Source organism: Bubalus bubalis, chromosome 20, assembly GCF_019923935.1.
Source record: "Bubalus bubalis isolate 160015118507 breed Murrah chromosome 20, NDDB_SH_1, whole genome shotgun sequence".
Taxonomy (NCBI): domain Eukaryota; kingdom Metazoa; phylum Chordata; class Mammalia; order Artiodactyla; family Bovidae; genus Bubalus; species Bubalus bubalis.
Genome location: NC_059176.1, coordinates 39,339,868 through 39,484,046, shown reverse-complemented (window position 1 = coordinate 39,484,046; position 144,179 = coordinate 39,339,868). Strand labels below are relative to the sequence as shown.

At 40.2% G+C, this 144,179-nt stretch overlaps 3 protein-coding genes, 1 long non-coding RNA gene and 1 other non-coding gene across 9 annotated transcripts; all 5 read left to right on the top strand.

Annotated features, from left to right (window-relative positions):
• The first annotated feature begins 5,466 nt into the window (after positions 1-5,466).
• On the top strand, positions 5,467-7,310 carry LOC123330725. The gene is made up of 2 exons (XR_006546807.2): positions 5,467-6,299; positions 6,502-7,310. It is a non-coding gene; the product is annotated as an uncharacterized LOC123330725 (long non-coding RNA).
• Positions 7,311-31,980: 24,670 nt separating this feature from the next.
• Positions 31,981-85,233, top strand: IREB2 (iron responsive element binding protein 2). The gene is made up of 22 exons (XM_006044383.4): positions 31,981-32,132; positions 33,612-33,701; positions 52,043-52,208; positions 55,203-55,340; positions 56,218-56,436; positions 58,738-58,807; positions 59,311-59,494; positions 60,474-60,613; positions 62,749-62,920; positions 64,969-65,069; positions 66,844-66,960; positions 68,035-68,194; positions 69,317-69,452; positions 72,109-72,193; positions 72,534-72,690; positions 73,001-73,125; positions 75,065-75,169; positions 75,267-75,409; positions 77,792-77,939; positions 78,024-78,146; positions 81,215-81,400; positions 82,126-85,233. Exons 1-22 carry the CDS (start codon positions 32,114-32,116, stop codon positions 82,234-82,236), a joined length of 2,895 nt encoding a protein of 964 aa, XP_006044445.2. The 5' UTR covers positions 31,981-32,113; the 3' UTR covers positions 82,237-85,233.
• Positions 85,234-89,351: 4,118 nt separating this feature from the next.
• Positions 89,352-124,357, top strand: HYKK (hydroxylysine kinase). Of its 5 annotated transcripts, none has more exons than XM_006044385.4 (7): positions 89,352-89,592; positions 93,274-93,357; positions 93,709-93,920; positions 94,719-95,069; positions 96,622-96,761; positions 108,221-108,404; positions 118,508-120,523. In XM_006044385.4, the coding sequence occupies exons 4-7, from the start codon at positions 94,724-94,726 to the stop codon at positions 118,966-118,968; spliced, it is 1,131 nt and encodes a 376-aa protein (XP_006044447.2). In that variant the 5' UTR covers positions 89,352-89,592; positions 93,274-93,357; positions 93,709-93,920; positions 94,719-94,723; the 3' UTR covers positions 118,969-120,523. The 5 variants fall into 5 exon arrangements, with proteins under 5 accessions (XP_006044447.2, XP_006044450.2, XP_025126736.2 ...); XM_006044388.4 differs by having other exon boundaries at positions 93,709-93,872; positions 108,221-108,427; positions 118,508-118,690; XM_025270951.3 differs by lacking the exon at positions 118,508-120,523 and adding an exon at positions 123,644-124,357 and having other exon boundaries at positions 89,354-89,592; positions 93,709-93,872.
• On the top strand, positions 100,585-100,691 carry LOC112581051. The gene has a single exon (XR_003105492.1). It is a non-coding gene; the product is annotated as a U6 spliceosomal RNA (small nuclear RNA).
• A 1,039-nt stretch (positions 124,358-125,396) lies between the features above and the next one.
• PSMA4 (proteasome 20S subunit alpha 4) lies at positions 125,397-133,347 on the top strand. The gene is made up of 9 exons (XM_006044389.4): positions 125,397-125,529; positions 127,530-127,556; positions 128,072-128,114; positions 128,360-128,522; positions 129,783-129,860; positions 130,228-130,316; positions 130,781-130,911; positions 131,401-131,524; positions 132,930-133,347. Exons 2-9 carry the CDS (start codon positions 127,554-127,556, stop codon positions 133,082-133,084), a joined length of 786 nt encoding a protein of 261 aa, XP_006044451.1. The 5' UTR covers positions 125,397-125,529; positions 127,530-127,553; the 3' UTR covers positions 133,085-133,347.
• Positions 133,348-144,179: the final 10,832 nt, after the last annotated feature.

The following is a 144,179-nucleotide window of genomic DNA, read 5'->3' as shown; positions in this document are numbered from 1 at the left end:
TCCTGCATGTTGCAGAGTCTGGAGAACTGACGGCTCTCACAGACTCCAGTGAGAAAAAGCCACAAGAAAACATGTCTGAATTTCACTTTCCTTGGGCCTCAGCAGCCTTCTCTGATGAGGGTCATAATCCTGCCCACCTCCCCTGCATGAGTGATTTAAGGCCTGCCAGGATTTGCAGGATTCCGAGCAGACCACAAGTCTAGGCACAGTCCTTATTATGAGGTCGACCAGGTGTCTGATCCCTCTACCCTGCAAGGCCATAGTGTGAAATCTGCTGAAAGATCATATCTGGACCCCTCTCAGAGCTCTCCCAACTTCGCTCCCCTCTTCTCTTCACGCTCACTCAAAGACATTCCTGAAGCAGCTTCCTCTCTTCTGATACTTGCACTAAAATAGCCTCTGCCCGTTTATGATTCTGCTCTTTCTCAAGGAATGCAGTCCCTTCAAGGCCGTTGATGACTTTGCCTATGTCCTTCATAGTCACTGCATCATAAATCTCATTCCAAAGATCAGGGTTATGTGGTTAAGCCTTCAGGATCATCAGGGCTTAAGTCCCAGCTTCCCTATTTATTGGGTGTATGATCCTGAGTGAGTTTCTTTTTTTAATTAATTTATTTTTAATTGAAGGATAATTGCTTTACAATGTTGTGTTGGTTTCTGCCATGTATCAACATGAATCAGCCATAGGTATACGTGTCTCCTCCCTCCCACCTCCCACCCCATCCCAACCCTCTAGGTTGTCACAAAGCCCCAGTTTGAGTTCCCTGAGTCATACAGCAAATTCCCACAGGCTATCTATTTTACATACGGTAGTGTATATGTTTCCTCTACTCTCTCCATTCATCTCACCCTCTCCTCCCCACTAACCCCATGTCCATAAGTCTGTTCTCTGTGTCTGCGTCTCCAATGCTGCCCTGCAAATAGGTTCAGCAGTGCCATCTTTCTAGATTCCATATATACATATTAATATAATATATTTGTTTTTCTCTTTCTGACTTTGAGTTTCTTAATTGCTCTGTGATTCAGTTTCCTCATTTGCAAAGTGGGAATAATAATAGTCCCTAATTTACAGGATTACTGGGAACATTAAATCAATACTACATGTTGAATACTTAATGAGTGCCAACATTTAGTTGATACCCAATAGCTATTATTTATTAAACCATATTTCAAAGTTTCTCAAAATGCATCAATTGTGAGACACATCTGTAATTTCAGAGATGTTAAAAAAGCTTTATTTGTTCAACAGGAAAAGTGTTCCAAAACCAAAAATGTTTGAGAAATGTCATGTTTCTTTCCTGCCAGATATCTCCAAACCTTCAAATGCTACCTTCTAATGTGATTACCTTGGAGAAGGAAATGGCAACCCACTCCAGTGTTCTTGCCTGGAGAATCCCAGGGACGGGGGAGCCTGGTGGGCTGACGTCTATGGGGTCTCACAGAGTCAGACACGACTAAAGTGACTTAGCATACTATAATAAATACTATTCTATAAGTTCATATTGGAGAAGGCAATGGCAACCCACTCCAGTACTCTTGCCTGGAAAATCCCATGGACGGAGGAGCCTGGTAGGCTGCAGTCCATGGAGTCGCGAAGAGTCAGACACGACTGAGCGACTTCACTTTCACTTTTCACCTTCATGCATTGGAGAAGGAAATGGCAACCCACTCCAGTATTCTTGCCTGGAGAATCCCAGGGAAGGGGGAGGCTGGTGGGCTGCCATCTATGGGGTCGCACAGAGTCGGACACGACTGAAGCGACTTAGCAGCAGCAGTAGCAATGTGATTACCGGGGTAGTTATGGCATTCAGTGTTCTCCAGACTTAGTAGACAGTGGAATCCCTTTTCCATGGAGCATGTGGAACATTGGGTGGAATACAGTTTCAGAAGTGCTGATCTGACCCAATGCAGTAATGTCACAGATGGGCAAACTGAGGCCCCGAGAACAGAGGAGGCTTCCTGAAGTTACTCAGCTGGTTAAGTGATGAAGCCTAGGCCACTGAACAGCCCAATTGGAGCCTCCTCTGCTAAACCAACTACTCCCCACTTCACCTGTCACCCATGGCACTCCTCACACTAACCCTGAGAAGTCCCCAGGAAAGGGACCCTCCCCATTGAACAGATGCAGCTCCCTGGTCACTGGGTGATGGGCAGAGGAGAGCCCAGATTGGATTTCTTGGCTTCCTGCTGAATTTTATCTACACCCTAAAGACTGTGACTCTAGAGGGGTGGAGGTACATGACTAGGAGGGAACAGGTGAGCAAGGAAGGTCTGAAAGGCCTGGGGGACGGGGGTCTCAGTACAGACAAGCTCCCACCCTGGCATGTGAAGCAGCCTTGCTGGGCCAGTCCTGGCCTCTCCCCTGGTGGGCTGAGAGGCAGGCCATCAACCGTCTGCCCACCAATCTTGGTCAAGCAGTGGGGGATGCGGGAGGAGGTATCCCAGAGGAACTGCCAAGGCCCCTCATCTCACACCTGCCCACATGCAGAGCCCCATGGAATGCAGGGCGGACCTCCAGGCTCAGTGTGATTCCATTGCCAAGGCACAGCCGCAGGGACCCACTGCGCAGACTTCAGACCGCATTTATGAAGTCCACCGGGAAGTTCTTTCAGCACAGCAGTTAATTTGATGACTGCTTTGTTTTAAGAGCAGTTTGTGTTTCACTGGCTAAGGTGAATTACTCTGAGGAGCTGTTAAGCAATTCATCAACTTTTGAACCTCGGTATGATGTTTGTGGTCAAACACGACTATTCTCACAGACCGAGTGACTCCCAACCTTTTCCCCTTTGAGACACACATGATGGATGTTGTTTATCCACGTGCTGGACCCACCCGCAAAGGGAATAGACTCCCTTGGATCAGCAAAAATGGTAAAAAAAAAAAAATGGCTGCACCAAGTGTTGGTTGGAAAGGTTAACTTTTATATATTGCAAGTGAGAGTATCCCTGCCTAGAGAATCCCCATGGACAGAGGAGCCTGGCCAGCTACAGTCCATGGGGTCGCAAAGAGTTGGACACAACTGAGCAACTAAGCACAGGACGGCACAGTGAGAGTATAAATTTTTAAAAATATTTATTTTTATTTATGTACTTACTTGGCTATAATGGGTCTTAGTTGCAGCAGGATCTTTAGTTGTGGCATGTGGGATCTAGAGTTCCCTGAGCAGGGATCAAACTTAGGCCTCCTGCATTGGGAATGTGGAATCTTAGCCACTGGACCACCAGGGAAATCCCCAAGAGTACAAATTGATATAAACCCAATAGAGAACAATTTGGCTGCACCTGATGAAAATGGAACATGTATTTCCTATAAGCCTACAATTTCCTATAAGCCTGCAATTCCATCTTGAAGGATGTGCCAGAGAGGAGTTCAGCATGCACACAGGAAATACCTCCAAGGATATTCACTACAGGATGTTGGTATTCATGTCAAACGGGAAACAACTCAGTTGTCCATCAACAGGAGAGAGACTAAGCAAAATATAGTATATTCACATAATGGAATAGTCCACAGCAGTTAAAAGGAACGGATTAAATCTATTTGTGTCATTTTGAATAGATCTCCAAAATATATTGTTGAATTAAAACAAAAATTGATATTTGGTATAAATTTTAAATTGTATTTATATAAATTCTCAAATAGAAAAATCAGTATTATGTATTTATCACAGATGTATATAAATGTTAAAAGCAAAAGAAACAAACTGAAAGGAGCATGCCACATTCACGACAGAGGTTGTCCTTAAGAAGGCGGAAAAGGAGTGAGGAGGGGTTTCAAGGACAAGGAGAACTTCATTTTCTCCGGAAGTGAGGCTATCATGTCAGTTGCATCTGATGCATCTCTGAGACTCTCTTGACTTCCCGGTCTCCCAAACTCTTAACTACTTGCTCTGCCATTGGCACTACACAGCAGTCAACCCTCCACAGGTCCACAGTTCTACCTGAGGCTGACCGGTCACTCGCCAAGAATCTTGGGCCCTCCCATCATTTCAGGGCTCAAATGAAACAGGACCTGGGATTTGGCTTCCTCAGTGGCGACCTTAAGGGACCAGGTATAATGCAATAGTTCTCATCTGGGGCGATATTGCCCCGGGGGTCACATCTGGTAATGTCCATGGGATTGCGACTGAGCAACTTCGCTTTCCCTTTTCCCTTTCATGCATTGGAGAAGGAAATGGCAACCCATTCCAGTGTTCTTGCTTGGAGAATCCCAGGGACGGGGTGGGGGGAGGGGGGGCAGCCTGGTGGGCTGCCGTCTATGGGGTTGCATAGAGTCGGATACCACTGAAGCGACTTAGCAGCAGCAGCAGCAGAGACATTTTCAGTCATTATACCTGGGTGTGTGGGGGTACCACTGGTCTCCAGAGGGAAGATGCCAGGGATGCTGCTAAACAGCCTACAAGGCACAGGACAGCCCTCCTACAATAAATATTCGTCTAGTCCAGTGTCCATAGTGCCAAAGTTGAGAAACCCCAGTCTAGTAGTTAAGAATAGACTCTAGAAAGACAAGCTCCGTGACCTCAGCTGAGTTACTCCACCTCTCTGTGTGTCAGTTTACAGGGTCCTTATCTGTAAAAAGAGCATAACAATTGTATCTACCTCACATGGTTGTTGTGAGAATTAAATGCATTAATAATTAAATACATTAATAATTCATGTCAGTGAATGGCACTCAGAGAATGTTATGTTGGTGTAGTAATAACTGGTAGTAACTCTTCCATGAAGAATAGTTATATTGAACACAGTGATATTTTTTAAGGAACCCATTCACAAGCTTCAGGCTTTGATCAGATCAGATCAGTCACTCAGTTGTGTCCGACTCTTTGCGACCCCGTGAATCGCAGCACGCCAGGCCTCCCTGTCCATCACCACAATATACTTCACAACTGACTGTAACACATTGGGGATACCAGATGTTATGAATTCTCAGGTGCACACTTTCCCCACACTTTGATGTCTCTGCACTCTGGATACACCATACAATCACGGTTGGCAGGCCATTACACACAGCTCTCTCTGTCCACACATGTACATAAACCTTGGGCATGGGGATCTTTGGCTTGGAAGGAAATTCTGGAGACAGTAGAGAAGATTCCCCACCTCTTTTTAAGAAATGGTGTGTCACTCACTCTTGATGGCTCAGAGGACAATATTATGTGAAAATATGGTCATTAGTGATGCTGAATTAACAAGTGACTCTCTTCTGAAGGGAATTCATTTTGCTTACTTTTTTCCCCTTATGTAGGTACAAAAGTAATATATTATCAAACATCCATGTCTAAATAGAGATTTTTTTATTACAGACATGTTTAAAAATTCTACATGAGAAAGCCTTGTGTTAAAGGTGAAATTTCTTCTTTTTTAAGTGGTACAGAAAATGGTGCCTCTTACAATTGATGACATCATTGCTTTGATGAAACATCTAATGATACTGTCATTTTCCAAGTCCTCATAATGTGCTAAAAAGATTACTTATATTATCTCATGTGATCCTCTTAATAGCCCTATAATGTATGTGCTATTGTTGTTCATATTTTGCTATTGAATAAACAGATTCAGAAGTGAAGTAACTTGCCCAGGGTCAACAGCTGATAAGCAGAACTGTGACTCCAAAGCCTTGGGGTTCTATCTTTGTATCTTGGTTCAGAACTGCAGTAAAAATCTGTATCTTTTTTCCCAGGTGTTAGCAACCTAAGGAATGGATAGTAACAACAGAAGGTGGTTGAGCCAACATTCAGCAGCCTGTGAGCTGGCTTTCCTGCTGCCGTTTCTCCTTCCCTACCCCCATTTCTCACAATATACTTCACAACTGACTGTAAAGCACCACCAGACTTTGCCCAGCATAGCTCCCTCACCCAGTCCAGTGGTAAAATACAACCAGAACTGTGACCAACGTGGAGACCAGCACATTTCAGAGACTGCCGGTCTCCAAGCTTCCCTAAGGAAGCAAAGTTCGTGTGCTGCACAGCTGAGAGGGGTTTAAAAGGACAGAGATGTTTTACAAGCTCTGGGTAAAAATCACGTGGTCCTAGGCTGAACCACATCTTTGGAATGTTTCATTTATCTTCTTTATAGTAAAGTTCTGTCTCTGCAGATTCCAGCAAATTGTGGAGCAAAAAACACAGAGTCATTGTAACCAAATATCCAAAGGTAATTATACAACGGCAGATGTATCCTATTAGCATCACCACGACTTAACTCCATTCTGTGTCTCCTCTCCAGCCTGACAGGCCTTCCCAAGTCTCCCTGTGGGTTGGTGGGAAAGCAGATTGGCTGGTCGCAGGGGGGTGTAGGGAGATGGTAAGAATTGCATTGGGAATCTGTGTTCAAGTCGTAACGCTCGTGCGAACTTGCGCGAAACACTTGACTGTCTATGCTTCATTCTCCCCTTCAAGTGCGTGCCCCCCTCTCTCTACCCCAGGTTCTAAAACTAAATGGCAGCTCTAGTTTACTCTCTCCCATAACCCCGTGGAATCTGGTTTTCATTCTCATCATCTTTCAGGGCCTCTGAGCGAGTTCCTGTGCCCTGTTTCTCTCAACAAGCATAACTACTTCCACCTGCCTTCATAATTGGTTCCTGGGACAAGAAAAGCCTCTTGACAAGCTGGACTGCCTCACATGTGTTGCATAAATACTTGAAATATGGACCTTCTCCCCCCTCAGCCACCCGTCCCCAGGGTTCAAGACTGAATGCATCGAGAAGTGCTGCTGTTTTTGTGTTGCAGGAGCAGAGCTTTTGCTTTTTCCTCTGCTTTGCAGCTCACTCTCTCTGATGAGTAATGAAAAAGACTGGGGTCTAGACAATCTTAGATTATTGCCTGCCCCATTCTCCCACTCAGGTCATGGAAGTTGGCAACTCCAATCACTCTTTGCATAGAGGCCTGGAGAGGGGACAAGATTTTCTGTGTTTTGCAGCAACTGATGGCTGAACTGGGATGCAAGTCCTGGTGGTCTGACAGCAAGTCCAACAATCACAGTGAGAGAGAGTCAGAAGAGTCTGGGCTATGGATTCTGACCTGAATTTAAAGCCAGCACTGCCACTGGCTTACTGTGTCTCCTCCACTTCCTTCTTCCTAGAATGGAAATAATAAACACCTCATAGAACTGTGAGCATCAGACAGGATAATGTACATGATGCTCATGCGGTCTTTGGTTTAAAACCAGAAAAGACCCAAGTGACAACTGCTGGCACTTTAATGGGGATAGAGAGGAAGTGTGATTGTCCCACACAAATGGGGGATTTGTGCTAAAGTAAGATACCGAGCAGGGCAGAACTCTTTTCACTGAAGGGACCTTAAATGCCCACCCCCATCATTTAACCATATGAAGACACGGGAGCCACACTTGTAAAGAGGGAGAGTGCACGTGTGTTCAGTCATGTCCGACTCTTTGCAACCCCATGGAGCCCTCCAGGCTCCTCTGTCTAGGAGATGTCTCAGGCAAGAATACTGAAGTGGGTTGCCATTTCTTCCTCCAGGGGATCTTTCAGACCCAGGGATGGAAACTGAGTGTGGCTCCTGCATTGCTGGCAGACTCTTTACAACTGTTGCACCCGGGAAGCCCATTAAAGGGGGAAAGTGTGAATCAAAACTGCCCTGAGTCTCATACGTAAATTATACCTCAATAATGCTGATTTAAAAAAAAATTATCCCAAGATCGGAAAAGATCAAAAACCCTGATGACAGTGGGTATCAAAGGGTGTGGGAGCATCTGGTGCCAACTCTGAGGAGGGCAGTTTGGCAAGATTCATCAAAATCAGTAATGTACATGCCCTTGGGTCCAGCAATTGCTCTAGCCGTAGCCAGTTGTAGATGGCCTATCTTCCAGTACAGTAACCACCCTGGGGGTTCTTCGTATAAAACACGGCAAGCCCACTTGAGGGCAGAGTGGACAAGAGGCCGCTTCACTGAGAACCGGTTGTGCTGTGGGTGAGGTGACAGACATCGTTATGCCACTAGAGTTGCAGAGGGGTTGGCGTGGGGAGCAGCTCCTGGCTTCGAGAGCATCACTCCAGAGGGCTTAGAGTCTGGCAGATCTGCTCTGCTACCTATTAGCTGTACAGTCTAACGCAAGTCATTTTGAGCTGCTTTTCTCCATCTATTTGCTGAAGATGGTATCACCTTCCATGAAGAGGTGACATGAAGGTTAAATGAAATCCACAGGATGACCTGGCTCAGTGTCTCGTGTCTGGTCAGCAAGCATTCTCTTCTCCAGTTTATCCTTGTATCCTTCTTCCTATCTTTGTGTCTTCACCTCTCTGCTGCTTTTTTTTTTTTTTAAGTTGTGGCTAACACACCCCTGCATCACACCCCAGCAGCCTGGAAGAGCAAATTTCAGACAGTAGCGGACCCAGGAGGTAATTGCTCACGTCTCAGCCTGAAGCTCCAAACTATTCTGCCCTCCCCCTCTCCCCTGGGTCCTGAATGCCTGGCACACTGAGTTGGCTTGATCCTGACCTTAGGCTCCTGGATTTCCTCCACTTCCTGACACGGCCCCCAGCCAGCTCCCCAGTGTGGTTTTAGTTAAGCGTACACCTCTGGTGTCGGCTTCTTCCTTTCCCTGACTGTGAACCTCCCCCAACCACACACCTTAGGAGAAGAGGTGGGAATTCAGTCTCCACTAGTCATATCAAAAACAATGCGCTTTTTAAACAAGCAAACAGACAAACAAAAAAACCCTTTTATTTTAAAATAATTGTAATCTTAGAAAGTTGCAAAAATAATACAGAGGTCCTGTGTACCCTCTACCCAGCTTCCTCCCATGGTATATTTTACATGTGGGCAGCACACTTCTAAAATATGTGTTTGGTACTTGTACCATCTGGCAAGGATCTAGTATAAAAAGAAGATTTAGTGGTTCAAACCTTGTCATTCAAATCTTATGTTCCATCCCTCCCTGAAAGGCCTGGTCTTTCCTTTCTCCAGGACATGATTCACTCACTGCTTTTGCCCAGAAAGTATTCCTTATCAGCCAGAGAATCAGCGAGCTTAAGCCAAAATGGAATTTACTGGAAAGATATTGAACTGCCCCTGAATCTATGGGAACATGGGGAGCAGAGCAAGGGCCAGGAGAAGGACCAGGGCATCCAGAATTCCTTGGTCACTTCCTGAGAAGGCTCCCACAGCAAGGAGAGCAGGTCCACCACTTTGTATCATGTTGTCTTCCCTGACCTTTGCCATCTCTTAATGAAACTTTTCCGCATCAGCCCAGCCAGAAATGGTTCGTGCATATAGCCCTTCCCAGCTGGATTGTGTGTCTTGAGGCGTCAAGTTTTCAATCTCTATATAGTTCATAATATTTATTCAACATGGGAAATCAAGAAGTATGAATAAATAATTTCTAGCTCTAAAGGTGGTTAGTTTACTTTACCAAATTATTTAACCTTTAAGCATACCCAAAATGAGGGGACGTTGCCTCCTTTCTCTTCATTTTGGACTCCTCTCCTTAATGAGAGTGTCAAAGCAGTCCGTGAGTGAATTTGGCTTGTTAAATCACTGACAAAGCTTTTAAGGAGCCCATGAACTTTCAAATAACAGCTACAGAAGGTTTTAATTAGCATGATGTGGAAAAAAGTCACTTGACCTCTAGATGCCCTTCTTTAAAAAGCGGGATAATGAGACTGGCCACCTGCCTAGCTCAGGGAGGCACTTGTTTGTTAATGAGACCAGGGGTGGCAAGGTGCTTGGAGCACTTTGGTTGAAAGAAGAGGGGGAAAGCTCTCCAGATACTAACCGTTATAATGACGGTTTTAGCCAAAGACCCTGTTATAGCTAGACTCCCTCTAGTGACCAATTTAGCATACAGTATATAATACATTTTGAATTAATTGGTTTCTTCAGCCTCTCAAAAGACTGGGAGTTGCCAAATGGCTGTGGTTTTGCCTTCACTGAGCTGCCATGAATACATCTCTTGGTGGTCAGCCTTGCCGTCTCTTTCATCCTGGGCCATCTCTGCCTTTGCTTTGGTGCTTGGCTCTCCTCGACAGTTTTTCATTTGAAAGTCAGGCTTTTTGGTGCTGCTGTGCAGCGTGGGGAATGTCATCGTCACCATCCTTAGATCTCTGGACGTGAACATAGGGGGCTGACTCATCCTGTTTGGTGCCAGAAACCAAACGAGGGACAGGTGAGGCAGAGGAGTGCAGGTTTCAGAACAACAGGAAAGAAGATGTTTTACTGTCATAGCATTGTCCATCGACTATACTCCCAATACAAAGTAAGATGTTTAATTAAAAAAAAAATTAAAACAGAAAACGTTTCCACGATCACACTCACATAGTCAACAGGCATCTCGTGGTCAGTGCCCTGGCACCAGAGACAGAGCCTGCTTGGTGAGGGGTCTTGGTGTGTAGACATCTGAATGTCCTCCAGTGAGTTTTAACAGAAAAGGGTTTATAATGGTAGACTGTGCTTAGCATCAGTACCGCCGTCTTCTTTGTCTTCCTTAATGACGAGACTGGAAAGCTAGTCTGTGTTTGCCAGGCTTGCAGGTGGGCTGGCACAGAAGGTAGAGACGAGGAGGAAGCCACAAGTTTGCTGGGTCTATCGATTTTTTCAGCAGCCCTTGCAGAAATTTCGGTGTCCATTCACTAACTTTGTTAAGTATTGGGAAGCAGAGTATGACAAACTCACTGGCAGAGGCTGGTGGGCACAGTGTGCCTCCCCTGAAGCTGCAATTGTGGTTGTGGTTTCTGATCACGGTGGCCTCCTGGTTGTGACAGTTTGATAACCATAGAGGCTTCTGGGCGGTGGCAGCATCTGTGTGGTGCTGGAGCCATTGGCGTCCTGATCATCGACGAGGTAGCAGCTCCCTTGGACCCTCTCGGAGTCATTCATGTGACTTCAACCTATGAGGTGTTTTCAGCTCTAAGCCCTTTCCTACCCTGTAGCGAATCATTTTCTGCTTAAATGAACTCAAAGGGATTCTGTCCTCTACTAGAGAGTCCTTGCTGATACAAACAGATACATAGAGCCTAATGAACCACTGGGATGCTGTCTAGTCTGAGTTTACAAGTGCAATTCACAAAACTGCTCTGCAGAGCTGAGCGACTGCAGGCGTTGTTATTATGTGACAATCAGGACGCTGTCCTCCCCTGCTCGCCCCAGAATCAGGCCAACTCTACCCCTTTCTGTGCCAGCAAAACAGATGTCCCTGCCCCACCTCTTTCTCCACATAATTCAGTTCTGAATGAGTCTCAGATGAATGCATTTGACCAGCAGAGTGTAAATTATAACCAGATCCTGCCCTACAGAAGAGCTTGGAAATGTAATCATTAGTGGTTCAGCCCCTACAGTCCAGAAAGGAATCACGTGAGTCAGTCCACAGTGTTTGCTACAGAATCACCGACTTTTAGGGCTGGGAGACCTCTTAGGAGACTAGTTCAGCCTTCAGAGACAGATGAACTTGGGTTGTCCAAGACGGAGTCAAAAATCATAATCCAGAAATACAGACATCCATCTCAGTGCCCTGTCTACCTGCTCTACTTTCTCCGTCTGCAGTTTTGGAAGGAATTCCTGCCTTTGTTGGGAGTCTAGACCACATATAACCAGGGTCCTGGTATCTATAATGATTTTCCAAAAAGAAGAAACTATGGGATTTGGAAAACTTCTTTCCTCGGAGTTAGGCTAACCTGGTTTCAAATCCTGACTGCTACCTGTTGCCTGTGTGGCCTTAGATAAGTCACTTACCCTCTCTGAGCTTCAGTTTCCTCCTCCTAACGCCTGTTTTAATTGGTTTTTGCAACGACTAAGATGTCAAAAGCACCTGGCACATAGTAAGTACTCAATAAATGTTAGTCCTGTGATTCCCAGCTCTTTGGTATTCAGTCAACAAATAATTACATTTTTGTGCAATATCAAAGTATTTCCTAAAAGAGCAAGAGAATTAAGAATTCTCAGATTTTGGACTTCCCAGGTAGTACAGTGGATAAGAATCTGCCTGCCAATGCAGAGGACGTAGGTTCAATCCCTGGTCCAGGAAGAGCCCACATGTTGTGAGCCACAGCTCACAGCTGAAACCCGTGAGCCACAACTACTGAAATCTGTGTGCCCTAGGGCCCGCAACAGAGGAGTAGTCCCCACTCTCTAGAACTGGAGAAAGCCCTTGAATGTCAATGAAGACCCGGCACAGCCATAAACAATAAAATTACATTAAAAAAAGAAAAAGAATTCTGATTTTGCCATGGAAACTTAACCCTTGAGCTGCTGCGTAAGCCTGCAAGCATCTCCAGGCCCATTCTGATGTTGGCAATTTTTCAGGCAAATGCCCCAGTGTCAGCTCTGTCTAGGGTGAGAATCCTGGGCAAGTTGAGTGCCTTCCAAAACTTTGGTGTTGATTCATTATGAAGCAGAAGAGAGGCCCTTCAGAACCTGTCACAGGAGCATGCACTGGCTGAGACTGCTCCTAAGAGGTATGACTTGGAGCTAAACCACAGGAAGCCTTTAACTTAGGGCAGTTTGATGCTTCCCATGGGGATCACGTGCTCTCCCATTCCTGTCTTCTTTCTTATTCTTTCCAGGGACAACTGGTGGGGCTCAGAGAAAAGAGATGTGCCCCAAGAATCACTGGAAAACTGGGTCTCCCCTCCCCTTTTCTCTCTCTCTGGGTCTCAGCTGCTTCATCTAACAAAAAGAGCTGGAGGGACTTCCCTGGAGGTCCAGGGGTTAAGACTCTGCGCTTTCACTGCAGGGAGGACAGGTCCCCTGTGCCACACCAAGAAATAAAAAAGGATAGAAGACTCTATATCCTGGTGCAAGCCCCCATCTCCCTCCCAGTGCTCAGATCTATGATTCTGAGACTTAGCAGTGGGCTCACCCTCTAGAGGGAAAGACATCCTGGGACTCAGGAGATAATATACAAAGGCACCTACCTGTGCAGAGCAGCTGTTTGTCCAGAGTCTTATCCCTAATGATCTCATGAACTATACACATTGGACTGACAGCTTGTATAGGTCTAGTTTCTAAAGTCAGCACAAAGTAAAATCCTCTGTAGTCAGAATTACCCTCGAAAATCCCTAAAGTTATGTACTCATTGCATGACAAGATCATCTTTCAATAATATCAGTACAGCCAATTTTTCTTCTAGTTTGGAATATTTGAACACCAGATACAGTAGCGGTCTTGTGTCTGGGGGCTGTGTTGTATGAAAATAGAAAATGTTCAGGGCTATAAACACACCTAGTGCTGGAAGATTGATACACACAGTACTGAGTTCCACTGAGGGGATAGACCCAGGGCTGGGCAGGCAAAGCAAAGACCAGAGGAAGGACAGGGAATGGTGCTTGATGCCAGGAGCAGGGGGAATGTGTACAGCGGGGCTCCAAAAGGTCAAATGCCAGCACGCTGGAAGAGAGATTCCAGAGATCAGGCCCAAGTGAAGCAGCCATGCCGAAGAGTTCTTCGGCCACCCTGCCAAGCCCTCTCAATCCAACCACCCTTCCACACAGCACTGTCTGGGCTTAAAGGGCCCTTCCCCTAAGAGATCTTTTAGAAAAGGCTCAGAAAAGGATGTCATCCATGTTGGGAGAGAAGTGATCCTATTGAGATGTGGAAGATTGGGAAGACTTCAGAAAAACAAGGAAACTGGGCCCTGGGTGAGTCTGTATAGCTGGGGAGGATGGGGGTGGTGTTCTGGCATGGGAGACAAGTGGGAGGTGGGGCAGCAGAGCCAAAGCAGAAATGCTGAGGTGGGGAAGCTTGGGGACCTGTTAGATGGCCATGTGAGATGATGTAGCTGGAAAGGTGAGACATTAACAAGAATGGAAACAGGTGTTCCGAACTGTACCAGAGGGCTCAAATATCAGACTAGAGACTTTGGCCTTTGTGTAGAGACTAGGAACTTTAAGCAGGAAAATTACTGTAATTAAAGTCGATTCTGGAACCCTGGGCAGTGGGGTGCAGGTGGATGCCAGGTTAGAAGGTCAAGTTGGAACTCAGGTTAGAGATCAGTCAGGTCCCAGGGACCTGGAAGTCAAACTTCCTACCATGCAACACTATATTGATTCCTTAGAGCTCTTTCTGAATGTCAGGACCAAGTCACCCCATTTCCGAGACACACAAAGGTATTCTGGGTCCTAAAACTAGGGGGGCAGTGTGAGTTTTCATGTGGCCCAGAACTGAGATGCCTTTCCTAGAGCTCTGGGGCTCTCTGCTGCATGGATTTGAGGAGCTTGTCTGGCTTCTGCTTTTATTTATTTTTTTATTTTGGCTGGGTCTTCCTTGCGGCATGTGGGCTTTTCATATTGTCGATACAGGCTCTAGAGTGCAGGCTCAGTAGTTGTGGCTTAGCTGCCCCAAGACACCTGGGATCTTAGTTCCCAGACCAAGGATCAACCCGAGTCCCCTGCACTGCAAGGCAGATTCTTAACCACTAGGCCACTAGGGCAGTCCCTAGCTTCTATTTTTAAACAATTTCCCAGAATCGCTGTTGCTGACACCACAAAGCATACCTTCAATTGGTAAAAACCTTTCCAATTTGAACCTTTAAGTGCTCAGTTAACTGAAGACACAGAGATGGATTCGACCAGAGATCAGTAGAGGTCCCTGCCTCTGATGTTCTCCACTCTGCATTCAGAAAAACAAGTTAAGTATGCTCTTCGAGTTTGCCTATGCAGTGAATTGATTCATGCATCCACTCAACAAATATTAACTGAACACCTCCCATGTGCCAAGTCTAGGCACCAGGGATCAAGTCCCTGCCCTCATGGAGCCCACATTCTAGTAGCAGATAGAAACAGTGAGTTAAATGTATGGCATGTGAGATCATTATAAGTGCTACAGAGAGGAATAAAGCAGAGTAATGAGCAACAGGAGAGCTGGGGTATGCCAAATGTGTTGGGTGGTCAGGAAGAACCTCACTGAGCAGGTCAAATGGAGCAGGGAGCCAGAGAAAGTGAAGGGCAAGTCATACGGATATTTGGGAGGAGTGATCCAGGCAGAGAGACCTTCAAGAGCAAAGGCCTGGAGAATGGACTGTGCTTGGTGTTTGAAGAATAGCAAAGAGACCAGTGAGGCTGATGTGGAGTGATGGGGGAGGAGAGAAGGTGAGGAGGTCAAGAAAGGGAGCAGGGTCTTCCCTGGTGGTCCAGTGACTAAGACTCCATGGGGCCTGCGATCAGATCCCTGGTCAGGCAACTAGATCCCACATGCTGCAACCAAGAGTTTGCACTGCTGCAACTAAAAAAAAAAAAGGATACTGCACGTGGCAACAAAGATTGAAGATTCTTTGTGTGACAACTAAGCTTGGCACAGTCAAACAAATAAATAAATAATTTTTAGAAAGGTTGGGGGCAGATCACATAGGACCTTGGAGGCCACAGTGAGGACTTTGGCTTTTACGCCGAGATGCAAGCCAGTGCAGACTTCTGAGCAGAGGGTGACAAGAGCTAGCTCCCTCTGGACAGACTCCCTCGGCTGTTGTTTTGAGACCAGTCAGGAGCCCACTACAATAATCTGGTGGTAGTTTTTATCAGTGGGGCAAGAACAGACGTTTGCAGGAGTAAGGCCCAGGGGGCCTGGGACTTAGGGAGGAAAGGTTAGCTTTTAACAACATGAGCTTTAGATGAACGGCCCCTAGATAAATGTTCTCTCTTAAATCTGACCCATCTAGTCCACCTCTGGGCTCTGAAAGCCATTCTGCAAGAAGGGTTGATGCAGTGTTTTGAGTGGGGACAAACTCTTAGATTATCAAGCCTAGTAGGATGGCTGCTTTGAATGGGCCATTTGGGTGTCCTAAGTGTAAAAAAAAAAAAAAAAAAAGCAGTTTTCATTGCTGTGTTAGAGGATTAGAGGATACAACTGGGAACTCCATTCCTTGATTGTTCCCTCAGTGTTTCATTCACCACTGATGCCAAGATCTTTCTGTCGCTGTTAGCATTCCCAGACAATGCCTCATGCTGCTGCCCCCCAGAGGCTACTTGCCTAACTGCAGCCTACGACGTGCCTCCAGAACGACACCGTGTGTTCTCTGGGTGCAAACCATCGGATCCATGTGCAGAGCAGCAGAGCAGAGCCCTGGGTGACTCTAAGATGCCCAGCCCCAGGGCACCTGGCCTGCTTTTCCAGAAGGGATGTGGGAATGGGGACCCTGTTTTCCCATTTGCTAGACTCTCATCTCACTGGATAACTCACTGGCGGAACTCCAGTAAGACCCATGCTCAAACAGCAAGCCCTTAAACTGGACAGTTTTCCATTTTCCCTTCTTCCTCTGACCTTGTAAAAGGGCTTATGAAATCTATATATTAAATGGAATATGGTCTCCATATCATTCCCGATTCCTTTTAGATCCCTACACCCTTCCTCACTCTTTCCCCAAACATCCCTTCTGGCATCCAAGGAAACCTGCAAAACCACACTGCAAGGCTCCTTCTGGGCTTGCCTTTCCTGACTGTGCTCCCAAGATTTTTGGAGCATTTTTTTCTTCTTTTGCTTGCATGTAAACTGACCACTCCTAGTTCCATCAATTAATGAGTGACAACAAGGAATCTTATTTTTCCACTTTTCTGGAACCTCGGTTTTTAAATCTGTACAACGGGGCTAATGATAAGGTTTATCTTCAAGATTATTATGAGGATTCCAAATTCTTTATGCAAACCATCTGGCAGAACATCTGAGGTATTTGATAAATGGCAGACATTAGTTTAGAATGGACTCAGCTTATATGTCATCTTCTCTAAGAAGTCTTTGATTTCCACCAAGTGGGGTTAAATGTTTGTCATCTGTGCTTCAGAGTCTATGGAAGTAATTCACCGAGTACTGGATATATGTCCACAACAGGGTAGACTCCTGTGGTCATCAGAATAATCCCCTCCACCCCACCTCCCAAGATGCCCACATGCTAATCCCTGGAACCCGTTATATTACATGGCAAGAGGGAATGAAGGCTGCAGATGAAATTAAGTTGTTAATCAGCTGACCTTAAAATGGGGAGATTATCCTGGATTATCCAGTTGGCCCAATATAATCACAAATCTCCTTAAAAAGTGAAAGAGGGGTACAGGAGAGTTAGAGGAAGAGATGTGATGATAGAAGCCAGAAGTGAGACCATTGCTGGCCTTAAAGATGCAAGGGAACCCCCTAGCCAAGGAATGAGAGCAGCCTCTGCTGCTGCTGCTACTAAGTCACTTCAGTTGCGCCCGACTCTGTGTGACCCCATAGATGGCAGCCCACCAGGCTCCCCCATCCCTGGGATTCTCCAGGCAAGAACACCGGAGTGAGTTGCCATTTCCTTCCCCAGTGCATGAAAGTGAAAAGTTAAAGTGAAGTTGCTCAATCGTGTCCAACTCTTAGCAACCCCATGGACTGCAGCCCACCAGGCTCCTCTGTCCATGGGATTTTCCAGGCAAGAGTACTGGGGTGGGGTGCCATTGCCTTCTCCGAGAGCAGCCTCTAGAAACTGCAAAAGGTGAGAAAATTGATTCTTCCCTAGCGTCTCCAACAGGAACGCAGCCCTACCCAATTCCTTGATTTGAGCCCAGTGAAATCCATTTCAGATTTCTGGACTCCAGAACTTTAAGACAATAAAATTGTGTTGTTTAAGCCACAACATCTGTAGTAATTTGTTACAGCCTCTGTTAGGAACTAGTACAATCCCTCACACACATCTAATTGGCACAATTATCCAAGTCCTTGTTGTTATTGTTCCCAGTTTACAATTGGAAAGGCTGCCACTCAGGGAAGTAATTTGTCCAAAGTTACACAGCTAATAAATAGCTATCAGGTCTTTCAATGCACAATAAACAAACAAAACACAAATTGCTTCAACCTATGAAGAGGGGTTATTGGCTCACATAACCAAAAAAATTTCCAGAGGAGGTAATTGTGGAGAACAGGCCGGGCTTGATCCACAACCCAAAAGGATGACACCAAGTTCAGTATTTCTGTCTCTTGTGTCTGTTTTCCACAGTCTTGGCTTTATTCTCAGGTTTCACATAGCGAACCCCACAGCTCCAGGATCACCAGTGTGGTGGCAAAAAAATGTCTGCAGCAGTTCCAGATGTCACAACCTCACTCCCTATAACTTAGAGGAAAAAAGAAAGCTTCCTTTTTTTCAGATAGCCCAGCAAAACTCTTGTAGTGATTTGTTGCTTCTCATTATGTTAATCCTCAATTTCTGGACTAAATACTGAGCTTCACAGTGGACCTATGGTGGGGAAGGGTTGAATTGCCCAAAAGGAGATCAGAGTCATTTGGGCAGGAGAGACAGGAAATGGATACCAAATATCAACAACGCTTGCTGGGAAAGGTCCATCACAAAGTCTCTGAGTTCAAACACTGCTGTCTTCCCGTTAAGTCATTTTCTAACTCTTTGGGAACTTGGTCATTGTCTATATACCTTTCAATGAGACTAAGGGACAAGCCTGGAGTCATCCTAATCTCCTCTCTGTCCCCAGCTCCTAGCCCAGGGCCTGGCTGACAGCAACCACCAGAGAAATGTTTGTTGGTCACTGGGGCTGCTCACTCCGGAGATGTGAACTGTTCAGAAAGTGCTACCTTTTTCTGATTCTGTATGGAGTCATGATGACGCCCAAGCAGGCTCAATGTTTCTGAGAAAATGCAAGTACTTCAATGGGTATAAGCAGTGGCTTGAATTTAACCCAGTTTGAGTTGGAGGTTTCTTTTGTTTGCATGTAGAAACATTCTGGGGCTTCCCAGGTGGCGCTATTGGTAAAGAACCCACCTGCCATTGTAGAAGACATGAGATGTGGGTTCGATCCCTGGGTTGGGAAGACCCCCTGGAGGCGGGCATCGCAACCCACTCCAGTATTCTTGCCTGGAGAATCCCATGGACAGAGGAGCCTGGAAGGCTACAGTCCATGGAGTTGCAAAGAGTTGAACACTACTGAATCGACTTAGCACACGTGCATACAGTCCATGGAGTCGAAAAGAGTTGAACATTACTGAATCGACTTAGCACACGTGCATACAAAACATCCTAACTGATACAAATGCCTTATAGGGATGTTCTGAGAATAAGTGAGCTAATGTATGTAAACTACTTAACACGTTTTAATGGGTATTAGCTATTATTACTTTTATTATCATTTACAGTGACATTATCTATTTACGAGCTTCTCAAGGGCAGGTTGAATCCATCCGACTCTTTTTTCTTTTTTATTATTTATTTATTTGGCTGCACCACGTCCTTGTTGCAGCATGTGAGCTCGTAGTTGTGGTATGTGGTATCTAGTTCCCTGACCAGGGATGGAACTTGTGTCCCTGCATTGGGAGCACAGAGTCCTAGCCACTGGACCACCAGGGAAGTCCTCCTCCCCATTCTTGAATGCAGTAAATAATACTTAAATAATGGTTGAACCAAACAAAAGTATCCAGGGCACCACTTTACAAGGCTCGTTTCCATCAGTTGAATTTTTAAATGTGAGTTATAGTTTCGCATTTATAGGATTAGGATAGCTTGCTATTTACAAAATTCCTGGAGAAAATTACTTTTGAAAGCTGAGTCATTTCATAATTCAAATAGTTGTTGTTCACTAAGTCGTGTCTGACCCTTTGCAACCCTATGGACTGGACAGCTTGCCAGGTTCCTCTGTCCTCCACTATCTCCTGGAGTCTGCTCAAATTCATGTCCATTGAGTCAGTGATGCTATGTAACCATCTCATCCTCTGTCGTCCCCTTCTCTTCCTGCCTTCAATCTTTCCCAGCATCAGGGTCTTCTCCAATGAGTCAGCTCTTTGCATCAGGTGGTCAAAGTATTGGAGCTTCAGCTTCAGCATCAGTCCTTCCAATGAATATTCAGGACTGATTTCCTTTAAGATGGACTGGTTGGATCTCCTTGCAGTCCAAGGGACTCTGAGTCTTCTCTAGCACCACAGTTTGAAAGCAGAGACCTTTAGGAAGTCTAATGTGATAGGACACCCTGACTCCTTTCATGAGAAGAACAAAGGAAAGTGTATATGTCCTAAGAGGAAACATACAGTCACAGACTATGTAAAATAATTCTTTAACCTGGAAGAGCACTTGCTTTAACCAATTAGTTTTACAGCTGAGGCCTGATAGATTCATTCATTTGGATATGACAACACAGTGGGTTTGGGGCTGAGCTGGGACTGAAATCCTAGTCTCCTGACTATTCTACTATGCTGGTTCCACTGCACCTTGGATATTCCAAGAAGGTATTTGTGTTAGTGTCCAGCAGCTACCATAACAAAATACAACAAACCAGATGGCTTCCACAACAGAAATGTATTGTCTCACGGTTCTGGAGGCTGGAAACCTGAAAAGAAGGTGTTGAGGGGGTGGGTTCCTTCAGAGGGCTGTGAAGCAGAAATCTGTTCCCAGCCTTTCTCCTTAGCTCGTAGACACATCGTCCTGATCTCTGCCTTCCTGTCACATGGCGTTCTCCCTGTGTGTGTCCCTCTCTTCACACAGCTGCCTCCCCTTTGTTTATCCACGTCCCTGTTTTCTCATAAGGACACCAGTCATTGGGGTCCCCACAGGAGACACAGTCATGAGGACACAATCATAAGACCCACCCCAGAATGTGTGCATGCATGCGTGTGTGCTTGTAAGCCACTCGGTTGTGTCTGACTCTTTGCGACCCCATGGACTACAGCCAGCCAGGCTCCTCTGTCCATGGGGATTCTCCAGGCAAGAATATTGGAGTGGGTTACCATGCCTGACATCATCTTAACTAATTTCTTCTTCAATGACCCTAATCCAAATCAGGTCACACTCTGAGGTACTGGGGGTTAGGACTTAATATACGAATTTGGGGGGCGGGGCACAATTCAACTCATAACACTACTTCTGAAAGTCCTATGTCATTCTACTGATGGCAATTCTGCCTTTTCCCTTGGAAAAGGAAATATGGATCTGAGGAATAAGAGTCTTTTCTTTTTATGTCTTATCTCAGTTCCAAGGATAGGGTTCTGCCCTTGCAAGCCTGCACTGATATTCTTAACCACCTGCTGGCAAGAGACAAGAATACGGGTGAGTTTTCCAAAAACTTTTACTGTGTGGTCTACTCTTGTCAGCTGAAGGAAAGAAACTCTTAACTGTGTTCCATTTGACTAGATGGGTAGAACATGTGGTTACCTGCTTTGGGTGTACAATGGCTCCCTTTGATTTCTTATCCCAAGGGCGGGCAGCCAACTGCTCTTACTTTACCTGTCATCAGGCTCAGCTGTGGCTTCCAAGGTGAGCTGCCAAATGGCAAGTGTTCATCTTCATCATGATGCTGGTTTGCTAAGACATGGTCTTTATTTCAGAGCCATTAATAATCAAACAGGTGTTCCTGTTTAGAATTAAAGTGTGGATTAGAAGGACACTCAGGACTTAGCTAGTGGGAGGCCTTACTGAGAAGATTTAGAAAGATGTGGGAGCCTGCATGACCCCCCTCCATTCACAGTAACTGAGAACATGTTTAACCACAAAACTGTGGAAGGGTAAAAACACAACTGCTGGAGTCCCACAGGCTTGGGCATGAAACCTGCCCTGATTTTACGGTTGCCTCAGCCATCAAAAAGAGAACTGAATAAAATCAGGTGTCTCCTGATATGATGTACTGCACAGGACACAGTATTGCATATACAGTGCCCCTGCCAAAAGCACATTGGTGTTCAGTTGCTACATTGTGTCTGACTCTTCGCGACCCCATGGACCACAGTATGCCAGGACCCTCTGTCTTTCACTGTCTCCCAGCGTTTGCTCGAATTCATGTCCAGCCAAAAGCGCATACTCTAAATTTAAAGAAACAACCAGGCAAGCCCAAATTAAAGGGCGTGCTGCATAACAACAGGCCAGTATTCTTCAAAAATGTTGATGTAATACAAGAAAACGAAAGGCAGAGGAAGTGTTTCAGATTACAGGACACTAAAGAGACGTCACATCTAATGCAGCACTCAATCCTGAGTTAGATTCTGGATTGTGGGAAAAGTTTCTTGAAAAAGCAATATTGGGATAATAGGTAAAATTTGAATATGGGTTATAAATTAGATGATAGCACTGTAGCAATTTTAAGTTTCCTGAAGTTGATCACTGTATTCTGGTTGTATAAGAGATTTTCGTTGTTCTTGGGAGATACATATTGTATTTAGGGTTGAAGGGTTTTAATCTCTGTAATTTACTCTTAAATTCTTCAGAAAGAAAACTAGAATTAAAAATAATGAGGATTGGTAATTATACTTAACAGTACTATATTGATATTTGAAAATCACTAAGAGACTAAATCTTAATGGCTCTCACCACAGGAGGAAAAAAAGTAATTATGTGAGGTGATGGATGTGTTAAACAACTTTATCATAGTAATAATTTTACAATGTATATATCATTTTGTATGATTCTATTTATTTTATTTGTGGTTGTGCTGGGTCTTCATTGCGATGCGCAGCCTTCTCATTGAGGTGGCTCCTCTCGTGTGGAGCACAGGCTGTAGGTGCGTGGGCTTCAGTGGTTGTGGTCCATGGGCCTAGTTGCTCCGAGGCACATGGAATCTTCCCAGATCAGGGATCAAACCTGTGTCCCCTGCATTGAGAGGCAGATTCTTATCCACCATACCACCAGGGAAGTTCCATATAGATAGATAGATAGATATAATTAAATCATCACATTGCACACTTTAAACTTACACAGTGTTGTATGTCAATTGTATCTCAATGAAATAACCTCCCCCAAAATAATGAGGATCTTATTAAGTCATATGTAAACAGAGAGAGAAAACAAATGTAGCAAAGTGTTAACATTAAATAAATCAAGGTGAAATATGTATAAGAAAATATATTATAATTTTATTACAACTTTTCTGTATCTTTGAATTTTTCCCAAATAAAAAGTTGAATTAAAAAAGAAGAGGTGAACCAGCCTGGACATTACCCAAGACAGTGATCTAAAAAGGTGCTGAAATATCACTGGAGTGTTTAAAATCTAATTAGAAATGTAACTTGGAAACAATGTATTGTGAAAACTGCTCTTCGGAGACTACAAATGTGGTTGTGAAAAAACTCTTGGACAACTCACTTGTGGTCAAGAGATGAAGTTCTTAAGGACAAAGTGAAGGATCCATAGATAGTTACCATCATTTTTGGATTCTTCGGGAAGGTCCTCCTTCTCTGCACTTCCCTGGTCTCTTTTCTAAATAGAAACTAATTACATTTTTTTTTAATGTTTAAAGGAGAACCAAATTACTAGTCTCTCTTTTTAATCTGGTTCTGCCAGTTGTACAACTTTGAATGTCACTTCATACTTTTCAAAAACATTTATTTAGTACCTACTTGGTGCCAGGTACTGTTTAAATGCTGGAGACTTGGCAAGGACTAACACAAATATGGCACCTGCCTACATGAAGTTTACAGAGCAGTGATATGTGGTAGACACTAGGGATTGCCAACATTACAGAAATTTCCTCTTTTTCCTTGTTCATAAGACTCCAATTTTGTGCAAAGAGCAATGTATGTGGGGAGGGGAAGCCATGTGTGCTAAAGGCTGAGAAAATATTTGCAAACCACATATCTGACAAAGGACTAGTATCTGGAATGTATAATTCAGTTTAATTGCTCAGTCATGTCCGACTCTTTGCAACCCCATGAATCGTAGCACACCAGGCCTCCCTGTCCATCACCAACTCCTGGAGTTCACTCAGACTCACCTCCATCGAATCAGTGATGCCATCCAGCCATCTCATCCTCTGTCGTCCCCTTCTCCTCCTGCCCCCAATCCCTCACAGCATCACAGTCTTTTCCAATGAGTCAACTCTTCACATGAGGTGGCCAAAGTACTGGAGTTTCAGCTTTAGCATCATTCCTTCCAAAGAAATCCCAGGGCTGATCTCCTTCAGAATGGACTGGTTGGATCTCCTTGCAGTCCAAGGGACTCTCAAGAGTCTTCTCCAACACCACAGTTCAAAAGCATCAATTCTTCGGCGCTCAGCTTTCTTCACAGTCCAACTCTCACATCCATACATGACCACTGGAAAAACCATAGCCTTGACTAGACGGACCTTTGTTGGCAAAGTAATGTCTCTGCTTTTGAATATGCTATCTAGGTTGGTCATAACTTTCCTTCCAAGGAGTAAGCGTCTTTTAATTTCATGGCTGCAGTCACCATCTGCAGTGATTTTTGAGCCCAGAAAAATAAAGTCTGACACTGTTTCCACTGTTTCCCCATCTATTTCCCATGAAGTGATGGGACCAGATGCCATGATCTTTGTTTTCTGAATGTTGAGCTTTAAGCCAACTTTTTCACTCTCCTCTTTCACCTTCATCAAGAGGCTCTTTAGTTATTCTTCACTTTCTGCCATAAGGGTAGTGTCATCTGCATATCTGAGGTTATTGATATTTTTCCTGGCAATCTTGATTCCAGCTTGTGCTTCTTCCAGCCCAGTGTTTCTCATGATGTACTCTGCATATAAGTTAAATAAGCAGGGTGACAATATACAGCCTTGATGTACTCCTTCTCCTATTTGGAACCAGTCTGTTGTTCCATGTCCAGTTCTAACTGTTGCTTCCTGACCTGCATACAAATTTCTCAAGAGGCAGGTCAGGTGGTCTGGTATTCCCATCTCTTTCAGGATTTTCCACAGTTTATTGTGATCCACACAGTTAAAGGCTTTGGCATAGTCAATAAAGGAGAAATAGATGTTTTTCTGGAACTCTCTTGCTTTTTCGATGATCCAGCGGATGTTGGCAATTTGGTCTCTGGTTCCTCTGCCTTTTCTAAAACCAGCTTGAACACCTGGAAGTTCACGGTTCACGTATTGCTGAAGCCTGGCTTGGAGAATTTTGAGCATTACTTTACTAATGTGTGAGATGAGTGCAATTGTGCGGTAGTTTGAGCATTCTTTGGCATTGCCTTTCTTTGGGATTGGAATAAAAACTGACCTTTTCCAGTCCTGTGGCCACTGCTGAGTTTTCCAAATTTTCTGGCATATTGAGTGCAGCACTTTCACAGCATCATCTTTCAGGATTTGAAATATCTAGAATGTATAAGGAACTCTCAAAAGTATTAATAAAAAAATAAAGAAAAATCACTCCAATTAGAAAATCGGCAAAAGACATGAACATACATTTCACCAAAGAGGATATAGAGATGGCAATAAGCACACGAAAAGGTGTTCAATCTCCTTAGTCACTAGGGAACTGGAAATTATAACCACAATAATGGCATCATCAAATGCTGGTAAGGAAGTAGGAAAACTGAATCAGTGGACCACTCAGATGCTGCTGGAGGGCATGTAAAATGGTATAGTCACTTTAGAACAGTTTGGTTGTTTCTTTAAGCACTAAATATGCAACTATCATACAAGTCAACAACTGCACTCTTGGGCATTTAAGAAATGTGAGCATTTATGTTTACACAAAAACCTGTACATGAATTTTCATAGCAGCTTTATTCATAAATAGCCCCAAACTCAAGTGAGTCAACCTAAATGCTTTCAGTGATGGTTGAACAAGCTATGGCACAACCATACCATGGAATACACTCAGCAATAAAAAAGGAACCACCTAGTGATACAACCTGGATGGATCCCCAGGGAATGATGCTGTGTGAAAAAAAAAAGCCAATCTCCAAAGGTTATAAACAGTGTGATTCCATCTGTATCAGTTCAGTTCAATTCCTCAGTCATGTCCGACTCTTTGTGACCCCATGGACTGCAGCCTGCCAGGCTTCCCTGTCCATCACCAACTCCCGGAAATTGCTCAAACTCATGTCCATCCAGTCGGTGATGCCATCCAACCATTTCATCGTCTGTCGTCTCCTTCTCCTCCTGCCTTCAATCTTTCCCAACATCAGGGTCTTTTCCAGTGAGTCAGTTCTTTGCATCAGGTGGCCAAAGTATTGGTTTCAGCTTCAACATCAGTCCTTCCAATGAATATTCAGGACTGATTTTCTTTAGGATTGACTGGTTGAATCTCCTTGCTGTCCAAAGGATTCTCAAGTGTCTTCTCCAATGCCACAGTTCAAAAGCATCAATTCTTCGGCGATCAGCTTTCTTCATAGTCCAACTCTCACATCCATACATGACTACTGGAAAAATCATAGTTGTGACTAGATGGACATTTGTTGACAAAGTAATGTCTCTACTTTTTAATATGCTGTCTAGGTTGATCATAGCTTTTCTTCCAAGGAGCAAGCTCTTTTAATTTCATGGCTGCAGTCAGTCACCATCTGCAGTGATTTTGGAGCCCAAGAAAATAAAGTCTCTCACTGTTTCCATTGTTTCCCCATTTATTTGCCATGAAGTGATGGGACCGGATGCCATGATCTTAGTTTTTTGAATGGTGAGTTTTAAGTCAGCTTTTTCACTCTCCTCTTTCACTTTCATCAAGAGGCTCTTTAGTTCCTCTTCGCTTTCTGCCGTAAATGTGGTGTCATCTGCATATCTGAGGTTATTGATATTTCTCCCAGCAATCTTGATTCCAGCTTGTGCTTCATCCAGCCTGGCATTTCGCATGATGTACTCTACACATAAGTTAAATAAACAGGGTGACAATATACAGCCTTGACGTACTCCTTTCAAGATCTGGAATCAGTCTGTTGTTCTATGTCCGGTTCTAAGTTTTGCTTCTTGACCTGCATACAGATTTCTCAGGAGGCAAGTTAAGGTGGTCTGGTATTCCCATATCTTAAAGAATTTTCCAGTTTGTTGTGATCCACACAGACAAAGGCTTTGGCATAATCAATAAAGCAGAAGTATATGTTTTTCTGGCATTCTCTTGCTTTTTTGATGATCCAGCAAATGTTGGCAATTTGATCTCTGGTTCCTCTGCCTTTTCTAAATCCAGCTTGAACATCTGGAAGTTCTCGGTTCACATACTATTGAAGCCTGGCTTGGAGAATATTGAGCATTACTTTGCTAGTATGTGAGATGAGTGCAATTGTGCGGTAGTTTGAACATTCTTTGGCATTGCCTTTCTTTGGGATTGGAGTGATAACTGACCTTTTCCAATCCTATGGCCACTGCTGAGTTTTTCAAATTTGCTGGCATATTGAGTGCAGCACTTTCACAGCATCATCTTTCGGGATCTGATATAGCTCAGCTGGAATTCCATCACCTCCACTAGCTTTGTTTGTAGTGATGCTTCCTAAGGCCCACCTGAGATCGCACTCCAGGATCAGGGTTAGGGGATGATGAAGTACAGCCTAGAAGGAATGTGGATATGGTTATAAAACAGAAACAGGAGGGATCCTTGGAAATATTCTGTATCTTCACTATGGTGGTGGTCACACAACTCTACACATGTGATATAAAAATTAAATATATATATATGCTCCCAACAAAAGAGCACTTGTAAAACTTCTGAAATCTGTGTAAGCACTGGGGAAGACTGGGCGAAGAGTTGTAGGAAATCTCCATTACTTCTTATTTGTTGTTGTTCTGTCACTAAGTTGTGTCTGACTCTTTGCCACCCCATGGATTGTAGCACACCAGGCTTCTCTGTCCTCCACTATTTCCTGGAGTTTGCTCAAATTTATGTCCACTGAGTCAGCGATGCTACCTAACTATTTTATCTTCTATCTCCCCCTTCTGCTTTTGCCTTCAATCTTTTCCAGCATCAAGGGAATGAGTTTTTCCAATGAGTTGGCTTTTCCCATCAGGTGGTCAAAGTATCAGAGCTTCAGCCTCAGCATCAGTCCTTTCAATGAATATTCAGGACTGATTTCCTTTAGGATGGACTGGTTGGATCTCCTTGCAGTCCAAGGGACTCTCAAGAGTCTTCTCCACCAACACAATTTGAAGGCATTAATTCTTCAGGGCTCAGACCTTTTTATGGTTCAACTCTCACATCCATACACGACTACTGGAAAAACTGTACATTTGATTATGCAGACCTATGTCGGCAAAGTGACGACTCTGCTTTTTAATACGCTGTCTCAGATTGTAATAGTTTTCCTTCCAAGAAGCAATCATCTTCTCATCTCATGGCTGCACTCACCATCGGCAGTGATATTGAAGCCCAAGAAAATCTGTCACTGCTTCTACTTTTTCCCCTTCCGTCTGCCATGAAGCGATGGGACTGGATGCCATGATCATTTTTTGAATGTTGAGTTTTAAGCCAACTTTTTCACTCTCCTCTTTCACTTTCCTCAAGAGGCTCTTTAGTTCCTTTACTTCTTATAACTGCATGCAAACCTACAATTATCACAAAATAAAAAGGTTTTTAAATGGGTGAATTAAATCTCAATAAAGCTGTTAAAAAATGCACAACAGAAAATGGGAAGGTGTGTTGATTGTCACCATAGGAGGGGAGCACTTTTAGCAACTAATGGATGAGATTCCCATATTGCATAGGAAAGAATTTCACAACGAAGAATCAGACAGCCTCCCCCACTGAACATGCTGCCAGATATTCAGAGAGATAACACACAGTTGTCCGACTCTTTGTGACCCCATGGACTGCAGCCCGTCAGGCTTCCCTGTCCATCACCAACTCCCAGAACTTGCTCAAACTCATGTCCATTGAGTCAGTGATGTCATCCAACCATCTCATCCTCTGTTATCCCCTTCTCCTCCCACCTTCAATCTTTCCCAGCATCAGGGTCTTTTCCAATGAGTCAGTTCTTTGCATCAGGTGGCCAAAGTATTGGAGTTTCAGCTTCAACATCAGTCCTTCCAATGGATATTCAGGACTGATTTCCTTTAGGATGGACTGGTTGCATCTCCTTGCAGTCCAAGGGACTCTCAAGAGTCTTCTCCAACACCACAGTTCAAAAGCGTCAATTCTTCAGTGCTCAGTTTTATTTATAACACACATACACACACAAACATAAAAACAGTAACAACATGTAAATAACACACACACAAACATAAAAACAGTAACATGTATACTTATCTGAACCTAGACCTTAATCCCATTTACAAATAACTGCAAAGGTAATTTCTGTATGGTTTTAATATACTCTGAATTTTCCAGGAATGCAAATATCCTATTAAAAGAGGAGAGATTATTGTTTTATTTGGAACTTTGCCAAGAATTGTTCATCATTCCAGAAAATTAGCAGTGGCAGTGCTTCAAATAATATTTGAGTCACCAATACATTCCATTAGCCTCCACTTAATATAGTCATTTGCAATATATATGCACATATATAATTATATAAATGCATTTATTATACATACACATTCATGATATATATTTTTGCATGATATATTTTGAAATGTCAAAATAAAAGAAAAAAACATTGACTACATTTGGTTAAATATGTTCTGTGAAATCATTATAAATAGGTGCAAGCATCTGACTACATCTTTTTGTATAGTATAGATATGCCGGTGTGCCTGCATATTGTAATACATATTATTTTCTAATAAATTCATTTTATTTCTCCTCTATATTGCCATTAGGGCATACATAGATTATTATAGAGATTATTTTTTGTTTTTGTAGATGATATTATCTATGAATTTCATGCCAGGATAGTAAAGGAGATATTACAAAATATCTGTCTTGAAAAGGGGGTGTTGGGACAGAGGGGAGAACTACTGGTCTAATTTCTATTCAATGAGAGGTCTGCGGAGAATCCTTAGGAAAATTCTTTCTTTGCTTAAAAAAGAGAGGGACTCTGCACGACTTTCCCTCACTCTTTCAGAAGTTCTAGGACAACATGATGCTTTTGTATGAGGCACTCATCTTGCAACCAGGTGGCAACAAGTCTGAGAAATAAAAAACAAAACAAATTGCTGAGGAGCATGGGACCAAAACAAGGAAAGAGCCTGGGTTTTTGATGGTGTCATTGATCTGTTGCACTAATCTTCAAACTGCCACCCGTGGATAATTGTAGGTCTGTATTGTTTAAGCCAGTGTTAGTTGGGTATTCTCTTGCATGCAACTTAAAGTATATATCTAACCAGGATATGAGAATACAGTAAATGGGCAATTACAACGGAGTGTAATAAAGAGATCTAATTGAACTATGGGAAGATAGGGAAGCATTTCATCACATTCCCAACCCAAATTGGGGGTTGCAGGGCTGTGACTATTTCCTGTAGGAAATATTTGGACTAAGACCTGAAGTATGAGTATGGGGTTAGCAGGATAGGGCACAGTAGGGTGTTTCATAAAGAGGGAACAGCAAGTGAGATACTACAGAGTCACATAGAAGTGATTCTGCCTAAAGGAAGTTTTCCAAAAAGGGTATTAACAATAGGTATGAGATACAAGATCAAGTCCTGACTCAGTCACTTGATAACTAACCACTGACCATTCCTAAGTTTTTGGTTTCATCATTATGAAAATGATGATTATGGTAGTACTCGTGTCCTAGGCTCTTTTTGAGAGGATAACTGTCATAATCACCTATACAGGAAATTTTCAAATCTAGACTTGGGTGATGGCAGGAGAAATGGTTAGAAAGGTACATAAATGTGTGCCAAGTCGCTTCAGTCGTGTCCGACTCTTTGCAACTCAATGGACTGTAGCCCATCATGCTCCTCTGTCCATGGAATTCTCCAGGCAAGAATACTGGAGTGGATTGCCATTTCCTCCTCCAGGGAAGCCCATAATAACATGTTAATCTAAAATGGCTGGGTACAGAAAGCCCAGAGTCAGCTTTTAACCTGTACGTTTGTGCTAAGTAGCTTCAATCGTGTCTCTTTGAGACCTATGGACTCTGGCCCTCCATGCTCCTCTGTCCCTGGGGTTCTCCAGGCAAGAATACTGGAGTGGGTTGTCATGCCCTCTTCCAGGGGATCTTCCAAACCCAGGAATGGAATCCACATCTCTTATATCTCCTGCATTGGCAGGCAGTTTCTTTACCACTAGCTCCACCTGGGAAGCCCCCACATAAATAGAGGACACATAAAGGGGTCTACTTCCACAGGGCTTGTTGCATCAGTGATTAAATGTAGAGGGTACAGTATCAAGAATGATGTGTATCTGGCACAGGTAACTGAGTGGTTGATGTGCCATTCACTGATACAGGCAATACAAAAGGAGCAGTGGAGTTTAAGGAGGAAATGATGAGTTCCATTTTGGCGATTTTGAGTCTGGGTGCCTGTGGGAGGTGGAGGCATGTAGTAGGTACTAAAATATACACCTCTGGGCTCAGGCGCTGTGTTTAAGTTGCAGGTAGACAGGGAAGCAACAGTATACAATCACTGAAGTCAAAGGAGAAGATGGGACGTGCTAGGGAAGAGAAGGAGGGGCCTGAAGAGGAGACTGAGCTGGAGCACCCTTAAAGGATAGGAAGAAAAAAATAACAGTAAGAATAGGCGTCTGAGATCACAAAAGCTGACCGAAGAATATTTCTCAACAAGGGGAGAGGTCAAGTAAAGATTGAGAAACGTGAGATTAGCAAATGGAGTTGTGGCTGACTTTAACCAGAGGTGTTTCTAGGGGGTGAAAGGCAGATTGGAGAGGGATAAGGAGTGGGAGGGCAACGGCAAGCACAAACAGCTCTTTCCGTAAAGTTGGCTGCCAACGGGAGATAAGACGAGATAAGACAAGAACGTAGGGACTTGAGGAGCTGAGGCAGAGGAGGGATAGAGACTTAAGCATGTAGGTGCCACTAGGAAGAAGTCAGTAGAATGGGAGAAATTGAAGCTACAAGAATGTAAGGAAAACTCACTCAACAATTAGTTGAGCGCTTCTTACGTGCCTATCAGTCCTACCACCCTCTCCAGAGACCTACAAGCTACACATGTGACAGATTTAACCTAAAGCTTTATCTTCAGGAGAAAGCGGTTCTCCTTGTTGTTTTTCTTAAGAGTCCCAATTCCGACCTTCCTCCTCCTCCACACATACACCCCACCGGATACCCTGTAGGAGCCCATACACCGCTGGACCTCACAACCTTAACTGGACACTTGAGGCTACAACTATGTAACAGATCTTTAAGACTGCAGAGCCAGTGACGCCTACGCCACCGCCTCTCCAGCCTTTCGCCCCACATCGCGCGAACAGAAGCTACTGCGCAGACTAGCCTTCCGCCTCGCTCCGCCCCCTTCTCTTTGTTTCCACGTCCTAGGATCTCGCGAGAGTTGGGAGGCAAATCCCGCGAGCTGAGACCTGGGGCCGGCTCTGCGGCTCTCGCGGTGTTTGCGCGAGACTGCTCTTTTCCTTCCTCCCTTGCCGGTCCGCTTGCCTTCCAACCCCCTCTTCCCCGCCCGGCCTCCCCCTCCTTCCCCCGCGGGCCCCCTCCCCGCAGGGATAATATGGTCTCCGGCGATGGACGCCCCAAGTGCAGGTTAGTTTCAGTCCGCCAACTGGATCTGGCAGTGGAGACGCGCGCTACCCGGGCTCCGAGTTCTTTGCTTCTGTCGCCCGGAGTCGCTTGGCCGGCGCGGGGGCCCTCCGGGCTCAGGTCCTGCTCCCCAGGGGCCTGCCTGCTGGGCCGCACTCTCTGCGCCTAGGCCGCGAGAGCCCGGCCTCGGAGCCCTCGCCCCTCAGCGTGACCCCGCCGGGGACGTCTGCTCCGCCTCTGGCTTTGACCCTTGGCGTCCTGAGCTTGTTGGCGCCGCTGTTGGCTGCCAGCGCTTCCCGATATTCCTTAGTGGCTCTAGGGTCAAGGAAAGGCCCACCATCTTCTCCCAGCCCTCCCCCGCCCCCATTTGTAAGAGATGAGGATGGGGGCCAGTGTTTCATCGCTTGGGTCTCACGCAGCTAGTTGTTTATTCCGCTGTCCAGACTCAAGCCCCTCCCTCTCTCTTTGCCTCTAGTAGCAGGGTCAGTGGTGGTCAAGGCCGAACACTGGTCAGCCGGTTCTCTGACCATTAATTATTGCAGAGCTGGGTCTCCTCCCCCACCATCCACCTTCCTCTCTTCCCCCTCAACAGAAAAAGAAAAACATGATGTACTCTCAGAAAGTGGGCTGTGCTTATCACATCTCATTTCAGACCAAGGTCCTAACAGTGTTGGGGGTCCTGCCCACCCAACGCAGTGAGTCTGCACAAAAGATCTCAAGGTTCTGTAACCTCAAGGGTGCCTCTCTGCCACTTCCCCCAAGAACCTTAGAAGCAGGGGCACATTCAAATGAGACCCGTGGGTCCTCGTAGTTAAGCTTCAATTCGTGCATAACCAGAAAGACGGGTCTTTTAGGGAAAATCTGCTATTTTACCCAGATATTTTGTTGTTCACTTTTACCTTTAGGCTTAAAGCCTATTAGGGTCTTATCTGATAAGTTGTTTGGTTTGCTTTTGATTTTGTTCATGTTGTTGAATGCTGTGTAAACGTCTATCTTTTGATTATTTTAAAAAAATCAGTTCTAACATAATTGTGGTGTTCTCAAATTGCCCTGTTTATATTTATGCAATTTTCAGGACATGTCTTCACAAACGTGTGTATACATCATTTAAATCATTCTTATTGTCCCTTTCCAGGTATTCTTTATTATCGCGTTTCAGGAGTTAATTATTTTGCCAGTTTTTATTTGACAGAGTCATGGTTTAGAGTTGTACTGTCCAGTAAAGTGGACACTAGGCACATGTGACTATTTAAATTAATTAAATAAAATTTGAAAGGATTCCTCTGTCACTGTAACAACGTTTTAAGTGGTCAGTGGCCCCATGTGTCTTATGACTACCTTATTGAACAGCTCAGATACAGAACATTTGTGCCATTGGAGAAAATTCTGTTGGACAAATCTGGTTTCTAGGTGTTTTCACTTTGAATAAGGCACTTTGTAACAGTGTATAATGAAAGGTTTTTTCTTTTTTTTTCTTCCCAGGATATGCCTTTGAGTACCTTATTGAAACATTAAATGACAGTTCACATAAGAAGTTCTTCAATGTTCCTAGACTTGGAGGCACCAAGTATGGTAATGTTGCTTACATTTTCTTGGGTTTATTTAGTTTCTAATAATAAAAATGCATTTGTCAAGCTGAGTTGAAGAAATTTTAAGTTTATTCCCACCATGTCATAGTAGGCACACCTACACATATCTCTAACATTGGGACAGCTTTCGTGAGAGAAGGATGTAAGCCCATACCGTAGCTTCTTATTTTCAAATCTTAAGTTAGTTTCGTAATGATTTTTTCTTTCCCTGAAGAAACTACTAATACATTTTTAAAAGCAATAAAAACCTGACTGATGATATTCTAGAGCTATTAAATGTATATTTTAATTTTTCAAGTGAACAGTTCCAACAGTTCTTTATCTAGTGTCCTTCTATTAGGAATCATCAATAGGGCCCACTGATTTGAGTTGTTGACCAGGGCATGGTTTGCCCAGGCTTGTGCACCAGCCCTCTTGGCAGACCTTTGCAGGCTCCTGATCAGGGTCAAACCTTTCACTGAAGCCTCAGAAGAGTGAATTTGGCGGAACCCCATAGTATTGGATGAAGCCTTGACTTTATTGACAACTGAGTAACTTTCTCAACCAGGCCACTAAAGGGAAGACATGTTTGAAAGAGTAATTTAGATTATTCTTTTCTGACTTTTCAGTGAAAAGAGAAATTAAATGCCAAATCTGTTGTAGTTTTGGAAAGTTTTCTTTAACCTTGGGATTTTTTGTTTTTGTTTTTTCCCTTCTTGTGTTGGTTAAGAAGATTGCTTTTGATTTTTCTGTAGGTTTTATACTCTAGACTAGCAGTATTTTCTTGTGTATTCTGAGAAGATTTAGATATTTTAGAGTGTATTTTGGAGAAGATGCCTGTCTGAGAATTAGGTTGCCATTTAAAAATAAACATTTCATCAAAATCTTTTACTCTGCATATTTAGTTGCTGTGATTTGAGAGGTTATCTTTTCTTAGTGCCATGTGTTGTTCATTCACATTTATTTTATCTCTTCACTGATGAGTTTGTATTAATTTTGAAAAGGGAACAGCTAAGTTGATTATATACAAGAAAGATCTTTTTTTTCCCACTGTACTTATCTCAAATATCTGGGCTTCCCTTGTGGTTCAGCTGGTGAATCCACCTGCAATGTGGGAGACCTGGGTTCGATCCCTGGGTTGGGAAGATCCCCTGGAGAAGGGAAACGCTACCCACTCCAGTATTCTGATCTGGGCTGGAGAATTCCATGGACTGTAGTCCATGGGGTCAAAAAGAGTTGGACATGACTGAGTGACTTTCACTTATCTCAAATATCTAGTGATTCTGGCCTGGAAATTTCTTAACCCACATTTTATAGTTTAGTAAAGTAAAAAAACATATGTGGGGATGTTTTTAGTTTTGAGTATAAGTTCTTTCTATGGATAATTTGTGGAAATGTGCCTCCTTGAAGATAGCCTGTATTTCCCAAATGCAGGAAATCAAAACAACTATAAAATACATTGAGAGAATGATCAATAGTGTAAGAGCTATATTATCTCTGGAAAATAAGCTGTTGTGAGCATCTGTACATAATTGAATTCCAGAGTACCAGGGTTTTTATAACCATGATAAATATAATAATAGAACGCCTGTATATATAAATGCCTTTAAAACAGAAATTTGGGTTTTATTTCTCTGGGGTTAAGATATTGTTGTTGTTTTTTTTAATAGAATGGTTACTATGAGAGGTTTATTGTATAGTTACCAAAATAATTTCTTAATGAGTGTTTAATAGGGAATAAAATTTGGAAGAATCGATATTGAAAGAAAGGAGAAACTTGAGTAGAAAAACAGAAAAATCCTTGTTGGATTTTTGTGGAGGGACCAAATTGAATGGCCTCCCAGACTTGTGCTTAAGAGACATTGCTTTGGTGATCACCCGGAGAAGGCAATGGCAACGCACTCCAGTACTCTTGCCTGGAAAATCCCATGGATGGAGGAGCCTGGTAGGCTGCAGTCCATGGGGTCGCTAAGAGTTGTACTCGATTGAGCGACTTCACTTTCACTTTGGTGATCACGACAGTTCCTGACCACTGTCTTCTCTGCTTCCCACGTTCCGATACCTACCAGGCTGAGAATCATGGTTGTAATGAGTAACTTAATGAAGGGAAAACGTTCTGGCTGTCTTATGTGCTGGGGAGAAAAGATAGTCTAGAACACTCTTCTAAGCTCCCTGCTAACTGTATCAGGAATGCCTGCAGCTGCAAGAACCAGAATCCTCCTTTACAGTGACTCTAACAAATAGGGGTTTATTTTTCTCATCTAATAAGAAGTCTAGGTGTGGACATACTGGGACTGTATAGCACCAACATCAGCAGGGACTTAGGCTTTTCTCTTTTTTCTGTTTGCTTTCATTTTGGGGGTTGCAAATAGCTGTTGTACCTCCAGGCATTATGTACATATTATAAGCAGGTGGAAGGGCAAAACAGGAAGAAAAACCCTCCCCAGGAGCTTATCTCCTTGGCCAAAATTTTCTTACCTCTCTCAACTTTAAAGCCTGAAAGATTTCGTTTTCTGACTTTTGCAATAGAGAAAGACAAGGGAAAAGTGGTTGGGAGTGAGTGGTGAGTGAACTAGCCTAGGCTATCTGACTCACTAACAATGCTTTATTAAGTCTGTTCTTAGATAGAATACAACACAAATTATTTGATTTTTGCTTTTTTTATTGCCATTTTACCTTTTTGCTTCTCTAGTTTATACTCAACGGATCCTTATGGAAGGGCTTCCTTGGGTGGCTCAGTGGTAAAGAATCTGCCTGCCAGTGCAAGAGATTCAGGTTGGATCCCTGGGTCGGGAAGATCCCCATTAGAAGGAAGTGGCAACCCACTCCAGTATGCTTGAGTGGAAAATCCCATTGTCAGAGGAGCCTGGCAGGTTAGTCCTGCCAGGACTAGCAAACGGGGTTGCAAACGAGTCGGACACAACTTGGCGACTACCTTACAGTAGTGGAATATGCACGTCATGCATATTGATCACATTTTAAACTTACATAATCTCACTAGTGGCAAAATGCTGTTTTAACCATCTGGAGCTGTTTACCTGGCACTCGAGTGCACTGACTACAACCTTAGAAATTTTGAGTGACTTTCTTAAGTAGATCTCTGAATTTGAAAATATACCTGTTTCCCAGGAACAGAGAAATCACTGTTGATTGGAATGGCAGAGGGATTAGAGAGGCCAGTTAACACTTGGGGGATTTAGAATGACTGGCAAGCATAATGGAAGAAATAAATGAAAATGAGTGAGGAGGAGGGCAGTGAAGACAGTGGCCTGGCTCTAGTGAAACATATTTTAGCAAGTGGCTGTTATTGGGCAAAAGGGCTTTCAGGCTGGTATAAAGCCTCAGGCTGCCTTCTTTATCTCATATTATCTCATTCATCTTTCTCTTTTCCTTCCTAATTGCTTCCTTTTTAACCGTTGAACTGCTCAATCCTGTAGTGGAGCTAGGACTTGGTTTTCCAAATCCTACCTTATAATCTCCAAAAGAAAATCTGTATTTAATTTTTTAGGAGAGTTTTTATTGATTATAAGAAGTTAGGTTGGGATTGAAAATCACAGACAGAAACATTATAAGCAGTGTAGAGACAGTTTCATTTTTATGTGCATATATAAATATATGTAAATATGCTACTTTAACAAAAATACAGTGTATATTGTTTTATAATCTTTTTTAATTTAATATATCATGAACATCTTTGTTTGTCATTGAATACAAGTATCCTTTGCTCTCTCAGTCTGTGTGGTTTATGAACCAGGGAGTGTGAGTTTTGAGTAAAAAGGGTTATATACACTTTTCTACAGCTTCTCAGGGCTGCACAGTATTGTCTATATGAAAGCCTCATGGTTTAGTTACCAGATCTTTGAATATTGAAGTTGTTACCATCTTTTCTGTATTTATAAACAAAGCTGTGTGTGAGGTAGTTAAGTTTTGATGCCAGCTCATTATATAGCATTATTGGATTGACATTATTGTTTCCTCCATCCCCATCAGGTACTTTTCTTTTTCACTTGTACTGTATATGTACTGTCTCTTCCAGTCATTGCCCGTCAGTCAGTATAAGGAACAAAAACTCACTTAACTCAGCATTCAAGAAAGAAGATGCTGTTGCAGTTTCCAGACATCCAATGGCAAAGGAAGAAAGCTCAGTCAGGCCTCATGGGAACTAGAATTTCTAAGCCAGAGGCTGTTCGTTCTGTCATGTGGAGATTGCCTGTTCTCTTTACCCTTGTTTCTTTTTAAATGTCTGCTCTCTAGTCTTCTCTCTCTGTAGCCCACTTTACTTACTGGTATTGTGTAATAGACAGTATTGCCACTGCCAGCCCTCTCTGTATGTTATGCTGGGCTTACCAGCCCGCTACGCCTATATCCCTAAATGACTTTTTCACCTATTGTTTTAAGGGCTTCCCTGGTGGCTCAGATGGTAAAGCGTCTGCCTGCAGTGCGGGATACCCGGGTTTGATCCCTGGGCTGGGAAGATCCCCTGGAGAAGGAAATGGCAACCCACTCCAGTACTCTTGCCTGGAAAATTCCATGGACTGAGAGGCTCCTCAGAGCCTGGTAGACTACAGTCCATGGGGTCGCAAAGTGTCGGACACAGCTGAGTGACTACAGTTAACCTATAGTTTGACTGGGCAAATCAGACATCTGTTGCTGGTCAGTTATCTTACTGACAGAAGCACAAATCCTTGTTTTCTAATCTTGTCTCTTCCATGGACTCTGGAAAGGGCAGTAAGTTGGGTAAGCAATGAAATAGTTTGCTTATAATGTTTATACACAAGGCATAACTTGCTAAGGCTTACCTTTACCTAATGTGATTCAGGAGAAGGCGATGGCACCCCACTCCAGTACTCTTGCCTGGAAACTCCCATGGACGGAGGAGCCTGGTAAGCTGCAGTCCATGGGGTCGCTAAGAGTTGGACACGACTGAGCGACTTCACTTTCACTTTTTCACTTTCATGCATTGGAGAAGGAAATGGCACCCCACTCCAGTACTCTTGCCTGGAAACTCCCATGGATGGAGGAGCCTGGTAGGCTGCAATCCATGGGGTCGCTAAGAGTCGGACACGACTGAGCGACTTCACTTTCACTTTTTCACTTTCATGCATTGGAGAAGGAAATGGCAACCCACTCCAGTGTTCTTGCCTGGAGAATCCCAGGGACGGGGGAGCTTGGTGGGCTGCCGTCTATGGGGTCACACAGAGTCGGACACGACTGAAGCGACTTAGCACAATGTGATTCTATTCCATCTATAACCATGCATTCACCAGCCTTCCATATTTTGTCCAGTGGTCTGTTGGTTTTAACTGTGCTTTTGTAGATAGTTTCTGTTCTAGATTGGGTCCTTTTGGTAGCAGAGAACAGACACCCACTAGCTCAAGTGATGAAAGATTTATTCTGATATTACAGAGCTCCCAGGCAATGAAAGGTGGCTGTATCTCAAGAAAATGGGCAGTGGGCCTGGAATTAAGAGAGCTCTTTAATGTTCCTCTCAGCGCTTCCTGACCCCTCTCCACTCTTCTGCTCCCTCTGCTTCACTGCAGACAAGCTGCCTTTGCTTGCTACATTGATACCTGGCCACAAATGGCAGCCTCTGTCTCTAGCTTAGTGCTTAACAACTTTCTGGTTCAGTCTGTGTCCTGACTGCAAATTCCTGAGAGAGGAATCTAATTGTCCTAGTGTATTTTTTCCACTAGGCCATTGGTCATTGACCTGCCAAGGGGTTGGCTCTTGCTTCAGTGCTATAGCCAGGGAGGTAATGGGACACTGAGCACTCTCCATTCCACAGCTGGCAGTTTGGACAGGCACCGTGAAGTCCGCCTGTTGTGTTAGCAGATAGTGCAAGATCACATGCTTACCAGGAGCAGATGAGAAGAGTGAGTTTGCTTGTACCTTTGTCAATAATAGATACTGTTTTGTTTGGTTTTCTCTACCTTTGTCAGTGAGTGCCAAGGAAAAATCTTAAAGAAGCAGGAATCTGTTTTCTCTTTCCGCCTTCTTAGGTGCTCCATAGCAAAATTAAAACAACAGCAGCAAAGGTCAGAGTTGTTTATTGGAAATCAATCCCATCCAGCCTGGTACTGGTTAGGGAGAGAGAAACAATACCTTGACTAATGAGACATGGGGGTGAGTTAATCCTGTTGCAAAATCATTGTTGTTGAACCACCTCTTAGACCTGGGGTTACAGGGCCTTCTAAAACAGTTTCTTAATCTTTTCTCTAGGCTCCTGGCCTTGAACAGGGATTTTAGGTTTACCCTAAAGCTACTCAAGCAGGTTCTTACCAGTCCCCTTACTCTCTTAGTCTGGACTCCAAAGATACCCTCCATGAGGCTTTAGGCAGGCCTAGAGTGTTTGAGTAATTTCTCCTTGCTTCAGTCTTCAGTATATTACTCTTTCATGTTTAGTTTACCTAAAGCCTATTGTTAATACTGGTATCTTCTATGGGTAATTTCTCCATCTACTGTTTAAACCTGGAATGATCACTTTTGAGAAATAACAAAACCCTTTTACATTATCTGTCTTCACCACATTGCTTTGTGGTTGGCAGGGGAGATAGTTTTATGCAGATAAAGAAATTAGACTAAAAATCTGAATAAATTGCCTAAGATCACATATCTTCTAAGTGAGAAGATTTAGTCTTAGACTTGTATCTTCTGATTTCAGACCAGTGTCCACCCCCCTTAATACCATTCTGTTTCCCAATTTAATGGCATTAATAAAGTGCTAGTTAGTGTTTATTATTTACTGTGTTCACTCTAGGATAAGTTCTGTTATTATCCACTTGGCCAAGATACTGCTCCTAAGTATTACGTAATAAGCGGTGGAGGAGAAATTTGAACAGAGACCTGTGAATCCAAAGCCTGTGTGTGTAAAACTGCTGTGCTGGGGGTTGTATGCTCGTGCTTACAGGACTGTAGAGGCACCATATACAAGCGGAGTGGCTCTGGCTGTAATTGTGTTACACTGGAGAGCAGATGCCCTATATAAAGGAGTAAATGCTACTCAGTTCCAGCAAAAATGTGAGATTGGAGTTATAAAATTTTCTCTTTATCTTAAGGAGCCAGAAATTTGGGTTTTCCTGTTTAAAAAAATCTCTAATATTTCAATGTTGGCAGTTGAACTTTAAAATGTTAAAACTCTATGTAAAACAAAACGTATCTGTAGGCCAGTTTCTGAGCCCAGCACTGAGAGATGCATTACATTGCCTAATCTTGGTAGCAGCCACTTAACCTTCAGTGGTAAGATCTGCAGTCCTGGAGATGCTTTTCATCAGCTGCCTCCCATGTAAAACAGCAGGCCTCAGCATCTTTTTTTTTAAAGGTTGAACCACCTCTTAGATCTTCTACTGAGTAATTGATCAAAAGAATATGTATTGTTATCAGTTCATTTCAGAAATATGATAACACACATTGTTGTACTTTTTCAGTTTAAGTCACCAGCTTGTTCTGGTTCCCCAGGTGCCTTTTTGATTACCTATCCTTAAAGGATTAGCTTTCCAGATTGATAGGATTCTAGAAATTCCTGGTTAGAACAGGTGGCATTAATCCAGCCCAGTTTTCTGCTTGGTGCATGTATCTCTCAACAACCCTGTTTAATTCATTCAGTTAGCATGGAGTACTGACATGTTCCTGGTGAGTGAAAGATGGCTAAGATGGTATCTTTGTGCTTAAGAAAGCACACAGTTTAGTAATGGAAAGGGAAATTTAATATAAATAATTATTAACTGTGATGCAAGAGTAACTGTAAGATGTTCGGAAATACTGTATTATATGTTACTGTAAGGCTGACAGAGAATACCCAAGGAACAGCAGATTGGAAGCGAGTCAGAGATCACTGGAGAAGTTGTGGTTTAACTCATTAGATAGCAGAGACATTTGCTGCTTTGGTCAGGCTGGAGCTGGTCTGGAGTTGCTGCACAAGCAGTAGGCCATCCTCAATCAGGCAGGGGACCAGGCAAGCCGCATCTGGTGGTGTGGAGATGTGTATGGATAACAGATGCTGGTGGGGGCAAGAGTCCTTCAGAGTCATGGGACACATGGGGGCTTGCAGAAGAAGCAGCTGCTCATTGTGTGACCCTGCAGGCAGCTTTCAGGGAGAGTGCAGGCAGTGGCAAGACAAAGGCTGTTCTGTGCGGAGTTTCTTGATCCAGGTACTGGCACAGGCAGGAGTCTTTCAGAGTGCGTAGCTGCCTGGGAGCTCTCGGTGCCCATGTTAAAGGGGGGCTGTGGTGATACTAATAAAGATGCATGTCTGCATTTTTTATATATTGTATAATAAAATGTGTCTGCATTTGACAGATCTGTATAACTCAGTGAAACTTTATTTCTCAAAGATCTTCAGTGCACATAGTGAGTAGACGTTGATGGGACTAGATAAGAGACAGGCAGGCTTACTTCATTCATTTTTGAAAAAAGGTCTGCCAGATATCCATGTTTGAATAACCAGAGTTTGTCAGTTGTTGTTTCAAGTAAAAATAGCATTCTTTGGGAAAACTGGCTAATTTAACTTGTAATTCAGTCACACAAGTGTTTTTCCCTCAAGCAACTGTTGTACTTTGGTTTTGAGCAGAAATGCTTTTATACACTTCATTGTTGTCACACAGAATATTGAGACTTGACCTCAGTGATTGAGATTTAATACAGTTAATACTTTCTCTGCTTCATCAAGGACATTCTTAAGTGAACCTGGTATTTTGTATGAAAGTGAACAATACAGTGAAAATGAAGAATACAGTGAGTACAAGTACAGTTGGTGCCATTGCTCTGAGTCCTGTAAGGCACCAGCAGTTTTATCCACCATTGTTTTTGAACCTTCAGTACATATGTCAAAATGGTGGGAAAAGCAAATAACTTAAGGATGATGCCTAGATGCTTTGGCATAAGCATGTGGGTGGATGGTGGTGCTGGTCACTGAGCTTTGGAACACAGAAGATGATAGTGATATGGGACAGGGCAGAGGGAAGATCACTGAGTCCTGTTTAGGTACTAGTGAGCTTGGGCACATACCAGTATTCAAGTAAAGATGTGTGTGAGGCAGTTAGCTGCATGGTTCTAGAGCTCAGGAGACAGACCTAGACTGCAGAAGAATATTTTGGTATTACTGTGGAGAGGGTATGTTGAAGCCACAGGATCAATTGAAGCTCCTAAGAGGAGACAGTATGGAGTGAGAAAAGAAGTGAGCCTAGATATGAACTCTGAAGAACTCCTACATTTGAAGATCAGGTAGAGGAAAGATTGAAGGCAAAAGGAGAAGGGGGCATCAGAGGATGAGCCGGTTAGTTAGCATCACTGACTCAATGGACATGAATTTGAGCAAACTCCGAGAGATAGTAGACAGAGGAGCCATGGCATGGGGTCCGTGGGGTCACTAAGAGTTGGACATGACTTAGTGACTTAACAACGACAAAGGAGTAGAGGTCGGCCAGGAAACCAAAACAGGGCTGCCAGAAAATGTTAAGAACTGTAAAGGAGCGAACAGTTTGCTCTCCTTGCAAGTTAAACTGACAGTTTCCTAAATGCTGGCAGAAGACACAAAACTGTTGGATCAGAGACAATGGATAGTTTATTACCCATAGCAAAGCGGTGTGCTTGGTACCAGCATTTGTTGAAGAGGGTCAGGTAAAACCTGCACACGAGGTTGTGTTAACGAAGAAGAAATCTGACTTAGGGAACCCAAATCTTTCACAACGGACGGTAGCATGCCTGCCCTTTGCTCCAATAAGAGACACTGTGTTTATCTCCCAAGGCTAGTCATTATATTAACATCTTTTTAAAGACAGTCTGGAACAAAGCCAGTCATTGCTTCTGCTTGCAAGTGGTGCAGAAATGTGAGATAGGAGACATGGAGAATGGTATTGTGAAAGTCAGTAGAAAAAGAATGTTTCAAAGAGGAGGAAATTGTTAGCTCCGTTGAATATTGTAGAGAAGATATTGTAATTCTAGTTAGAACTCTTTCATTGATATTTGAGAAATCAGATTGGTCTGATTTTTAGAAGTATAAAATTGGTCTGAAGTTTAGAAGTATAAGATGAAATGTGTAGGAAAGTGGACATTGGGAATATGAGGGACTCAAAAAACTTGGTTGAGAGTTTGAAGAAAGCAGTACTTGGAAACTGTGTGTACTTGTGTACACAAGTTTGTGTGAAACTAGAGCTAGGAACTTTAAATGATGATGGGAAAAATCCAGCTGAAGGATAGAAAAGGAGAGGAAAGGTGAGAAAATTGTTAGACTCATCTCAGATGAGTCCTAATGTGTAACTGGGAATTGCATACAGAGCTCCTATAGTAAGTTGGCATTTGGTAGGAGGAGGTCCACAGCTGCCTTCTTAATTGGGAAAAGGATAAATCCAGAGGTATCTAGGCTTATGTGTAAAGTAGGAAGAAGCCGAGGTAGCTAGTCTCTGCTATTAGGGCTCTGGAGTATCCACCTATAGATATACTTTAAGAATTAAATGAGGTAATGTATATAAAACACCTTGATACATACGCCATCAGATCAGATCAGATCAGTCGCTCAGCCGTGTCCGACTCTTTGCGACCCCATGAATTGCAGCACGCCAGGCCTCCCTGTCCATCACCAACTCCCGGAGTTCACTGAGACTCACGTCCATCGAGTCAGTGATGCCATCCAGCCATCTCATCCTCTGCCGTCCCCTTCTCCTCCTGCCCCCAATCCCTCCCAGCATCAGGGTCTTTTCCAATGAGTCAGCTCTTCGCATGAGGTGGCCAAAGTACTGGAGTTTCAGCTTCAGCATCATTCCTTGCAAAGAAATCCCAGGGCTGATCTCCTTCAGAATGGGTTGGTTGGATCTCCTTGCAGTCCAAGGGACTCTCAAGAGTCTTCTCCAACACCACAGTTCAAAAGCATCAATTCTTCGGCGCTCAGCCTTCTTCACACTCCAACTCTCACATCCATACATGACCACAGGAAAAACCATAGCCTTGACTAGACGAACCTTTGTTGGCAAAGTAATGTCTCTGCTTTTGAATATGGTATCTAGGTTGGTCATAACTTTCCTTCCAAGGAGTAAGTGTCTTTTAATTTCATGGCTGCAGTCACCATCTGCAGTGATTTTGGAGCCCAGAAAAATAAAGTCTGACACTGTTTCCACTGTTTCTCCATCTATTTCCCATGAAGTGGTGGGACTGGATGCCATGATCTTCGTTTTCTGAATGTTGAGCTTTAAGCCAACTTTTTCACTCTCCACTTTCACTTTCATCAAGAGGCTTTTGAGTTCCTCTTCACTTTCTGCCATAAGGGTGGTGTCATCTGCATATCTGAGGTTATTGATATTTCTCCCGGCAATCTTGATTCCAGCTTGTGTTTCTTCCAGTCCAGCGTTTCTCATGATGTACTCTGCATAGAAGTTAAATAAACAGGGTGACAATATACAGCCATAGTAGATCTTAAATGAATAACTATAGATGTTACTGTCTAAAAAGTTGAAGAAGAAAATTGTATTGGTTTTCTGTTACTGCATAATACATTTTAAATCAAAAGGCTTTGTGGTTAAAGCATTAAGTAAACATTATCCCACAGTTTCTATGGGTCAGGAATTAAAAATTGTCTTAGTTGAATAGTTCTGGCTCAGGATCTTTCATGAAGTTACAGCTAGGTGTTAGTTGGGGCAGCAGTTATCTAAAGGCCTGCTGGGCTAGAGGACCCGCTTTTAATGCAGCCCATTCACATGACTGGCAAGTTGGGCTTACTGTTGGCACAGAGGCCTCAGTTTTATTCCACATGAGCCTCTCCTCAGTGCTGCTTGATTGTCCTTAAAACAGACTGTCAGTTTCTCCCAGAGTGAGCCATCCGAGAGAAGAAGGCTGATGCTGAAATACTTGTAACCTAGCATTAGAAGTCATGCACTGTCATGAACCTAGCAGTTATCATATATACTAAGGGAGGTGAGTCAGACAGAGAAAGACAAGTACAGAATGTTACCGCTTGTATATGAAATCTAAAAGAATGATACAAATGAACGTATTTACAAAACAAAAATAGACTCACAGACATAGAAACAAACTTATGGTTACCAGTGGGGTAGGGGACGGGGGAGGGATAAATCAGGAGTTTAGTATTAGCAGATATATACTGCTATTTATAAAACAGATAAACAACAGGGACCTACTGTATAGCATAGGTAACTAGATTTAGTATTTTACAATAAACCATAATGGTGTGTGTATGTATCTGAGTCATTTTGCTGTATACCAGGAACTAACTCAACATTGTAAATCAACTGTACTTCAATGCAAGAAAGAAAGAAAACCCCACTGTCGTCTCTGCCATACTCTTGGTAACACAAACAGCTGATTTTCAGTGTAGGTTGTGTGAGAACATGAATGCTGAGAGGTGAAGATTACTGGTATCATCTTGGAGGCTGGTAACTGCAGAGAGAAATAAGAAATAAATTGTTTTGTTTGTGGGAGAAGGTGTTTGTTTGCATCTTTCCTTGCTGTGGGCCTCTAGTAGTTATCATGAAATTAGACAGATCTGCAAGTTAGTACTCCTTAATGACAAAATGTCCACACTTAGCACACTCTTTATTTGATAATTGCTTTTTACTTTAATGCTAGTTTTCAAATGGGAGAGTTAAAAAACAGTAAGACCACTGAAACTATAACCAAAAGAGTAGCTCTGCCCCAAATTTTTATTCTGCAGAGAATACTATTTTTAATCCTTTTGGTCATTTCTTTTCATAATTTCCTCCATATTATTAAATACCCTTGCCTATATAGCTGTTTCTTGATCTTTCAGTTTTAGACTTTACTAACTTTTTGCTGTGGAAAAGGAGAATTTCGCACTTTTCTTCTGCGTATATACCACGTACTTCTTCCTAATATAGTTACAATTTTGGTTAAAACAATATTCAGTCAGTTCAGTTCAGTTCAGTCGCTCAGTCATGTCTGACTCTTTGCAACCCCATAAATCGCAGCACGCCAGGCTTCCCTGTCCATCACCAACTCCTGGAGTTCACTCAAACTCATGTCCATCGAGTCGGTGATGCCATCCAGCCATCTCATCCTCTGTCGTCCCCTTCTCCTCCTGCCACCAATCCCTCCCAGCATCAGGGTCTTTTCCAATGAGTCAACTCTTTGCATCAGGTGGCCAAAGTATTGGAGTTTCAGCTTCAGCATCAGTCCTTCCATTGACCACCCAGGACTGATCTCCTTTAGGATGGACTGGTTGGATCTCCTTGCAGTCCAAGGGACTCTCAAGAGTCTTCTCCAACACCACAGTTCAAAGCATCAATTCTTCAGCGTTCAGCTTTCTTCACAGTCCAACTCCCACATCATACATGACCGTCCAGCCTTGACTAGACGGACCTTTGTTGGCAAAGTAATGTCTCTGCTTTTTAATATGCTATCTAGGTTAGTCGTAACTTTCCTTCCAAGGAGTAAGCGTCTTTTAATTTCATGGCTGCAGTCACCATCTGCAGTGATTTTGGTACTTATAACTATAAATATTCTCAACCAGTCCATGTAGTAAATGACGATTGTATCTCGTTTCTCCTACAACTTTGTGTATTTTTTTTTCTGGAATTAATGATTGTCCTTTTTTGTTTGCTTAGTTTTCTGTGTCCTTATTGATAATTCATCTCCATGCTCTCCAGAAGAACTAAACTCCTGGTATAACCAAGTAATCTATCAGTTAGTTTTTTTCCCCATCTCTTGGCAGCATACCATCTGGACTTCATTTTCTGCTGCATTTGAGGCTGACTGCACTGTGGCTGGCTTACAGTATTGCCCTAGAAGTGTCTCTGCTCTTTCTTATGTTAGACTGTTTCCTAAATTCCATGATTTTTTATTCTCCACTTCCTTATTTTATAGACCATATCCTGATAGCTTCCTATATAAGGGTGCCTGAGAAGTACGTTTTTGAGAACTTGACTAATTTTTTTTTTAATTTGTCACTGCTTGGCTGTTTTTCTTTTTTAAAACTTTTTATTTTGTATTGGAGTATGTATAGCTGATTAACAATGTTGTGATAGTTTCAGGTGGACAGCAAAGGGACTCAGCCATACATAGACGTGTATCCACTCTCCCCCAAACTCCCCTCCCATCCAGGCTGCCACATAACATTGAGCAGAGTTTCCTGTGCTGTACAGAGACCTTGCCTAATTAATTGATAGTTTATCTATTTACAGATTTCTAGGCTGAAAGTTATTTTCACTTGGGATTTTGAAGGGATTTTGCCTTCTAGTTTTTCACATTCCTCTTTTATTGCAGGCTATCCTGATTCCTAGTCTTTGTTTCTGATCGCCTTTTCCTTTTGTGGGCATTTAGTTTCGGCTTTCTCTGTTCTGCTCAGTCTGCTGCTGCTGCTAAGTCGCTTCAGTCGTGTCCAACTCTGTGCGACCCCATAGACGGCGGCCCACCAGGCTCCCCCGTCCCTGGGATTCTCCAGGCAAGAACACTGGAGTGGGTTGCCATTTCCTTCTCCAATGCATGAAAGGGAAAAGTGAAAGTGAAGTTGCTCAGTCGTGTCTGACTCTTTGCGACCCCATGGTCTGCAGCCTACCAGGCTCCTCCGTCCATGGGATTTTCCAGGCAAGAGTACTGGAGTGGGATGCCATTGCCTTCTCCATCTGCTCAGTCTATTACCAGTCAATTAAGGACCATCTTCCAAAATTTTTGTTAGCTTTGCTTCTGTTTCTTTGTTCTTGTGGGTTTATAATTTTCTTTACTGTTAACCCTAGTGGATTTCAGGAGAGAGTGGAGATAATTACTGGTGTTTATTTTTACCGTATTTTGCTAGTAATCTTGGAGAAGGCAATGGCACCCCACTCCAGTACTCTTGCCTGGAAAATCCCATGGATGGAGGAGCCTGGAAGGCTGCAGTCCATGGGGTCACTGAGGGTCGGACACAACTGAGCGACTTCACTTTCACTTTTCACTTTCATGCATTGGAGAAGGAAATGGCAACCCACTCCAGTGTTCTTGCCTGGAGAATCCCAGGGATGGGGGAGCCTGGTGGGCTGCCATCTATGGGGTCGCACAGAGTCGGACACGACTGAAGCGACTTAGCAGCAGCAGCTAGAAATCTGACAAAATGCTTTTTATGAAGATACTTGAAACAAAAAAGCTTCCTGAGGAGATTATTTTTCCAGAATAATTAACCAAAGTTAATTTTGTGTGTTGGCTTCTGTGATAAATTTTACTTCTTGTTATTTCCAAATGTTCTGTTGTAAAAATGTCCCCTCTGTAATTCCTCTTGGTTTGGAGGCGGCGGGGTGGGGGTGGGGGTGGGGCTTCGTTATTTTTGATTGAGGAAAAATGGAAATGAATATTTGTTAAGTACTTACTATTTGTCATATGTTTGTTAGAGGGTTTTACATGTACTAGATAGATGATGAAGTAAGGTGAATTCTTCACATCTGCTGTGTAGCTGGCATCCCCATTTTGAATGAGAAAATGCATCAATTTGAGTCACTTTCCAAAAGTCATACCTATTGCAGATAGCAAATAGTGGCTTTGAATTTAGTATTTCTGATTATGTAGTCCTTTATCCTCTTTACTTACAACTTTATTATGCTTTAATGTGTGTGTGTTAAAATTTTCAAGCATAAAAGTAGGGAGAAAATAGCATAATAATCCACCGTGTGTTTGTCAGTTGTCAACATTTGTCAATCTTTTGTTTCAAATATTCCACCATTTTTAAAAATCTGTAAATGTACTCCAGTATGTATTTCTGATGTACAAAAGGACTTGTAACTAACAAAATTAACAATAATTCTTTATTATGCTCTAAAATCCAGTCCATATTCACATTTCTCTGGTTTAATGTAAATTCCCTGGTATAAATATATTCTTATATAAGTATATTCTTATATATTTATATAAGAAATATGTAAATGTTGGTTTATTCACACAGTATCCAAATAGGGTCCTTACATGGCACTTGGTCTTTGAGTTTCTTAAATCTCTTTTAATAAAAATATTCATCCTCTCTCTTTTTTCTGTGCCATTTTTATGTTGAAAAAAACAGGTTCTTTGTTCTGTAGAATGTACTACATTGTAGATTTGATTGCTTCTTCATGGTTTCATTTTATTGTCGTACTATTTCCCATGTTTATTGGTAACTGGATGTTTGATTAGATTCATGTTTGTATTATTTTTGCAAAGAATATTTCATAGTTGGGGGCTTGTACTTCTTGTTAAATCAAAAGGCATTTAACATCTATAATGTCCTACTTTTGGTGATGCTGAGTTGGGTGTAATTGTTCTCAGCTTGATCCATCCATTATAAGTTCCCCATTCATATATTACCTCATGATTTTATCATCCACTTATGATCCTTGTATAGATCTATTATTTCATTAGATGCTTCACATTGGTGATTTTTCTAATTATATCACTGCCCTTCTACATTTATTAGCTGTAATTCTTCTATTACAAGAAACTTCATCTTCTTAACTATTTTGTTACTTGAAATCAGGAAAGATGGGGTTGACGATTTATTTTCCCCTCTTTGTCAGTTTTCAGAGTATTCTCTGTAACAAAAGAGTCATTATGAACTAAGGGCTATTTATATATTTGATATATTTTAATGTGTTACAGTCATTACTCATTTTATTGCTCAGATTCACCCATTAGTGTCCCTGTTAGCTTTTGATAACTTCTTTGGTTTCTGATACCAAATGTTCCAGGCTCATTTTGTGCATGTCCTTTCCCCAATATGGAACCAATCATTTCTGCAAGGAACTCTTTTTTTTATAATGGGAAATAGTATTTAGAAACAGTAGGCTGAGTTGCTAGCGGTTCATTACTATTGGATTGTCATCATTTTAGGCATTTTCATTGATCAGAGGTAAGCAGTACATGTCTTTTTAAAGAAAAAAATCATGAATTTGTACTGATGATACAAATTAAAATGTAAGGTTTTTTCTTTTTTTTTTTTAACTTAGCTACTCTGATTTTACACTTGTGTCATTACTCTTAAATCTTGGTTCCAACCATAGTAAAAATGGTAAAAAGAAAGTAACTTTTTTTTCTTTTTTTTTAGAAAGTAACTTTTTACTTTCTTCTTTTATATATGAGAATTTCAAAATTGCAGATAACAATACTAATGACTGAATATAATTTTTTCTTTATGGATGTTTTTGCCCCTAGTATATGTTCCACAACGAAATACTGTGCAACCAAAATACTGTGTTGAATACATACTGAGTTTTTTTTAGTTTATCTTTTCATTGTTCTTTCTGGGGGGGGTGGTGTATGTACATTATTACATTTTTAATAGATAATATTTTAAATTAGATATAATACACTTAAATTATATAATTTTTAATTTTATATTTAACACAATCATATTCTTATACTTGCTTTTTTACTCTTACTGTAAAGGTATATATTATAAACATGGTTTTGCATTAATTTTCTCTTAATGAATATATAGTCTGGAGATCACTTCTTAGCATTTAGAGATTATCATTCCTTTAAACAGCTGCATAGTAATCCATTGTGTGGGTTACCGTGGCTTAGCATAATTCCTTAATTTCATACTGATTCAGTCTTTCCTTTCAGTACTAAGGAAATACTTTCAAGTGGCAAAATCTGTTGTGAGAATTTAATATGATCAAAATTTTTTTAAATATTGAAATTTATTTCTCGCTAGTATTCTTAAACTAGTAATCAAGAGTTAAATGACAATTTTCGTGAAATGAATTTTGCTCACTTAAGCACCCTGATTTATTTTTAAACCTTAACTATTTTTGATAAAGATTCTTTTAAATTTATTACAAACTATTTAACAATTTTTTAACAGAAATGTTTTCATTATTGTATTCATTCTAATTATCTGTGCTTTTCAGTTTTTCTCTGTCTTTCCTGAAGTAAGTATTTGTCAATCTTATATGCCCAAGTTAGTGCAGCTCTTGTGTAAAGGTTTTCTTTAATTAATTAATTTTCCAGTTATTTTATTAAAGTATAGGTGAAGGCTTTATATCTGCTTTTTCAGGGTCTCAGCTTACATACAGGAAAGTCAGATTTATAGAAAGCCTCATATTAACAAGAATGGTGTTTTACTTCCTGTTTACTGGACTAAAAACTTTTTTTATATTGAAGTATAGTTGATTTCCAGTATTTTGTTGGTTTCAGGTATACACAATTTTATATATATGATTCAGTTTTATATGTTTCAGATTATATTCCATTGTAGTTTATTATATGATATTGAATATTATAATTCCCTGTACTCTCATCAAATCGTTATTTCTTATTGACTAAAATTTTTTAAATTGAGAAACAGTACATCTGTGTCTTTATCTGACATTTTGCTATTATAATTTTTACAATATGTAGTTAAGATTATTCCCTTATTAATAGTAATATTTTCTCTTGAATCAGATGTTCTGCCTTACTCGATACGGGTCCTCTTGGAAGCTGCTGTGCGAAATTGTGATGGCTTTTTAATGAAAAAGGAAGATGTTATGAACATTTTAGACTGGAAAACCAAACAGAGCAATGTTGAAGTGCCCTTTTTCCCTGCCCGTGTTCTTCTTCAAGATTTTACGTGAGTAGTAGGTTTATTTTTCATGATGAATTTTCAGAGCGTTTTCTTTCTGGAATCATACTCCTAGATGTCTCTTAATTGTGAAGATTCATTTATAAATTTTAAAATTTCCCTTCTCTAAACTAAAGCTTCAGCAATACATGAACCATGAACTTCCAGATGTTTAAGCTGGTTTTAGAAACGGCAGAGGAACCAGAGATCAAATTGCCAACATCTGTTGGATCATCGAAAAAGCAAGAGAGTTCCAGTAAAACATCTATTTCTGCTTTATTAACTATGCCAAAGCCTTTGACTGTGTGGATCACAATAAACTGTGGGAAATTCTGAAAGAGATGGGAATACCAGACCACCTGACCTGCCTCTTGAGAAATCTGTATGCAGGTCAGGAAGCAACAGTTAGAACTGGACATGGAACAACAGACTGGTTCCAAATAGGAAAAGGAGTACGTCAGGCTGTATATTGTCACCCTGCTTGTTTAACTTATATGCAGAGTACATCATGAGAAACGCTGGACTGGAAGAAGCACAAGCTGGAATCAAGATTGCCAGGCGAAATATCAATAACCTCAGATATGCAGATGACACCACCCTTATGGCAGAAAGTGAAGAGGAACTAAAAAGCCTTTTGATGAAAGTGAAGAGGAGAATGAAAAAGTTGGCTTAAAGCTCAACATTCAGAAAACTTAAGATCATGGCTTCTGGTCCCATCTCTTCATGACAAATAGATGGGGAAACTTCATTTTTCTGGGTTCCAAAATCACTGCAGATGGTGATTGCAGCCATGAAATTAAAAGACGCTTACTCCTTGGAAGGAAGGTTAAGACCAACCTAGATAGCATATTCAAAAGCAGAGACATTACTTTGCCAACAAAGGTTCGTCTAGTCAAGGCTATGGTTTTTCCAGTGGTCATGTATGGATGTGAGAGTTGGACTGTGAAGAAAGCTGAGCGCCGAAGAATTGATGCTTTTGAACTGTGGTGTTGGAGAAGACTCTTGAGAGTCCCTTGGACTGCAAGGAGATCCAACCAGTCCATTCTAAAGGAGATCAGTCCTGGGTGTTCATTGGAAGGACTGATGCTGAAGCTGAAACTCCAGTACTTTGTCCACCTGATGCAAAGAGTAGACTCATTGGAAGAGACCCTGATGCTGGGAGGGATTGGGCGCAGGAGGAGAAGGGAACGACAGAGGATGAGATGGCTGGATGGCATCACTGACTCGACGCACATGAGTTTGGGTAAACTCTGGGAGTTGGTGATGAACAAGGAGGCTTGGCGTGTTGCGATTCATGGGGTCGCAGAGTCGGACACGACTGAGCCACTGAACTGAACTGAAACTAAAGCAATTTGTCTCACTTGTGAAGTAAGTCAGACAGAGCAGGAGAAGTATCGTATGACATCCCTTATAAGTGGAATCTAAGAAGAAATGAACAAATGAACTTAGAAGCAGACTCAACAGACTTAGAGAACAAATTTACAGTTGCTGAGGGGAAGAGAGAGTAAGTTTGGGATGGACACGTGCACACTGCATATTTGAAATGGATAATCAGTAAGGACCTACTGTATAGCACATGGAACTCTGCCCAATGTTATGTGCAACCTGGATGAGGGAAGTTTGGGGGAATGGATACACACATACACACGCACACATATATCCCTTCACTGTTCACTCCATTGTTAATCGGCTATATTCCAATGCTAAATTAAAAGTTTTTTCAAAAAATTAGAGGCTTATTTTCCTGTAGCCATTTATTTTAAAAACTGCTTCTACCCAACTGCCTACTTGTCATCCCAATAAGCTACTTGTCATAGCCAATAGGCTTCTCAGACTTAATATGTCCTAAACGTCATTGCCCAGCCCCCTCACTTACTCCTTTTCAAGTTTTTTCTATCATAGTGAATAATGCTGTTTAGAGCAAAAATCTAGAAGTTAACCTTGCTTCCACTCTTTCCTTCATACATAATCCAGTCTATCAGCAGGTTCTCTGAGCTCTACCTTTGAAGTACACATGTCCTGAATCCAAATGCTTTTTACCATCTACACCTCCGTTCTGATTCTAACCCCATTCTCACTTACCTGGACTATGACTATAATAGTCTCTGAACAAGTATCCCCGCTTCCACAGTTGGATTGGATAGTTTTATCTTTTCGCAGTAGATGAAGTGACTTGGTTAAAAAATGTTGATAAAGGTCATATCATTCCTCCATTCTCCAGTAGGCTTCCATCACACTTAGAATAAAATCTGAAGTCTTTACTATAGCTTGAAAGATTTTGCCTAATTTGGGTGTCCAAGAATTATTTATTGGAAGACTTAACCATTAGCTGAGTTTTGAAGAAGGCGTAGGAGTTGGCTAAACAAATAAGAACATTTTCTTTACCCACTCACCTATATCTGGTTAGTATGTTACTTCTCTGTGTACCCTGTGTATGCTGCTACTGTAGAACTTAAAATATTCTTCTGTAATTGCTACTGTATCTTTCCTACAAATTCCTTGAGAACAGTTACTCTCCCTTATTTATTTAGCCTTGTACTATTGGTGTCTAGCACCTCAAAGTCATTTGGTAAATGCTTGTTATATAGTTGGCTGGAGATACGTATGCAGATACAGATCTATCTATTGATTGCTATGTTTAGTGAATAACTTTGGAGACAAGGCACTGGGAGTGAAGAGGCTGGAGCTGGGGAAAAGGGACGGGATATCTTAAAACTTAAGACAAGAAAAAGGACTCGCGTCAGCAGTTTCCTTGAAGTTACCTTATGCCTCTAAGAATCATCTGTTGTATTACCTTTGGCACATTACCTTTTAGCACCCAAGTTCTCAGATAATATTTAATATTTTCATGAAACTAAGCTACATATAACTTTGGATACATTATCAAACATGAATGCAAACTAAAAAGGGATACTTTTTAAATTTAAAAATGAATAAATGCATATTGGTCACTTGAGCACATATAAAAGAAGACTTAGAAGTTAATTATTCCTTATTTTTTAGTGGAATACCGGCAATGGTGGATTTTGCTGCTATGAGGGAGGCAGTGAAAACTCTTGGAGGTGACCCTAAGAAAGTCCATCCTGCCTGTCCGACAGATCTCACGGTTGACCATTCCTTGCAAATTGACTTCAACAAATGGTACTTTAATACTGATATTTATAAAAACAGACATGCAAGTTGACTGCCAGCCAGTCCACTAGGAGTATATGGTATAGAGGAAAGGGAATAGAGATAATTTGTGCCAGAGTAAAGTTTGCCCTAATATACAAAAAGAAAAACTGGTGAAAATTGATGGATTGGTGAAATTTATATTTAACTAAGTCTGAGTTTAAAGTGATTTTCCTATTTGTGTATTTTGCTGCCATTTTTATAGAAATGTATAAGCCTAGAACCTGCTTTTCAAAGAGTGGGTATCTGAAAAAAGCCTTCATTTCCTTTTTGTTTTTTAATTTCCCTTCAAGAGAGACTCTAAAGATATGCGTGATGGATGTCTTTAATTATATTAAATTGGTGATTGGAAACACTGAGCTTACTACAGTTGTATTTTCCTTCCACTGAAATAAATTTTCTTACATTTAAATGATCCTTTTGATCAAAATCAAACTAGAGAAGACATGATTATGTTTTCATGCACCAGCTTATTTAGTTTCCCTGGAGTAATGGAATAAGACAATTTATTAAAGCTTTTGCTGTAGGTTAACTCTGGCTCCCAGATTCTTTTAAGTTGTTAGATGGGGGGGAAGATCAATTTTGCTACTTGCCAAAAGTTATTGTAGAAAAATGATTTTAATGGGCACTTAGAATTATTTTTTTAATCGTTGTAAATTAACTCCCCTCCTTCTTTTTGTAATCTGAGATTTGCTTTTAAAACCTGATTTAAATGATACTGTAACCTTTGAATAACATTCAGTTGTTACTTCCAGATAGCATTGCTGGTGTGTGCTTTTTGAAGAGCTAAATTTCTGTCACTTTTAAATGGTTTTATTTTGTCTCCTTTTTTTTTTTGGAATGATAGTGCAATACAGAATGCTCCAAATCCTGGAGGTGGTGACCTACAGAAAGCAGGAAAGCTCTCTCCACTTAGAGTGCAGCCTAAGAAGCTTCCCTGCAGAGGCCAGACTACCTGCCGAGGATCGTGTGATTCTGGAGAACTAGGCCGAAACTCAGGAAAATTTTCTTCGCAGATTGAAAACACACCCATCCTATGTCCTTTTCATTTGCAACCAGTGCCTGAGTATGACATGTTTTTTAAAATATTTGTTAGTGCCAAGTTATTTTTCAGTTATCCTTCTCCTCCTGATCCCAGTTACATTGCCTTCATATTTATTGTGCTTCCTATTGTACTGAAAGAAGCAAAAATAATTAAAATGGTAGTCTTCAAATACCATAAGCTATTTGTTTCTTCAGAAGAAAACTTTTAAGAATTTTCTATAAATATATTTGATTTTTGTAACTAATGTAGGCAGAGAAATATCTTAAACTGAGTTTTTTATTTTAGTGAATTTATACCATTCATTCACATGCTCATTATTCATTCACATTTCTTTTGTAGAAATCCCTACTTATATTTTTTAGCTTTATTTTCCTTCTAGGAGATTTCTTATTCTTTCTTATTGCATTGGGACCTCTGTGTTAAGAATATTCTCATTATCACATGTCACAGACTTACTGAGCTGTTTTAGAAAAGCAGTTTCCTAAATGGTACTATGGAAAGTAGTAAACCAGCCTGGAAAAGAATCCTTTTCTTAAGAGTTGGTTAAATTTCCTACTATGTAATTTTTTCAAAGTAATAAAAGCTCTGTGATATGTTTTCGTATACTATAAAGTTTCCAAAGTCTTCAAGAGAGTTATGTTGTTTGTCCCATTGTTATTATACTATCAAATCTTTTAAAGGTTAGTTAAAAATAACTTAGACTTTTTCAGGTTTAAAAAATTTAGCAAATTTAAGGTATAGGTTAAGGATATTATGAATGCATATTTCATCATAAGTGCCAAATAGTAACATTTAAGTCATTTGTCCCTAAACTAGATCTTTCAAGTTGTAGGTGGTTCTCAGTTTTGTGCTCAGTATTGTTATAAAACCTTGGGTTATAAGTGACCTCAGATGCTCTTCCTAAGAATTGAGTATAGTCTGTGGGTCCTTTGCTATGTCAATTCTATGTAAGTACTCTATTCCTCTTACCTAATTTTCCTGGTTTTTAGGGACTTGTTGAACTTTTGAGATTGATGTCTCTTGTTTAGAAATTAATTTTCAGAAAAGGAAAATTTATTGATTCAAAATACCATTGATTTTTCTTGGTTATCTTTTGTAAATGGTATGAAGCCCTAAGGTGGTATGTTTTTATTTCTAAAAATCCAATCTGGTATAACATTTCTGTTTAATTTTAACTCTAAATTGCAAAATATTAAAACTAGATATTGTCTCGCTGTATGAAAATAGTAACTCTTTTCACGTGCTTTAATGCATCAGTGAAGTATTGTAGACAAAAAATGGAGGGGTAGAGAATTCAGAGCATACATCTGGCACTTGAAATCACTGCTTAATTTGGAGTCAGGTTATGAGCTAATAAATGTTTGTCAAGTACTTTGTAGCTTTCATGTACTATGGAAAGGTAAAATAATTGGAATGGCTCTAGAAAGCTTTGTTCCCTGAGGTCCTAAGAAAAATCTCATTAAGATCTGCTATGGCTTCAGATGATCACTCAGCAATGAATTATTAATCTTTGTTTTAAAAAAAGTTGACAGTTAAACAACTATAATTATCTGGACCCTGGAGGACATGTATAATTTAGGTTATATTGATATTCTAGTCAAAACTTAAATCACCAGCTGGCAGATGAAATAAACAACTTAAAGCTGTTAGAAATCATTTTTTTTAAATATCCATTAGATAAAAATAGCTTCCTAAAAATGGCAGTATGTTTACTGCTTGGCAGTGAATTGTTTTTATCTCTTAGTTTAAATAATTTATATAAAATATAATCCATGTAAACTAAACTACAACTTTACATAAAGTAGAACCTTCCATTTGTGGTGGGATGAATACAAGATTTTTGCCCAAAACTCTTTTTAAACTTATAAAATGATGTTGTTTGTCACTGCCGCATAGTGATAATTAACAATCATCTCCTAGTTAAAGTGGTAAAAGTGTCAAGTGGGTGGAAACATACATGCTTATTGTATATTCATTAAGGTAACTACTCTCCTTTTTCCTTGCACTAGAAAATCCAACAAAGCTTACCATGCTACTTTTAATATTTTAGCCAAATCTCACAGTAATGCATATTAAGTACAGTTTGGGACACTGGTGTGGACGTGACTTAAATATTAAGCCCTTGCAATAGCTTTCTGGTCTTATTTAAAGCAGAACTTCATTGTTGAAAAGAAAATAACTGATTCTGAAAAGTCTAGTAAATTACTATTCCTAGAATTTTAAAAACGTGTTTGTATGTAAGTGCATAAGAATGAAGACTTAGAAACAAGACAGCTCTTTTCTATAATACATCCATTTAATGCCAGTTTTTTTTCTTTTTAGACCTGAAACAGTATTAAAAAATCAAGAAGTAGAATTTGGCAGAAATCGAGAGAGGCTTCAATTTTTCAAGGTATAAATGATTTGGGGGAAATTTTTAAATAGAAGTTTATAAAATATTGAAAGGTACAATTTTTTAATATCTTTAGACCAGAAAATTTTAAATATTAGCAGTAGAACCCTTTTTTGCCTTTTTCCTTCAAGTAAAATCTTAATCAGAAACCCTAGTATATAATAAAATATTAAAAACAGTGGCTCTAGTTCAGGGGAGCCTGCAGAGTCTTCTACTTGAGCCTTCCCCGTTTTCTATCCCTCAGAATCCTTGGAACATAGTTGAAAGCTGCTGTTTATCTGGACTGTTAGAACATTATTCTTTGACTTTATTTTGTTTGAATAATCTGCAAAATGAATACATGTAGGTTTAGTATCTGCATATTTGTTTTTATGTATTGTAAACTTTGACCATAATGAACATTGGTAAAATATTTTCCATTTCAATATTTATTAATATGTTAATTGTGAACTGAATTCAGATATATGCTAACAGTTGATTTCTTAAATTTGAATAAAATATAGTGGAGTTCAAGAGTTTTTAAGAATGTGGCTGTGATCCCTCCTGGAACCGGAACGGCTCATCAAGTAAACTTAGAGTATTTGTCGAGAGTGGTTTTTGAAGAGAAGGACCTCCTCTTCCCAGACAGTGTTGTTGGCACAGATTCTCATATAACCATGGTGAATGGTTTGGGGATTCTGGGGTGGGGTAAGTAAATGACTAAATACATTTAATTCTTTTGAGAGAGGATGTCAGGAACATTATAAAAGAACGTAAATAGCAGGGTCTTTATAGCCTATTTGAGGCTGTTTTTTCACCTATAACAGTTAACAACAAAAATTAAATGTAAATTCAAGCATTTGTGGACAGTGTGGCGTAAGAGAGAATTTATGAAAAGAAAAGTGCACGGTGACCAGCACAGCACTGCCGTTTGTGGTGTGATTAGTGATGGTGGTCGGGAAGATGCCCTGGAGAAAAGAATGGCAAGCCATTCCAGTATCTTTGCCTAGAGAATCCCATGGCCAGAGGAGCCTCGTGGGCTACAGTACAAGGGGTGGCAAAGAGCTGGACAGGACTGAGCGAGAAACACTTTCACTTTTCTAATGATGATGATGTCTGTGAAGGCGATGTGGCTACTCCTTTGTTTAAAGTCCTTCAAGTGGCTTTTCCTGGCCTTCTTTATAAATACAAATTTCTTCACGTTTTTAATAGGGTCCTTGGCAACATGGTGCCCCTAGCCATATACCCAAACACATCTTAAAGGCTTGTTTATTTCTCTGAGTAGGCTGTGCTCTTACACCTCATGGCTTTGTGCCAGCGTTCCCTTTTTCAGAGTGCATTTACTCTTTTACAGGGTTTTTTAATTGTTGGCTTTTAGCTTCTTGAGATTGAGGGGGGCTGGGTTCTATTCATATCTGTATCTTGAGCATAGTACAGTAACTAGCATTGTAGACACTAAGTGTGTTCTGAATTTAAAATAATGGTAAAAGTAAAATTTTTTCAACCTTATGAGTGAAGTCATTCTTTTGAGAGGACTTGAGTTTTATATCTACAATGATAGCATTATAGCAGTTCTGTGTAAGGTACTGTGTTAAGACAAACTCGTGAGACACTAGAGATTTAGATGTTGAAAAGATGACTTATCTTTCAGTGCACCATACTCATATACCTGTGTTTATTACATTAGGGGTTGGAGGCATTGAAACAGAAGCAGTTATGCTTGGCCTGCCAGTTTCTCTTACTTTACCAGAGGTGGTTGGATGTGAATTAACTGGTTCATTGAATCCTTTTGTTACGTCCATAGATGTTGTTCTTGGCATTACAAAGGTAAGCTAAAATTTTACTAGCTGTATAACTCAGTAGACATGCTTTTGTTTGTAAGTAGAAGAGCCCACGCGAGCAGGTATTTCAGTTTATCACCTTATCCTCAGCACTCGGGTGCTGGTATTGGCTTTGTCATGTAGTTGTCACCATAGTAACACTTTATACTGGTAAGTACAGAGCAGTTTGTTGTGTCATCGTTCCCTTGAAGTGTTAACTCATTTCTTCTTCGTTACAAGCCTACGAGATTGTACTGTTAGTACCCTCATTTTAATTCTGAGACACGGTAAGGATTAGTGACTTAACCAGAGGGTCATAGGGTTGAATATTAAGTATAGAACAAGAATTCTAATCCAGGCAGTCAGGTTCTTAAGTCCATGCTCTTAACCATTATGCCTTATTATTGCCTCAGTAAATACTTGTTGCCTAGTTGAATTTTAAAAAATCACACTTAGGAAATGTCGAATTGCATCTCCTTTAATATTTAATTGAATCATTTGTCTTCTGGAAACTATTACTGTATTAGATAATACTAAAATCTATGGGTAAAAGTGTGGTAGTGTCAAATTTTTCTGTTGACTGTTTTAACATTTTTATAAAGTCACTTTGCCCTACACCTGAAACTAACACATTATAAATCAACTGTATTTCAATAAAAAAAGAAACTATAGAAACTTTTTCTCTGAATTTTTAAAATGTTGGCTGCATGCATTTAATACATGTAATCTAGGGTTTCTTAAAGACAATAATTTGTAACTCTCCACCCTAAATTTCATTTTCACTAACTTTATTGTTATGATTAAGTCCCATTTCATTAAATGAAGGAACCTGGCAAATGTTCCAAATAGAATTTGTATTTGGATCCCAGAGTCTCAGCATTTTTGGTTCGATTTCTGGGCTGAAGGCTTTTAGAATACTCCGAAGGGAAAGAAAATGGTATTGCCTCCTTCTCACCATTTAATATTGATCCTTCTTCCCTAATTAGAAAAAAAATTGACATCTTGCAGAAATGATTGATTCAGTGTATGATAACAAAAGATCAAGAAGTTAAATTGAGAATTGAAGATTATTCCTAGAGGAAAGGAATAGCCCATTATGTTTTTAGAAAAATCAATTCTTTTCCTTCGTATATCCTGAAAACTAATGCTGCTTTTTAGATTCCTCTGGCTGTATTTTTTCTTAACAGTGTTATACATCTACTTTAGACATTTTTGCTTATTGATAATGAAAGTTAAATCTCTATGTGTGCGTACCTTTTTGAATATTTTGTCCCTTTTTTGAGGTCCTGTTCTAGTCATATCTTTATAGAATTAATCATTGTTTTTCAAAATGTATATTGTGGTACCTCATAAATTTGGTGAAAGCAGCATTTGACTTGGTATTTCTAATCTATATTGCTCTTATCATCAAAAATAAAACAGTGAAAATAAACATCTTTCTTTTAGGGTTGAGTTTCTGCATCTATAAAAAAGTTAGAATTAAATGATCCTTAGTACTTCTAAAATGTTAGAACTTAATATTATTCATAGATTGAATGTTGTTTCATACTTAGTCATTGTCCTGGGCACACTCCCTCTGCCATTCTGCAACCATTTTACAATGCAGAAAAGGTGGGTAGCTGTTTTGGTTACTTGGTAATAAAAATAATTTTAGAAGGAATTAAGTTTGAAGCTATATGTTAAATTCTATCAAAATGAAATTTACCTATAATTAATGATGCTGTAAATATTTGGACCAGTATTTGGAATTTGAAGAATCTTTATAGTAGTATATAATTTTTAAAACTTAAATATACAGTTTCATCAGTATATCAGTATTTCACTAAATCTAAGATGCTTTCATTGGCTAGAATCTAAGGAAAAAAGAAGACTGCCAGTTAGTAGATATATAATAGAGTCTATGGTATACCCTGATACCAGAGACATTTTGAATTTTCAAGCGCTTTTTTATCCTACTAGTAACTTTGGACCACTCTTCTATTGACTATTTGCTTTTAGCTGGAAACTGGAGTGAGTTGATGTTTCATAAAAATAACAGAGGACCTCTTTCCTTCACTGTCACTAGTAATGGGTTAAAAATAGATTTTATGGTTTTCAGAGAATCCATGCTAATTTTGTATGTTTCTGTCTATCTCTATATAGCATCTCAGGCAAGTAGGAGTGGCTGGAAAGTTTGTTGAGTTTTTTGGAAGTGGAGTTTCACAATTATCTATAGTAGATCGAACTACAATAGCAAACATGTGTCCAGAGTATGGTGCTATCCTCAGCTTTTTCCCTGTTGACAATGTGACATTAAAACATTTAGAACATACAGGTAAGATGTAAGATGACTAGGAAATATTTTACAATAAATTACTACCTTGTACATGTTATTTAATATTCATGATATGATCTTATTTTGAAATAGCAAGTTTGAAATAAACTGCATCAGATGTGCTTAAAGAGTGTTGTATCCTCAAACTAGTCCACTGTGACCCATTACAACAATTTAGAGAAATTATTCAAACTGCTGCTCTTTGCTTCACTTTTTCCCCATAATAATGGATACCTTCACCCTGTTAGTGATCAGACGTTGCAGTTTAATGTAAGTCATGCTTTCCCACATTCACCGTTGTTGTCTTCTACATCCAGGAAGAGAGAAGTCACAAGACAAGATTATTTGAGAACCAGTGCTCTCTCTAAAGAATAAGCAACACTTAATTTTGTGTAAAACAGCATAGGGTTACAGGTTCCAAATTCTTATTGTAGCCTAATTGGCAACTCTGACCACTCTTCTGTTGACCATTTAATATAGAAAATACGTACAAAATGAGAATGTGTTGGTTTTATAAGACCCCTGTTCTTTAAAAGTCAGTCTCTGTATTTTTCAAGAGGTCATTACTAAACTATTGATACTAATCTCTAATCATTAAGTATGTTGGGGAGATATGTTCTAGTATTCAGTTTGGGGGTAGATTATTTTAAGTTTTGAATCAAATGGCAAATGGATGGTTGGTCATTTGAAACCTTGGAGGGAATGGTCCTCATAGAATACAGAGTTTTCTCTAAACTGTTCTTTGGGTTGTAGAGTGGTTTAAGAGAGAAATGCCTCATTCTTCACATTAATATGAGTTAATGTAGTAATGACTATTACTGAGTAACAAATTGTCCTAAAACTAGTGGCTTAAAACAGCAATGATCATTTATTGCTATACAGTTTCAGTGGATCAGTAATTCAGACAGGGCACAGCCAGGATGGCTTGTCTCTGCTTCATGATGTCTGGAGCCTCAGCTGTAAGACTTAAAAAGCCAGGGCCAGGAATCCTGAAGGCTTGTTCACGTGCATGTCTGGCTGTGAATGCTAGCTGTCAGCTGGGAACTTGGCCCGGACTGTCAGCCAGAACACCCATATGTGGTTTCTGCATGTAATCTGGGCTTTCTCTCATGGTGACTTTTCAAGGGTTAGTAACCCGAGAGAGGAGGGTTGGGGGAGAGAGAGAGGGTGCATTAGGCTGCTAGAAATCACATTGCCTGCATTTGGGGAATGATCATATTTTCTGCCTCTGTCACATTGTAAGAGAACATATATCTTGGGATATAAATTGTTGTGGCAGTAATTGGCAAATATAATCTACCACAGTTACTTTTCATCAGGCTTACGGATAACTACCAAAATGTTTAATCGGAAGCTTTTATTCTTAACATCTAAATTATTTTAACTTTTGGAAGATGTTGTTAAATCTCTCTGCTCTTTAAAACTATTCTTTCATTTACTTGATTTCATTTTGACTGGTACACTAGTGTTGTTTGTTGTTTAGGGAAAGTAATGAATTTCATCTTTCATGGTGGTTAGTAAGTAATTTATTAGGTTCAATTTCATTACTGGTTTTTCTCTTGCAAACAATATTTTTGTGAGTATTATATAACTGGCTCAGTGTTTTTTACCTTGTCTGTGATGAGCAGCTCTTTTTAAAAAATATTTATTTGTTTGGCTGTGCTGGATCTTAGTTACAGCATGCAGGATCTTGAGTTGCAGCGTGTGGGATCTAGTTCCCTGACCAGGGATCAAACCTGGGCCCCCTACATTGGGAGCACAGAGTTTTAGCTACTGGACCACCAAAGTGATTGAGTAACTTTTAAAGGGGGGTTCTGGTATGTATTTTATAAAGTAGAGTTTTTATGAAGAGCAAAATTTTTGCTATTGTTATTATCAATTTATAATATCAATATTGTAATTGTAATATTATAAATTTGTAAAGAAATCTTTTCTGAGTGCTTAGTTATGAGTAACATCTGTTTCTTACTCATTGAAGTTCAGCATCCTTACTCCCAAAGATTCAGAAATTCCTGACAGGATGTTTGTTGTTTTAATCGTCTTTTTAGGTTTTGACAAAGCCAAACTCGAGTCAATGGAAGCATACCTTAAAGCTGTGAAATTGTTTCGAAATGAGCAAGATAATTTAGGAGAACCTGAATATTCCCAGGTATCTACAAAATAACCCACCTAATAGTAGTTAAGACTGTAAATTCTAGAGCCTGTCCTCCTGGGTTTGAATCCCAGCTCTAAGACTTACCAGCTATGCAACCCTGGGTACTTTTTTAGCTTCTTTGCCTCAGTTCCTCATCTCTGAAATATGAGGATAGTATCTGCCTCAGGATTTTTAAGAGGTTAAATGCAAATTCATTATAACAGTTTTAAGAACATAGTAAGTAGTCAATAAATGATAACAATTATTATCTAATAAGAAGATAGTTATGTAGCCTTTAATGTTAAATATATCTTTATAGTCTAAGCAGATGTTTCTCTGTTGGAAACTTCTATTGAGGTAGGTAGAATTTACTTGCAGGAAAGTTTTAATAAAATTCACTTTCTTAAAAGTGTGTCAGGGATCTAAATCAGGTTGGTGTTATCATTGGTATGGTTAACTATTAAGCTCTTTTTTGTTGGGAAATCCATTTTCTCTCTTAGCTTTAATTTCTTCATAGCTTGTGTCCCTGCTTCCTAGCTTGTATCTATTAAATTGTATGATTATTTGCCTGTCTTTCTGTTGCCAGAATACAAGTAGGCTCCATGAGGACAGGAACGTCACCTGTTTTGTTTGGCACTCTATCCCTAGCTCCTAAAAAAATGCCTGGCACATAAATGCCGGATGTTCAGTAACAGGTGAATTAGTGAATATATATAGATATATTGAATGCTGGATAGAACCCATCGGAATTGAATTTGTGGGACATTTGGGTAAATCTTTGAACTTCTTTGATTATTTTCTGGTCCCTTTCTGCTCTGTTTATTGAATCTAGTGCTTTGTCCACATTTTTTTTAGAGAGATAATTAAAGGAAAAATTTTGGTGGTATAGTGAAATGGGATAAATTTGCCTATTAAAAAACTTGAGCATATTATAAGAAATAGAATTAAAATTCATCAGAATGTTCATTTCAAGAGAAATTCACATACTAAAGGCACAGACTAGGATCACCCGGGTTGGTGAAACAAAGGTGTAAAAAAAGCAGATGTTTCAGTTGTGATGAACCAGAATAAACAGGGCTGTTAAATAATGATGAAAGCCATGGTGAAGAGAAATTTAATTTGAATTTATTATACCAAATGAAATGTATATTGGAAAATGGTAGAAATACCAGGAGAAATTAAACAGAAACCTAGCTGGGAGGTGGGATTTTTATAAAATATGACTTTAAAAAAAAAAAAAAAAGGAATAAAAGGATGGTCTGCAGGGGCCTGGCTAGCTAGATGCATTAGAACCAGGATTAGCAAACCCCCTTTTCTGCTATGTCCCCCCAGACCCCTCTGTAGACCAGACTTAACATCATGCAAGCTGAGAACAGAAAAATGTTTACCAAGGCTACCCATGTTATCACAGAGTAGGCAAAGGACGAATTTGGACATCAGAAGCAATAAAGTGACAGCTGGCACAAGCATCTACTTTTATCACCAGGCATCTGTGAAGACAGTCTTACCTTTGTCGGGGGAAAAACATTTGAGAAACAAAATGTTTTATGTAGACTATACAGTTGGTGTTGTGGTAGTTTGCGTACTGGTCTAGTCTTTTAGCAAATTTTTATACGTTTCATAAATTAGGTTTTAATGTATTTATTTCTTGGGAGTGTATGTCATCATTGAAAGATTACATTAAAACGAATATGAATATACTCATTCTGCATCAGAAAGTAGCACTCAAGTTGGAATCTGTACTTAAGAATTCTAATTCCTTTTCTCCTTCTTCTCTCTCATTTTCTAGGTGATCCAGATTAATCTGAATTCAATAGTTCCATCTGTCAGTGGTCCAAAAAGACCTCAGGATAGAGTTGCTTTGACAGATATGAAAAGTGATTTCCAAGCTTGCTTAAATGAAAAGGTAGATTACCTTATTTGTCAGTACACCTTGTGCTAAGTAAGTAGCCAGGAACTAGCAAGATGATCTATGAACTCAATCTACTGCTATATTTTTACATATTATGGCACACACCAGCAGCTCACTCTTCCTCTGTCCAAAATGTAAGTCAGTCAGACATCTCATGAGATTGTTCCCAGATTCACTGTGAGGACCAGAGGTTGCTTGGGAATATTTAAATAAAAATTTCAGTTAATTAAAAACTGAGTTTCTTAGTCACTATAGCCTCATTTTAAGTTGAATAGCTTCATGTAGCCATGGGTCTTGTATTGGACAGCATAACAATTGAATATTTATATCATCACAGAAAGTTCTGTTGGGCAGCAGTGGTCTAGACTTTCTGTGATTTCCCAGACTAGGAAAAAACTACCGTATTGTTGCAATGACTGTCTTTAAATCTGGTAAAGTAACTGGATGCCAAGTGACCTCTTTGACTTTTGGGGTTTGTACTCTCTGTCTTAAGAATCACGGATTTAATCTTGTCACTTTCTCTATTCTGAGAACTAATAGCCGGCTTTATTTTCAGAGCCTTTTGTAATTTCTTTATTTTCTTCCTTTTTTTTTGGTGGAAAATCTTAAACTTTACAGGAATAAAATAGTGTAATGAATTCCCATGTACCTCCCTTAAACAATTACCATCTTACCTCATCTGTTCTACACACCTGTAGACATAAGGATCTTTTGAAGCAAATCTTCAAGGCCATTTTCAAACAAAGAAAAAATGTTTACCATCTTTTGAGAATTCCTGTTAATTAGAATAAATAAAGAACAGCAAAGCCAAGTAAAACCTGGGTCCTGAGTAGCTGGCTGGACTCACTCAGTAGATAAAAGCTTAGGAGTACCACCAGACTCTTGTCACAATTATTCAAATTCGTGCTTCAACTGAATTATAACTACTGAAAGTCATGGCCTTCAGCATCACTCCCAAATAGTCAGAACTTATCAGATGTCAAGGATCTGCCATATTTTCTACCCATCTTTTTTTTCTATACATATCAAGAATATTTAGTTTATATATTTATGTGCAAATTTGTGTAGGTTGGATTTAAAGGCTTCCAAATTGCAGCTGAAAAGCAAAATGATATCGTCTCTATTCATTATGAAGGAAGTGACTATAAGCTGGCTCACGGATCTGTGGTCATTGCTGCCGTCATCAGTTGTACCAATAATTGCAATCCATCTGTCATGCTTGCTGCAGGTAGGTTGTGGTTTATATCCATACAGTTTTCTGTTATGTTCATATTCTGTTTCTTAGATGAGGCATAAGTATAGGTGTCTTGATTTTGTTTTCTTGAAGATGCTTTTCTTTTTTTATAATTTTTATTTATTCTTTTGGCTGTGCTGGGTCTTCGTTGCTGCGTGTAGACTCTATCTAGTTGCAGTGAGCAGAGACTACTCTAGTTGCAATGCTCAGGCTTCTCACTGCAGTGGCTTCTCTTGTGGAGCATGGTCTCCAGAGCACAGGCTGAGTAGTTGTGGTGCACAGGCTTAGTTGCCCTGCAGCATGTGGAATCTTCCAGGACCAGGGATCAACCCCATGTCTTCTGCATTGGCAGCTGGATTCTTAACCACTGGACCACCAGGGAAGTCCTCTGTGTTTGATTTTGAGAGCCTTTCTGAGGTTTTAATTAGGTCTAAAGGAGGCTAAGATTGATTTATGTTATTAATTATATTTTTATTACAAAGAAGGTAAATTTTCAAAATTGTAACTTAGATATCTGAGTTTTAGGTTATATCTGCTTTTTCTATCAGTTTAGAAGTATATTTAATTAGTAAATCTCTTGATAATCTATTAGACATTTACCATAGCAGTGTGCTAGATTCCACTGAGATATAAAGGAAGTAAAAGATCATTGTCAAGGAATATACATGAAATCAACTATATACATAGAACAGTTCACAAATTTTGTAAAATCAAGTATAATAAATGTTAAATTGCCATTTCTTCATTATGATTATAGCATTTAAAATCGTTCATTTAATGGACCATTAAATCATGATACACGTTAATATCATGTGTACATGATATTATTATATATTCTTCCATTTGTGTGCATGATGCCTTGATATCCAACTATATCTTAACAATGTATAACATAAAGGCACTAGTATATCTACCACAACTTTTGTTTAAATGAAATAAATCAGTAGAATAAAATGGACAGGATAATGACAGTAATTTTGTGAATTTCAGACTTTCACCCTAACCTATATTGGAGGTTACCTGTAAAATGAACCCTTTCTTACTTCATACTTTAATATGAGGGAAAGAGGGAGAGAAACTTTGCCATAATAAATTATTGTTTATTTACTGTTGCAGGCCTTTTGGCTAAAAAAGCTGTTGAAGCTGGTCTACAGGTTAAACCTTACATAAGAACAAGTTTATCTCCAGGCAGTGGGATGGTTACACATTACCTCAGTTCAAGTGGAGTATTACCGTATCTTAGTAAGCTTGGGTAAGTGATGGTTACCACTTTTTAATATTAGTATTCAGCAGTGATTGAAGCTACTTGTTAGGGCTTTTTGTATGCAAAAAGAAGATTGGAAAAAACACTTAGGGGTCTACTTGTTGCCTTGCCATAGCCTGAAAATCCTTGAGGCTGTATCATGCAGCATTTACTGGGTGTATTTAGTCAACAAGGCAGTGTGTTAGCTACAGAGAAGTAGATGTGATCTCTAGTTTAAGGATAGAAACACAAGACAGACAAGTAAAGCCAAGTAACAATGACAGGATAAGGGATGGTAACAGTACTGCATGATTTCTGTGAGTCATGTAGATCAGTTTTCAGAACTGAGTGAAATCTAATAGGTTGCATTATTAATGAGTAAATTGTCTTAATTGTGGTTTTGTGAGATTATTTGATCCATTAAGCATAGGTTAAGTTGTCCCTGAACATTGGAGAAAATAACTTTTCTTATATTTCTTAAGCACTTCAAAAAAATAATTGATGCTAGCAATGTTTTCACTGGGTATCAAGAAACATATTGTCTTACATAAATCAATTCTTTTGCAAAACTGATAGGGTTTTAGGTTTTTTTCTTTGTTTAGAAGAGTAGCTGGAAGTAATTTTGAGGATTATACATACAGTTTTTCAGTTATTGGTGCAAATGTAATTGCAGTTTTTACATTGTTGAAATTTGCCATTCGATATTGGAATACATTCTTAAATAAATATGGTTATGTTATACATCATTTAATGTGCATTTCTTGCTTCATTTTTTTTCTAATGACTTGTACTTGCTGTTTATATTTATTTTGGACTGTGGAAATGATGTTAGACAAAAAGCAAATTCAAATGATTTTCTTATTCGAATTCAAAATGGATTATAGAGCAGTGGAGACAGCTCTCAATATCAACAATGCATTTGGCCCAGTAACTGCTAATGAACATACAGTGGAGTGATAGTTCAAGAAGTTTTGTAAAGGAGACAAGAGCCTTGAAGATGAGGAACAGAAGTTGATAGTGACCAACTGAGTGCAAGTCATCAGAGCTGATCCTCTTACAACTACACCAGAAGTTGCCAAAAAAATCAGCATCGACCATTGTACAGTCATTGAGCATTTTAAGCAAGTTGGAAAGGTGATAAAGCTAGGCTAAGTGGGTACCTCATGCTGCTGCTGCTGCTAAGTCGCTTCAGTCGTGTCCAACTCTGTACGACCCCATAGACGCAGCCCACCAGGCCCCGCCATCCCTGGGATTCTCCAGGCAAGAACACTGGAGTGGGTTGCCATTTCCTTCTCCAATGCATGAAAGTGAAAAGTGAAAGTGAAGTTGCTCAGTCATGTCCGACTCTTAGCGACCCCATGGACTGCAGCCCACCAGGCTCCTCCGTCCATGGGATTTTCCAGGCAAGAGTACTGGAGTGGGGTGCCATTGCCTTCTCCTGGGTACCTCATGAGCTGACTGCAAATCAAAAATATTGTCATTTTGAAGGTCATCTTCTCTTATTCTACACAGCAGCGAACCATTTCTCGATTGGATTACGACGCGTGACGAAAAGTGGATTTTATACGATAGCCATTGACGCCCAGCTCAGTGGTTGGACCAATAAGAAGCTCCAAAGCTCTTTCCAAAGCCAAATTTGCACTGGAAAAAAAGATCATGGTCACTAGTGGTCTGCTGCCCATCAGATCCACTACAGCTTGCTGAATCTTGGTGAAACCATTACATCAGAGAAGTATGCTCAGCAAATCAATAAGATGTACTGAAAACTGCAACGCCTGCAGCTGGCATTGGTCAACAGAAGAGGCCCAGTTCTCCACAACAACATCCTGTCACATGCTTCAAAAGTTGAGCCAATAGGATTATGAAGTTTTGCCTCATCAGCCATTTTCACCTGACCTCTTGCCAACTGACTGCCACTTCTTCAAACATCTTGACAACTTTTTACAGGGAAAATGCTTCCAGTTCGTCAAATCCTGAAACATGGATTTTTACCCTGCAGGAATAAGCCAACTTATTTCTCATAGGCAAAAATGTGTTGGTATAATTGTTCCTATTTTGATTTTAATAAAGATGTGTTTAAGCCTAGTTGTAATGATTTAAAATTCACAGTCTGAAACTGCAGTTACTTTTGCGCCAACCTAATATCATCGTGGAATTTTTGTCAGGGACTTTCCTTGGGTTTAGTTGGTTGAGAATTAGAAAATCACTCCTATCAGAGTACCCAATTACAGTGCCTCTTTGGATCCTTTGGTCAAATTTTTGCAGCCAGGTTCTCTTGATATTTGACAGTTAAACCTCTTTGTAGGGAAGTATAATATTCATTTTTTGAATGGTCACGTTATATTCCTAGCAGGTAATATTTGAGGAATTTTCTTGTGTAGTGTGATAAGTTCTGTGTCAGATTTAGTTAACCAAATCTAACTAGGGCGAGTCCTAAGTATCAGCTCTTTAGAAGTTTGCATTCAGTACAGACAGCATGCCTGAGAGTCTAATTTGATTATTCAGGAGCTCTGAAATGAATATGTTGATGAAGGTTCATGTGTTGTTAATATTCTCTTCAACAATCTTATTATAGTGATGCAAATGAAAGATAAGACTGGTCCTTTCTTTACCAGAAAATGTTGTGATTTTTCTATCCAGTCACATTGTATTTTTTGAAATGCAGATTTGAAATCATTGGCTATGGATGTTCAACATGTGTGGGAAATACAGCACCCTTATCAGAAGCAGTTTTAAGTGCAGTAAAACAGGTAAACTATGTGGATCACTAGGACATCCAAATGGTTTTCCTTAACTATATTTCACTGTTAAATTATCACATATATATTGATGTATTTATATTTCTATAGTCTTTGCATCTCTTGAGAAAAGTAACTTATCAATCATAAAATGATTCTTTGAAATCATTTTTAGATCCTTGAAATAATTCCTTCCTAGTTTACAGGACTGATGGTTCTGTGCCTAATAATTAGAAATATACTTTTGGTTATCTTTTTCTCAGAAATATAATATTTTGAGATTGCTTATATGTGAGTATCCACATTTGTACCATCTCTTGAATATATTTGTGTGTGTGTTTTTCTTTTTTAGGGTGATTTGGTTACTTGTGGGGTTTTATCTGGAAATAAAAATTTTGAAGGTCGTCTTTGTGATTGTGTTCGTGCCAATTATCTTGCCTCTCCACCCTTAGTGGTAGCTTATGCCATAGCAGGCACAGTGAATATAGATTTCCAGACAGAGCCTTTAGGTATGTTTTCCTTTGTATGTATGCATATATACCCTGCACATACTTTTTTCCCCAAAAGTTATATTTTTGAAATGTTTCCTAGACCATTCATTCTTTGAACTATTTTAAGAAATCTTATCACAATGCATGCATTATTAATTTTTGATTCATATGAAGAATATAAAATGTACAAGTAATCAGTTTTTTTAGCTGTTTATGCCTGAAGCACTCTGTTGAATAATATACTTGGTTTCTATATGTCTGAAAAGATGTGAACATTTTGATGTAATTACTTTTTATACTGAATTTCACATTAAAAAATTTTAACCAGGTACTGACCCTACTGGCAAGAACATTTACCTGCATGATATTTGGCCTAGTCGAGAAGAAGTTCATCAGATAGAGGAAGAACATGTTGTATTATCCATGTTTAAAGCATTAAAAGAGAAGATAGAGGTAAGACTCACTTGTTTCTTAAATAGTTTAGTGAAGTGGCTGCTGCTGCTGCTAAGTCACATCAGTCGTGTCTGACTCTGTGCAACCCCACAGATGGCAGCCCAACAGGCTCCTCTGTCCCTGGGGTTCTCCAGGCAAGAATACTGGAGTGGGTTGCCATTTCCTTCTCCAGTGCATGAAAGTGAAAAGTGAAAGTGAAATCGCTCAGTTGTGTCTGACTCTTAGCGACCCCATGGACTGTAGTCTTCCAGGCTCCTCCATTCATGGGATTCTCCAGGCAAGAGTACTGGAGTGGGTTGCCATTGCCTTCTCCGTAGTGAAGTGGCAGTGTGTGTTTATTTTATGCATCTTTCTGAATAGGATCAAAATTAAAATTATATTATTTTGAATACACAGTTTTTAATGAATGATGGTCATTTTGTATCTGAAATCTCTAATATCTAAGAGACTTAGAGTATCAGAATTGATTTTATTTACTTATTAGAAATGTATCAACCATTTATATTTGGCATCCTGAACATGGACACACTTCATAGAAACTGCCCTTGTTTATTGTTCCCATTTACATGATTCAAAATTCAAAAGAAATACAAGCAGACAGTGAAGTCTCCTCCCACCAATTCCTTAGCCATCTAGTTTACCTCCTTAAAGGCAACAAGTTTATGTCAGTTTCTCAAGCATTGTTTCAGAGATGTTTTGTGTATCTACGAGCAAATACATATGTTCATACTTTTTAAAAAGAACTTAGAATATAAATATGAGAGCAAAAATGATATTTAGTCAGTTAACAAATATTTATTGAGCCCCTACTATGTGCCAGGCACTTTTCTAGCTGTTTGCAGTGTATCAGTGAAGAAAACACAAAGTTCTGAAGGGGAGAGGCAGGTAATAAACTGTAGACAGAATAATTAGGTAAATAATACAGTATGTTAGAAAGTAATCAGTGCTGCAGAGAATTAAAGAGCAGGGTAAAAAGAACCAATTGTGTAAAATTCAGAAAGTAGATTGCAGTTTTTTATAGGATAGTTGAAAACATGGTATTGGAGCAAAGTTTTTAAGAGGTAAACAGTTAGTCATATATCTAAACAAAGAATGGGACTAAGCAGATAAAGAGAGGGACCAGTGTAAAAGGCCTTAGGGAGGGAACCGTAGTGAAGGCAGTGTGACTAGAACATAGGAATGAGGAGAGATGGTGATAGGAAATGATGTCCAGATTACATAGGGAATTACAGGCCATTATTAAAATTTAGTCTTTTACTCTGAAGAGAGATGGGTAGTCATTGGAAAGTGTGGAACAGGTGTGTCATAATCAAAAAAGATTGCTGTCTTGAAATTGAAAATATCTTGGGGCAGGAGGGTTGGGTGATGAGAAGGATAGAATCAGGAGAACCTGTTGTATGTAGTAGTCCAAAATAAAAAATGGTAATAGCATGGAACATTTTGGGTAACAAATGGAGGTGGTGAATGGTGAAGTTGTGAATATAGTTTGAAGGCAGGGCTAATAATACAGTGATATAGGACAAATATTTTGAAAAACACAAGTTTTTCTCCATGATAATATTCTTAAAGATTGAAAGTATACCCCCAAAACACACTTAATCTCTTTAGCAACATGTTTAGATCTTTCTAAATTCTTTGGATTTTCTGGAGTTCTCTGAAGTCTTTCACATTCATGTTGTATTGAAATTTATTTCTTTGGGTATTCCTGAAAATCTGATGTGCTGGCATTTGATGAGCAGATTTTATCCATTCTGTCCAAAGATGTCATAATTTTATAGAATGCACCATCTTGGCTTTCTTTGCAAATGGATGAGGCCTGTTTTCTTTTTTTCGTTCTAGCTTAAGTACTGTTTTAATTTTCTTGATTGTTTTCATAACCCTCATTTTCTGACTCCATTTTATCTTTCTTTTGGTTTATCAATGAAAACCATATTCACAGATGGGAAATAAGCGGTGGAATTCTTTAGAAGCACCAGATTCAGTTTTGTTTCCATGGGATTTAAAATCTACTTATATCAGATGTCCTTCATTTTTTGATAAGCTTGTAAGTACTGCTTTACTGTTTAATCTTTCAAAAATTGTTAGGAAGTTGAAAAAACCTCATGAAGAGTTAATCACCTTCAACATTTTTTACCTTTTAGACCAAAGAGCCAGTTGCACTCCAGCCTATTGAAAATGCCCATGTCTTATTATACCTGGGAGACTCTATCACAACAGATCATATATCACCTGCTGGAAGCATCGCTAGGAGTAGTGCTGCTGCTAAGTATTTGACAAACAGAGGGTATGTGTATATGGTTATAGACTGTTTTTGTTTTATCTTCCTTATTAATTAAGAGACTTTTACTGGGTCATGTTCCTTTATCCAGAAAATTACATGCTATCATGGGTGTCTGATTGTCAGTGTATTTGACCTAAGCAATAACTGGAATACCTGTTGTATTTGCTTTTGCTTGTAACTTTAGAAATTGAAGTTCCTATCTTAAATTGAGCCCTTGTCCTCAAGTAAACAAATGATTGGAAACAAGGTTTTTCTTTTTCAGAGCTACTTTGTTGAAAAGTCGAATTGGTTTCACCTACCAAATAAAGCCTGATGGTTCTAACCATCTTCCGTTGTTGGACTGCACAGTTTAAATGTGTATTGGGGGCTATAAAAATATACATGCATAGGCTAGGCTTGATCTTCTTGAGCTGAAAAATTTCACAAGAATAATAAATGTGAATGTAAAAATCGTTTACATAGGATATATAAATCCAAAACTAGAAACATTTTGTTTCATTTCTACATGGTTAATAACATAAGAGTTGCTCCCTCTTCAAAGAATTATTTTGACACCAGAGATAAAGTTTTGGTAAAGGTAGAACTTGTGGTACCACTGCCTGATCAGCTTTTTGATGCCTGAGCTATGCAAATGACAATTTTCATTGAAAATATCTTAATAAAAATCAGTGCTACATTTGACAGCTTGATTTGACATGTAATACGGCATAGCTCTTATTATAATTTCATTAGTCCTATTGTGAAATCTGTGTTTGAATTTCTAGTTAATTGTAGTTTGGTGTGAATTAAAACACTTTTTGGTAGAAATCGCTAATAGCAACTCTGGTGTGATTTAGTGAAAACAAATCAGATTGTTTTACATACGGCTTTTTATATGGTGAGAAATAAAAATTTTCTTTCTCCCAAATATTTTTTAATAGGTTGTAATTTCCATCTTGGTCATAATTGTGATATAGATTCCATCTCCCCCCACCCCCCAAAAAAAGTCAATTTTTATATTTTTTGTAATTGCTGGTATGGATTTCTTAGCATAGTTAATACAGTAGTCGTCAGTTTGAATTTTTATTTTTAAAAGACACTCAAACCCCCCACCACCAATGTTTAAATGCACATCCTGAGGTAAGATATTTAAATTAGAAGAACAGTTGTTGTCTTAACATAAAAGAGGAAATTAAAGATAGATGGAAGTTGCTTGTTTGTTGCTGAGATGCTTGTGCCTAGTTTTCTCTTGTCCTTAAAAGTTCATTTATATAGTGACCAATCCAGTAGCAAAAAACACCCACAGCACACAGATTATGCTGTCTAAATACCAATTCTTAGTACAAGCAACCAGTTCTTCTTGGAGAAATGGTTGATTCCAGATTTGGCACTGGAAAATGTACAAGATGATTCTGTGTCTTAAACCAAGAAAGAGCAAGAGCTATGAAAAACTACCAGGCTTTCTGTCAAAAGGTCTCAGGACCCAGCTTGAAATCTGTCACTGCTCAAAGATGGGATATATTGAGCATCAATAAAGAATAACTGGAGTGGATTGAAACATAATGAATATGTTTAAATCCATGAGTTCATAATGATACTAGAAGAAAAAAAATTAAAAACACCAAGTTACTTTTGGAAGATGATGAGGAACCATCTCATTATTTAACAATAAAGGCTTTTCTGTATGGAATGTATTTCAGTATAACCAAATCATTGATGAAGGAAAGTTTGTCTTTATAGAGGTTTTTCAGCTTAAAAAATGAAGGAATAATAGAAGTACAACATCATCATTTTGCAGTCCCTAATGCAGTCTAGATGATGATGATCAGTCACTGGTAGCATTTCAGAAAGAAAAGTGGGTATCATGGAAGCAATGGAAGTAAGATCTATAAAGCATCATTGCAAAAATATAAACCCTGACTCTTAGCAGGTCACTAGATTTGACATCTGGTTAACAAGAAATACAGGAGGGAAAACAACATATGAAATGATAGTGTGGCGATGTCGTCAGTGCAGGCTAGATATAGGAATGTGCTACAAATGACCTAATGTCTTTACATAAAGTATATAAGGGGACAAAGAGGGAGAAGGAACATACAGATTATAAAAAATCTTGAGAAAACTGAAGGAATTTATAAAACATACCTGGATCTGATTTGAGCAAACCAACAGCTAAAAAGGAAAACCAGGGAGATTTGAGTATTTACTAGCTAGCTGATACTAAGAAGTTTAGAGGTTTTGTTTATTTGTATCAAGGTAGTATTTTTAAGTCCATATCTTTTAGAGAAACAAACTGAAACATATCCAGTTAAAATGTGATATCTTGATAAAAAAGTGTTTTTTTAAATGTTTTACAGTTAAATAATGTGATTATTTTCCATCTAATAAAAACTAACACTCTTGCAGCCTTACCCCTCGTGAATTCAACTCTTACGGAGCCCGAAGAGGTAACGATGCTGTAATGACAAGAGGCACTTTTGCAAATATCAAGCTTTTTAATAAGTTTATTGGAAAACCAGCTCCCAAAACAATTCATTTTCCATCAGGACAGACGGTAAGGATATATACAGAGTGTTTAAGCAGTTGCTAACTAGATTAAAATTTGTATTAAAATTTTTATGTTTGTTTTAATCTACAGCTGGATGTATTTGAGGCTGCAGAGCTGTACCAGAAGGAAGGTATCCCACTGATTATTTTAGCAGGGAAGAAATATGGTTCAGGAAATTCAAGAGATTGGGCTGCCAAAGGACCATACCTGCTGGTATTGCTTCTTAAATTTTATCTTAAAGTTCAAAGAGTTTTAAATATTCCTTTTTGTCAGTAACATTCTATCAAAGTTTATTTTGTTTATTTAGACTTTTTATTTTTATGTCTACTTGGATCTCATTTATAGGGTTTTTTTTTAGGTGATCTTCTATATATTGTACTAGTTGCTTTAAAAAATTTTAGATTTTATTTATGTATTTTATTATTTATTTTTAGCTGCACTGGATCTTAGTTGTTGTGCATGCTTTTTGCTAGTTGTGGCAAATGGGGGGTACTCTAGTTGCTGTGTGTGGGCTTCTTATTGTGGTGGCTTTTCTTTTTGCAGGACTCTAGGGCTTATGTCAGAGAAGGCAATGGCACCCCACTCCAGTACTCTTGCCTGGAAAATCCCATGGACGGAGGAGCCTTGTAGGCTGCAGTCCATGGGGTCGCTAGGAGTCGGACACGACTGAGTGACTTCACTTTCACTTTTCCCTTTCATGCATTGGAGAAGGAAATGACAGCCCACTCCAGTGTTCTTGCCTGGAGAATCCCTATTGGGTCTATTCAGTCGCACAGAGTCAGACACGACTGCAGCGACTCAGCAGCAGGGCTTATGTAGCTGCAGCATGGGGACTCGAGAGCGTAGGCTCAGCACTGGTGGTGCACAGGCTTTGTTGCCCCCTGGCATGTGGAATCTTCCCAGACCAAGGATTGAACCTGTGTCCCCTGCATTAGCAGGTGGATTCTTAACCATTGAACCATCGGGGAAGTCCCTAATTGCATCTAGTACTCTGAATTTGATTAAACCTACATCAGTCTTATTTGTGAAAATAAATATAATAGAGGGAAAGGAGATTCTGTCTCAGATTACTGCTTTATAATAATAATTATACCTGTTGGTAGTTTTACTTGCCCCTTTTTCATTTAATTTTCTCTGATTTGCTCCATGAAGGGTTAACAGACTTAGAGATAGTCAGCCAAAATTTACTTTTGTTTTCAAATAGAAGATGATGGTCCCTGGCTATCAGCTAAAAGACCTCTCTCTTGAGACCATTTCTTTGTTGAGCAAATAGGGGATCTGCTGGGGAGAATAGTTGTGTGATACGTGCTTTCTGCCATTCCTTATTTGTGTTTCTCTTTACAGTTGTATTTGTGAAAAAGGCTGGTCAAGATACAGCCTTCTTAGCTATCATAATCATACAAATGTCATTTGGTTTTAGTCTTTAACCTCTCCCTCCTTAAAATGTGGATACTCTTAAGGAATTGCAGGAATAAGCCTAATTCTTTCATCTTTGTAAAATAATAATTTTAAGTACCAACATAATTCAGAAATAGTCCAGTTTTGGTTCTTAACCATTGCAGTAAAGCAGTTATCACAATAAAGCAAGTTGCACAAGTTTTTCTGTTTCCCAGTGCATATAAAAATTATGTTTACACTATACTGTGGTCTACTAAGTGTGTAACAGCATTGAATCAAAAAAACTATACATTTAATTAAAAAATACTTTAATGATAACGCTGACCATCATCTGAGCCTTCAGCAAGTCGTTTGGTAACATCAAAGATCACTTATCACAGATCAGTACAACAAATAAAGTAATAATGAAAATATTTGTAGTATAAGAATTATCAAAATGTGACAAAGACAAGTGAGCAGATGCTCTTGGAAAAATGGAACCTGTAGACTTGATTGACATAGAGTTGCCACAAAACTTCAATTTGTAAAAAAAAGAAAAAGAACAACAAAAAAACACTACGGGGAAAGCTCGGTAAAAAGGTGGTATCTCCTGTATCACAAATATTAATTATAAGTTCTCTTTTTCTGGAGTTGTTTAGCCCCGTCCCCCCCCTTTTTTTTTTTAATATTTCAGGCTTTCCTCATATAGTTGTTGATCCTTGGCTGTCTATTCAGTTAGATGTTTAAAAAAAAAAAAATGATTACAAGCTGAAAAAAATGATTACAAGCTGGGATTGTGGGCTGGGTTTTGTTAGTGGGCCTTACTTGAGAGAGCCCTATATATCAGTATCTGTAAATATTTTCTCTTGAGGCCATGCAGTTTCTTCATGGAAGGAGACCCACTGAAGAAACAGACTTACTCCTGCCCCGAGTCTGATAATATTCTCACCTGGCCTTCCTGTGAGCCTGGTGTTCCTCCTCAGTGGAGAGCATCCCTGCTCTACAGGGTGGTGCACTCCCAAAGGGTGACACAAAACCTTACTCTGTATGTGTAAAGTACACACATATATATACATAAACAGATACACAGTATCTTTGTGACATTAAATTTTGGGAGGTGGGCAGATAGGAGAAAGATGTGTTTAAAAGGGAAATGTCTTAAAAAAGAAAAAAAGGCTCCTTAGGAGGATAATAATGGAAAAAAGGAGAGATACACAAGTCTTCAGCTTATTTTCTCCAGAGAATAACCCCCACTCTTGCTGAGTGGGGACTGAGCTGGAGATCTTACTTCGTTTTATAGATTTCTCACTAGTATCCCAGTATTCTGAGAACCTTATGCCTCTGAGCCTCAAGCCATTTCTAGGTTCTTTGTTGCAGAGTGACTCAAACCTTAGATTGGGTATCACTCTAATTTCAGTTTGTCAGTCTGTAGTCTCAACATTCTCTGCTAAGTCAGTCACCCATCTCTGTTTTCTAAATATTTACAGAATTTGCACATCCTGTTTGTTGCTGTGGATTTATACTTCTTTATTCCCTTACTTTAATGGCAGTTTAAGAGGGAGTGTTGATAAACACATATGTTAGATCTACCATAATTAAACAGAAATCCGCTTTAGCCCTTTTTGAGTTTCAAGCAACTGCCCCCAGTTATGGAGAACACTTAGTATGTGATAGGCACTGGCGGTACTTAATCCTGGAGTGGCAGAGGGGCAGTTAGAGTTAAGGAGCTACTTAGAGATACAGGAAAATAATCTGTAAAAGGTTTCTTTAAATACTTTGATATAACATTGACCTTCATATGGGGTAGTGGGTTTGAAGTTTTTACAGAAAAGCCAAAAGTAGAGTTTTTTCCCTTTTAAAATTGTGTAGTAGAATGAAGGAAATAAAATGCATGTTTGTTACAGGGTGTGAAAGCTGTTTTGGCTGAAAGTTATGAAAAAATTCACAAAGATCATTTGATTGGAATTGGCATAGCTCCACTTCAGTTCCTTCCAGGAGAAAGTGCAGATTCCCTGGGCCTCTCTGGCAGAGAAACATTTTCTTTAACATTTCCTGAAGAACTGTCTCCTGGAGTTACATTAAATATAAAGGTATACCTAAATTTCTCAAATATATGATCATGTACAGTACTATATGTTTAACTAGATGGTTGTAAACAGTAATAAACAATGTCTGTAAATTACATATTAATGTCAGCTAGTAAACAAATTGTAGTTTAAGAAGGCTTTATTTTGTTGGTACTTAAACCTGTGTTAATATAGTTGGTCTCTGAAGAAAAGTAGAAAATGTATATACTTAGTCCAGAAAAAAGAAAACATGAACTTCCAGTTACATGTTTCAACTTCCTCTTCCTTGTTATCAGCTCTCTGTGATAATGTAATTTTTAGTCCAGGCATGTACACCACTTCATTAGAAGCCAGAGTTGAATGTTCATGGTTAGAGTATCACAGACTTTACAACTAAGAAAAAAGGAAAACGAGTAGCAGATATTATATGCAGTGAATATTTGATTTTGAACAAAATGAACATGAGTAATTAGTATAACATCCCTAACTAGTAAGTCAAAATCTGAATGATTTAATACTTTAAATGATAACAGTACTTGTTCTTTAGAATTAGGGATGAAATATTTGTTTTTCTACTTAGCTGTCAAGCTTGTAATTAGGTATCTTATTTGTTTCTCAAGCAAGAGAAATGTTTCTCAGACAGAATATGTGATGAGTATAGTCATTGAATAGGAAGACAAATAGTCTTAACTACTAAGTAACATTACAAGATTTTACCACTCATGTGAGATGTTTTTGTTTGTTTAAAGACAAGCACTGGAAAAGTATTCAGCGTGATTGCTTCGTTTGAAAATGATGTGGAGATAACATTGTACAAACATGGAGGATTATTAAACTTTGTGGCACGGAAATTCTCATAGTATCTACTCACCATGAATACCTTTCATAACTGGTGACTGCAAACAAAGCCTTTTGTGCTGGACCCAGGAATCCTTACCATGGAGCTGCAGATAGTCCCAGTATGCCCACTTATCTCATCCATGGATGTAAATGATGATGAATCAACGTAGTGACTGAAATGAAATCTTGATTTTAAATAATATACGAATGGTGCTAATAACATTGCTAAAATCATTGTGTGAAGTGTGTTGTGGAAGAGGCCTATAAGTAAGGGGGAATATTTTATCAGACCATTTTGTAAATAAAGGCAGAATTTGAACTTGTGTTGAAGATTCTTATATGAATAACCTTCCTGAAGTCTCCTGTTTAGTTTTGCACCTATAAAACTGTATACTGCTGTTTGTTGGTTTAAGAGTAGCGGATGGAAATTTAAGAAGCCAGATAATTCTAAAATTGTGGAAAGTGAAATCTGATTTATAAATGGACTTTCAGATATGTTCATTCCTTTCCAGAATTGAGCTGGACGTAGTGGCATTCTTAGTTTGTAATATAAGCCAGGGTTTTCCTAAGTCTCAGTCAAAGGATAGAACTTGCCCCAGACACAATCATTCTGTCCAATCCAGTCGAGGTTTCCTCCACATCTGAAGATGGACTGTTATAGAATACAGTTGATTGTGCAGCACCATGTATTAGCCGTGAAAATATGTACCACATATGCAGCCCTTATTTTTTCAGTAATTTGCTCCTGTGACCCTGGCAAGTCTCAGATGGCATTATGTTAATTGGATTAGATTACTTTGCTCACTTTATGTGATACTGTAACTTCTATGACCTATATTTTAGGTATCATTAACCAAAATTCCACACTCATTTACAGTTGCTAAGGAGAACTTTATTTAATCATTAAACACTAACATGATTTCCTCTAGATTTTTAAATTTTCCACCCTAAATTATATGGTTGTTCAACCCTAAACATTTTTTAAATGTTGGTTTCTTCTTAATTATATAAATCAATTTCCTGTCATTTTGAATCATCATTTCACCTGGGATGCATGATACTATTAATTATATATGCTTTTGCTGACCGTTAGGATAAAACATTTAAATTATTGCTGTCTGAATACCATATTTTCTCTATATGCATGTTTGTTTACCACATCACATGTTCTGTTAACAAAAAGTTTGGTGACTTTTAAGAAAAGGTTGGATAATTAGTTCCAAAAGTCCTATACCTTTTTTAAAAAATTAAGAAGTTAAAGTTAGCAGGCAGAAGGTTCATTGTAGTGATTTCCGCCCCCCACCCCCACATGGAGATCATCATATGACCTAGTTAAGTTACTGCAATTCAGAATTAGCTTACATTGCACAAAATAAATTGTTTTAAGCTAAAATGCTGAAACTACCAAACCAGTGGGTAAAGACCACTGAGAACTTTGCACATAATCAGTCATACAATCTTTCGAAAATATTCTGTGTTTAGACAATTAGATGGACTAGAGTTTGGTAAAACGATTTCCCTTTTATTTAAAAATTTTATAAGTATTTTCTTTGGTACTTGCAAGTCATATTGTGTTCTTGATATTTTATTATGCTGTGTATTTGTCAGTGCATGTGTTTTTAATTTACATGAAAACATGAATTAAGGTTGGAGAATTTACAAGTTGAAAGTTAAAATATCAGTTATAGGCTTTTGAGGAGATGATAATCCAGATTGTGTGTGGGGAAAACATCTGTATTATTTCTAAGCCATTCTGTAATACAATGTGTAACCTGTGGTCAGAGGCCTGGGCATCACCATAAACAGCAGATCCAGGAAATGAAGAGATGATAAAGTTAGCCAGCTATGAATTAAGCATTTACATTTCCAGTCTACCTAGTCCAGTAAAAGTACAAGCAGATCTTTATTTCAGGAGAAAAAAAAAGGTTCTCTTAAAATCTCTTGTTAATATACAGTGAACCAAAAAACTTGATAAGCAGTGGCTATCAATTGGGGAGAGACTTGTGGGTGTATGACCCTGAGTGCACCTGTAATTCTTCCTCCAGCCAAATTGTGTTTGCAAAAATGTGGCACCTCTTGGTTTTTATTGTTTTTCATATCTCCTTTATTGACTATATCTGGATAATTTTGTGTTTTTAAAAAAATACACAGATATTGTGGGAAGAAATATAATAGGCCCATGAAATAAGCAAATTAGTGCTATGAACTTAAAAGTGAAATTTCAAAGGTCATGATCAACAACAGCATTTTTGTCATATTTTAAAAAACATTATGCTACATACCATTGCACTATTATATGCCTTTGGTTTTTCTAATTGGTGAAAATGTCATCCAGTCACTGAATGCCATTAATATACCTAAAAAGTTTCGGAGATAGGAGTTGTTATTTCCTATTGTATCTCCAAGCTGACATTGGAATGAGAGGTATTAGAATCCCTTTAGCAAAGTGCTCAGTTTTTCACTGGGAATCAAACTTCATTGGTACTAAAGGACAAAAAGCAGAGCTAAGACCTAAATCAAAATTCTAGTTGCTTACAACTAGGGAAACAGTGTTGTGTGCATTCACCCGCTCAGTGTTCAGTGACAGGATGAGGAGAAATTATTTGACTAACGTTTTTCTATAGTTGAATTAAAAGACATCGTTCTTTTGCCTTTAGGTTTAGGAGAAAGTGCTAAGATACTGGATGTTGACCCTATCTTAGTTTGATTTGGAATACTAAAAGAGAGGGGAAGGAGGTGGACTTAGTCTTCTTTAGTGACTTTTTTCCTGAAGTGTGATAGTGCCGATGTTTATCAGTTTTACACATAGTATGTCATTATGAAACCATATATCTCACTTAAGTAACTATAAATCATTGTCTATTATTTAAAGCCAACAAAACAGTATAACAGTTTTAAGTTCAGTAATGTTAAGTATTGTATAGAAATATATTGGAGGCAAAGTTCAGTTGATGACAATTGTGTATATGTTACTGATGCTGTAAATTATTTTTAATAAAGAAAATTGTATTATCACATATTTGACTCTTGTTATAAAATACTTTGTGATAATTGAAAATAAAATACCGTAACTTAAGAAATAGGATGCCATCCAGAAATTTCTCTTCAAACATGTTATCTAGCTGTTCAGATATGACTTATTCCCAGTATAACTGGTAAATGAGAAGGAAAGCCAAGATAAAGCTTGCAATAGGGATCACCTTGAGGAAACAATTAAGTTGAAGTTGATTCAAAGGTCATTCTAATAGGTACTTTGATTCATAAAATCACATTTTACAGTTGAAAAGACATCTCTCACCCAAAGCAGGATCCTTTGTACAAATAATACCATGTAACTGGGCAATCCTTTCTTGAACATTCAAGAGATGGGAGACTGTCTACTGCACTTGGTAGCCCACTGACTCAGTTTTGATGGTTAAATTTTATTTCAAGCTGAACTCACCTCCTTGTAGCTTATACCTACTGATTCTAGTTCTCCCTAATTTGTCTTTGCCTCTTAAAGTGCTTTAGTACAACTATATATAAAATACAGATTTAATGAATAAGTTAGACCCTCCACAAATTGCTCTGAACATAACCTTCATACTAGAGATCTTTTTTTAATGGTAATTTATGTTAAAGTGAACATTTAGGACTAAATTCATCTCATGCTACAAAGTTGTGTATTACTGGAGGAAAGGGCCTTTTCTTGATAGGTGCAGGATGGAAGTGCCATGTTTGTATGAGCCTCCATGCTTTAGATCTAGCTGATGGTGTCACTTCCTCCTTCCACTGGCTATTCATCAGCACTGATGAAGCACCCATGAAGTGAGTCATCTGGAGCAGGGAACCAGGACCATGAGTCTCTATGATAAATGTTTTGTAAATATGGTCAGCTGCCTATTGATCTAAAAATACTGCCCTTCTCCTCAACAGCAAACTAAATGAGTCAAGTTTGTTAAAACTTGATATTCATAAATTAAAACTGGTACATTATTAGAAGTTTTCTAAGGACTCCAGTATCCTAAGAAATTTGTTTGCTCAGTACCAAGACAGGCACGTGGTGTAGTTTGAATACCCAGAGTTCAAGGAGGCCTAGTGCAACACCAGTGTTGTGCTTTGTTAATTTATGGTTTCTACTTGATGCCAGTTTTTTAATTATAAAATAATTTAGCTTCAGCTTGTTTTGATTTGATGTGAGTTTAGCTCATAAGTTTTCCAAAATATCAGATTATAAAGCTTGTGGTTTATATACTTGAAAAATGGAGCATTTATTGCAGAAGCAGATGTGTGTCTAATCCCCACAAAACTTGCTTGTATACTGACAACTGTGTTGTAAAGTAAAGTAAAAGTAAAAGTAAAGTGAAAGTAAAAAGTAAAGTAAAAAAAAAACAAACAAAAAACAAAAAAACCTGGACTAATAGAATTTTGTGTTCATGTGATGGCACTAGGTTTTAGCATTTTAGACAATGTAGGTATATAGTTGTGTCATAAGACTAGTGGGCCATTTTATAGGATATCGTAATATAAAATCATATATATAATCTCACCCTGCACATTGTTCATTTTGTTTCACTCCAGTTTTTTTCACTGAATTTTTTGAGAGCCACTACCTAAGTGTCCTAGTGGCCAGGTGGAACAGGAAAAAAATTGTTAGTACAACAGTGATAATGACATTTCTTGCCTACCAGATTGGAGCTTTATTCATTATCATGGTATCCAATTTTGGCATTATTAAAAAAAAAAAAAGCATGTATTAAGAGCCTTAGAAATGGTCATTCTCTCATACCCAGTGTATGAATGAGCAGTGTATCTTAAAGACTCATAAAGGACAAAAGATTTATGTGTAAGAATATTATTATTAAAGACAAGGAAATCTTGTTTAAAGTGAAAAAGGCAAGTGACAAAATGTATTTCTAAAAAAGGTTCAGTGAGTGGAAAGATGCTTGCCAGAGGAAGTAATTGTGGATCTAGAGTCCCGTCTCCATTTCTCACCATATCTTCCAGATTTGATCTTCATTCCCATCTCTTAATCCTAAGAAAAGTAGAAACAACAAACATTGCAGCACTATTTACAACCGCTAGGATACGGAAGCAACCTAGATGTCCATCTAAAGATGAATGGATAAAGAAGCTGTGGTACATATATACACTGAAATACTACTCAACCATAAAAAGGAATGCATTTGAGTGAGTCCTAATGAGGTGGATGAACCTAGAGCCTATTATACAGAGTGAAGTAAGTCAAAGAGAAAAATTTTGTCTATTAACTCATATATGGAATCTAGAAACATGGTACTGATGAACCTATTTGCAGAGCAGCAGTGCAGATGCACAGAGAGAACAAACATGCACAAGGGTGATGGGGAGGAAGGAGAGGGTGAGATGAATGGAGAGGCTCTGTAACAACCTAGAGGGGTGGGAAAGGGTGAAGGAAGGTTCAAGAGGGAGGGGACAATAGGTACACCTATAGCTAATTCATACCAATGTAAGGCAGAAATCAAGCCAATATTGTAAAGCAATTATCCTTCAATTAAAAGTAAAAAAAAAAAACAAAAACAAAAAACAAAAAAACCTGGACTAATAGAGGTGGAATAGTGAGAGGGTGGAGAGAATTCAGGATCTGCCTGAGGAAAGAGCATACAGAGATGCCTAAGAGGACCAATGGAGTCAAATTCTGGCTACAGATAATGGAAATCAAATCTTGAACACCCTAAAGGAAAGCAACATAGTAAGAATTCCACCCTGGGGCATAAAAAAGCCCCGGTACTTGAAAGTTAGAACTGAAGCAGATAAGAGGAGATCTCTCAATATGTGGTTGATGGAAGTTTGGGAAACATCAATCAATCAAGGTGACTAAACATGCCGACTGTGCTATATCCTGAGGGGGGTGGGGGTTGGGCATAGTGAGAGAGCGAGATGCGCAGGGATTAAAACAGACCGACTTGCAGTAATGAGTGATGTCTAGAATTCTCCTCCAATAAGAGAGTGCTCTGTACTATCAGAGAGGTTCTCCTTGGCTGCAGATGTATATGAAACTTGCTACCTGAGCCTGATGCCCTTGACAATTAAGATCTGGCAACTAACCTGGCTGTTAATGCCAGGATTCCCAAGATGGGCTTCTCTGGTGGCTTGAAACGGAAAAGAATGTGCCTGCAATGCGGAGACCTGGCTTCAATCCCAGGTTTGGGAAGATCCTTGGAGAAGGGAATGGCAACCCACTCCAGTATTCTTGCCTGGAGAATTCTATGGACAGAGGAGCCTGGTGGGCTACAGTCGCAAAGAATCCGACACAACTGAGTGACTAACACTTTGATCCGAAGGCAGCGTTCTGATAGTCATGTGGTTTCTGCGCTTCCTTGCAGAGAGAGAATCGACTCCCCAGTTCAGGATTCTGACCCAATTACCAGTTCATTTTCTCAGTGTAAATGAATCACTTACCAGACCAGACCTGAACTGTGGTCATCGCAGCCCCCTGAGGGGCCTGTTAGAGGGGCCTTCACACTTCCTTTACATCTATTATATTGAATTTAATGGCTCGAGAGTAGAAAACTCGGCACCGTACAAGAGCTTAAACTCGAAGTTGGGTGACCAAGTCTGGCTGAGGCTCTGTGCCCTTTTGACTTAAGTTTCCCCATCAGTACAAGGAACGTGTGGATCTATCCTATAACTTAGACAATTTTACGTTCTAACATTACTAAGTGCATGCCGGGAGAGCTAGGTCCCATGCAGAACGCTGCCAGGCCAAACTCCCAGGTCCTCAGTCCTCTTGCAGTTCTAGGGGACTGGAGGGGCTCGAGGCCACCTCGGCCACGCTTGCGAAGCCTCTGGCATACGTGTTTCCAACAAAAGGGAGGGAAGGGAGAAAATTGAGGACGCGAATTCTACCCAAACAAGAGAATCCCGAGTGAAGCAGGCCACGACGCCTCCACAGCTTCATGGACTGGGAGGAACTGCAAGATGCCACTCAAGAGCTGAAAGCCTCCAAGGGGCGGGGCGGAATCTCTAAGAGCCAATCAGAAAGAAGAAGTTCAGTTTTTCAGGGAGATAGCCGCGTTCTGACTGGGATGACCGCTGAGAGAAGGCGGGACGGGATTGCAGATCCATCCAAAGCCTGATCTTTGAATTTCTCTATTCGCAGCCTCTTCTGCAGCCCGGGGACTGGGCGGGAATAGCCCCGACCGACCTGGCGGAGCCTCGCCTTCCAAGAGTCTTCGCTTATTGGCGGCGGGGGGGTCTCGAGGAGCCAATCAGAAGTCAGGACTCACGCGCTCGGAGGAGGGGCGGACCCAGACGCGACAAGTTGGGCGCGACTTCCCAGCGGGATCGTAGGACCGCGGTCGCAATCCCCGGCTGCTCGAGAGCGGGATCCACCTCAGGACCTCGGGTCGTTGCGGGTGAGCCGGGTGGGGAAAGCAGAGACAAACCCCAGAACCCTCTGGAGGGGGAGGCCCTGTGAGCAAGGAGGTTCACTGAGAGTCGGGGCCAGGAGTCGTGAGCCTCCGGCCCCTCCAGCGCCTCCAGCCCCTAATCCACCTCACACTCTCTGTTCAGGTGATGAGCAAGTCACCTTCCTCGCTGGATCACACCTACAACCCAGAAGGCTGGGCTGAGATCCCAGAATTGAAGTGTGGCACCTGAGAAGCCATCTGGTCCAACCTGTGCGGCGCCTGGCACTCCCGGCCAGGTGTCTAGTGGATGTTCCCCATTTCTTGGGCTCCACTGGACCTCACTAGCATAATAACACTCTGAACCCGACTAATGTGCCCTCTTCCTCCCTTATTTTCCTGTCTCTTGGGTCAGCAACCCCTTTGCAGCCGCTCTTCTACCACCTGTTCCTTCTCACCCAGAAGGAAAACACTCAGGGCACCCACTGTTGTTGTTTTTGAAAAACTACAGACTCTAGTTCCCTACCGTTCTGTTTCCTGAAACCCTTTGAGGGTTAACTGCCCTCATGAGCCTGTGGAATGAAAGTAACCCTTCTGTCATTAATTCCTCTTGATAGTTAATAATAATCTAGGCTAGAATCTGGGCTGGGGATACGGAGATTTACTGAATATAACCCTTGCTCTCCAACCTTGGAAGGACACAGCAGAAGGAATTACAGGACAAGAAGGGCAGATTTGGAAGACATGCTAAGGTAGAATTTACTAGACTTTGTAAAACTTTCAGAGTGAGGGAGAAGAAAGAATCAAGAATGATTTCTGTTTCTTGTCCGGTATACCTCACACAAAGTGCAGAGTTTAAGGTCCAGTCCCCCAGGTTGTAGGACAAAGGTTTTGAGGTTCTGGCATAAGCCCTGGAGTTGGAAAACATTTGCTTCCTGAGCACTTTCTCAGAAGCCAAGTAAAACACTGTTGGCAGGAAATACAGTGCAACTACCTATAGGATTTGAGTCCCCTTCCTCACCCCCTCCACCCATACAAAAGACATTTGGTTAAGACAGCCATCTCTGTTCAACACATTTCTTTCTCCGTATTTTTTTTTACCTGGGCTTCCCAGGTGGTGCACAAGTGCTGACTTGATCTGTGGCATTAGTTCCATATTTGGAGTATTTGTATACAAAGAAAAAAAATTTTTTAAGCTCAAAAAGAAAGAGCTTTAGAAACAATGTTAGCACTAGAAGGAATTTTTAGGGATAATCTAGTCCAACTCCCTGTTAGAGGAGATGTGAAGAGTGCAAAGTTTCAGAGGTTCCCTATAAAATGTCTTATCTCTCCCAGCATAGAAACTATTTTATTCTATTTTTTTTAATGTGATAAAATATACTTAGCCAGCACAACTTTTTGTTACACAGGCTGTCTTTGATGGCTAGAGCTGCCAACATTGTTGTAGAAAACAGAGTGCTTTAAGTAGAGGGTTAACAAACCCCATTCGAGAATGTTACAGGGACATTTTCTAGACTGGAAAGCAGATTGGCCTTCACTAATTGCTTCTAAGTGTCCTTCCACTGTAAGGATTTCTAATTCATATTGAATTCAAAATTATCCTGATATCTTTAAAGCTTTAGGTGTTGAAAAATTACTCTGGGCTTTTGTCTTGAATGTAAAGCTTTAGTTCATATTACATTCTGAATATGGGCCTGACACCTGTTTATAAATCTGCAGAAAGAATGTTAAAATCCCATGTAAAGCCTTAAACCCATATGCAGTGTGACAGGACGTACTGGTTCCCAGAAGTTTCAGGTGCAGAGATTGTTTTAAACTCCATTCAGGCTTTGTCACAGTGTCTTTAGAAAACAAAATCCGAATGACTTAATTTGCTTCTGAAAGCATATGCCCTAGTCAGAAAGTAGATATGGAGAGTGACTGGCAAGAATGCAATAACAGGTGGTGGAAATCTACCAGCAGCGCAGGGGCTATGCAAGTTTAAAGGCAGGAGGAATCACTTAGGTTAGGAGAGTCTGGGAAGGAGACTGGCGTTTGGGGGTTATAATCTTATCACAAGTCATCAGGCTATAGCCTTGGAGCTGAATCAGAAACGGGATCATATAGGAGAGTCCTAGTGTACCTCCCTGAATTTTATCCCCTTTCCCTCACTGGACTAAGTTGGACTTTGGCTGTCATAGATCTGAAGTGATTAGACATGAACAGGCATATGGTCGGATTTGGGGAGTTCTAACGCACAAAAGGAAGTCCTAAGACCCCACCCATACCACTTGTCCTAGCCAGTCTCTCACAAAGCTTTTCTTTTTTTTTTAAAGTAAAATTTACATTCAGTGAGATTCACAGATCTTATGCTGACTTAAGTTTTAAGCTAAGTTTTGACAAATGTTTACACCCATGTAACCAAAGCCTAGTCAAGATATGGAACATTTTCCTCCCAGAAAGTTCCCTCATGCCACCGTCTTGCCAGAAGCAACAGCTGTGCTAATTTCTATCAACAAGCACTAACTGTTCATGAGATTCTTTTATATAACACTACATCCTTTGAACAGAAATCACATGCAGCCCAAAATGCAACCCATCCCCAAGATGTTGTTAATTATTTACAATTTAGTATGAAGAAAGGATTGGAATAAAGCTATCTTGGGAAAAGGGGGAAGTGAAATTGCAAGGATCTTAAATATTTGGTTCCTAAAGGATATTTAGAAGCCTAACATTGCCTTCCATATATATATGGGCTTTCCTGGTAGCTCAGTGGGTAAAGAATCCACCTACAATGCAGAAGACCCAGGTTTGATCCCTGGGTTGGGAAGATTCCCTGGAGAAGGAAATGGCAACTCACTCCAGTATTCTTGCCTGAAAAATTCCATGGACAGAGGAGCCTGGTGGGCTACAGGCCATGGGGTTGAAGAATTGGACATGACATAGCGACAACCACCACCACCATATATATATGGTGAGTGTATATATACACACACACACACACACACACACACACACACTCAGGAAATATGCAAAATATGTGTAGCAGAGAGTGGCATTATCAAGGGGAAGAAAACAGTCTCCCCCATCCTGTTTATCCAATTCATACATAGAGCTCAATTCAAATCCATCTTCTCAAGAATATCATTAGGCTGTAGTAATTTATCTCTTCTCTGAATTTCTGTCATAGTTTTGGCAGATATTAATTTCATAGGTCATAAACTCAGATGCGCCTTTACTTTCTGTAAGCAATCTTAATTTTTAAGCCCCTGTTCTGCTTAGCAGTAGAAAAATAAATCCAGTATTTATTTCTTTGGCTGCCTTGGGTCTTAGTCTTAGTTGCATTGCATGGGCTCTGACGAGTGGGCTCACTAGTTATGGTGCATGGGCTTTCTTGCTCCATAACATGCAGGATCTTATTAATAGATCCCCCACCAGGGATAGAACCCATGTCTCTTGCATTGCAAGACAGATTCTTAACCACTAGACCACCAGGGAAATCCCAGAAAATTTATTCTTCACAATTTAAGGCAAACTCAGTCACTTCATCAAGTTTTTACTTAATTCAGTGTTTTCTTTGGCATTCTATTAGTTTATCAGTTACTGCCTTGTAACTTGTTTTGGGCACCTTTTAAGTTTTTCATTGTTCAGGATATCTGTGACAGTGAGCTAACTTCAGAGCCCTCTAATTGCATTTCCTATCTCCCACAGGGCTTCTCGGGAATGCTTTGCACATCAGCCCACCCTCTGAATTAGGAGCAATAAGCTAGATGATGATACTTGTAACACAGAAAAGTAAGATCACGGTTTTTGAATTTACATTTTAAACCCAACGTGATGGTAATAAAGGGTTAAACCCAAAGGACATACTTAAGAATTAGGAGTCCAGTGCTGAGTTCTCACTGTAACTTTATATATAACTTTGGGCCAGACACTTAACCTCCTAGGACCTACATTCCTCCTTTAAATAAAGTTGATATTGCTGGGAGGGGTGGAGAAACCGATGATACCAAGGTGCTTTCCCGGTGTGCATTCTGTGCCTGGAATCATACATTTAGCTTGTGAGGTGAGTTTAGACATTATTTATGGTACAAGGACTTTTAGTTACTACTTTTTTTAATCTATTTGTGTGGTTTTTTTTTTTAGGTTTTTAAATTCAAAAATGGAAAATTTCACATTTATACAAAGAGATATGAAGAATAAATTATTTTAATAAACCACAGTCACTATAAGAGAAAAGGCATGAACAGTGGACTCAGGCAAACCTGATTTGATTTGAGCTCTACAGTTTACTACCTGTGCAAGCTGGGGCAAGTTACTCAATTTTTCTAAGTTTTGGGTTTCTAATCTGTAAATAGGTATGAGAAAATTTACTTCCCAGTTTGTACTGAAAATTAAGTGGGATACTGAATATAGAATGATACAATTCTGCATGTTTATTGTAACATGTAGTAGCTTATTAATATAAGTATTCTGTTAATTGATTTCATTGATTTATTATAATGAGATTAGATGTCTGATAAAGTCCTAACCAGGTCAAGTTTCTTGTCCTTGACCTGTTGCCTGCCCTTACCAAATGTCACTTGACTACCTAATTTTACATTTAAAGGATATATATATTTTTTACATTATGGTTTTGAGCTTGCGAAAACTTGTTTTAGAATTGAGTTTTCCTTCCAGAATATCCAAAAGTCACAGTGGTTTAAGCTATTTGTAATTTAGGGCTATTTGTAATCAAAATAAATATATTTACCAATCTATGGTATGTTAAAATATGGATCCTCAAACACTAGATAATAAATACTAAAACAAAAAATTTAAAAGACCCTCTTTACCTTTAATAGAAAGCCTGGAATCTTAGAGAAATAGACATAGAGTAGATGACATCAGGACCAGCTGGCCTACCATGCCTCTTGGAAATTAAAGAACAAAGTTATTGCATAAATACGCAGGGATGAGGCAGGACTATGCTTTTAATCTACTTTTTAAATCTCATTTACTCATTTGAGTTTTTTAACTTTATGAGTGAAAATTCACAAGAGAAGTACCAAATCAGTATTGGGAAACATTATTGGTTTGTCTTAAGAAAACTCTTTTAAGTAAGTATATTCAATATAAGTTCCCTTTCCAGTTTGTTTGTTCGTTTGTTTCCTTAGAAATAATGTCAAGTGGAGATGGTCAGCAATCACAGGCTCTCACCAAGCCCTCTTTCAGTGAGGTACAAGCCTCTGCATTAGTGGAATCAGTGTTTGGGTTAAAAGTTTCCAAGATCCAGCCACTTCCTAGCTATGATGACCAAAACTTCCATGTATGCATTGCAAGAACCAAAGTCACTACAGATGGCCCAAATGAATGTGTCCTCAAAATAAGCAACACTGAATCTAGCAAAACTCCAGACCTGATTGAAGTGCAGACTCATGTCATCATGTTTCTGAGAGCGGCTGGATTTCCAACAGCCTCTGTGTGTCGTACTAAAGGAGACAACATAACCTCTCTCGTGTCTGTAGGTAAGAGACCACCACCAGTCATCGTCTGTCCATGTACATTACTGCATTTTGACTACAAGTAGAAATATCAGGAACAGGTACGTCATTCCAAGGGTTAAGATGGTTATTTTTTTCAGCAGTTGGGAGAAGCTACAGCATCACCAAAGTGGAAACTGGGGCAGTGGTTAGGGCTGGGATCTGGCGTAACTCTTCTGCCTGCAAAGGATCTGATGGATGAGTAACTAAGGGGATATGTGAAAACTAGGGGAAATTTTATTTTTAATTAGAAAAATAATTAAATAGTTTTATTTATCAGATCAGCTGTGTATTTTGGTGCTGTGATATAGTAGAAAGCACACAGAATCAGGAATTTTAGATCCCAGCTCTGTAATTATGGTTTCAGTTCAGTTCAGTCGCTCAGTTGTGTCCAACTCTTTGCGACCCCATGAATTGTAGCACGCCAGGGCTCCCTGTCTATCACCAACTCCCGGAGTTCACTCAAACTCATGTCCATCTAGTCGGTGATGCCACCCAGCCTTCTCATCCTCTGTCGTCCCCTTCTCCTCCTGCTCCCAATCCCTCCCAGCATCAGAGTCTTTTCCAATGAGTCAACTCTTCGCATGAGGTGGCCAAAGTAATGGAGTTTCAGCTTTAGCATCATTCCTTCCAAAGAACACCCAGGGCTGATCTCCTTTAGAATGGACTGGTTGGATCTCCTTGCAGTCCAAGGGACTCTCAAGAGTCTTCTCCAACACCACAGTTCAAAAGCATCAATTCTTTGGCGCTCAGCCTTCTTCACAGTCCAACTCTCACATCCATACATGACCACTGGAAAAACCATAGCCTTGACTAGCCGGACCTTTGTTGGCAAAGTAATGTCTCTGCTTTTGAATATGCCATCTAGGTTGGTCATAACTTTCCTTTTAAGGAGTAAGCGCCTTTTAATTTCATGGCTGCAGTCACCATCTGCAGTGATTTTGGAGCCCCCAAAAATAAAGTCTGACACTGTTTCCACTGTTTCCCCATCTATTTCCCATGAAGTGATGGGACCAGATGCCATGATCTTAGTTTTCTATGGTTTACATGACTTAAATTCTTAAGGCTATGAGCTCTCATCTGTGAATTTTGGTCCCTTTCAATTCTAAGTGCTAAGATGTATCTCATAGAATTCTCCAAGCAACAGTTTGTCCCTAAATAAGTCTGTGATTCTGAAAGTCATTTCTTTATCACAACTTCCCCCACTGTAAATGTATTAAAAATGTATTTTAAGCATTCATTTGCCAGAGTAGATAATTTACGTTTAGAGTTAAGGCCAGCAGACTTGGGGCTACCGTCATGTTAGAATGTACATGGCTGGCCCCGGTGTTCTGAAGTCTATCTGTTCTCCTTGCTGGCTTGATCCATCCAGTCCTGCCTCATAGAATTCTGCTGACTTGTCCTGTGTTAGCACCTTTTTGTTTTTTTCTCTTGTTCTGTATTACTCCTTGCTATAATAATTGCAAAGGCAGAATAGCCTCTAATCTTTTTTTTTCCCCAAGAATAGCTGACAGAATATATCTTTCCATACATCTAGATAGCGGCTCTGAAGTCAAAAGCTACTTGGTGAGGCTGCTGACTTACCTCCCAGGAAGACCCATAGCTGAGATTCCCATTGGCCCTCAGCTCTTATATGAAATTGGAAGGCTAGCTGCTAAGTTGGATAAAACACTGGAGGTAAGGTTTGGGATTTTATTTTGTTTATAAGAATTGTTCTTTGTTGGTTTTGATTTATTTTAAATACACCCAGGCTCAGACTCTTTTTATTTGGTGCCTCTTAACATGTATTGGGGTTGGCCAGAAAGTTTTGGTTAGTGAATATGTTGTTCAATACAGTTCTTGGTGAATATGAAAAATTTGACCTTTCTGTATAGGTCTGAATGAATGAATGAAATTCATGAATGAATTTTTTTGGCCAACCCAATCTGATATTAGGAAGAAAATAAGATATTAGATGCATGAATATTGACAGGTTTCTTTTTGCCCAGGTCTGTACTTTATTAGCTTCGTGGCAAGATTACCTACATCTTTAGAAATTCATGATATCCTCTATGCTGCTCACTGAAAACAGTCTGCATTCACAAATTAAAATCCGAAGTTTTCACAAGACATAATCAGCCAGAGCTCTGTATGAAACAAATGGATTGAAATGACTTGTATTAAAAATGTTTTTGTCATATAGAAAAGATACATTGTTGGACAAATATTTTTCCAAACGTACCCACAAAACATCTTCATTTAATGAACAAATGTTCACTGAGAACCCATTCTATGCCAGGAACGGGGGGAACAATAGGGATTCCCCTGTCCTAGAGGAGTGTGTTCCAAGGGATGCACAGACACTTGAAAAAGTAACCGCAGTTTGTATGAGTGAAACACTTGCAATTACTCACTGAATCCTGGCCGGTCTACCTCTCAGATGTCTACAATCCATCTCCTTTCCATTCCTGCCTTGACTATCCCTCCCTGCATTCAGATCTTTTTCACCTTCAGTTTATTTTTTATACCAATCAGAGTTACTTTTTAAAATTACAGATCTGACCATGTCAGTTCCATAATTAAAATCTTTCAGTGGCCTCTCACTGCTTTCAAAGTAAAGGCCAAGGTCCTCAGTGTCTTTCAGACGAGCCCCGCTGGCCTCGTCCCTGCCTCTGCCCCCTCAGTCTCGCTGTCCGTGTCTTCCCTTTCATGCTTCTCTCACCACCAAAGTAGAACTTCTCATCATCCCCTGAATGTGCCTTTCTCTTTCATGCGTCTCTGCCTTTGTTATCTTCTCAACCGTTAATACCTTTTCCCCTGCTCTGCAAAATTCCTGATTATCCTTCAACACACAACTCAGGAATCACTTCCCTGTGAAATCTTCCCTGGTCCCTTCTTTCTCTTCCCAGGCTGTACAAAGAGGATCACTTCCTGCTCTTTGCTCCATTGGAACTTGTGCATCCATCAACTCACATGATTCCATGGGTTGACTGACTGTGGGTCCCTCTGCTCTTCCTGGTATTAATTGGGGTCACTCATGCAGCTCTGTTTAGCTGCAGTGCTTCAGAGCCTTTCCATGTGTCCTTTTTTCTTCATGTGGTGTCTCATCCTCCAGGATGGTCTTGCGCATCCTTGCAACGTGACTGCTGGCTTCCGAGACAGATTCAAAAAGACAAGCCCCGAGTGGACGACTGCTTATCAAGACTCTACTTGAATCATGTTAGCTTACATTTCATTAGCCAAAGCAAGTGACATATCTAATCCCAAGTAGGAGAAGCTGCACAAGGGCATGCACACCAGGAGGCATGGTTCATAGGAGGCCGTTGGGGTAACAGTCTACCATGATGGTATTGTAATTTAGTTGCTTGTACTTCCTGTTACATATGCTACATAAGAAACAATGATCTTCTTAAGAAATTGGTCTACATCTTAATTATTCATTTTTTATCCTTGGTGTCTAGCAGTGTCAAATACATATTAGATATTCAAGGAGGGCTTCATAAAAAGTTTTTAATTTAAAAAAGCTTATGAGCTGATTTTAAAAGTCTTGAATCCATCAGTCAGTCAGAGAAAAGGAGAAAGGGTATTCAGAGAAAAGGAGGAAGGGTATTCAGTGAAAGGAAAGAGCATGCAAGAAATCATGGCAGAACAATGACCATGTTCCAGAACCTCTGAATAATTTACTGTGGCTGGAGCATAGGGTTTACACCTGAGAGAGATAGGAGCTGAAGTTGGAAACATAGGGTGGAGTCAGATTATAAAAATATGTTATCATAAAGAGTTTGGACTTTGTCTTATTTTCTTGGACAGTAGGGAGACTTGGAGGCTTTTTAAACAGGAAAAACATTCTAATTTATAGCCCAATTAGTGCCAATATGATGGCTTGATTGGCAGAAAGCCAGAATGGAGGCAGGGACTGCATCTAGGGAGCTAATGCAGTAATCAAGAAAAAGCTGTTTGAGGACTGAAACCAAGAAAAGCTTCAAAATATATTTAGGAGACAGAGCCAACTGAATTTGATGATTGATTTTATGTTAAGGATGGAGGAGAGGAAAGGGCTGAGCAGGACATGGATTCTAACCTGGATCTGCTGGGACAAAACTCCATTCTGAAATAGGTAGGATTCTCCCCTTGTAGCAATCCTGAGTCACCCGCACAGCCTGGAACAAAGGACTGGAGGGATGGGACAGGGAAGAGGATCAGACATGGGTCTAGAAGGTGTTGAGATCTGTGGAAGTTTTTTAAGGCTTCCTGCCATACAGAAAAGCAGATCAGCCTCTATGCATTCCACATGTGCTCCACTAGTGTCTGCTGGGATCAGCTTGCCTACTCCTATTCCTTGATTCTCTCTGTTTTTCTTTTTTCTATCTGGTTGGCGCTTTAGAGAAAAGAGTAAGACAGAGCCTTTAGATGAGTTAAGTGAGAGATGAGACAGGGTCGAGAACACTTTAACAAGAAGCTTAGGAGGGTTTTTTTTTAATTCTCTCTACCCCAAAAGACTTGATATTTATTGTTTTCTGGGAATAAGGGAAGAAATTCTTTTCTGCTTTATAGTAAAAGTGTGTTTCTTACAGGCAGCATATATATGAATCTTGTTTTTTTTTTTAAATCCAGTCTGATAATCTGTGCTCTCTAGTTGGGATGTTTAGAGCATTTACATCTACTGTGATTTTTGTATGGTTAGGTTTAAGCCTGTCATCTTGATATCTGCTTTTTTTTGTCACATCAGTTCTTTATTCTCTAATTTGCTTTTTTTTTTTCTGCCTTCTTTTGGCTTGTGTATTTTTTATGATTTCATTTAACCTCCTTTGTGGGCTTATTAGCTATAACTGTTGATTTTAGTGTTAACTTTAGGGTTTATAGACTACATCTTTAACTGATCACGGTCTACCTTCAAGTTTATCACTTCATGTGTGGTATACGTACCTGACATAGTATACTTCTGCTTCTTCCTTCCTGTCCTTATTCTGTTGTTGTCATGCTCAGTTACTCAGTCATGTCTGACCCTTTGTGGCCTCATGGACTGTAGCCCACCAGGATCCTCTGTCCATGGAATTTTCCAGGCAAGAATACTGGAGGGGGGTGCCATTTCCTATCCTAGGGGGATCTTCCTGACCCAGGGATCAAACCCACCTCCCTGTGCCTCTTGCATTGCCAGGTGGACTCTTTGCCACTAGTGCCGCCCAGGAAGCCCTATACCTTTGTTGTCATACTTTTTACTTATATATTGTTATTTTTGTTTAAACTTTCGATTATCTTCTAAGAGATTTAATTAGGAAAAAATTATATATTTGCCTGTGTGGTTCCCTTTTTCAATGCTCTTCATACTTTTTGTTGATCCTTATTATTCCCATCTACCTAAAAGACTTCATTTAACATTCCCTATAGTGTGGGGCTGCTGATAATGAATTTTTTCAGCTTTTGTATATCTTTGTTTCACCTTCATTTTTGAAAGATATTTTCATCGGACATAAACTTTCAGGTTGACTGTCTTTTCCAATGTGCTTTAAACACATGCCACGTGCTTGCTTCGGCAGCACATATACTAAAATTGGAACGATACAGAGAAGATTAGCATGGCCCCTGGGCAAGGATGACACGCAAATTCGTGAAGCGTTCCATATTTTTCTTTCTCTATCTCCTTTATACTTTAATAAAACTTTATTACACACACACACACACACACACACACACAAAACACATGCCACTACTTTCTTCTTTTGCATTGTTTCTGACAAGAAATCCGCTGTCAGATCGTTCCTCTGAATTTAATATGTATCTCATGTGTGTGTATGTGTGTGTGTCTTAAGATTGTCTCTGTCTCTACTTTTGAGCAATTTGATCATGATGTTTCCTGTACTTGGTGTTCATTGAGCTTCCTTGAGTGGTGTGGTTAAGTCACTTGGAAGCAGTTTGGTGATTTTCTGTCTTAATATTTCATAGTTTGTGTCTTAATACATCTGAGCTGACTGTGGCTCAGATCATGAACTCCTTATTGCCAAATTCAGACTTAAATGGAAGAAATTAGGGAAAACCACTAGACCATTCAAGTATGACCTAAGTCAAATCCCTTATGATTATACAGTGAAAGTGACAAATAGATTCAAGGGACTAGATCTGATAGATAGAGTGCCTGAAGAACTGTGGATGGAGGTTCGTGACATTGTACAAGACGCTATGATTAAGACCATCCCCAAGAAAAAGAAATTCAAAAAGGCAAAATGGTTGTCTGAGGAGGCCTTACAAATAGCAGAGAAAAGAAGAGACGCTAAAGGCAAAGAAGAAACGGAAAGAAATACCCATTTGAATGCAGAGTTCCAAAGAATAGCAAGGAGAGATAAGAAAGCCTTCCTCAGTGATCAGTGCAAAGAAGTAGAGGAAAACAATAGAATGGGAAAGACTAGAGATCTCTTTAAGAAAATGAGATACCAAGGGAACATGTTATGCAAAGATGGGCACAACAGAGGACAGAAATGGTATGGACCTAACAGAAGCAGAAGATTTTCAAAAGAGGTGGCAAGAATACACAAAACTATACAAAAAAGATCTTCATGACCCAGATAACCACAATGGTGTCATCACTCACCTAGAGGCAGACATCCTGGAATGCGAAGTCAAGTGGGCCTTAGGAAACATCATTATGAACAAAGCTAGTGGAGGTGGTGGAATTCCAGTTGAGCTAGTTCAAGTCCTAAAAGATGATGCTGTGAAAGTGCTGCACTCAATATACCAGCAAATTTGGAAAATTCAGCAGTGGACAGAGGACTGGAAAATATCTGTTTCATTCTAATCCCAAAGAAAGGCAATGCCAAAGATTGCTCAAACTACCGCACAATTGCACTCATCTCACAGGCTAGCAAAGTAATGCTCAAAACTTCCAGATATTCAAGCTGGATTTAGAAAAGGCAGAGAAACCAGAGATCAAATTGCCAACATCTGTTGGATCATCGAAAAAGCAAGAGAGTTCCAGAAAAACATCTACTGCTGCTTTATTGACTACACCAAAGCCTTTGTGTGGATCACAACAAACTGTGGAAAATTCTTCAAGAGATGGGAATACCAGATCACCTGACCTGCCTCCTGAGAAATCTGTATGCAGGTCAAGAAGCAATAATTAGAACTGGACATGGAAAAACGACTGGTTCCAAATCTTGAAAGGAGTATGTCAAGGCTGCATATGGTCACCCTGCTTATTTAACTTATATGCATAGTACATCATGAGAAATGCCAGGCTGGAGGAAGCACAAGCTGGAATCAAGATTGCTGGGAGAAATATCAATAACCTCAGATATGCAGATGACACCACCCTTATGGCAGAAAGTGAAGAAGAACTAAAGAGCCTCTTGATGAAAGTGAAAGAGGAGAGTGAAAAAGTTGGCTTAAAGCTCAACTTTCAGAAAACTAAGATCATGGCATCTGGTCCCATCAGTTCATGGCAAATAGATGGGGAAACAATGAAAACAGTGAGATAATTTATTTTGGGGGGCTCCAAAATCACTGCAGATGGTGATTGTAGCCATGAAATTAAAAGACACTTACTCCTTGGAAGGAAAGTTATGACCAACCTAGACAGCATAGTAAAAAGCAGAGACATTACTTTGCCAACAAAGGTCCATCTAGTCAAATCAAGGTTTTTCCAGTGGTCATGTATAGATGTGAGAGTTGGACTATAAAGAAAGTTGAGTGCCGAAGAATTGATGCTTTTGAACTGTGGTGTTGGAGAAGACTCTTAAGAGTCCCTTGGACTGCAAGGAGATGCAACCAGTCCATCCTAAAGGAAATCAGTCCTGAATATCCATTGGAAGGACTGATGCTGAAGCTGAAACTCCAATATTTTGGCCACCTGATGAGAAGAACTGACTCATTGGAAAAGACCCTGATGCTGGGAAAGATTGAAGGCAGGAGGAGCAGAGGACAACAGAGGATGAGATGGTTGGATGGCATCACCGACTCTATGGACATGAGTTTGAGTGAGCTCCAGGAGCTGGAGATGGACAGGGAAGCCTGGCATGCTGCAGTCCATGGGGTCGCAAGGAGTCAGACACAACTCAGTGACTGAATTTGAACTGAACTTCATACTTTATGGGTGGGACCAGGAATGGGTTTAGTGTAGGACGGTTATTCCCACTATTAATGCAAGATCGTTCTGAGTCTCTACCTAATGTCCCATGAACTGTGAGCCTGATTGGTGGAACAGGCACTATTCCTGACCCTGTGTTGTCCAAGTACTATTCCCTCTAATCTTTCAGGTGGTTCTTTCCCCAGCTTTGAGTAGCTTTCCTCATCCTCTGTACTGATCATACATGTCTGCCAGGTTTCAAGGCAGACATCTACAGATCTCTAGAGTTCTCTCTGTCTCTGTAGCAACCTGTGGCAACTTGCTCTGCCCCCTCAACTCAGTATATATTTAGGAATTGTTTTCAGATATTACTTTTATTTAGAGAAACCTTTGAACTGATTGGAATGCTCAGGAAAGTCTCTCAACCACCCCTATAATAAAATCCATAAAATGAGCTGTTGAAATGAGCATCTGTTCCATAAGAGTTCTTTATCATTGAGCTCTCTTTCTACGCTCCCTGTGACCTGTGTTGTTGTGCCTGTTGTGGTTGAGGTTTCAACTTTTACCTCTAAATTCTGAAATGACAATTACAGTTCTAAGAGGAGATAGCACCACACCATTGCTGACAGTGAGTTCTGCTGTGTAGGTGACCGCCTTCTGTTCTGCTGTGCAACTTAAGTTGTCTCATACAGGACAGGAGAGTTCTAGAGGAAACCAAGAGAAGCATTCCTCACTAGGTATTATAATGCATTTTATCATGCTTTATTCTCATTGTTCATGCCCTCATCTAACCTCACCCCAGGGCTTTGCAGGTGGTAAGTTCTTACTTTCTGTACAAACACTAGGAACCATGGAGTCTGCCCAAGATATCATTTAGGTGAAGAATTTTAATCCCATAGGGGTGGCAGAGACTGTGACTGTTCTATTTTGCTGGGGAAGTGGCTGGGACATTGAAGCTTCCAGCAGGTGGGTAGGCTTAGGGGGCCCAGAGTACAAAGAGCGCTGTGGGTGGTCATTGCCAAAATCAAGGCATTCACAAATAAAGACACCAACTGACCTGTACTGGAATTTGGTTGCAGCTTTGTTCACAGACGAGCTGGAGGTTAGTCTCAGGAGACTCATTTAAGTCTAAGAAAGAAGAAAATGCTGGGCAGGCTTATAAGTATAGTCACAGGTTTATGGTAGAGGAAACAAGGTGTTTGAGAAATGAGAATTGGGATGAGAGGTAGAGTGAGGAAGGTGACAAGAGGTAGGTTTAGACAGACTAATAAAGGGTAGTGATTAAACTACCAGAAATTCAGGTTGGTGTGGCATCGAGCCAAAACATGGAAAGGCCAGAGAAGTCAAGCACATCAGCTGCAAAGTTCACATTCAACAAACATTTACTGAGAACCTATTATGTATGAAATCTTTATTTACTTCATGTCTTTGTTTTTTTTTAATAATTAAAATTTTTATTTGGTGTTGGTTGTGCTGGGTCTTTGTTGCCGCACTGGCTTTTCTCTCAGCGAGCAGGGGTTACTCTTCATTGCATTGTGCAGGCTTCTCGCAGTGGCTTCTTTTGTTGCGGAGCACAGACTAGAGGGCGCCAGACTTTAGTAGTTGCTGCACGTGGGCTCAGTAGTTATGGTTCCCAGGCTCTAGAGCGCAGGCGCAATAGGTACGGCCAACGGGCTGAGTTGCTGCACAGTATGTGGGATCCTCCTGGATCGGGGATCCAACTCGAGCCTCCTGCATTGGTGGGTGGATTCTTGACCACTGAGCCATCAGGAAAGCCCCTCATGTCTTAGTTTATCAACAGATAAGTATGAGGTTGATATTTTTTAATTTTACTGAAGTATAGTTGATTTATCATGTGTCAATTTCTGCTGTACAGCAAAGTGATTGAGTTATTTATACACACACACACACACACACACATGTTCTTTTTCATATTCTTTTTCACTATGGTTTCTTAACAGGATATTGAATATAGTTCCCTATACTCTATAGTAGGACTTTATTGTTTATCCATCCCATATAATAGTTTGCATCTGCTAACCCGAGGTTCCCAATCCATCCCTCTCTCATCTCCCCTTCCCCTTGGCAACCACAAGTCTGTTCTCTATGTCTGTGAGTCTGTTTCTGTTTCATAGAGAAGTTCACTTGTGTTATATTTTAGATTCCACATATAGGTGATACATATGCTATTTGTCTTTCTCTTTCTGACTTACTTCATTTAGTATGATAATATCTAGGTCCATTTCTGTTGCTGCAAATGGCATTATTTCATTCTTTCTATGGCTGAGTAGTATTCCATTGTATATATATACCACGTCTTTATCCATCCCTCTGTTGATGGACATTTAGGTTGCTTCTATATCTTGGCTATTGTAAACAGTGCTGCTATGAACATAGGGGTGCATGTATCTTTTCTAATTATAGTTTTGTCTGGGTATATGTCCAGGACTGGGATTGCTGGATCATATGCCAACTCTTTAGTTTTGGGGGGAACCTCCATACTGTTTTCTATAATGGCTGTACCAATTTACATTCCCTGTAAGGTTGGTATTGATACTGTTAAGGAAACTAAGATCTGAGATACTAAGTGATAGAGCCAGTTGAAACCCAGCTCTGTCTGGTTCCAAGTACAGACCCCAAGTGTTCTTCCTACTGTTCCATACCAAAGCAGGATGCACCAGGTAACAGTGCTGTCCTTCTAGAAACTGACTCAGTCGTCCCTGAGCGGGCCGTTGCTCCATTAGAAACCCAACAAGAGTGTTTACATTTGATTTCTTTAAAAATGAAAGTAGTACTTCTCTGGTGGGCCAGTGGTTAAGACTCTGCCTGCCAGTGCAGGGGATGTGGGTTCGATTCCTGTTCCAGGAAGATTCCACATGCCGTGGGGCAACTAAGCTCATGCGCCACAACTACAGAGCCTGCCCTCTAGAGCCTGTGAGCTGCAACTACAGAGCCCCAGCACCTAGAGCCTGCGCTCTGCAGCAAGAGAAGCCAGTGCAATGAGAAGCCTGAGCATCTCAACTGGAAAGCAGCCCCTGCTGACTGCAACTAGAGAAAGCCCACACGCAGAAACAGAGACCCAGTGCAGCCAGATAAATAAGCTTAAAAAATTTTAATAGAAAATAAAAGTAATTTATGCACATGGTAAAAATATCAAGCAGTAATGAAAAGTGTAAGACAAAACTCTTTTCTCTCTACCATCATCTCCATTATTGTTTCCTTTCCAAACCTGCTTTCCAGCAGTCACAGCTCCCAACAGTGTTTTCAGTGCTTACTCTGCAGAATATTTTTGTGGTCTACAGTGACATTTAACACATCAAATGGTCAGGAGATTCAAAACCGTGCCATGTGAGAAAGAATTGAGGGAACTAGAAAGGTTTACTCTGCAGAAGAGACTGAGAGGCAAAGGTGCTGTCTTCAGATGTCTGGAGGACAGTCATGTGGGAGAGTCCTGTTCCCTGTAGCCCCAGAGGTCACAGTGGAACCCATGGTATGGATACTATGGGAGAAGCAGATTTTAGCTCAGCAAAAGGAAGAACACAGAGCCATTTCAATAAGGGTAAAAATGTACCTCTGCAGGAAGAATTCAAACAAAGGCTACATGACCACTTAACAAAGACATCTTAATGGTAACAGGAGCATAAGGGGGAGGTTATCAGACTCCAGGTCATGAGAATGGGTGTTAAAGTCAATTTAGAGGAACATTTTAAAATAAATATAATAAAGTAAAAAAAAAATCTCAGAATACATCACATTAAAGGTTGTAAGTATTGTTATAGAAACTTTTTTCCTTAGGTATATATGTTGCCTGTATGCAAGGTCGTAACGTAAAACATATTTCACACTGAAGGCCATGGTCAAAAAAATTTGAGAGATACTCCTCTGGGTGGCTATCAAGGTATTTTCAGACACTTACCGTGTGAAAGAGGTCTTGACTGGAGTCAGAAGACCTAGGTCCTCTCTCAGCCCCATAGTGGCAACTAGTCATCTTTCTCTGAGCTCTTCCCCATTTGTTCACTGATGGTCAAAGTCAGTTAGAACTTTAGATAGGGTGGTCAACGCCTAAAGGCCTTTCCAACTCTAGAATTTTCTATGTTAAGAACATTCATCTATTCAGCAGATATTGCTTGAGCACTGCATTCTATATGCTAGGTAATTTCTAAGTATGGGGATACAATAATGAACAAAACAGACCAAAAAAAAGCTCCTGCTCCTTGTGGAACTTACATTCTAACAAGAACGGATGGTAAGCTAAGTTAGTGAATCATGTGAAAGTGAAAGTTGCTCAGTCGAGTCCAACTCTTTGCGACCCCATGGACTATATTTCCATGGAATTCTCCAGGCCAGAATACTGGAGTGGGTAGCCTTTCCCTTCTTCAGAGGATCTTCCCAACTCAGGTATCAAACCCAGGTCTCCCGCATGGCAGGCAGATTCTTTACCAACTGAACTATGAATCATGGTAAATATTAGCAATTCGTGCTAAGTCTTACGGAAGAAAAAATAAGCAGAGAAGAGGGATATGAAATATTGGAGAGGACAGATGGAGTGATCAGGGAGTCCTCACCTAGAAGGTGATTTTTGAGTATAGACTTGGTGGTGATGAAGGTACTAGCCATATGGATTCCTGGGATCCCCAGTGGAGGGAACAGCAAATACAAAAGGGGTGGGAAAGTGCCTGGAATGTTCCTTGAAAATCAGGGAGGCCAGGGTCAGTGTGGTTGAAGGAGAGTGGAAAAACATTGTCAAAGATGAAGTCAGACAGGGAACCGGGGGCCCAGGGCAGATCTGTTTAGAGCCGCTTCCATTCCTTTGGTAGTCTGCAGAAGGTAATCCTACCTTCTCCCACTTATGAGGATGGGCAGTGAGGGGAGGGGAATGTGCTCTCAAAACTATGAGATCCCGGGCAAATATGACATTTTGACCACTTTGTGGATTAAGGTAAATTAAGCAAGTCAGTGACCATGAGAGAATGCCAGCCCTCTTCCCAAGGCCCACCTGGCCCACCCTTCAGAGGGTGTAGTCTTCTAGCCCACAGCAGAACTCTCAGCAGTGCTTGTGCTGTCTAAGAGTCTAAGAGTTTCTTTGCTTTTGATTTAGAAATTCCATCACCCAAAGCTAAGTAGTCTTCATCGGGAGAACTTCATCTGGAATCTGAAAAGTGTTCCTCTTCTGGAGAAATACCTCTATGCCTTGGGCCAGAATCGGAATCGAGAGATTGTTGAACAGGTCATTCAGCTGTTCAAGGACAAAGTGATGACCAGTCTAAGTCATTTTAGAGAATGTGAGTACCGCCCCCCCAATCAAGTAAGTGTATTTCTTAATTTTTAAAGTGTCAAATTTCAAACCATCAGAAAAGTATGGAGGTACAACTTAGCTTTATCAATCTTAATCAGTTCAGTTCAGTTGCTCAGTCGTGTCCAACTCTTTGTGACCCCATGAACCGCAGCACGCCAGGCCTCCCTGTCCATCACCAACTCCCATAGTTTACCCAAACTCATGTCCATTGAGTTGGTGATGCCATCTAACCATCTCATCCTCTGTCGTCCCCTTCTCCTCCTGTCCTCAATCTTTCCCAGCATTAGGGTCTTTTCAAATGACTTTGTCATATTTGGTCCTATTGCTTTTAAAGAATAATACTTTCATCTCCCTTAAACTTGCTAAATTTGAAGCCCCTCTAAATTTACATGATTCTGCCTCTCCCCTCCCTACTAAATTTGCATACATCTTTTCATATTACTCAGTTGTATCCAACTCTTTGCTACCCTATGGACTATTCAGTCCATGTATTCCCCAGGCCAGAATACTGGAGTGGGTAGCCTTTCCCTTCTCCAGGGGATCTTCCCAACCCAGGGATTGAACCCAGGTCTCCCACATTGCAGGCGGCTTCTTTACCAGCTGAGCCACAAGGGAAGCCCTTTAATATTATAACATATGTATTTATAAATTACCTTTATAGTATTTTGCATACTTTCAGACTTTAGATAAATGGCATCACACTGTATATTATCATCCTGCAAACTGATTTTTTATTCAACATTATGTTTTTCAGATTGATCCATTTAACAGATGTAGTTCTAGTTCATTTAGTTGATGAGTTTTAACTGCTGAATAATATTCCATTGTGTGTGTGTGTGTGTGGGTATGTGTACACTCTGATTTGTTTGAATGTAATTTTTGGAGTCTATTCTCTTGTTAATGGATTTTTAGGTGGGTTCCTTTATATATATATATATATATATATATATATATATATATATATTTAAAGGAAAAAAAATGGAGAGCTACTCCTCTGGATGGCCAACAAGTCACTTTCAGACACTTACTATGTGAAAGAGGTCTGGACTGGAGTTGGGGGTCCTCTCTCAGCCTGATAGTGGCAACTTGTCATTTTTCTCTGAGCTCTTCCCCATTTGTTCATTGATGGTCAGAGTCATTTAGAACTTTAGATAGTGTGGTCAATGTCTAAAGGCCTTTCCAATTCTAGAATTTTCTATATTAAGAGCATTCACCTATTCAGCAGATATTGCTTGAGTAGTGCATTCTATATACCAGGCACTGTTCTTAATGTGGGGATACAGTAGTGAATATATATATATATATATATATATATATATATATAATGCTGCAATGAGCATGCCAAGGCATATCTCCTTAAGTACATGGGCAACAATTTCTTTGGGGTGTAATGAGCTTTCTGACCCAACATGAAGTACTAGTCAAAGGGGGTGTCTCTTGCAAAGCCAAGGCTAGGCAGTGCACATCCTCTTGTCCTCTGCTTTCTGTATTAGTTGGCTCAGGCTGCCATTAAAAAAACACCAAAGACTAAGGATTATTGCTGTAGCCTCCTAACTGGTCTCCCTGCTCTTGTCTGTCTCCCTACAGTATATAGTCACTTGTGTCTTCCTCCCAGCCTTTTTTTTTTTTTTTTTTGCTTAAAATTACTTCTCTAAGATTATCCATGTTGTTGCATGTGACCATTTATTACTGCATGTGACTGCAGTATTACTGCATTATCGCATGTGACTTTTATTACTGTAGAGCACGTGATTCATAAATATACCACACATTAGCTATTCCTCTCTTCAAAGATATTTGAGTTGTTTGCAGTTCTAGTCTGTTAAGAACAGTGCTCTATGAATCTTCTTGTGTCTCTTGGTATATGTGTTCATGAGTTCTTTGGGTATATGACTTCATGAGCTCAAGGGTAGGATTGCTAGGTCCATGGTTCATGTCCATATTCAACTTCAGAGATATGCCAAACAATTTTATGACTTTGTACTACTACTAGCAGAGTTTATTCCTCTACAATCTTGGCACCATCAGACTTCCAATCTGATGTGTGTAATGTTTGCTTATTGTGGTTTTTATGTGTAGTTCCCAATTTACTGGCCATTTGGATAAATTATTTTGTGAAGTGCCTATTCAGATCTTTTGCTGGCAAAGTAATATCTCTGCTTTTTAATATGCTGTCTAGGTTGATCATAGCTCTTCTTCCAAGGAGAAAGCATCTTTTAATTTCATGGCTGCAGTCACCCTCTGCAGTGATTTTGGAGCCCCCCAAAATTTAAAAAACATTTTTTTCCTTTATAATAGGACTATAATACATCTGGAATTTATTTTTATATACAGTGTGATTTTTCTTAAGGCTGATAAATTTTCTCACCAACGTTTATTGTAAAGCCATGTTTTCCCCTTTATTTTCCAGTGCCAGCTCTATTGTAAATCAAATAGGATTTTGGACTGTATTTTGCTCTATTGGTCTATTTGTCTATCTCTGCACCCATAGCACATTGTGTATCAGCTAGGCTAGGTTATGCTGCAGTAACAAATAACCCCCAAATTCTTGTGGACTTAAATAACAAAGGTTTAGTTCCAACACAAGCTGCAGGTCTTGATTGACTGGGGCTATGTGTATTCTTTCTTTGGGATTTAGACTGATAAAACTTTCACCAGCTGGGACATTGGTATGGACAAAGAGAATGTAGCAGATTGTATGCTGAATCTTAAAGCATCTGCCCTGAAGTGATGTCACTTCTGTTACATGTAGTGGCCAAAAAATACCACCCTGCTGCTAACAACTTTTGGAAAACAGGGAACTGACAACCCAGCATGTTCCTGGAAGGAAGATAACTGGAATCTTTGAGCATCCCTAAAGATTACTACACTATCTTAATTTCTTGGACTTTTAAAGTCTTCATATCTGATAAAACATGTCCTTGCATTTTCTTGTTCTTCTTTAAGAGGGTCTTGACTTTTTTTTTGGTATTTTTTACATTGCCATATCAATTTTGAAATCAGCTTGTCATGTTTAAAGAAAAATTTTGTTGAGATTTTGGCTAGATGTGGACTGAATACATATAATACATATATATATTTGGAGAAAATGTGTGTGTTTATAAGATTGAGTAATCTAATCCATGAACATTGGTCTATCTCTCCATTTATATAGGCCAATAAAAGATATATGTGATAAAAATGTTAGTTATCCTTTTACTGTTGATTTCTACTGTTGCATTATGGTCAGAGAATAGCCTTTGTATCAGTGCTGTCCAGTAGAATTTTCTTCAACAATGGAAATGTTCTGTATCTGTGCTATCTAATATAATAGCTTCTGTGTGGCTACTGAGCACTTGAAATCTGGCTAGTGCAACTAAGGAACTGAACTTTCCATTTTATTTAATCTTAATGAATTTAAAAGGCAACTTATGACCAATGGCTATCATGTGGGGCAGAACAGCTCTATATGATTTCAGTACTTTGAAATTTCTTAACATTTACTTCATAATGAAGCATTTGGTAATTTTTTTAAGTGCTCCCTGTATGCTAAACAGAATTTATTCAGTAGGTGTTGGGTACAAATATGTCCAGTAGGTCAAATCTATTAATCTTGTTGTTTAAATTTTCTATACCGTTGGCTTACCTTTTTGTCTGCTTGCTCTAACAATGATCAAAACAAGTGTATTTAAAATCTCCCACTCTAACTGTGAATTGCCTATTTTTATTTTTATTTCTGTCAGATTTTGCTTTATATATTTCAAGGCACTGTGCACCTAAAATTAGAATTGTCATCTTATTAGAAAACTGAATCTTTTATCAATATAAAGTATCCTTCTTTATTTATCTTGTTTTTTGCCTTAATATCCACTCCATCTGACATTATATAGCTATCCCATCTTATATTTTGTTCACTTGATTTTTTCTCTCTTTCACATTTTTTCTTTTCTTTCTCCCTTCTTTTGAGTGAATTGTTTTTGTGCTAATTATTTTTGTCTTTTTTTCTCTCTCTCCAGAAAATTATATACTTTGAATGATTACCTTATAAAGTCTAACATGCTACTTCAACTTATCAAAGTCTGATACAGGGACCTTAAAATAATTTAATTCCATTTATCTCTTTCTTGACTCATATGCTACTGTTTTAGTAGACTTTCATTCTATATATTTTCACCACCAAAAACATTATTATTTTTGTTTTAGAGTCAAGTTTATTTAGATTTACTTATAAATTCACTGTTTATCTTCCAGCACCCCAAACCTTCTGTCTGGAATCATTTTCTTCCTGCCCAAAATACATCTTTCTGAATTTCCTTTAATGCAGTTCTCTAATGGTAAACTTTCTCTGATTTTGTCTGAAAATGTTTTTATTTGGTCTTCATTCCTGAAGGATATTTTCACAGCCTATAGAATTTTAGATCTCATGGGTTTAGAATTTTAGAATTCTACTGTCTTTTAGCTTCCATCACTGCTGAGAGGCCAGCTCTAAGTCTGTTGTTTCTCTGAAGATAATGTGTCTTTTTCTCCTTTGAGTTGCTTTTCAGATTTTTTTTTTTTACCTTACTTGGGATTTTCAAACCTGTGTGTGAACATTGTCTTTCATCACTTATAGAAAATTCTTGCCTCTGCATCTTTATCCCTTTTTTTTCCTCCTTTTGAGACTCCAATTAAGCTCATATTACGCCTTCTCATTGAATCCTCTGTGTATATTACCTTCTCTTTTTCTCTGCCCATGCTGCATTTGGATAAGTTTCTATCCTATTCTGTAGTTTATTGAATCTCTTTAGCTATGTCTAATCTCTTAAACCCAATCATTGCGTTCTTAATTTATTCATTGTATTTTTCCATTTTAGAAGTTCTTCTTGACTGCTTTTCTACAGTAACTGCCTTGGGCCATATTCTATATCAGCACACAGGGAAATAAGTTTCCATGAGCAAGAACAAGAAACTGACCATAGACACTAAACCAAAGACTTCAGTAACTTCAGTAACTGGGCACAGGATATATTCACATAGCACCCAGGTTTCGCATTGGGTTTCAAGGCTATATTTCTGTCCTTCTCCCTCCTTGGAACTGCAGTAGTCTAAGCAGTGGGCTGGTAGCAGGTCTGGCCCTGCTTTTATGAGTTACGAGGCCCTCTTCACTGCCTCCAGTTGCACGTGGTGAGCGTGTTTCCCACCCAGCAGGTAGCATTTTAAGTTCCTTCTCTCAAAGGGGAAAGCATAGTGCTGCTCTGGAACACAATAGGCAAGCCTGTGGCTTTATTCCTGCTGACTGCTCACTTGTGCTTGGCATTTCTATTCTGTTTGTAGTGTATAAATCTGTCTTGGTTTTGAGGCTGGCTGTATATCGATTGATTTCTCTTTTTTACTTTTATCATTGATATGTATATTGGGGTTATCAAAGTATGAATTCACTCTGCCATCTTGATCAGAACTCTTTCCTTTTATTAATTCTCAAATTCGGCTACTTCTGTTATTTTATTCCAAGCACTAAGTAGCTGTATCATTTCTTAATAGGCCACTGGACATGTGAAAAAAAGTAATGAAATGAGAGAGGTTTCCACATATACAGATTGCATTCATGAAATACTTTATTTCATTGATTCTAAAATACCGTTTCACTGTACAAATATCAAATTGTTTTATGAACCTCTAGGGAAGAAAAAATATTGTCAGTGAAACTATGACATGCCATCAATCATGATGAATCCCCATATCAGAAACATGTTCAATTCAGTTCAGTTGCTCAGTCGTGTCCAACTCTTTGCAACCCCATGGACTGCAGCACGCCAGGCCTCCCTGTCCATCAGCAACTCCCAGAGTCTACCCAAACTCATGTCCATTGAGTCAGTGATACCATCCAACCATCTCATCCTCTGTTATCCCCTTCTCCTCCTGCCTTCAGTCTTTCCCAGCATCAGGGTCTTTCCCAATGAGTCAGTTCTTCGCATCAGGTGGCCAAAGTATTGGAGTTTCAGCTTCACCATCAGTCCTTCCAATGGATATTCAGGACTGATTTCCTTTAGGCTGGACTAGTTGGATCTCCTTGCAGTCCAAGGGACTCTCAAGAGTCTTTTCCAACTCCACAGTTCAAAAGCATCAATTCTTTGGTGCTCAGCTCTCTTTATAGCCCAACTCTCACATCCATACATGACCACTGGAAAAACCATAGCCTTGACTAGACAGACCTTTGTTGGCAAAGTAATGTCTCTGCTTTTTAATATGCTGTCTAGGTTGGCCATAACTTTCCTTCCAAGGAGTAAGCATCTTTTAATTTCATGGCTGCTGTTACCATCTGCAGTGATTTTGGAGCCAAAAAATATTAAGTTTGCCACTGTTTCCTTTGTTTCCTCATCTATTTGACATGAAGTGATGGGACCGGATGCCAGGATCTTAGTTTTCTGAATGTTGAGCTTTAAGCCAACTTTTTACTCTCCTCTTTCATTTTCATCTAGAGGCTTTTTAGTTCTTCTTCACTTTCTGCCTTAAGAGTGGTGTCATCTGCATCAGTTCAGTTCAGTCGCTCAGTCGTGCCCAACTCTTTGCGACCCCATGAATCGCAGCACGCCAGGCCTCCCTATCCATCACCAACTCCTGGGGTTCACTCAGACTCTCGTCCATCAAGTTGGTGATGCCATCCAGCCATCTCATCCCCTGTCGTCCCCTTCTCCTCCTGCCCCCAATCCCTCACAGCATCACAGTCTTTTCCAATGAGTCAACTCTTCGCATGAGGTGGCCAAAGTACTGGAGTTTCAGCTTTAGCATCATTCTTTCCAAAGAACTCCCAGGGCTGATCTCCTTTAGAATGGACTGGTTGGATCTCCTTGCAGTCCAAGGGACTCTCAAGAGTCTTCTCCAACACCACAGTTCAAAAGCATCAATTCTTTGGCTCTCAGCTTTCTTCACAGTCCAACTCTCACATCCATACATGACCACTGGAAAAACCATAGCCTTGACTAGATGGACCTTTGTTGGCAAAGTAATGTCTCTGCTCTTCAATATGCTATCTAGGTCATCTGCATATCTGAGGTTATTGATATTTCTCCCGGCAATCTTGATTCCAGCTTGTGCTTCTTCCAGCCCAGTCTTTCTCATGATGTACTCTGCATATAAGTTAAATAAGCAGGGTGACAATATACAGCCTTGACATACTCCTTTCACTATTTGGAACCAGTCTGTTGTTCCATGTCCAGTTCTAACTGTTGCTTCTTGACCTGCATACATATTTCTCAAGAGGCAGGTCAGGTGGTCTGGTATTCAAATCTCTTTCAAAATTTTCCACAGTTTGTTGTGATCCACACAGTCAAAGGCTTTGGCATAGTCAATAAAGGAGAAATAGATGTTTTTCAGGAACTCTCTTGCTTTTTTGATGATCCAACAGATGTTGGCAATTTGATCTCTGGTTCCTCTGCCTTTTCTAAAACCAGCTTGAACATCTGGAAGTTCATGGTTCATGTATTGCTGAAGCCTGGCTTGGAGAATTTTGAGCATTACTTTAGTAGCGTGTGAGATGAGTGCAACTGTGTGATAGTTTGCGCATTCTTTGGCATTGCCTTTCTTTGGGATTGGAATGAAAACTGACCTTTTCCAGTCCTGTGGCCCAGGTCGTGAAGATCTTTTTTGTATAGTTCTTCTGTGTATTCTTGCCACCTCTTCTTTATATCTTCTGCTTCTGTTAGGTCCACACCATTTCTGTCCTTTGTTGAGCCTATCTTTGCATGAAATGTTCCATTGGTATCTCTAATTTTCTTGAAGAGATCTCTAGTCTTTCCCATTCTATTGTTTTTCTGTATTTCTTTGCTCTGATCACTGAGGAAGGCTTTCTTATCTCTCTTTGCTATTCTTTGGAACTCTGCATTCAAATGGGTATATCTTTCTTTTTCTGCTTTGCTTTTCACCTCTCTTCTTTTCCAGCTATTTGTAAGGCCTCCTCAGACAGCCATTTTGCTTTTTTGCATTTTTTTATCTTGGGGATGGTCTTGATCCCTGTCTCCTGTACAATGTCACAAACCTCCATCCATAGTTCATCAGGCACTCTATCAGATCTAATCTATTTCTAGATTAAATCTATTTCTTACTTAAATCTATTTCTCACTTCCACTGTATAATCGTAAGGGATTTGATTTAGGTCATACCTGAATGGTCTAGTGGTTTTCCCTAGTTTCTTCAATTTAAGTCTGAATTTGGCAAAAATGAGTTCATGATCTGAGCAACAGTCAGTTCCCGGTCTTGTTTTTGCTGACTGTATAGCGCTTCTCCATCTTTGGCTGCAAAGAATATAATCAATCTGATCTCAAGGTTGACCATCTGGTGATGTCCATGTGTAGAGTCTTCTCTTGTGTTCTTGGAAGAGGATGTTTGCTATGACCAATGCGTTTTCTTGGCAAAACTCTATTAACCTTTGCCCTGCTTCATTCTGTACTCCAAGGCCAAATTCGCCTGTTACTCCAGGTGTTTCTTGACTTCCTACTTTTGCGTTCCAGTCCCCTATGATGAAAAGGAGATCTTTTTTGGGTGTTAGTTCTAAAAGGTCTTGTAGGTCTTCATAGAACCATTCAACTTCAGCTTCTTCAGCATTATTGGTCAGGGCTTAGACTTGGATTACCGTGATATTGAATGGTTTGCCTTGGAAATGAACAGAGATCATTCTGTCATTTTTGAGATTGCATCCAGGTACTGCATTTTGGACTCTTTTGTTGACTATGATGGCTACTCCATTTCTTCTAAGGGATTCTTGCCCACCATCATATCAGAAACATGTAGTTTACACTAATATTCATTGCTTCTATAGTCCACCAACTGTGCTACATCACTTAAGCATGATTTACACAACCCTAAGACTCTGATGCTGGGAGGGATTGAGGGCAAGAGGAGAAGGGGACGACAGAGGATGAGATGGCTGGATGGCATCACTGACTCGATGGAAGTGAGTCTCAGTGAACTCTGGGAGTTGGTGAGGGACAGGGAGGCCTGGCGTGCTGCGATTCATGGGGTTGCAAAGAGTGGGACACGACTGAGCGACTGATCTGATCTGAAGTCATAGAGAAGAAATCAGTGTTATATTTAAAAGCTAATATTCTGGACTTTGTATCATGCACTTATTATAAAGTATGTGACAGTGTGCACAGACATCACCATCTCCTCCCAATCCTCAATCAGTGGTTTAAATTAGTGCTTCTCAAACTCTCCATGGTAAAAGACAAGTTTGGGTTTTTCTCCCAACTCCCTGCAGCCTGATACATTTGGCCCTACTGTTCAAGATTAGTTCATGGCTCATACCACACATGATTTACCATGCGAGTATGACAACACCCAAACTGGGCTATACTGTTAATGAGATAAGGCCCCGTCATACTCTTTGATGAAAAATAAAACAGTCTCAATGTCTGTTTTTATTCTCATGCAGACTAATAACAGTTTGTGGGCCAGCACTATCCACAGGCCCCCACTTTGAGTGGTACTGACTTAAAATAACATCATCTATTCCAGTTATCAGAAGACTAGAGAAATTCAGAATTACTTTGGCATCAGAAATTTCTTTTCTAGGTTAAAATAAAGGCACATCTGGTCCATTCTAGGACTCTTTGCTTCTTATAATAACATGAATGTATATATGCATATATCTATATATATTAGACAAGTAAAGGGTAAAGAACTTAAAGATGAAACATTTCATTTTTGATGAATTGATGAAACATTTCAATTTTCATTGGCTCAGAGCCAAAATTAGGTGTTTGCAATGACTACAGTCTCCCTCTTCTGTCCTTGTATTGATGAAAAGCAAAAGCAACCACCAAAATTAACTGCTTTTATCCTTTTCAGAGGAAATTGTTTTATTTCTCAAGAAAAAGAGGGTTTAGCTCTTTATCTCTGATTGCTCATCAAATTATTTGAATGCCCAAACCTGAGAAAGTGGAGAAGGAAATGGCAGACCACTCCAATATTCTTGCCTGGGAAATCCCACTGACAGAGGAGTCCATGGGGTCGCAGAGTTGGACATGACTTAGTGACACAACCACCATCACCATCTGAGAAAGAGTAATGGAAAGAGAATGAACTAGGGTATTAAACACCTGTTGTTACTTGGCTTAATTTTTCTCCTTTCAGGTATCAATCACGGAGATCTTAACGACCACAACATTTTAATAGTGTCCAGCGAGTCAGCCTTTGGAGATGCCGTATATCAGGTGTCTGGGATTTTAGATTTTGATGACATGAGCTACGGTTACTATGTGTTTGAAGTGGCGATCACCATCATGTACATGATGATTGAAAGCAAGACTCCTATACAAGTAGGAGGCCATGTCCTTGCTGGGTTTGAAAGTGTGGTCCCACTGACTCCTGTGGAGAGAGGTGCTTTGTTTCTACTTGTATGCAGTCGTTTTTGTCAGTCACTTGTCCTAGCTGCATACTCTTGCCAGCTATACCCAGAGAATGAAGAATATCTCATGATTACTGCAAAAACCGGGTGGAAGCACTTACAGCAAATGTTTGACATGGGCCAGAAAGCTGTAGAAGAAATCTGGTTTCAAACTGCCAAGTCCTATGAATCTGGGATCTCCATGTGACTAGATAAAAATTCACATTAACTTGGGTAACAAAGAACCAATAGGACCTAATCTAATTCCATAAAGGGTTTTCCTGCACAGTTAAAGATGAATTGATGAAACATATCAATGCACATGTAACCACTAAGGTCTTCTAATAATTTCATGACCATTTTTTTAACCTAAGAAAGTACTGCATGAGAAAGCATGTCTTTCTATGGGTTTCACTTGCCTTGTGTATCAAACATGCAGAGTGATATTTTGAGTCAAATAATCTCTCAAGATCAATGATTTTTTTTTAACTTTCAAAGGACTATATATGTACAGACATATTCACATATTTTAGATAAGTGAATGCAACATACAGACCTAGTTAACGTATCACCAGTTCTGGGAAGCCTTCTCCCATCTCTTCATTGTTCAGAATCTCTTTGAACTCTGCCTTTTGTACAGCACATCACTTGGTGTCATGGGTGATGGCTGTGTAGTCATCTAGTCTAAGAGCTATTTGAGGGCAGAAACCATGTACATTGTTTTTTTGTCTTTCATCAATTCTTACACTGGTATAGTACCTTTCCCATGGTCTTTAAAAATATTTTCAAATTAATGTATCCTAGAAGAAAGGCTGGAGAAAATAAGGCACACACTAAGAGGCCTCAGGAGAAAACAGATGTAGTATTCATAAGAGAAAGCTTTAACTTGTCTGAGAGGGCAGTTGAAACTGAAACTCCAGAGGCAGATGCCAGCACTCACTGGAACTGCAAGTAAGCAAATAAGACACCCAGACAAGGCCACTAACTCATGAGGTATCTAAATAGTTTTCACGCTGATACCAAGAAAGACCCCAAGCAGATATTTTAAAATCCTGTACCATTTATGTTTCTTTTCATATGAATATATAATATTGGAGAACATAGCTTATGTAAACCTGACTTGATTCATACACTGTATTTCCTTCACTGATTTCTGGTCATGTCTCCCTTAGTGTGATGAACAGTAAATAGTCATTTACTTAGTCGTGTCATTTGTAGCTCTCCATTCTCTGTGGACGACTCAAGTCTAGAACCCTGGCCATTCAAACACCTTTTTAGTAGTTATCTCTTTTGATATATATGAGAATATATATGTAAAACCATTTAACAACCTACCTACAGAGCTATCTATTCTCTCCAAACTAGGTCTCTGAATTTTGTATCACTCATTTGTATCATTCTTATGTTCATCTTTAACTTCTCTGTGCCTCAGTTTCCTTGTCTGTGAAGGTGAAGTAGCACCTATCTTACAGTTCCTGTAACACTTACTTGAAGGAGTAAGTGTGAGGATTTCTTAGCGATTAATGCAAAGTTCTTAGCACAGGGCTTGGCACATATAAAAGACTTAATAAATGTCTACTAAGTGAATGAACTAGGTTACCCAAACTCAGAATACTGGAGTACCTTTCTTTTTGCCTCTCATATTCAGTCAGTGATCTGATACTTAGGAATCAGAATTTTAGATCAGTAAATGACGATCAAATCCATATCCTTCCTGCTGTACTGTTTAGCAGTGTATAATAAAAACCAATATTTATTGAGTATTAAGTATTTAAAAGAAAACTCTTTCTACTCTCAATAATTCTGACTCTAAACATGTGGGGTTTTCCCCTCACATTAAACAATTTGACACTAACTATTTGGAGCCAACAAAGGTCCGTCTAGTCAAGGCTATGGTTTTTCCTGTGGTCATGTATGGATGTGAGAGTTGGACTGTGAAGAAGGCTAAGCACCAAAGAATTGATGCTTTTGAACTGTGGTGCTGGAGAAGACTCTTGAGAGTCCCTTGGACTGCAAGGAGATCCAACCAGTCCATTCTGAAGGAGATCAGCCCTGGGATTTCTTTGGAAGGAATGATGCTAAAGCTGAAACTCCAGTACTTTGGCCACCTCATGCGAAGAGTTGACTCACTGGAAAAGACTCTGATGCTGGGAGGGATTGGGGGCAAGAGAAGGGGACGACAGAGGATGAGATGGCTGGATGGCATCACTGACTCGATGGCCGTGAGTCTGAGTGAACTCCAGGAGATGGTGATGGACAGGGAGGCCTGGCGTGCTGCAATTCATGGGGTCGCAAAGAGTCGGACACGACTGAGCGACTGATCTGATTTGGAGCTAGAGCAGACCCCCCAGGTTAAGGGCCCAGTCCCTCAAAACTGCCTCCACTTCAGATGCTAGCCTCAAGTCCCAAGTTGTGCTTCTGACCAACTGGCTGTAAGTTGGGGGTTCTCATGACCCCCTCGTTGGGTTCTATAATTTGCTAGGACAGCTCACAGAACTCAGGGAAATGCTTACTTATGTTTATTAATTTATTATAAAGGGTATAATAATAAAAGATGAACAGAGGAAGAAGCGTATAAGGTGAGGTCCAGGAGGGGCCTAAGCACCGAAGCTCTGTCTGTCTCGAGTTGCAGAGGACCATGCTCCTGGCATGTGGATCTGCTCACCAACCCAGAAGCTCCTGAACCTCTTTGGTTAGGGCTTTTATAGTGACTTCATTATGTAGGTATGGTTGATCAAATCATTGACCACTGGTGGTTAAATCAATCTCCCTCCCCTCCCCCTCCCCAGAAGGCAGGAGTGATGCTGAAAGTTCCAGTCCTCTAGTCCCTTGGTTGGTTCCGTTCATAACCAGCCCCCATCCTTCATGACTCACCTCGTTAGCATAAATTCAGATGTAGCTGAAAGCAGCTTATTATGAATAAAAAAGACACTCCTCTCCCCCTACCACTCAGAAAATTACAAATTTTAAAGGCTTTAAAACAGGGGACAAAGACCAAACATATATTTTATGTTATATCACAGTACTTTACCTGCATTATCTCACTTAATCTCCACTATAAACCCATGAGAGCTTATGATTAATTCCCATTTTCAGATGAGGAAATAGATGCTTAAAAAATTGAAGGAGTTTGCTCCAAGAGAACCAGGTACCCACACCACTTCCTCTTTCCCCCTTCCTCTCCTCCCTGTGGGCTCACCTAACACACACCCTGGGTTAGGACAATCAAATGAGATGATTTACAGAAAAATACTTATGCTTCTCAAATTTAAGGGGTTGTGATTTTTATCTGGTTTGACCATTCAGGAAACTGGGGACTAGAAAAATGAACTAAAACTTGTACTTCACTCCCAGACCACTATTCATTTTCTTACACAGTGAAACTCTTAGGTTTCTGAGAGTTTGAGATTTCCTACTTGTTTGGTCCTCCAGTTAACATGGGTTCTCTTTCCCTGAATTATGAATACAAATATTACTGACCACCCTTTCAATTAAATACATGCTGCCTTGCATTGCTATTTTACTATTTGGGGTTTGCTGCAGCTTATCTCCAGTCAATCAGTTCAATGTGGCTTATAAACTCTTTGGTGGCATAAACTGAATAATATTTATTTCATTATCTTCAGAACCAAGTTCCCTGCCCAGCCCCTAGCACACCCTTAATAAAGGTCTCTCTGATGAACTGTTATAATGAACGCACATCTACAGGTGCCAGTCTTTGGTTCTTTCCACCAATGAGGAGAAAATCCAGTTCTAGGTTTGGGAATTAATACCATTTGTCCAGCAAAGACTTTACTCTTGCAAGTGTCTTTTCCTGTCCAGGCTTTTAGCCCCTCTCAACTGCAACAGAGCTTTAGTTTCTGGTCTTATTATCCAACCTACATCCTTCATATTAAGGTTTCCTGGTTGGCTCAGACAGTAAAGAATCTGCCTGCATTGCAAGATACCTGGGTTCGATTCTTGGGTCGGGAAGATCCCCTGGAGAAGGGAATGTCCACCCACTCCAGTCTTCTTGCCTGGAGAATTCCGTGGACAGAAGAGCCTGGTGGGCTACATCCTTCATATTAGGTAGGGGCAGATAAAAACTCTAGTTACATTATATTGCTGTGTGACAATTTAACCAAAAACTTAGTGGCTTAAAAGCTCAATAATGTTTTAAATCTTATGGTGTCTTCAGGTCATGAATTCAGACAGGCATTAGGACAGCTTGTCTCTGCTCCACGATGTCTGAGGCCTTAGCTGGGAAAACCTGAATGCTGGGGAAGGTTTCATGGCTGGGGGAGATTCAGTGACAGAGGACTAAAATCATCTGGAGGAATCCTCACTCACAAATCTGGCAGGACACACTGGAACCTCATCTGGGCTGTTGGTGGAACATCTCTCTGTTTGGTCTCTGCTCCCTCACAGCATGGTGCTGGGGTTCCAAGAAACACCTGCCCAAGAGAACAAGACAGGAATATATATTTTATGACCTGCCTTTGAAAGTCATATGATATTACTTCCATTGAAGTCACAAGCCCACCCAGATACAGAGCAAGGGGACACAGAACCTCTCAGTGGGAAGCATCCATGCCACATTGTAGGAGGAACATGTGGGATGGAAGATCGTGAGGCTTCATCATCCTAAAACATCAATTTAATCCTCTTTTCCCACTACCTACAGAGAAAAAATTCTGTCATTGAAAGTGTTCTAAATTTGGCCTAAAATACCTTTCCTCTTTTCCTCCGTTTATTGTCTTCTTCACTCTGGCCAGACAGAACTACTCTGTCAGCCACTTGTTAAACTCATTTTTACTTCTGCCCTTTTATCTCAATGGCTCCCTCTTCTTTTGACCTAATAAATTCTACCTCTCACTTAAAACTCTTAATGCTTAATTCTGCAGGATGAACTAAGGTGGCAGGAATCCTCAGAGATCCCAAAAGTTACACTGCCACCTAAGGATGCTTTCAGAACACCTTCTGGATGTGGCTCTTGCCATCTTGCCTTGGCTCTCCTTCCTATGTGCCTGGGAAGCAGAAATGAATGGAGAGACCTCAAACCACAGCTCATTCCCAAGCTACCTCCTTTTCAAAGCCCAGAACTCTGAATAATAAATTTTTGACCTACATGAAGAGGACAAAGTCCCTACCCTGTGGACCTTTTCTTGGAGAAGACTGTGAGCAAATGACCACACGTTAATTCAGACCTAGTCAATCATCTCCCTTGAAGAAACTTAAAACATAAATAGTAGATAGTTTACATAGGGACTGAAGCCATATTTTAAAAAGTGGTGGAACAGAGAGATGGATAATGAAAACGCAAATAAACATAGTTTCTGTACAGAAGATAACAGGTGTGTATGCTTATGGTAGGTTATTGCTTTAACTAGTTTGGTCAGAGGAATCCTTTCCAATGACGTCAAAGGCAGAGGAGGATACTAAGGTGAAAGTTCTCCCAAAGATGTAAACCTCATGATAATTTGCTTTATATGTATAAAAACACATGTATTAGCAATGAAAGTGGAAAGTATATTCAAGAAGGGAGATAATAAGAGGGAGGGTGAAGGGTGAAATCTGAGGTGCTTGGGCCCATTTTGAGAACAGGGCAGGAAAAGCAAGCAATTAACAGGCAATCCCACACCATTGCCACCAGGGAAGGCAAAGTAAATGTTAAGTTGCTCAGTCGTTTTGTCCAACTCTCTGCGACCCCACAGGCTATGGCCACCAGGCTCCTCTGTCCAGGGAATTCTCCAGGCAAGAATACTGGAGTGGGTTCATATTCCCGTCTCCAGGGGACCTTCCTAACCCAGGGACTGAACCCAGGCCTCCCGCATTGCATTGCAGGAAGATTCTTTACCATCTGAGAAGAAAAGTTATGACCAACCTAGACAGCATATTAAAAAACAGAGACATTACTTTGCCAACAAAGGTCCGTCTAGTCAAAGCTATGGTTTTTCCAGTAGTCATGTATGGATGTGAGAGTTGAACTATAAAGAAAGCTGAGTACTGAAGAATTGATAATTTTGAACTGTGGTGTTGGAGAAGACTCTTGCGAGTCCCTTGGACAGCAAGGAGATCCAACTAGTCCATTCTAAAGGATATCAGTCCTGAATATCCATTGGAAGGACTGATGCTGAAGCTGAAACTCCAATACTTTGGCCACCTGATGAGAAGAACTGACTCATTGCAAAAGACCTTGATGCTGGGAAAGACTGAAGGCGGGAGGAAAAGGCGATGACAGAGGATAAGATGGTTGGATGGCATCACCGATTCAATGGTCATGAGTTTGAGTAAGCTCCTGGAGTTGGTGATGGACAGGGAAGCCGAGCGTGCTGCAGTCCATGAGGGCGAAGAGTCGGACACGACTGAGCGACTGATCTGACTGAACTGACTGAACTGAACACCATTGCTCTGCTGGAGGTTATGACTTTGTGCTGAACCGAAAGTGAAAATGAAAATAGAACGCAAAGCGTGGGAAAGGGTCATGAGCCATAATTCCACTTCCTCCTTGGCCAGCGTCTTCCTGCCCTCCTCCTCGTGTTCTAGTGCCCCTTCGTTGGGCTGAGATCCCTGCCAATGCCTTCGTACCCCAATTCCCCAGCGCCCGTTAGGGCAATAGACTCTCGCTCCGCCCCCCCAGAAGAACTTCCGCGTCCTCGGCTGCCCCACCCCCGACGGATCTGCGCACGCGCGGGGGCCATATTAGCAGCGGATACTCGGGCACTATCGTGTCTTTCTCGTGGAGAAAGGTGCTCGGTGTCGGTCTTCATTCTTCAGCGTCTTCCCTCCGGTGAGCCTTTACCCGTTGCGCACCCTCGGAAGCTTGGCCGCTCTCCCTGCAGGCCGGAGCCTTGAGCGTCGCGGCAGAGCGGGTCCCGGCCTGCAGTGGCCGCCGAGGAGCCGTGGGCACGATGACTCTGCACCGGCTCGTCAGTGACGGACCCGCAGGGGAACTGGCCCCGGCCGGCCTCCATCGGGCTTCCCTGCGCTGAGCGGGCATCGCGGGGCCGGGGACGCTCGGGCGGCGGGGCGGGCGCGGGCCTGGTGGGCAGGACAGAGTGGTAGGGCTGCCTCGGTCCCAGTAAGAGTTCGTATGCGAAAGTGAAGCTGCGGGAGAGGAGGTGCGGGTGACTCGCCTCGGGCGGTTGACCGGCGTGGAGATGAGAAAGTTGTGTTCTCGCGCGAATCAGAAGCCCGGCGGGTCTCCTCTCTGTGCCCTCCTGGCTCTTTGCTTAGGGCCACACTTACCTTTCAGCTGCCTGTTGCAGTACCCTCATAACTGGTTATTCTGCCCCAGTCTTCACCAGCCAGAGCGCTCTTTCTAAAATGCCAGTCAGCTTCTGTGGCTCTTTGGCCCAGCATCATTCCTTGGAGCCCCATTGCTTAAGAGAGAAAATTCACAGTTTTTACCTGGGCATGCGGGCCTTCGGGGCCTGATCCCTGCTTATTTTTCCATTCTTAATTCTCAATATTCCAGGATTTGGGAAGATTGGCTCTGGAAGCCGAAGTTTGGCTTTTCCACCAAGTCACGCTAAGCCCCAATGTTGTCTTCTGTAGAAATAGTAATAATGCCCAAGATTACTGTCCCACTTCTCCTTTTTATGGTTCAGGACCCCGGTATCATCCTCTGGAGAAAGCCTAAGCCTCTTAGCTTGGCATTCAAAGCTCTACATGATCTAGATACTTGTTTAGTTCTTTAGTTTTTTCATATATCTATATATTTTTTAAAATTTTTAATTGGAGGATAATTGCTTAACAATGTTGTATTGGTTTCTGCTGTACAAGTTGTGAATCAGCCATAAGTATGCATATATCCCCTCCCTCTTGAGCCCTTCCTCCCAGCCACTCCCATCCCACCTGCTCCCATCCCACCTTTCTAGGTTGACAGAGCACTAGGCTGAGCTCCCTGTGCTATACAGCAGCTTCCCACTAGTTATCTGTTTTACACATGATGGTGTGTGTATTTCAGTGCTACTCTCAATTCGTCCCAACCTCTTCCTCCTGCCCCCCACTGTGCCCACAAGTCCCTTCTCTACATCTGTGTCTATCCCTGCCCTGCAAATAGGTTCATCTGTACCATTTTCCTAGATTCCTGTATATGTGTTAATATACAATATTTGTTTTTCACTATGTGACTCACTTCACTCTGTATAGCAGGCTCTAGATTCACCCACCTGGGTTCAACTGACTCCAATTAGTTCCTTACTATGACCGACTAATAGTTCATTGTGTCTATGAATACAGCTTCTTTACTCATTCATCTGTAGATGGACATCTAGGTTGCTTCCATGTCATATGTATGTTTTTTTAACTTCAGCAACTTGTCTTACCCATTGAGCTATCCTGCCTCAGTGCCCTTTGTTCATGCTTTCTCCTCTGCCTGGAATGCCTTTTCCTTCTTTCTTCCCCTATTCTTCCTCTTAGACCTGAATGTTCTCAGCCTTATTTCTGCCTTTCCTGCCTCTAATATGGGCTCATATTTTGTATTTGTTTCACAAAAACTACTTCCTGGATTTTCTCCAACCTGTTCCCACTCTACCCTTGGTGCCTCTGTTTCCACACTGCTTTGTAATTGTCCTTCTGTGTCTGCTTCCCTCACTGTAAACTCTTTAGGAAAGGGATTGGTCGTACATAGGTAAGATCTTGGTATTTCAGCATTTAGCATAGTGCCTGGGTGCACCATAATGTTGGCTGAATGAAGAGAGTGGACAAAAAGATTTTTTTCAAGTCAAGAAATGCTTTTTAAATTGTAGGTTTCATTTTAATAATTACCTCATTTTCTTTTTACAGGAATTATCATAAACTTAAGAAAACATGGTGAGTTAATATACATGCCAATAAACTGTTGCCTGATAAATCAAATTGCTTGTACTCATCTTACCAACTTGCATGAGAAAATTGAAATGGAATGATGTCTTCTTATCAGTTTCCTCCCATACGCTGAATTTTGCATGCCAGGATGTGTTCTGTAAAATGATTTGTGGGTTTGCAGGGGTTGACTCAGAGAACGCGATGGCATCCCACTCCAGTACTCTTGCCTGGAAAATCCCATGGACGGAGGAGCCTGGTAGGCTGCAGTCCATGGGGTCGCTAGGGGTCGGACATGACTGAGTGACTTCACTTTCACTTTTCACTTTTCACTTTTATGCATTGGAGAAGGAAATGGCAACCCACTCCAGTGTTCTTGCCTGGAGAATCCCAGGGACAGGGGAGCCTGGTGGGCTGCCGTCTCTGGGGTTGCACAGAGTCGAGCATGACTGAAGCGACTTAGCAGCAGCAGGGGTTGACTTTTTTTAGTGGGTAGAAATCATTTGTATGTTTTTCCTTTGCAGTCTCGAAGATATGACTCCAGGACCACTATATTTTCTCCAGAAGGTAAAATAAATTATTTGATCTGTCTCAAATAAAATTAAAAAAAAATATTTTTAACTGTTAAGTTGTTCATCCTTTTTGTACTTTGAGGTGGTTATGGTCACTAGGTTAATTATGTGCTTCATAGGACTGTTAGTAAAAGTGGGACAGTTGTTTGTAGCTCTCTAGTGTTGCTGCTGATTGCTCTTGAACCAGTGGTGCAAGAACAAGGAGGAGAGTCTTGGTTTCTTTCTGCTTGTGTTTTGTAGGTCGCTTGTATCAAGTTGAATATGCCATGGAAGCTATTGGACACGCAGGCACCTGTTTGGGAATTTTAGCAAACGATGGTGTTCTGCTTGCAGCAGAGAGACGCAACATCCACAAGCTTCTTGATGAAGTCTTTTTTTCCGAAAAAATTTATAAACTGAATGAGTAAGTGCAATCTTAGGGAAGAGAGTTGAGAACATCTCATCATATTTTGGGAGGGCTATGCACTATGACACGGTACAATTGAACAGTTTGTTGTGTTTTTACTTTTGAAAATTCCTGGTTTTAACTTAACCTGCTTGAAACCTCCTTGAAGCCCACGACCTTAAATGCAGGGCCAGGTACTCAGTGGAGAAACGTTGTATAGTGATGAGAGTACAGGCATGGCGGTCACTCAGCTTTGGGTTTAATCTAGGTTCCACCAATACAAGCTGTGACTTCACACCCATTGTTTAACTTCTCTGGGCCTCCAGTAGAGCCTACTGGAGTCATTGTGGCGGTTCAGTGAAATAAAATGAATGAGTGAAATAAGCTAGCACAGTGTTAGGAATATAGGAGGACCTCGAGGTGTTGTTTAGAATGGTTACGAGGAATTAGTTTTTATTATACTGAATCTTACCAAAGACCACGCCTCCTGGAGGTCTTGGAAAAGTTTAGACAGGGCCTGTACACTAGTGAAATTTCTGCTATACTTGGGTGTACAGGACTGCAGCTAGCAGGGTGGATTTGCTGATTGGAGACCCTCCCTTCTGTGGTGTGCCATGTGAATGTTGGCTATAGGGCCTCTTTGATACACACACCCTGAGAAGTGTCATCCCTCCACAGGCACCTGTTGGGCCCTCTCAGGCAGCCTGCAGGCTTGACTGGGCACAGTGCTAGAGGAGTCAAGGCTGTAGGAGAGCCAGGGCAGCCTTCAGGAAACGGAGGGTAGATAAAGAAAATGCACTCTCCCAGTGAGCCTAGCCCTGGGCTTCCTGGTCAGGCTCAAAAATATCCTGCCCTTCGGGTCCCTTCACCTTCACCCCCATCAAGTGAGGCCTTTGAAAGTGAGAATACTTATTCCCAAGAATGTGAAGTAGTCTGTCTTCCTGTCTGGCAAAACATTTTTCTTCCCTGTGGTTGAATCTTCTTGGGATTTACCCTAGCTTCCTAGTGTTTATTCTCTTGCCCTGTTCACAGGGTGGTGATGGTAAATGCATCTGTTGTGAAGAACTCAAGGGTGCATTTTTTATCTTATGTGTTGAATGACAACAAGTTGAAAGTTTCCAACAAAGATAAAACTCATGTAGTTTTTGCCTGAAGGGTGTAGCACCTGTGAGTAAGCATGGTGAATTTCTAATAGAATTTAGTGTATTGTAAAACTTGTAAAATACCTCTGGCAAACATCCTCCCTAATTACAGATGAATGTCTTTCTTTTCTGCAAGGGATATGGCCTGTAGCGTGGCAGGCATAACTTCTGACGCTAATGTTCTGACCAATGAACTGAGGCTTATTGCGCAAAGGTATGGTCATAAATAATTGATATGTAAAGTTAATTTTGATGTTTCTAAGAAGAATGCTTTTTTTTTTAAGATTAAAGTCATTAAAAACCTATTAACTGAAAATTACAGTTTATTTCTTTAACCAAACTTGTAAAATATTTGGTTGGCCAAAAAGATCATTCATCTTATGGAAAACCTGAACGAACTTTTTGGCCAACCCAGTGTTGTTTCCAGTAAGGTTATTAAGTGTTGCCATACCCTCTGCCTTCCCCCTTCAGATTACAACTATTATGTTGTCCCCATGGCAGAGATATTTTAAGAGGGTATTTTGCTTAGAGTGTGTAGTGTTTTAGAGAAAACTATTAATATGCCAGTTTCTTTATCCTAGGTATTTATTACAGTATCAGGAGCCAATTCCTTGTGAGCAGTTGGTCACAGCACTGTGTGATATCAAACAAGCTTATACACAGTTTGGAGGTACTGAGACCTTTGGAAATTTTATTCCCCAAAGTTAAAACATTTTATGAGTAATAACCTTTTTGAAACAGTAAAAAGAAATTGAAAATGAAATAAGTAGACACTTTTCATACATGCCAGCTTCATGAACTAACTGGCTTCTACTATGTAGACTATCAAACATTTTATTAATAGACTACTGAAAGGCCAAAATAACATTTTAAAATCAGAAAACAAATTACTTTTTACGTAATAGTAATGGTATTCAGCACTGGTCATCTGTGTATTCCCTCTCCTCACTGCATCCAAATCCTAGAAACAAAAGTGGAATTTCTGATGGAGCTTATCTGTGGTGGCCAGAACATGAGCAGTTTATGAATGCTTAACTTCACAGAAGAGGGGTTAGCCACATTCACTGAGCTCAAGTAACCATAGTGATGCTAAATTTAGAGTGTTGATATGTGACTTTGTTTTCTCTGTTAAAGGAAAACGTCCTTTTGGTGTTTCATTGCTTTACATTGGCTGGGATAAGCACTATGGCTTTCAGCTCTATCAGAGCGATCCTAGTGGAAACTATGGAGGTTGGAAAGCCACATGCATTGGAAATAATAGTGCTGTGAGTATTTTTGTGTTGCTATAAAAATCTAGCAAAAGGTCTAATCACTGCCATAATTACAAAGTAGTGATGAGTGTAAACAACATTTTAAAGTAGCTGCAACAAACTTAACATGATATGAAAATCTCTGTGGTTTCTATTGGTGATAAAGTCACAGGTAGTACTAATACTGCTAGGATTTATTACCTACAATAATAATGAAAGGAAGTACCAGTTTTCAGTTAGAAGTTGTGAAAATAAGATCTAGTTTTTTGGGGTTTTTCCCACAGAATAGTCACAGACTCCCTGAATTCTGTCACAGATCCCTGGGGTCCATTCATAGATCATCAACCTCCCTCCTTCACACCCCTATCCCATGTCTACCCTCCCTCCCATCGAAATTGTTTATATTGGTTATAATGCCAATAATAATTTGGCATTATTCATGTTCCTAAAAATGTACAGTTCTAAAGGAAATTCTCTATGTTGACTCTTGTTTATGTTTTATAGGCAGCTGTATCAATGTTAAAACAAGACTACAAAGAAGGAGAAATGACTTTGAAGTCAGCACTTGCTTTAGCTATCAAAGTCCTAAATAAGACCATGGATGTTAGTAAGCTGTCTGCTGAAAAAGGTAATTTATGTGTGCTCCTGTAATTTGTTTGTTTAGTGAGAGAAGTAATTGAGTGGCTCTTGTGTTAGGCCTTTAACATGTTATGTAGTTCATTGAAACAGCAGCCTTTTTAAGTTAGGTGGCCTTATAACCATTTCCTAGACTTGACCAGGGTCAACATTGACAAGTTCTGGAGCTACAATTCCACATTACATTCCAAGCTTAAGGATTTGAGCCTGAATGTTCTCAATCTGTAATTAAATCTAAGCCGTCCTATTTTATCTCATCGACTTCTTAATGATAATATCTATGCTCATGTATATACAAACTAAAGAATATGAAAGAAAGTTACATATTTATATGTGTGTGTGTATATATATATATATACGTTTGGTGTACTTTATCAGAGGTATAACATTTAAATAAGTTCTGCATCTACTGATCTTTTATGTTAAGCCCATGTTTACAGTTGTAAATGCTATATTTAGCTAAAGTTATATGACCACATATGGCACCCCACTCCAGTACTCTTGCCTGGAAAATCCCATGGATGGAGAAGCCTGGAAGGCTGCAGTCCATGGGGTCACTGAGGGTCGAACATGACTGAGCGACTTCACTTTCACTTTTCACTTGCATGCATTGGAGAAGGAAATGGCAACCCACTCCAGTATTCTTGCCTGGAGAATCCCAGGGATGGGGAATCCTGGTGGGCTGCCATCTATGGGGTCACACAGAGTCGGACACGACTGAAGTGACTTAGCAATAGCAATAGCAATATGACCACATAAAACAATATTTCTAAATAATGTGTTTGAAAACTTATGGTAAATTAATATATTGATTTAATTTGGGATGACTTAGCTTCTGGTGTTCCTTTAAAAATGCCATTTACTTGCAGATTGTTGTCTCTTGTCTACTTCTACTTAATTTCAGGAGGCAGTACTCGATTTCCCCTACTCAGAAGCTCTTCTCCTTTTGGTATTAGTCTGGTTTTTCTCATCTGTAGTCATAGGGGCTACTTTTCTTTTGAGAAGTTTGTGAAAAATAAATGTAAATAGTGGTTAAAGATACTGGCTGAGCCTGCAGAGATTCCAACAAGGAGATTATGATTTCTTCTGGTCAGGCTAGCTAGAGCAATCGGCTGGTTGTATTGAAAACTTTTTCCTAAGTTAACAGAACAGCAGCTCAGAGGTTAGTATGGGTGAAGATAAGGAAGATATTAAAATAAAAATATTCATAAAAGCATTACCAGATGGAAAGTATTTTTGTTTCCTTAAAAGTATCTATGAATTAATTGTATTAGGCAGAAAACTTGGAAAAGTGTAGTAAAGCTCAAAGGGTATGAAGAGATTAAACTGTAGTTGCCTGTTAAGTGTGTTGGCTAAGTATGGCTGCCTGTAATACATGTGTGTGTGTTTGCTTCTAGTGGAAATTGCCACACTAACAAGAGAGAATGGAAAGACTGTCATCAGAGTTCTCAAACAAAAAGAAGTGGAACAGTTGATCAAAAAACACGAGGAAGAAGAAGCTAAAGCTGAGCGTGAGAAGAAAGAAAAAGAACAGAAAGAAAAGGATAAATAGAAGACAAAATCAGGGATTTTATAACTCATTTGGGGCACCATTTCAGTGTAAAGGCTGTCCTACTCTTCCACTTTGAGAAAGCTTTGACAAACTTTTTTAACTTGTCTAGTGGGAAAATAGGATGGTACCAACTGAATTGGGTCCTTGTTATTTCTGTCCAGGTGAATATTGTAATAATGATTACTCTTTATGGACATCTTAATCACCCTCTCCCTCTTTTTTTTTTTTTTTTTTTTTTGAATAAAATTTGGAAAGAATGGAAATGGTGAAGGGGAAAATTCTCTAGCAATAACTGTTGAAGATACAGGATTAATAGGGCTGTGGTTTTTTTCATGTATGTAGTGTGGCCACCTTTGCAGTAACCTTTAAAAAATGGACAGAAATGTAAACAGCATAAATAGAGAAAGATGGGAACTGTGCAGTGGAGATTTCCTATTTTGTTTCCCTACCAACTTGGAGAACCTGTAGCCCAATCTGAGCAAAACAGAGCTGTCCTTCTAGACCTCATCTGATATTACCCTATCAGAGGCTTGTCCAGTGAAATAAGTCACATTCCTCTTCTAGATTTGCCAGCCTTTGATACTGATGGATATTCTTACTGGACTTAAAAATTGTATGTGTGTATACACGCATACATTCATGCAAACATTGTAAAACATGAAAGGCATAATTAAAATGAAAGCCCTATGTACCGACTGCCCAGCTCCAGAAGCAAATTAATCAGTACTTTTGAAGTCCCCTGTGTGTTCATTTCAGGTCTCATTCTTCTCTTGCCCAAGAGGTGACCACTACCGTGAGCCCATCGTTCCTGTAAGCTATGGGTCTTCCACTGTGGTTTTCCACCCCTCTACTCCAGGTGGTCCTGGTGGGTCTGTCAGTCAGAGAACCCCACTCCTGTCACAAAGGTGAGACAGTCCCTACCTCAGTCTGCAGGAATGGGTTTGAGAACGAACATGTGGACTGAGCCAGGCCAGATGTGATGTGGATATAAGGAAACGATGCTGAGGATTGTGCAGTAGACCAGCTGCCCACAGATGGCAGCACAAGCCACGTGGAAGGCTGAAGCAGGAATGAAGGCTACAGGGGAAAAGCGTGACCAAGAGATGAGAATAGTTCAGTTTTATCCAAGGGGTGCTCCATTGCTGAGATTTGCTCAATTCAGGTACACTGAGGATGCTGTCACTTAGAGTTCTCTGATGGAAGTGCTGAAAGGCAGTGCTACTTAAAGTGGTCTGTGGATCAACAAGCATCGCCTGGGAGTTGGCTAGAAATGCAGATTCTGGTGTCCTATCCCAAGCCTGATTCAAAATCTTGGCATAGAGCCCAGCAATCTTTTAACAAGCTTGCATGTGTTTCAAATGCATACCGAAGTTTGAGAAGTGCTTTGCTGCATATTGGAATCACCTTTATACCCAGACTATGCGTGTGCATGCAAAGTCACTTCAGTCATGTCCTACTCTTTGGTACCCTATGAACAGTAGCCTACCAGGTTTCTCTGTCCCTGGGATTCTCCAGGCAAGAATACTGGAGTGGGTTGCCATGCCCTTCTCCAGGGAATCTTCCCAACCCAGGGACTGAACCCGCTGTTCTTTGCATTGGCAGGTGGATTCTTTACCACTAGCACCACCTGGGAAGCCCTTAAGGAGTAGCAGTGCCTTGAAAATTTCTGTTTGTGGTGATGTTCAAGCTAAGCTAATTTCCAAGCCCCTTTTCAGCTGAAGGATAATTGCTTTACAGAATTTTGTTGTTTTCTATTTACTCTTAATTTATACAGTTGATTCTTGTTATTCATGTTCTGTGAAGTCAACATGAATACTGAATTAGCAAATTCTGAGGCATCGCTCCTAGTGAAATAACAGGTTGGGTTCCTTTGAGCCTCTGGTCACAACATTTTTGTCAACACATCAGTACATAACCTTGTTTTATGTGCGTTTCTGTTTAAAGACATTTAATATATATTGGTAATTCATTAATATTGAACTTATGACTGACAGCAGTTCGATTCATATCTTAGTGAAGCTTATCTAACACGCTTTCTTCATAAGGCACGTCACAGCCTTCTTATGCTTAGGAACACTAGCCAGCATACACTGAGGGGACATTTTAAAAAGTGAAATCAATGAAAAGCACAAGAATTCAGAAAGCATAGCACAAAACAGACCACAAGGAGACCAGTTTTACAGTGTGAGCTGAAGCAAGAAGGCAGAGAGTGGCCCCTTGTTTGACTTCAACTGGGAAGATGTGTGTCAGGCAACAAATATTTCCGTGGCTCTGTGTGTGTCCACAGTGACCAGGAGAGCACCACTGTATTGGTTTTGGGGTTACGGAGAAACTTGGAAACAAATGCAGAATCCATAAATAATGAGGGTGGGCTGTTAAAAAGTGACCTTTCAGCCTTGCGATGCACAGAAGTAGAGGTAGACGGAGATGTGACCTGATAAATGTTGTTGTCTTTATCTCCAGAATATATCCAGAATCTACCCATTTACCCCTGCAGGGACTCGGGTCCACACCACCATTCTCTCTCTACTTGGGCAATCACTACAGTCTCTGCTGCTTCAGTCAGTTCTCAGCACAGCAGCCAGAGTGATCCTTTGAAAATGTGATGGTGCTGCTGCTTTGTTCAAACTCTCCAATGGCTGCTTTTCTTGCTCAGTAAAAGCCTGGTTCTCTACACTGGTTTACAAGGTACCGCATACCCTGGCCCCTCCACTGCCTGGTCTTGCACCTTGCACTCCCTTCCTCACTCTGTTCATTGGATGAGCCCCCTTGTTCCGTGAAGTACCAAGCCCTCTTCCATCCCTGGGCCTCTTAACTTGCCATTCCCTCTGGCTTGGGACTGCTCTTCCTCTGGTGGCATTAGTATGGCCCACTCCCTCGTGTAGGTCTCTCTTTGAATATAGCCTTATTTGGCTACTTCATACAGAAGAGCAAGAAGGGCTTGCCAACTGGCGTTAGTGGTAAAGAACCTGCCTGCCAATGAAGGAGATGTGAGAGACACGCATTTAGTCCCTGGGTCGGGAAGATCCCCTGGAGGAGGGCATGGCAACCCACTCCAGTAGTCTTGCCTAGAGAATCCCTGGACAGAGGAGCCTGGCGGGCTGCAGTCCACGGGGTCACAAAGAGTCGGACATGACTGACGTGACGGCACACGCTACAGAAGAGCGGTCTACCCCCGACCCACTCGCGTTCTCCCTCTCCTTGCTGAGTTTTCTCCATAGCACTCAACACTGTCGGGCCTGTTTACTGTCTGTCTACCCGCTGGAATATTAGCTTCCAGAGTGGGACTTTAATTCAACAGCTGTGTTCCAGTACCTACAACAGAAACGGGCACATATTAGGCAACAAATAAATGTTGATGAGGGAAGTGAATAGTGGCTCTTGACACGGTAGAATGAAATCCTGAAATACACCTCTTTTCCATGCAGCTCCGTAGAAGTGGTGTGTTCTCCATATTCTGACCACCTCTTCAACACCGTTGCTTAAAGTTGTGACAACTGCCAAGACTGTAGTGAATAAGAGAGCCTAGCACAGTTTATCACCACATTAGGAGCAAGTCTTCAGAACGTCACCCAAATGATGGAGAAACTTCAACATGTTCACCCTTTTGTTGAAATCATTTCCTACTTTGGTTGTGGGCTGGGCAGCAGGGACTATTCTATAACTGAGTTTTTTTCCTGTTCTCAGGCCAACTGCTAGCCTAGATTCTCTCCCAGCCTGTTTTTCCTTTGTTCTGTGGCCTATTTTTAGCCCTAGGTTGCAGAGTCCTCTGGTTCCTGATGATGCATCCCAAATGTAAGCCTAGAGATCCTCATCTGAATGGAGACGCTCCGCAGCAGGCGTTTCATCCTCTCAGCCGGGCAGAATGCACGGGTTCTCGCGGGGGCAGCAGGCGTTTCATCCTCTCAGCCGGGCAGAATGCACGGGTTCTCGCGGGGGCAGCAGGCGTTTCATCCTCTCAGCCGGGCAGAATGCACGGGTTCTCGTGGGGGCAGCAGGCGTTTCATCCTCTCAGCCGGGCAGAATGCACGGGTTCTCGCGGGGGCAGTGCTGGTGCCGGAGCACCTTAGATGGAGACAAGGAGCCAGGAAGCTAAAAGTGTTCAACCCTCAGTCAGTTTAAAACGAAATCTTGAGTTGTTTCACTTTGGTGACTTACAAATCACTTTTAAAAATAACTCGTGGGAATAAAATCATATGTTCCTGCATATAATCTTACCGCTGGTGCTTTTCTTAATCAAAAAATAAGACTCTGAAATCGCTACAGTCTAGCACTTTGAAAGTTTCATGAAAGTATTTGCGTTAGCAGTGCAAAAATATTCTGCATCCTGAAAAATAATCAGAAAGGGGATTCATTTCTTTATTTCTTCATATTTACCATGTTCTTAGTAAGTTTAGGTGATGGAGACTCGTGGGTGAGTAAGACATGTCCTTTTTTTTTAAGTTGAAGTATAGTTAATTTTTATAATGATTAAGGTGTACAGCAAAGTGATTCAGTTACATATATGTATATATACACATATATTCTATTTCAGATTATTTTCCATTATAGGTTACTACAAAATATTGAATCTAATTCCTTGTGCTATATACTAGGTGCTTGTTCATCGGTTTTATATACAATCATATGCATATGTTAATCTCGAATTCGCAGTTTACCCCTCCTCCTGTCCTCGGTTTTCAGTGTTCCGTCTTGCAGGAACAGCAGGGCTGTCGTCAACTACTTAACAATGTGAGGAAGACGCTGGACTCCAGGTGGCTGTACCCCAGGGAGTGAAGGCAGAAGGAGCTGCTTGTGTAAAGGTCTGGCAGTGGGAAAGCTTCACTTTTTTATGGAAAGTCAGCCTCTGAGCTGAGCCAGAGCATAGCTTGTCAGGGGAAGAAGAGTAACCACAAGAGATGAGAGAAGGCAGCTTCACAGATCTTGGAGTCTGTGCTCAATACAATGCAGAGGCTGCTGAGATTAAGAGAGAAACTATTACACTCTTAATTCTTGGAGTCCAGAAGATGGATTAAGTGGGAAGAAACAAGGCAGGGAGACCAGTCAGGAGGCCATCGAAATAGGCAAGGAAGGATGAGTGTCTATAAGACCGTGGTAAAGGGAACAGAGAGGAAGAAGGCTCCATACAGTGAGGGATGAGAGAGGGAGTAGGGGATGACTAGGGTCTCTAACTCAGATAAAGGGTTACAATCTAATTTCAAAAGATGTTAAGTGAATGTGATGAACTATTCTTAAAATATCCTACCCTCTTTTTTTCTTATTGCTGTTTTGGGCTGAAGCCAAGTGGAGACTAATATCCTTGGGTGGGAAGAGTTCAGTGAACATCATCACACATTACACAGCAAAACCATGTCATAGGCTTTATTTTTCTTTTTCTTCCAAATATTGTTCTTTTGTATACTTTTGTGCACTGTTCATCTCCTTAGCTCAGTTTTCTATCAGAGCACTTAGCTTCTAAAAGATTCAGTTTTGATGTGCGTGTCCAACTCTTTGGGACCCTGTGGACTGTAACTTTCCAGGCTCCTTTGTCCATGGGGTTTTCCAGGCAAGAATGCTGGAGCAGATTGCCATTTCCTCCTCCAGGGAATCTTCCCAACTCAGGGATCAAACCCCCGTCTCTCGCGTCTCCTCTGTTAGCAGGCGGACTCTTTACCACTGCGCCACCTGGGAAGCCCTGATGCGGGTATAGTGAATGCTTTTTGTGTTTATGCAGGCAAATCTATTGTTCATTTTTAGTTCTTGTTGTTAGTATCATGCATGTAAAGATACTCCATAACCAAAGTATATAACATTCTTGAGTAAATTTGTGGTTTTGTCACTTTTATCATGCATAATTTAAAATATATAATTGGCATCTATTTTTAAAAGGCACTATTTAAATCATGCAACTTTAATTCCATTGTTCAGGCTAATTGGGAATGGTCCAGTCTTTTTTTTTCCTTTGGCCAGATATTGTTTTAATGAGAATTATAAACAACCAAAACCATTTTTTTGCAAACCACCCTTTTTTTTTTAAACAAATGATTTGGAAATCATTACAAATACTGTGTAAGATGTACACAGTACATCTTTGCCTTGTTTTGCAAAGCCAACAAATACAAGAACAAATTTTAAATATATGTGATTTGTTCAAGTTATTTGGGGTGGGGTGGGGTGGGTGGAGAGCCTGATTTTTTCCCCAGTATTTAAAAAATGAGTTTTTCCTAACCTTTCAAACAAAAAGTTTATGACAACTGGAGAAAAAAAGACACAGAGAGAGAGACCATCTTATAGCTGCTTTAAGTGGTTTCTGATAATTCTTCCAATGTTACCTTTCCTTTCCAGAACTCATATCTTCACTAAATAGTTGAATTTAAAATATTTCTCTATTTATTTTTGGCTATGCTGGGCCTTCGTTGCTGCGTGTGGGCTTTCTCGAGTTGCAATGAGTTGGGGCTCCGTTTTATTGCAGTGCGTGGGCTTCTCATTGCAGTGGCTTTTCTTGTTGCAGAGCATGGGCTCTAGGGACGTGGGCTTCAGTGGTTGTGGTTCCTGGGCTCTAGAGCGAGGGCTCAGTAGCTGTGGCCCACAGGCTTAGTTGCCCTGCAGCATATGGAATCTTCCCGGATCAAGGATCGAACCCATGTTTCCTGTATTGGCAAACAGATTCTCCACTGCGCCACCATAGAAGTCCTAAAATATTTCTAATGAACTGATTAATGGGAGAAAAGAAAATGAATCAATTCAGAATTACATGAAACAACATAGTTATTTGCCTTTCTTGGTTTACTAATTTATTTTTTGGTAACAGCTTTATTGAGATATAATTCATAGAGCATACAGTTCATTTAAAGATTATACTTTAATGACTTTTAATATATTAACAGAGTTGTACAACTATCACCACAATCTTAGAACATTTTTATCACCCTGGAAAGAAATTCTATACCAATTTACCATTCACGCCCAGGTTCCTCCTTAGCCCTACACAATCACCAGTCTACTTCCTGTCTATACATAGTTGCCTATTCTGGAGATTTCATATAAATGGAATCATATACTCTGTGGTCCTTTGTGACTGACCTCTTTCACTAATTGTAATGTTTTTGAGGTTCATCCACATTTTAGAGTATATTGGTAATTCATTTCTTTGTTTACTAGGTGAGAAAAATAGCAAGAATTCATTTCTTTTTATTACTGAATAATACTCCATTGTGTGACTATATCACATTTTATCTATTCATCAGTTTTGGAATCATAGGTTTTTTTACATTTTTTGGTTATTATGAGTATTGCTGCTTTGTATACTCATGTATACATTTGTGTGGGGGGGAGGTGTGTGTGTGTGTGCTCAATCATCTCTGGTTCTTTGTGACCCCAAGGACTGGCGCCCACATCCATGGAATTCTCTGGGCAAGGATGCTGGAATGGGTTGCCATTTCCTACTCCAGGGGATCTTCCCAACCCAGGTATTAAAACAGCGTTTTTCCTGCATCTCCTGTATTGACAGGCAGATTCTTTACTGCTGTGCCACCCCAGAAGCCCATTTTTGTGTGGACGTATGTTTTAATTTCTCTTTATATATGTAGTAGTGTAATTGATGGGTCACATCTTGGTTTATTTTTAATCCATCTTTATACTATTCATTCATATTAGCAATACAGATTTTAAAAGAAGCCTGCTTTCCTATTAAGATCCCAATAAAAATGGGAACTGGATTGACTCTGAGTAAATGCACGTATATGAATGTTAGTTATCCTTGAAGTAGGTCTCACAGTTGGAGAGGATTTTGGCTTCCTTTCATCCCAGCAGGAAGAATCTCTTCTCTAAATTCCTTTATGCCTAACACTAGGAAAGGCCACGTCTTTGATTCTGCACCCAAGAACCTTATATAATAACATCAGAGTCATATGGAATGAGAGAATCCAGGGTAAATTGTCTTCTGAGTCCAAAACAATCTAACAGCCTATTCTTTGATTAAAAAAGCAGTATATGCTCACTTTGGAAAATATACAATAAATTAAATAAGAATTGCCCTTAGAGTTAGCCACTCTTACTGCACTGGCCCGGTTTAGCTGCTGAGTTAGTGTATGTGGTAGACTCTGGCAAATTATACAAAGTGAAAAGTGAAAGTCACTCACTCATGTCCGACTCTTTGAGGCCCCATGGATTATACAGTCCATGGGATTCTCCAGGTCAGAACACTGGAGTGGGGGATCTTTCCCTTCTCTGGGGAATCTTCCCAACCCAGGGATCGATCCCAGGTCTTCCACATTGCAGGCGGATTTTTTACCAGCTGGGCCACCAGGGAAGCCCTAAAATTATACAAAAGGTATTATTAAAGAATCTTAGAGGATAATTTAAAATAACGTTTTTTTCCCTTACCATTGCTTTTCTAAAGCATTTTGCAGCCTTAGAAAGCCCTGTGTCTCGATACAACAGAGGAGAAGCTATCATTTGTTGAGCACACAAGTGTGTCAGTTACATTATATTTATTAGTGCTAATTCTCACCATAACCTTGTAAAACATTTAGTATAAATGATTTAGAGGCAAACTTTCAATTATGTAGTTAAGAAAAACAAAGCTCAGAAAAGGTGAGTGTCTTGTGCCAAGAGACACAGCTCCAGTGCCACCGCTGCAGTGCAAGCCATTATCATCCCGTGCCTGGGGTCCCGTGGGAGCCCCCACACTTGTCCCTCTCTATCTCCTTTCCCCTTTACTGCTAGAATGTTTTCAATTTGTTGAAAACTACAGAATACTTGAAATCACCTGTAAGGAAAAGGCTCTATTTGATCTTTGATTACATCGGATCTTCTCAGTCACCAGTAAAGCAGAGTTGAAATTCCTCATTGTGCTTTTGATGCTCATCTCTCCAACACTCTGTAAAGTGATAGATTGAGAAATGCAGAAAGTTCTTGACATATTGCGAAGTGCAGTCTTGGGTCTTTGATGTCAGATAAAAACCGGTGTGTATCCTTGCTCTGTTACCTAGCTATTCGTTCAACAATTGAGAATCAATACCTGTCAAGTTCTCAGGCTGATGCAATGAACAAGATAGACAGTGTCTCTGCTTTCATGGAACTAACTGCCTAGGGGATGAAGGCAGGAAACATTATTAGTCAGGTGTGTTATAGAAGAGCAAGGAATGATTAGGCCTTGTGTGAGACAGCTGTGGAACTGGAAATTACCAAATGATTTCCGATTTTGAGAGACTTGGATCAGCTGGCTTAGAATTAGGCGCAAGATAATAGATGCTCTGGAACAATCAATGCCATACATTAACCTTCAGAGGGAGTTTTCTGTGTTACTAAAATGTTGTTCATTTGGTCTTGCTTCTTATCCATAAAGGAAACGACATCAATTAGCATTCATTGGCTAGATGAAAGCTTTTTATTGCTAAATAGAGGAGCAGATCATTAGAGCAGATTCCCAAACATGGTAGAGAAATAGCTCCATTTTGGTTTTAATTTATCTTCACACCCTAAAGCATTATTTGGCAGTTTACAAATTACACATGGAAGTGAATTATATTTAATTTTGAATTTTTGACCGCTTTTGAGGTTCATAATTTCTTAATATCCCTTGATTGAAGTGGGAATAGTGGGAATAGTCTGGGAACAATTAAATTGGCAATCAATGAATGAATTCTAAGAGGGCAGTTCTGGTGCATAGCTACAAATTTCTGGAGCATCTGTATACCTGCAGTATAATTTGTCCTTTGGATTTATTTTTGGTATATGTGGGAGTGTCTATAAATACCTTTCATTTCTAGAATAGAAAGTGACCAAGATATAGGCTGTATATTTTATAAGAATATTTAAATTCTACCTTTTGTAGAAAACAATTGTGTTCGCATATTTGCAGCTGTGTTTTGTGGTCATTAAATATAAGGGCATGAGTTTCTTTCTAAAATTTATAATAGTGTGCCATTTATGAAGAACATTTCACATAATACAATAAATATTTTTATATTTCTAAGAAATTGTGTTGATTTAGTATACAAATGTTGAGTTTTTGTATAGTGATTGCAAATCTGCTAAAGGAATTTACTTACTGAAATCCATATTTGGCATTTTTTCACCATAGAAATTATTTTTATTTTTAGCAGCTTTGTGGAGCTGTCATTGATGTGTACAAACTTGATGTTTATTATACATATAAATTGCAAAATGATCACCACAATCAAGCTAATTAACATATCCACTACCTCCACATGGTTACCATTTTGTTTGTTTGGAAAAGGTTTAAGATCTATCCTTTTGCAAGTTACAAGTGCACAATAGAGACTGTTTATATTTGTCTTTAAAAAAATCTTTCATCATATGATTCATCTCTTCCAGATGTAAAAGTTTTCAACATTCAGAGGACATGGAGTATTGCAGTGTTCTTTCTTAAGATGGAAAACAATATCTTCATTTATAAAAAGAGTTGGGGTTTGTTCAGGACACATTATAATTTACTCTGGTTTGTAGTAAACTGTCATTTCCTTTTCTCTTGTGTTTTTCTATTGTAATTGGGTCTGTGACATTGTGGTATATATATATACTATTATAAAATTCTAGTGCGATAGCTCAGTTTTATATTTTTGTGATATGTGATTTATGTGCTACTAGTTATTACAATCTAATAAAAATGTGGTCAATTGCTTTTCTTTTAAAGCTCTCTGCATTAAAATATGCCTGCACTTTTACATTTTGATTACAGCCATTGAAATAGCCCTGAAAGGAAGCTTTTATTTTGATATCATTTCTTTTGAAGGATTGGATTTTAATATTCTATCAATATTTGCTTTTTTCCCTTTAATGTGTGAAAAATGCATTTAATTTCAACAGCAAATTGACAGCATCCATTTTTATCTTTAATTAACTTTTCAGTTTGGCTCTCATCTTCAAGACTTACAGCAGAATTTATCACCAAGCCATAATGGAAATGCTGAATGTAAGATTCAGAGAATCTGCCTAGCTCTTAATTTAGCTCTCAGTTGACCCCATTAGAAAAAAGAAAAGTCAACAACAACATTGATATAAAAGACAATTCATTAGGTCATACCACTTGCAAATGACAATGTCTATTTTTGATTCCTCCTATGTATCTGGTCTCCTAATTCCCTTCTCA

Excerpts from the sequence above, each read along its gene's own strand:
- IREB2 (XM_006044383.4), top strand. Across the intron at positions 55,341-56,217 it reads CAAATTGACTTCAACAAATG|TGCAATACAGAATGCTCCAA; the intron begins GTACTTTAATAC and ends TTGGAATGATAG. Across the intron at positions 75,410-77,791 it reads AAGTATTTGACAAACAGAGG|CCTTACCCCTCGTGAATTCA; the intron begins GTATGTGTATAT and ends ACACTCTTGCAG.
- HYKK (XM_006044385.4), top strand. The coding sequence starts at position 94,724 with ATGTCAAGTGGAGATGGTCAGCAATCACAGGCTCTCACCAAGCCCTCT. Across the intron at positions 96,762-108,220 it reads AGTTGGATAAAACACTGGAG|AAATTCCATCACCCAAAGCT; the intron begins GTAAGGTTTGGG and ends CTTTTGATTTAG. Across the intron at positions 108,405-118,507 it reads TCTAAGTCATTTTAGAGAAT|GTATCAATCACGGAGATCTT; the intron begins GTGAGTACCGCC and ends TTCTCCTTTCAG.
- PSMA4 (XM_006044389.4), top strand. Across the intron at positions 128,523-129,782 it reads AAAATTTATAAACTGAATGA|GGATATGGCCTGTAGCGTGG; the intron begins GTAAGTGCAATC and ends CTTTTCTGCAAG. Across the intron at positions 129,861-130,227 it reads CTGAGGCTTATTGCGCAAAG|GTATTTATTACAGTATCAGG; the intron begins GTATGGTCATAA and ends TCTTTATCCTAG.